General features: G+C 42.3%; 2 protein-coding genes across 4 annotated transcripts; both read left to right on the plus strand.

The window, feature by feature from the left end:
- Positions 1-22,448: 22,448 nt before the first annotated feature.
- On the plus strand, positions 22,449-24,200 carry LOC147895127 (transcription factor HY5-like). Of its 2 annotated transcripts, none has more exons than XM_087384012.1 (4): positions 22,449-22,872; positions 23,045-23,189; positions 23,325-23,481; positions 23,764-24,200. In XM_087384012.1, exons 1-4 carry the CDS (start codon positions 22,779-22,781, stop codon positions 23,812-23,814), a joined length of 447 nt encoding a protein of 148 aa, XP_087240138.1. In that variant the 5' UTR covers positions 22,449-22,778; the 3' UTR covers positions 23,815-24,200. The 2 variants fall into 2 exon arrangements, with proteins under 2 accessions (XP_087240138.1, XP_087240140.1); XM_087384014.1 differs by having other exon boundaries at positions 23,334-23,481.
- A 16,173-nt stretch (positions 24,201-40,373) lies between these two features.
- On the plus strand, positions 40,374-100,918 carry LOC147895128 (uncharacterized). 2 transcript variants are annotated; one of them, XM_087383391.1, is made up of 7 exons: positions 40,374-41,350; positions 42,262-45,506; positions 45,639-45,908; positions 46,011-46,091; positions 95,922-96,036; positions 96,138-96,204; positions 100,455-100,918. In XM_087383391.1, the coding sequence occupies exons 1-7, from the start codon at positions 40,705-40,707 to the stop codon at positions 100,522-100,524; spliced, it is 4,494 nt and encodes a 1,497-aa protein (XP_087239517.1). In that variant the 5' UTR covers positions 40,374-40,704; the 3' UTR covers positions 100,525-100,918. The 2 variants fall into 2 exon arrangements, with proteins under 2 accessions (XP_087239517.1, XP_087239518.1); XM_087383392.1 differs by lacking the exons at positions 95,922-96,036; positions 96,138-96,204; positions 100,455-100,918 and adding an exon at positions 81,068-81,114.
- The last annotated feature ends 43,261 nt before the right edge of the window (positions 100,919-144,179 follow it).

Below are 144,179 nucleotides of genomic sequence, written 5' to 3' on the forward strand. Positions count from 1 at the left end.
TGAGTGATCGGCTAGGCTAATAATCTCAAAACTCAAAAGCACACTCTTAGGGCTCTCAAAAGACTCCAGTAGGTAGTGCAACAGCTTCGAGGGCTTATCCAGGAGTCATGGTATCTCTCTCATAGGAAGCAAATATGTCATGTATCTATAGTTGTTGAGTTGTCTCCTATCATGGGTCGTGGTCTCTAAGATCTCTGTATCTGATGGGCAGCATCATTGATGACACCTCGGGTTAGTCGGTCTCGTCTGAGTAGAGTAGTGATGGGCTGAACCTCTATCATGCATGCTTTGTTCCTCCTCTGGGGCTTCCTATCCTCTGCCCTGTGTTGCCTCTATTCACTGATCCAAGCTGCCCTCATGTCAGTTATCTCCTCGTTCTCTACTCCAATGTGTCCTCGAACTGACTCAAAGGCATAAAAATCAATGATGTGTCTCTGTGCATGATTAGTGTCCCGTGATGCTATCTCCTCTTATTGTCTGATATGGTGTAATAGAGTCTGCATGAGCACAGCTGTATCTCCATCAAAAAGAGGCCAACACATACTTGATCATGGAAGTGGATCATAAGCTGAACACATGCATAGAACGTGCTCTTCTATCTCCACTATTGCCAACATGCATAATCTACAAATCTGCTGCTCTCTAGGTGTGCCTATGGTTGTTCCTGCCTGGATGCGTCAATTTTACGAGCAAAAACCTATGAGCAGGTTTATCCGAGCATGTTTTTCAAGAGATTTTTAAAAATGTTTTTCTTTAGGAAACATGGTTTTTACACTTTTATTTTCACTAGAACTAGATCCCTTTATCATAAAAATATACAGACTAGTCACTCATTCATTTTTACACAACATAATTTTCTTATTTAGAGACATCCCTTTGTACCCCTGTTATTACCTTTAAAAAGTGTTGATTCCTTTAAGAAACATTCCTCATAATCACTCTCAATGTAATAATACTATGCATATATAATTACTTATTAACACATTTATATCATATGGCAATATCTTTTTAGTGTTTTTATAGCATATTTATGGACATGTTTCTAAAGAAGTTTAAATTACTATAAATAAGTATTAACTTGGGCTTATATATCACTCTCATAAAATACATGTAATATTTAATACTATATATGAAAGATTTTCCAAAATATAACTCCATAGATGTGCTTAAATGGGGTGTTCCAATCAATTTGAGTGGTTGAATGACTATATTTGGACATTGGATATGAAAGTTATGTCACTTTTAAAAGTGCTGTCCAAGGTAGTTTCGCCAGCGAAACTACCTTGGGAGACTTGCTTCAAAGGGGTTTCGCTGGCGAAACTACCTGGATGGCTTGCTTCAATGAGTTTTCTTTGAAGAAACTCTTTCATGAAGATAGGTTGAGAGAGGGTTTTCAATGTCACCCCCTATTAAGTAAAAGTTGTAAGAAGGATCATAAGGGAATTTTCATAGAGAAGTCTACTCTACATGTGGGTTTCTTCAAAAGCCATCCCATTATGCTCTCACCATTCCTACAGATTCACCTAAAGATTTTTGTATAAAATAGGCATTGCTATAATACTTTGCATATTTCTAAGTGAAACTATGTTTTCTTCTGATCGATTTTTGCCATATTTATGCATAGTTGGAAGCTTTTTTTTTCCTTCGCTCGGACGCTCGGAAGATTTCGCTCAGAAAATGCTCGTCCCCCAAGAGAAGCAAACATAGGCTGTGAGATAGAAAAGCTGAAAAGCTTGGTCAGGGCACAAGGAAAAGAAGACTCCTTGCAAAGCAGCAGCAGGAAGCAATTGTTGCAGATGCACACATTCGATCATTGCCATCAAAGCAAAGAAAACGAGCTATGATGTCATGATTGGTGGTAGCATTCGAGGAAGCAACATGAGGCCATTCAGGTAAATACCATTCTCGAGTCTTCACAAGCTTTAGCCTGCACTCTAAAGTTTATAGAGTGACAACCCTACCAACACCTTGTATTTTCATGCCAAAACGTCTCCACTATTGCTGAATGACTTCTACACTTAGTTTGTCTCTCCTTTTCTTGCATTTTGTTGAAGCCCATAGGCTACTCGGATCAGGATGATCAGGCATTTCTTCCACTCTTCATGCATCTCTCAAGAGTTTTTCTAAATAACAAGGACATCTGTAGGAAGCAAATGGGATACAAGATGTTTCACGAGCACATCATACACATGCTTGATACAATGTAGGTCATTGGTTGCCTAAACCATCCTGGTGGTTGCTTGTGATTGAGCTTTGGGATAGTTTACTTGTTTCATTTCTTGATATAATGCAAGTTAGTGGTTGCCTAACCAGCCCAGTGCTTGTTTGTGATTGAGCTTTAGGATAGTTTACTAGGCGGCTATCCTGGACTTAATGTGATTGTCCTAAACCAGCCGGATGGTTGTAATATCATGCAACCATGTGGCTAGTTCAACTCAAACACTAGAACCAAGTTGGCATGGACTTAATGTGATTGTCCTAAACCAACTGGGTGGTTGGAACATCATGCAATTGTGGTTGGGTCAGCTCAAACACCAGTTATGTGATTGTCCTAAACCACAGCCCGATGGTTGGAATATCATGAAACCATGTGGCTAGTTCAGCTCAAACATCAGAGCCAGGCTAGCTTGGACTTAATGTGATTGTCCTAAACTAGCTCGGTGGTTGGAACATCATGCAATCCTGATTGGGTCAGCTCAAACACTAGTTAAGTCTAGAGGAGGTAGGCACTAGCAATGAAATGCATTTGTGTTGGTTTAGGATTACCTACAACCCCCACAAAATATAACCTTTAGTAAATCCCAAACAACCACCATGCTTGTTTCAGTAAATCCCAATCTATAAATCCCAAACAAGGGAAAATGTAAATCCCAAAGAGTATACTAATCCCAAACAACCACTGAGCTTGTTTTAGTGACAATGACTGTGCATGAGGAACCATCTAATTCATAGGTTCAGATTAGCATTTAGTCAGAATCAAACTATAATAACAATGACTATGCATGAGGGACCATCTAATTCACAGGCTCACATTAGCATTGAGTCGGAATCAGACTGTAATAATAATGACTTTGCATCTAGTTCACAAGCTTAGATTAGCATTCAGTTGGTTTATCAGGCTGTAATAACAATAGTTTAGAATGAGAACTAGCATTAAGCTGAGATAGACTGTAAGAACATATCACATGGTTAGAATTACCATCTAATCGCACGTCATGATTGAAGAAATCATAAGAAAATAGAACCTTTGAATCCAACTAAATGCAACATTTTCAAATTATAAAGTCCGGTTGAGTGAAGCAATCGTACATTAGGGGAGAATTGGGGTCTCCAAAGGGCCCCCAATTAGTGTTTCCTAATTTCAAGGGATTAGTGAGGTATTTGAAGTGTACCAATGGGAGTGCTCCTTTTTGTGGGGCAATGCCATGTTGAGGTGGAGGGTGGGCAGACCTCCAAACAGCCCTTATTGGCTACTCCTCTTACACCGGGGACCACCACTCAAACCATCCCCCCCCCCCTCAACCCATGCTTGACCCTTCTCCCATATGCACCTCCCCCAAACAAACCTACAAGTCATTCAAGAGGCGGTGGGCCCTTCTGGGCGAAATATTCCCCCCTCTTAGCTTGTTACAGGACTACCCCCTCCTCTTCTCTAGTCCATCTCCATTCTTCCTCCATTTTTCAAACGTGGGAACTCATTTGGCATCTTCTTTGCCCCCTCCTGCTCTGGTCCACTGTGTTTCTCCCTCTCCAACACCTCCTGTAGCAGCTGCTCATTCTCTCTCCATTCTTAGCTACAGCACCTCCTACAGCAGCAGCTGCTCATCCCCCTCTGCTCTTTCTTCCTCCATTCCTAGCTACAGTACCTCCTATAGTGGTTGCTCATCCCCCTCTGCTCTTTCTCCCTCCATTCCTAGCTACAACACCTCCTGGAGCAGCTGCTCATCCCCCTCTACTCTTTCTCCCTCCATTCCTAGCTACAGCACCTCTTGGAGCTTCTCTCAACCTTCAGTTGCACCCTCTATACCTTCTCCCTCTCTCTCCCTCTATCAGAGCTGCTCTCCCTCCAAGCTGCACTTTCTAGTCCACTATTGCTGTTGTGACCTCTGTACAAGCATGGTGAGGAGACCATACATGTACTCTGTGTCCCACAGGAGCAAAAATGCACTGGGTGAATGGGTGCCTTGCACCTATAGCTTGAATGATTGGATAGTTATGAGAGGGTCTGCCAAGGGTCCACATAAGCTTCCCAAGAGCAAAAGAGGTGATCTTTTGCATGAATGGAAGGGCCACATCATGAAGTTCAAGCTTGGGAAGAAAGGATTGCTTGCAAAGGTGCAACACATCTACATGGGGAAAGACATGCACCTTCCCCCATCAAGCAATCAATTGACAATACCATCGCATTGTAAGTCTGCACTTTGTGAAAGATTTTGAAGTGTAATGAGTCAGCTTGAAATTGTATTTTGAAATAGAACCAGTGTAATGAGTCAGTTTGAAATTGTATTTTGAAATAGCACTTGTGCATAGCAGATGTATTTCCTTCAGACTTTGAGGAGTGGGAACCAGTCGAGTGCTTCTTAGGTAAGTTTACTGCCATTCATGAGGATTTAGGAAGGCAAATGCATGCTAGAGAGAAGTCCTCTGCTTTGAAATAGAGAGATATCTATTGGTATAATGCCAAGTACATTACTACAAGGATGGCATCAGGCTAAGGCCATCTTCAATGCATGGCAACACCACAACTTGAAGACATGGATTGTAGCATGGTGGACACAAGAACAATGCAATCATACAAGGAAAAGATTGCAAAGGATGTGGGCATGGCCATGAAGTTTACATTTGGCTCTAAATGGTGGGTAAGGTTGTCTTGGTTTATGCCTCTGCACATTTTTGCTTCTTGTTTTCATAATATCCAGATGCACAGAACAAAAACCATGTGGTCATGCAAGTGCCTACATGAGAATGCCCTTGAGGAATTGCTTGGGGTGAATTGGGGAAGCAGGTCAGGTGAACAAAAGGGTGATCTATTTCAATGCCATGTATGTAAGGACAATGTGGTTGTCAAGTACCACATCTCCCGCCAAATGTTATATTTTGCTTTCCAATATAGGCGCTGGAAGAAAACAGGTGGCAATTGGCTCCCCCTTGACTCTAACGATGATGATAATATAGGGGTAAGTTTATGTATTGGTTCTCATTTAGGAGATGTCAAGAATGTGATTGTCATGTCACAGTGGACTCTCAGGGATGTGCGGGAACACCTATTGGTCATGGAGGATGGCATGTCTGAGTCCTTTCACTTTACCTTAAATGGTGAAAAGGTAGGAAAGCATGCAGAGAAGCTCGTGCATAGTGCCCCTTTTATCCCTCCTGCAATATTGAAGATTGTCTAGAAAATGTGGAGTGGAACAATTGTGGATTTTGACATTTTCCAATTAATAGTGGTGCAATTAATTTTGATGTTTTGAATGGTTTTGTTTCATGTCAATGTCAAGTTTTTCCCAAAAATTTTATAATTCTTTTTATTTTTTATATTTAGAACATTTGGGTATATATAGGTTATAAAGTTACTTTAGTTTCAAAGTTTCACTATCAAAGCCATAGTTCTCCTAGCTACCAAACTACCATGGATTCTGCTAGGTCTACCTTCCATGATTTCATCTCCTATACTCCATTAATTGATAGAGAGGAGGAGTTATTTCTAGTCTTTGATAAGAGCATAGATGTCCTAGGCACCTACTTGGGAGCCTGAGATGATTTTGAAGACCTCATCAAGTACATGCAAGACTACATCGTGAGTTTTGCATATCAACTTGATGAGTCTACAAAAAGATGGGTCCCAATTGAGTCCCAATTGATTATTTGAAGTACTTGTTCAATCAAGAACCCAGGTTTGTGAAGCATTTAGATCACTTTTGAGCCCAGCTCACATCCCTAGGGTTTAGGGAGGTGGACACTGATGACCTCCTAGCATGTGGAGTCATCAGAAACACAGGAAATAGGTTCCTATCCTAGGAAATGACCTTTATTTTCCTTCTCCAGGAGGGACAAATGGAAGAGGAGGCCTCGACCTCAAGCCCTGACCCTGCCCCTACCCTTTCCGATCCTCTTATTTCTATAGATGAGCCTAACATGTACAATGAAGAGCTCATAGATGAAGAAGCTGAGAGTGGGAAGCTGCATTGGCCCTGGAAGTGCTCCAGCAACCTCCTGAACCCCATTCTACTTCTCAAATTCCATCCACCTCGGGCACCACCTCTGTTGACCCTGCAACAATGATATGGTTTCTTGCTCCCCTTCTTGTCAATGGAGAACAATACCTCTTTGTCCATGACATAGAGGTTATGTTTGGTCTTCAGGAGGATGAAGCTCTTGGTATCCTATGTGGATACGAGGTGGACACGACTATGCAAAAACCTAGGTTTTTGGGAGTAGATGATTCAATAGAAGAGGTTCTTGCTTTAACACTGGCCCAAATCAAAGATGCAGAGAGATCAATCTACTCTGACCTACCTGATGTTCCAGAAGAAGCCTCCACATCTCACTCCAGACAGCAGGAGGCCTCTAAATCCATCCTCATTAACAAAGAGGAAGGGATTGAGCATGATGACTCCATAGTGGTAAGAAACTATGAGCTTTGAATTTCTTCTCTCTTGGTATACTTTTGCTTTAATGGAATTCTAATGTAATGTTGGACTGTTGCAGGAGGCATTTGAGGTCGACCTATTCTCATCTCAGCAACGCCTTGTTCGCAGTAGCTTCGGTCGAGATCACTCATCTCCTGAAGTGCAAGGCCTTGTCAAGAGTGATTGGTCATGCTACATCAATCGCAATGCTGACAAGGTCATTTTGGTGAACCGCATGGCTGCCCTCAATGCCTTTGGAACCAATTTTCAAGGTATGGGATTAACGACAGCAGCCATGTCCCTAGCCAGCAACGACAATAGCATTGACTCTCTATCGACTAGGTTTAGAGCTAGGAGTGTATTTGGGAATTCAAAGCCTGATGTTCTCAGTGTTTTAGACAAGAGAGAAAGGATCTGAAGCCTTATTGTATAGAAATTTTATTTTATATGAATACAGCTATACTTTTTATACAATGCCCCATTTTGTGTTCTTTTACAAAATTTATTTTATACTGTCATTGTATTTTATAACTTTAATTGTTGTTGGCATTAATATTTTCATTCACTATTCTATTCAAAAGCATGCGATCAGATAAATATTTGCGCTATAATGGTCATTTCTGAGCAATCCAGTAAGAATCTCACCACGCGGCAGAAGGCAAATGTGTTTGGAATTGCGGGGTCCAAAAATGGTAAAACCCGCTATGGCACATATGGGGCATGTTTGACTTCTATCGCACGGTGAAAAAACATCATTTAACCACTCAAATTCACACTGAACTTGCATAAACTAATGGAAAGCATCACGTAACATGTATAATAACATGGGAACAATAATAGAACATAAAGATATCTTTTATTCATTGGCCTCAAAGGGTAGAGATTTACAAAATGATTCAGGTTACACCAAATGAACCTAAACAACATCTAGGGCCTAAGGGAGGGATCGGAGCGGATGCGCTTGGCGAGTGCAAGGTCCTTGTCCATCACTGTTACTCTTTTGGCATGGATAGCACATAAGTTCACGTCTTCAAAAATACCTACTATCATCTGCTCCATTGCCTCTTGAATTGCTCCCATAGTGCCTGAAGTGAAATGCACATCACTCTTGTAATGCTATGCTATTTCACATACAACATGCTGGAAGGGTGCACGGGGAATGAGATTGTCCACAATGGTTTGGAACTTGCGGATCTCCTGAAGTGCCATCATGCCTAATTTTTTGTGCCTCTTAATCTTTGGGGGACCCTGCACTAGCATTTGGACATGGCTCCATGGCCGCTTGTCTGCTTTGAACTTCTTTCGCCTCTCCTCCCTTGCAACCACCTCTTCAGACTCCTCTTCCTGTGTCTGGTGGGTCATTCGAGGTGGCTTCTCATGCCTAGGGGTCTGCTTTGTCCTTAGTCTGTTTTCCTTTTCATGGGGTTGTGAGACAGTAGGCTGAGGCTCTTGCTCAGCTCGTACTAGAGGCTCCTCATATCTAATCATCTCGAGGCACAGAGGGTTGATGGTGCTCTTCTGCGCGGTCTACTCGGTTGGAGGATTGGGGCAAAGGTTCATTATATCTATGAGCCCCCTAAATACTTCCTCTTGTTGTGGCCCCTGTAATCTCTCCATCTCCCCTCTTTGCCTTTCTTGCTCCCCTTGTTCGTCTAGATGCTCCATGCCATGACCCCACGCAGGAGGGAGGGGCAGTTGATCAGGATTGACTAGACTATTTTGCCCCTCTTAGGAGACCTCTCTACTTCCATGGTTACTTGTGTGGAAGGACTAAGAGGACCCCTGATCGTGCTTGGATCCTTCATCATGCTGGGATTCCTCATGGTGCTAAGATCCCTGGGATCCCCCATGAGAGTCAGATGGTAGTGACTCGCATTGCTTGGACTCCTGATGATGAGAACCGCCTTCAGATCCCTGGTGATCATTGCCCTCTTGGCCACTGGGGCTTGCAGTGTGTTTGAAGGCCATGGCGTTCTGATGAGGACAACGGGTAGCGTCTAAACCGTGTCCAGTGGGCCTAGTAGTTCGTTTAACTTGTGCCATAGAAATGAGGGATTTTAGGGTTCTGAAGTGCTTTACATAGTCTTTTTTAAAGCACTTCAGGGTTTTTCTTTTAAATTAGGGTTTTTTGAGTGCACCTCCTTCCCCCTCAGTGTTTTGTCGCCAGTTCAGTAATACTTAATCGTCACCACCCTCCCTCCCAACCCACTCACCCCTCTGCCCTGCCATGTCGCACATGCAATTCTGTAATTTCCAAACCAATTTGTGAATTTTGGAATCTATAATTGACTCAAAATAGTGTTAACTTTATTCATAAAACATTTTACATTTGGGGCTCTCTTAAGACCCAACGCCTCCCCTGTCTGACTCTACATTACAACCAAAGCGCAACCCCTTGGCTCCCTATTGAGGACTTCCAAGCAGCACATCTCCTTGTCTTCTTGACATGTTGAACCACTTTTGCAAGACTTGAGACCTCTACCTTATCGCACTTGAGAGTCCTGGCCTCTAGACATCTATAAAACCAATCGAACATTTCCTGTAGTGCATTGCTTCGTGTGATACCACCCCCATGCCTTGTATTCTTGAAGTATGTTGCCTTTGCTTTGTAGTGTGATCTCCATTCCTTGAGTATTCCAAATGGAGAGAGGGCCCCATTGCTCCACAAACCATGGTGTATGTGTGTAAAGAATATGATGTAAAGAAAAACATTGTATTAGAAACAATAAACTGACTCAAGTTTAAAGCACAAAATTTCAACCTAAGGAGGATTACCATGTAATGTGTAATATGTGACTCCCCCCATGCTTCTACCATCAATGATATGAATTCTCCCAATGCTGTCCTAAATCTCTCATAATAAAGCTCATCTGTTTGACCTTGTCTAAGCAACTTTATAAATGCATCAAGCTTTGTCCATAGTTTTGCTCTCAAAGTAGCAATTTGCAGATGTGAAGCTTGATTTATGGTGCACTCACACAAATCTTTCCAGTACTCCCAACCTAGGGTGCTTTGAGCCAATGCATGTTTTTCTTTATCAGCATTGTGGTTGGACAAGAACCTCCTTGCCTATCCTCCACCCATGGACACTTTAGCAGGAAGATTTTGTGTCTTTCCTAATTGTTTCTTGTCCTGCTTAAGCTTCACATTGCCTCCGTGAAGTCCCATTAGTGAGAGTAGTTCTTCAACTTTTGTAATGCATTGTGTAGATACTTGCTGTGGCCTCAAATTCCAAGCATAAACTAGATGGAGATAGAGTAACTTATCAAGTATACGCAGTTCAGCATGCAAAGTACACACGTGTACCCGCTCTAATGGAATTGGTAGAATGGGGTTCCACTTAGTTTCTTTTTGTGATGATCAGGGGCTGCACTTTGGTTGTAAGAAAGGATGCCATTTTCCCACTACAGGCTTCCCTTTTGCATCTTCTGAGAGTGGGTGCAATACAAGCATGTCCATTTTGCATCTGCACCTGTATCACAACCATACAAGCACTTGAGGGTCTTCAAATCACTAGCTAGATGCCATTCAACTTGAAACGTTCCATGCCCATCCACAATTAATGCTTGCCCTGCCTCTTGTCTTCGAATAATCGACGAGATGCCGGTTCTCTCCAAAACCCACTTCAATGTCTCGTGGCACTCCTTTGGGGTCTCAAAGGCTACAAGTCACCATATGTTCTTCTCAAATTGGACTGAGAAACCTTGCTCAACTTCCTCATCCCCTTAAGCAAAATGCAAGGTGTCATTCATAATACAAATGCTCACCCTCTCTAGCTTGTGTTGTTTTACCAACTGAGCTTCATCCATTTTTGTAACAAATACTAGCTTGCCATCTGTACAATGAAAGAGAAATTCAGTAAGGATATAGAAATCAAAAGAAATAAAGTTGAATGTGAAGAGGGAATTTCTCATGTTTCCACCATTTCCTCTTCTTCATCCTCAAAAGATCTCAACCTCATCTCAACTCATAGATTTCTAGATTAAACACTGGAGGAGCTAGATTATACCATTTCGATTCTTCTAATTTCCCTATAAAAAATCAAGAAACTTTGCCATGTGAATTGATGTAACCTTAAAGGGAACTTATTGATTTGAAAAAATTTCTACCAATTTGAAGGTGTGGGAAGAGTGAAAAGAGTGAAAAGAAGGTTTTGAAGGTGCAAGAAGAGTTGAAATGAGAGAAACAAAAGTGAGATTGAGGTTATTGTAAGCTGAGGGTCCCTTCACCCTTCAATTTTGTCCAAACTTTCAAAGCGAGCACAATGAAATAGCTCTAGAAAATCCAAGTGGATCCAATGAAGGTTAAAAATGGTAAAAGTTATCAAGATTCAAGAAGGATTTGTCTATTGCTTAGGTGATGAAAAGATGTTCAGCACTCACAGTAACTCCATGGGTGAAGGTTTGTATGTGAAAAGTGGTGCACCGAAGCATGTGAAATCAATGCACTCACAAATGAATTATTGCATCATGGAAATGCCAATCAATGGCTACAATGCATGAACTGAAAGTGCAACCACGTGCTACAAATAACAATGTATTCACATGCTACACACAACAATGAATCCACATACTTAGCCACATGCTACACACAACAATGAATCCACATACTTAGCCTAGTCTAAAATGACATGAGGGGGTGTGTACCCTTTGACCTCTCAAAAGGTAGGCACTGGCAACGAAATGCATTTTTGTTGGTTTAGGATTAACTACAACCCCCACAAAATATAACCTTTAGTAAATCCCAAACAACCACCACGCTTGTTTCAATAAATCCCAATCAATAAATCCCAAAAAGGAAAAAAATAAATCCCAAACAATAAATTAATCTCAAACAACCACCGAGCTTGTTTTAGTGACAATGACCATGCATGAGGGACCGACTAATTCATAGGTTCAGATTAGCATTCAGTCGGAATCAGATTGTAATAACAATGATTGTGCATGAGAGACCATCTAATTCACAGGCTCAGATTAGCATTGAGCCGGAATCAAAATATAATAACAATGACTTTACATGGGGGACCATCGAGTTCACAAGATTAGATTAGCATTCAGTCAGTGTATCAGGCTGAATAACAATAGTTTAGAATGAGAACTATTGTTGTGTAGATGCAGTTGAGAATGCTTTGTGAGACTTCTTGAGTGTTGCCTTAAGAGAGAGAAGAGAGAGAGAGAGAGAGAGAGAGAGAGAGAGAGAGAGAGAGAGAGAGAGAGAGAGAGAGAGAGGTCTCTGTGTTATTGTTTCATAGAGATTTAGTTACTTTGCTAGGCTTGCTCTAAAGAGACTCCTATCTACAGCAGCCTACAGTAGAGAACATCTCCAAATGCAACCAGAGAGGCCAGGGACCCGTTTGAATCTCTTTGTTTTGCAAGCTGACTGCAGTTGAGGATTGCAAAGTAATAGAAGCTCACTAGCAACCTCGTTAAATGTGCTTAGGTGACTTCAATGCAGTGCTTAGATGCAACAACACTCTACTATGATTTTCGCGGGCTCTTGCAAAGACTTGGCCATAGCGACTAGAACTAGCCTTGCCTCTCCTTCCATGACGGACTGCACTTAGCTACGGGCTAGCTCCAAGGCCACGAACCGTGATCTACAAACTCCCACAACTCTGTCATGGCTCTAAGCCCAGGTAGCCTCAGCCTTTATGCACGCCGACCAGTGATGCTTCATCTCACTACTGCTGATCTAAACAGCTGCCACGAGCTACCTCTATTGTAGGTGGCGAATAAGCCCCATCCTCCATACCTCCAGCACCATCTACATAGTACACAGCCATGCTCCATCACAAATCCACAGCCAAAGGTCATCGCCCATCAAGTACGTGACCTCCAACGAGGCTAAGAGCAATAGTAGCAACCAAGCCACGGATCCTGGTTCTGCACCTATGCCACCCACAGCCAGTAGCTTTGCAAACTCCAAGATGGTAGGCTCTCCATAACTCAACGTGGCCTCTCAGCAAGTGAGCCACCACAGCCATAGCTCCAACTGATGCAGCCGCACAAATGCCAACCTTCTCACAACTACTGCTTTACTTCATCTTGGGGGAAATTACAGGAATCGGAATTCGAGTCCTTCGTTGAGCTTCATGGATCAAATTTGTAGTAGCAATACTTGTAAGATGCTATCGCGAATCAATAGTTCTTTTAGAGCTTCGGAAGTTGTTTGGCGTGGTGTCTGCAAAGTGTCATCACCCACCAAAGTTGAGAAGAGAGATGGACTCTATAGAGCGCAAGACTCTCATACGCAGCGACCTCTCCAAATGACATCAATGTTTCTCAAAACCATCTCCTCCAAGGTTAGACCTCAGAAAAAAGCCACGTGATAGGATAACATGACTATGGTTAAGTTTAGCCTTGGTCAATGGTTAGGTGAACCCACACTAAACCACGGTTAAGTTAGGTTCAGGATTAGTTAACTGCCACATCACCAAGTGCCAACTAAGCACACAGCATCCTATTAAGCACAATTTGCAAGCAACATGTAAATCCTTGTGCCACATCATCAAGGCCCCGTCTTCTTCACAAAAACTTCGACAAGGCGTAAGTTGCAATCCAGGAGGAATTTGGACACGCTCCAAAAAGGAAAAATGATCGTCTTTTTTAGCTCTACATGCCTATCAAGCCAAAATCATTGTTAGCAATTAGACATTGCCAATATTGAAAGAAATCAATTGGTAAGACCTTTGCAACAACTGGAAAAGCAACGCATGAATGCAAAAAGCATGCCAGAAGCGCAAGTGCATGAGATGACCATAGCAAAAAGCATGGCATCCACACAGAAAGCATTAAGGCACATGGAAGAACAAAGTATCATGCATCAAGCCACAAAGCGAACACCATCGACATGAAGCATTGAAAAGTAAAATCCTTTCCACCTTCAGCCCATATGTTTTGTAAATCAAGCCTGACCACCTGAGAGTAGCTATGAAAGCACCCAGGGGAGGTATTGACATGTAAACCACACTTTACCACCTTAAGTAGCAATGCATGCACTAAGGGGAGGTGATGGAAAGTAACTCACATCTGACCACCTTGCAGTAGCCAAAGGATTAGGGCACCAAGGGGAGGTGTTGAGATATGGTGCCATGAGCACATAGATTAAAGGGCAAAGGTATGTGTATAGGAAAGAATTAAAGTAGCCACCCTAGGATGTGGACTACATGATGTGGAGATGTGGATTGAGGATATCCACGAGGAGAGATATGGATGAGAGGATCCCACATGGTTGACTATTCAAAGGGCACTCTCTATATAAGAGGCCTATCATGTATTGTTGAGAACACACACACACATTGCAAGAGATATAGATCATTTGCTATCTCCCTCTCATGTCTTATTGAGTGTGCTTTGAGCCACCTTAGTTCTTCCGCTGATCTTGTGTGCACTAGGTTTAACATGATCCTACATTCTTTTGACAAAGTGAGTGCATGGGTGGGGGGTATTTTTAAAGGTGGAAATCAGGTCATAGGTAGGCCTAAAGTAGGAGAGTTAGGGGCTTTAGAGAGCCTTGGGAATAATAGGGAAGAATTAGGCAAATAGAAAAATTAGGGAAGATTTAGGTAAATAGAAAAATAAGGGGAGATTTAGGAAAATAGAGAAATAAGGGGAGATTTAGGTAAATAGGGGAAAATTAGGAAGGAAAGGGAAAAGGGGGGGGAAGAGGATAAATAGGGAATAATAGGGGAGAGTAGGGTAAATTAGGGAATAATAGGGAAAATAGAGTAAAAGGGGGGATTTTAGGAAATTTTGGAGAAAAAATTAGGGGAAGGTAGGGGTAAAAAAAGGGGGTTTAGGGGAAATTAGGGGAAGATAGGGGAGAGAAGGAAAAATTAGGGAAAAACAAGGGGAAGGGGATAGGAAATTAGGGGAAAATGGGGTTAGGAGAGTTGGGAAAAATAGGGTAAAATAGGGGAAGTAAGGGGAAGAAAAGGAGAATTGAATTTGGAAAAAGAAAATGAGTGGAGGAATTTTAATAGAACCTGTATTATTAGAATTTCCTAAGCCTCAAATGCAGTCATCACCATTATTACATGCAAAAGCATGGAGTCTACCCTTGTGCCTATGATTATTGAGAGTGCCTTAGCATCACTGAGCACTCATTCTCTAATTTGATCAGTATTTGCAACTTTAACCACCTCACCTATCACATCCATTTCATTAGCAAGATTCTTTTCCACTTCTTTAGGTATCACCCACAATCATGTGCCACCAAGATATCACATTTTTATTATCCATATTAGGTAGCTAATCCAATCAACATATCCACCCCACCAAAATTCAAGATCAACACATAGGATGCCATGTGGCATTGTAAGATGTAGCTACATAGCGAATTCCAACTCACAATTTGATCAATTGTCACAACTCAATGAGTAGATAGCGCCTTCTCTTTCAGTTGTCAAAGTCCATTTTTAGAATTTGATGGCTGATCATCAATGCATACCCTCCAGATCTTACTTCTACCTGAGTAGATCCTTAGGAGGCCTACCAACAGGCTGCTACTTCAATTGCAATAAAGGCTTCAAGCAAGTCATTGCATACTTTGCTCAAGGACATGATGCTATCATTTGGGTCCTCGGCCCCGACTTCATGCCCAAAATTGATGTAATTTCAAATAGCTCTATCTTTTTAGACTTCTTCCAAGCCCATTATTCATAGAACCAGAGTTGGAAAATCTAGATATCTAAACTCGATATCCTTCTAGTCCTCTTGTGCAACGCTAAGAATGTCGTAGCAAAGGAAGAATCCTAAACCAAAGGAAAGTACTTAGGTAGATCCAACTTCAATAGACAGGTGTGCACAAGAATCACTTGAGTACGAAAAGAGAACCAGGACAATTGCAAATGTGTGATAGAAAGAATGCTGCATAGCTCAATAGTTTTTTCCACCTGAAAAAATACTCATCACACAAGACGACGTGCTCCGACATGACAAAAAATAGACACCAACTTTGTCATCCTCATAGACTTAGAAGAAGCCAAAGAGGAGGAGCAGCTTGCCACAAATGCAAAAGCAAACAAAGATGTTGCCTACATGCGTTTGTTGCATCGTCTTCTAATTCAGTCTTCAACACCTCATGAGTAGTACTTCGGCAACACAGCTTCACTTATTGAGGGGAGCCAGTGGAGATAGTACAAACATATACATATCTTGGTGCAATTTTTGCGGGACCTATCTTTAGGATGACACACATAGCTAGGGCATGACTCACACAAGGGTAGGGGGCCTTAGCTCAATTGGAGAGACAATGCTTTTAGGCACACTTCTAGGATCCCCCGACGAAGGGGTGGGCTTTTGATACACTAGTGAGACTGACAGCCATGCATGCAGCACCCTTTTGGGGATGTGACTTACCGACAACTGAGTGGCAGAGATTCGAGAGACCACATGTTGTCATGGGGTCTAGGATGATCAGGAGTAAATCCATCGGTTCCTCACCCGATCATACAAGCTAAGTTCACTATGACACCATTGTAGATTGATGCCATCTTCTAGACAGTGACATATCTACATAGGGTGTGGGCCTTACCCTGATGGAGATTACCAAGGCTAGCACTAGAGTCATCCAGATGACTAGCTAAGAGTGGGGGATCAACACATCTTGGTATACACATATCTCCAAATGGTTTTGATCTTAGGGCCTTCAGATGGACCGTCTCCCCCCATTCTAGTATAATCTAGACTCCCCATCCCTCCACATCAATCCCACAAGATGAGATCAAGTGTATCAAACAGTTGGATTTGCTTCAATTGCATACATCACGAACTTGGGGAGGGATCAGGAGTTCCCCACCAAGATCCGTCTTTATCGAGACCACTTCCTAAGGGTAAAAATGATGGAATGGTCATTAGGCCCCAATATCTGGAGGACATGTGAGTTACCCATGCACTAAGGATTGCCATAGGACAAATGCGAGTCTCATCACAACAATTGAGGATTGAGGCAGGAAGGGGACGAGCATTTTCTGAGCGAAATCTTCCGAGCGTCCGAGGGAAGGAAAAAAAAAGCTTCCAACTATGCATAAATATGGCAAAAATCGATCAGAAGAAAACATAGTTTCACTTAGAAATATGCAAAGTATTATAGCAATGCCTATTTTATACAAAAATCTTTAGGTGAATCTGTAGGAATGGTGAGAGCATAATGGGATGGCTTTTGAAGAAACCCACATGTAGAGTAGACTTCTCTATGAAAATTCCCTTATGATCCTTCTTACAACTTTTACTTAATAGGGGGTGACATTGAAAACCCTCTCTCAACCTATCTTCATGAAAGAGTTTCTTCAAAGAAAACTCATTGAAGCAAGCCATCCAGGTAGTTTCGCCAGCGAAACCCCTTTGAAGCAAGTCTCCCAAGGTAGTTTCGCTGGCGAAACTACCTTGGACAGCACTTTTAAAAGTGACATAACTTTCATATCCAATGTCCAAATATAGTCATTCAACCACTCAAATTGATTGGAACACCCCATTTGAGCACATCTATGGAGTTATATTTTGGAAAATCTTTCATATATAGTATTAAATATTACATGTATTTTATGAGAGTGATATATAAGCCCAAGTTAATACTTATTTATAGTAATTTAAACTTCTTTAGAAACATGTCCATAAATATGCTATAAAAACACTAAAAAGATATTGCCATATGATATAAATGTGTTAATAAGTAATTATATATGCATAGTATTATTACATTGAGAGTGATTATGAGGAATGTTTCTTAAGGAATCAACACTTTTTAAAGGTAATAACAGGGGTACAAAGGGATGTCTCTAAATAAGAAAATTATGTTGTGTAAAAATGAATGAGTGACTAGTCTGTATATTTTTATGATAAAGGGATCTAGTTCTAGTGAAAATAAAAGTGTAAAAACCATGTTTCCTAAAGAAAAACATTTTTAAAAATCTCTTGAAAAACACGCTCGGATAAACCTGCTCATAGGTTTTTGCTCGTAAAATTGACGCATCCCTTCACTTGTAAGCCATGGCGAGCTACATGTTACGATGGCAACAATCAATGAAAGATGACAATGCCAAACCAAAATAGAGAGAAGCTAGCTGGTGAGGCAAGCAAAGAATAGAAGACAACTTACCCGAAAGAAGACAATGGCAAACCAAAGTCTGCGCAAGGTCACATCAAGGTGGATGTGGGTTGCAAGGGATTTGCAGGGTGGGGGAAAGTTGCAGATACTTAATCTTCCAAGATTTGATGGGTGAGAGGTGTGAAAATTCAAAATTCGCAGGAGTAGTGAAATTTCAGTTATCGGTTTTCCCCCCTCCGGCGATACACATCAGCAGAATTGGATATCCCAAACAAGTGCAATGTGGCCTAAAATGCTTGAAAACACAAATAGGCCAAAGGGCACACTATCGGGTTTGGTGTTGTGTATTATTAAATGCAATGACCTTTGGCATGCTTATGAGCCATATAGAAAGCAAGTGCATGGAAAAAGAAACAATTCAGAATTGTAAATAGTGTTGGATTTATTAAAATATCTTCTCACATGCACAAATTGCACTTTTCCAACCCCTTCTATTTTATGGTGAATCTAGATACCAATACCAACAACTATCAGAGGAGAAGCTCACGTAGTGTACTTTAGAATGATTACTTGGTTGCATGTATGTATAAAACATAATTTTGATGTTTTTGAATAAATTACTATATCCTATAATCTTCAGGATGCAGGCTTCACATGCAACATAGCACTTGTAATGCTTTAATAGTATCGTTCCAAATCCTTATTCCATAATTTTTTGCTCTCATGTTCAAGTTTGGAATGTGTACTACAACTTGAAGACAAAGTTTACCGAATTCCATTGAGCGATGCATAAGTTATGGGTCATGCAAGATACCCATATACAGAAAAGTCCCTGAACCTCGCTAAAAATGGCTACACCCAAGCAAACAATGACCCCCATGTATGTCTCAATGTCATTGAAGTGTTGCAACTCTCGTAACTCTACAAAAAGCTACCATTGCATGCATCGTGACTACTCTTCATCTCATCCAATCACTATTAGAATTCAAGAGTCCCCCTTGAGACCCTACTCATTCATTTCTTATTAAAAGTTAGGTTCATGCTCTGTAGGATTGCTAAAGAAAACTTACACAATGTAGTGACATCCAAGCATCTACTTGTTGTTTGTTTTGCAAAGCATTAGTGTATACTAGCTTGGTTAAGCAAAGACTTTGAGCCATTTTCCTTTTGGTATCTACTAGCGATGGATTGTTATTTGTCAATTTCCATAGTCATTAAGAATTCACTTTACAAATCTAGAACTAAGATGATCTAAACAACATCTACTTTGTGCCCAACAATAAAATTCTAGCACCATGAGCATGTGTGAAACCTCTACTTTTATTCTTCAATTACATTTTTTCAAGAAGTTTGTTATCCTTAGACATCCCTAATGATTTGCTCCGGGGGTTAACCTCACAAAAATTTAGTGTACCACAAGAATTTAAAAGAAGGGATATTTTACTTCAACTCCAGGAAGAATTTTGTCAGGATTACCAGTAAAGAAAAGAATATCTTAGTTCAAAAAAGAGGGGTGATTTTATTGGGTGAAAATTCTTAGTTGAGGAGTTTTTTAAATGCCCCTTGAACACATGTGATACATAGGGTTCCTTTATAGTGCACCCCATGAGATGACTTTGTGCTTGTGTTAATGTAGTGTTTAGGCTCTGTTTGGGTTTTTTTCCCTTTTTGTTTTAGACTCTAAAAGACCAAGCTAAGGAAATAGAAAAGATACTTTGGGCACCAAAATTCTTTAGCAATGTAAAAATAAGGAAAAGCAATGCCTTCTAACACAATCACCCTATGACCCATTAGGTTGATTATGCTTGCTAGTCCAACTACTCAAGGACCTCTCAATTACACCCAAGGGAGGATCCCATTCCCTCACCTTGTAAATTTATGGAGAGGTAGCATTTGCCGACTATTTTCACATCCTCGGTGTGATTATACTATGGGATTTCAGAGCCCCAAAAAATGATTTTGTTGCAATTAAGTAAATTAATGTTTTGAGAAGTTAATTACTCACCTCTTCTGATGCATGTTCTTAAACGTGATGGAGTGTTGTGAAATCAAAGAGATGACCATAGATCAATGGACTATAACACCAATGTTGATATGCTTGTAGTCCAAGTCACAATATCATATAGATTGTAATGACTATGACTTTTATGTTATCAAAGAGAAAACTTATAAGCTCATGTGAGCAACACCTTATACATCTATTTTCTTTCCCCAGAATCACCAAGCTTTTGCTATCACAAATCTACCAATAAAAACACTACCCCTATCATTTGCACATGGTGTGTCCAATATGTAAAACCCCCCTATACCACATGCATGCGCTCAAGGGGTATTTATATACCCCTTAAGTATGCATATTTTTTGTAACTCCATACTAGAAATAAAACCTCTTCTATTAAATGTATGTACACATTGCTTAATGGACTCCTTGAGCATTTGTAGGCACGCTAAGATCTTAATATATTGTGTCTCATGCGCATGAGTTTATCATTCTATTTTTTTGTAAAACAGTCAACTTAGTGGGTTACTATAAAAAGAAACTATTAAATATCTATCTCGATCAATAAGCGAATGCAATGAGATGCAAATGTGTCAAGTAATCAAGTAAGCAAGTATTGCAACTAATAGAGCTACATGCACGTAGCCTACATACTAAGACTCTCATGAAAAAGTTGATGGGTTGCCTATGCATTCTAGTTACTAGGCACTACATGGTGGAAAATACTCATCAAATATGGGAGAAGATAGGTATCATGTTGACAATTGCAACGTTGAAAAAAATAAAAAGCAAGGTACATTGCTAAATTATATGTGAACTCACTGAGGAAGCATTTATTTGTAAAGCAACCCTCAAAGCTCATACCTGACTAACTAATGGTTTGTTTAAGGAGGGAAGGACCCTAACATTTTTAATTTATTTTTTTCACATCTCATGTAGCCTGAGTGGGAAGATCCTATGAGTGGATAAGGATGTCTTGAGTTCAAGTCCCGCCTTTGCATAAAATTTTGAAGTTCATCCCTTTGACCTTAGCTTAATTGGGCTATCTCCACCTTTCCACCTAAGATATTGAATTTAAAGGCCTTTCAATCAAGTATGTTCCCCCTATGTTGAAAAATAAAAAATTCTCAATTAAGTATGTTCCCCTTGATATTAAGTTTCTCCATAGGTAAAGTTATATCTAGTATGGAGTAATTAAGGGCCTTAGATGGGACGTAAAGATCATCAAAATAATGGAGTAAGATCCACTAGGGCCCCCCAACAAGAAAGAAGCGCATATTAATTAATTAGTTATCGCGGGGAGGATGGCGAATTAACCTAAGTTGGTAGGGAAATTAACATAAGCTGGTGAGTAGGGTGGCGAATTAGCGAAGGAATTCCAAAGGGTTCCCAGAATTCTAGAAACTCCCAATTCCAGAAGGTTCCCTAGCTACCACCTTGAGGTATTATATGAGGGGGAGGCGGAAGGGAGGCTAAGAGGTAGGGGCTGAGGCGAGGATGAGGGGGAGGGATTGTGGGGTAGAGAACAAAGGAGGGAGAGTGAGAGGGGGAAGAGAGGGAGGGCCTAAGGCGAGGGAGAGTGGCAGAGAGCCGAGAGCAGGGTTACTGATAGAGTGTGAGACCAGGGACAGCGGGGAGTGAGGGTGGGAAGAGAGGCTGAGGCGAGGGGGAGAGGGGAGGCAACACGAGGAGAGGAGGCGGGGGGTCGACAATCAGAGAGGAGTTGATTCGGGTTAATTGTGAATGAATGAAGGGGGTAGAGTGGTAACGCTAATTAAATAAGAGGACATTCCTGTGTGTATGCAGAAAAATAAGAGAAGCAGGTTACATGAGATGTTCCCTCGTGTCTTTACAGCTTGCTAATCGCAAGTTTTACACTGAGCTTGAAGGAGTTCCCTCGTAAAACGCTAATAGGTTGAAGGAGCTCCATAGCATACAATATGCTGATTAACACCGCTAACATTGCAAATTTTGTGATGTTAGCCGCGTTATTCGGATGCCCTGAGGCTAAGGCTACTTTGGCGGAGACCTCCTAAATTCGGGAGTTCCGCTTTTGGCGTTAGAGATTTTCCCCTACGTGGGAATGCACTCTAATAGGTTTTAGGCGCACGAGCAATTAGGTGTTGCCCAACAAACATTCTAATTAATTGGTACCACCGATTAGGAAATTGCCCCCAAATAGGAGAGATATGAGAAGGAAAAGGAAATGAGATGAAGGGAGATTCGTTTTTAATGCTCTTTTTGGCATTGAAGTATCAAGTGTGCCTACAAAAAGCATGCGTAAACATGTGAGGAGGACAATGGGGAGATTTGGAGGCCAGGGAGGCCAAACACGTGGCCGAGAGGGAGTGGAGGATGAGGAGTCCAAATCTTAAAAGGGAGCCAAAATAGGGACAAAAAAGGAACATAAAAAGAAGGAAAATTTGATGTGGGCAACTGTTAATGCATGCATCTATCATTCAATGTATTCGTCCCATAAGCAAGGGGATTTCAACGGATGGCAGCTTGCCACGTTGCTCCAATCCATAATAGGGGCCTCTAATCTAGAAATTAAGTCTCTTTAATGCGTCATTAGGTCGCCCTAAGCGCCATTAGTGTACCTGTAGTGTAGCTCGCCACGTCGCCCGCACGGGTTGAGCGCTAATGATGCGCGATTACGACGTGTTTAGAACGTGATTAGTGTTTGATTAAGGGAATTCGTTGCTCGTTGGCCACTTGCGCACGCCATCGCCAGCTCTTTTTTCGCTGCGTCCTCCTATCCACTGATGATTTTACCGTCCCTCACGCCTTGTTTCTGTCGGTTGATCTCCCCATGGCATAGTTGACCTCATTTGCCGAGTAGTTAATAAAGCTGCGCCATTGACGTTCCGGAGCTTCCTCACGACGAAATTAGGAGTCCTCACAAGAAGTGATGCTTGCAACAGATGTAGAAAACCCCTGCAGAGCGATTTCTGCCGTTTGGTGGCAATGATCTTTGAGTCCACGCGAGCTGCGCCTCCGATGTATCGCTTGAGGGATATCGTGGGTGTGGCTTTGCGGTTCCTTTGAGTGTGCTTGAAGAAGTCGGGCTAGTTCTGCAATCCCCAAAGGCACCAGATCCGCAAATGCAGCTTGCTGCTTCTGTTAGCTCCCCGCTTCTCAGTGAGGAGAAGCCTTCACCAGGCGAGCTTCTTGGAGCGGTCGAGCCCAGTAAAGATGGTAAGTGATAACATCTCTATCGTTTGCTGCGTTTTATATAACTCTTAACAAGCTCTATCGTTTGCTGCGTTTTTTGCGTGGGCACTGCACTGCACGTAGGCTCCATGTCTTAAGGGCATTGTGTTGCGTACAAATCATTCCGGAATGTCAGTGTAGTTTTGTTGATCACCAGGAGAGGAGAGTGATTCAGAAGATGCCAGGAAGGTACCGGAGATGGTTGGAAGAGCGTCCGGCTCAGGAGCTGGATCTGGGAAGCTACAAGGAGGAAGGAAGAGAAGTGCCTTGCCGGCCGAGAAAGAACACAAACGCATGAAGAGGTATACCGTTTTATGTTTTCGACTTTTGGGCAGCTTGTTGATGAGAGTCGTGAAGCAAGTATAAGTTCCTGGGAATTCGAAGTGTGTGTGGTTGGCCTGAGAAAGGCCTTCGTCTCCCCCTCATCCTTGACGCAGGTTACTCAGGAATCGAGTGTCAGCTCAGCAAGCAAGGGAGAGGAAGAAGGTCTACGTGAGCGATTTGGAAACGAGAACGAAAGAGCTAGAGCAAAGGAATGCCGAGCTGGAGGAAAAGGTTTCCACGCTACAGCAGGAGAACTCAATGCTGCGCAAAGTAAACAGTCTTGTCCACTATATCAAATCTTCTCTCGTCTCATCCTGCACGCCCTATAACATCTGGCCTTTCCCTCTCTTCTCTTTCATTTGGCCAAGAGTGGTGATACAGTCTTCTGCTCAAGGAATCCACTCTGTCCTTCCCGTCGCTATAATCTCCAACTATTGTGTCTATCCCTGCCATCGAAATCCTTCGGTCTTTTCTTTTCTTTTCCTTTTCAAAGCTTTCTTGTCGGTGGACTAGCACATAGATTAAGGCCGCTGCATCATTTTCTGTGTGCAGGTTATTAGGAGCACCTCTATAAGGAACAACAGTTCTGCAGGGGAGAATTGACAGGAACAGCCTCAGGTCTAGGCCCCCTAATTTATACGGTATATTTACAGGATAAGGTTCCTCAGGCTATGCCTGTAAGTACTTACCATCTGCAAGAATAGTCCTGCCTCAGGCCATTAAAATTGAGCTTCAAACTTTACTGCTTGTAACCGCTATCTTTAAAACCGGCCTATTACTGTAGTTATAGATATGAAGATGGCCTGAAGTAGAATTGCGCTTCAGCCTCATGAACAAAGAAACTTTCATGTGCAGCTCAATGGTACTCGACGCTTGACAAGCATCCTAATGAAGTTAAGATCTACATTTCGTTTATGTCTTACAATTCTCAAATGTCAAAGCTTGGTCCTGAGGTGATATGCAATAAGTGTCTTAGCTAACCTGGTGTACTCACATCCGAACCAATATAGAAGGGAAGCTTCCATATGTCCGTCCAAATTAATCTTTGACAAATAACTGTACATTTTTAAAATCATGGAGAAGGATGAGCCTCTGTTTGAACTTTGATTTGTTAACGTGCAATAGTTTTAGACGCTTGATGCATTGTCCTTGTAATACCCGGAGAAGGAAGCTCAAGATTCTTTGCGATTAAGCACTCTTCATGCGAATGGTTTGAAGCTTTTACATGGCTTGTATCAGTACCCTAATGCATGTGGTACCTACTGCACATACGAGCCCTCAATTTTGAGTCTGTGAGGAAGGGATCAAACAAACACTATATGAAATTACTGTACTTCTTTGTTGGGTCAGCTCATCTTTATATGTATGGCTTCCACTTGTCTGTCCAATTTTATGCTCCATGGAAGTTTGAATTTGGAATATCCATGGAGTAGTCGATATGGAATCATTTTGTCCCTCTTCCTTGTTTCAATTGGTTCAAATGCTATTTCATGGCCTCGGCTTCAACTTTGAGTATGATTATGCCTAGAAAGCCTCATTTCCTCACTGGAGTGGCAAGATGATGATTAGTTTACCTAATTGAATAGTGAACTCAGAAAACCCTTAGGAAGATATGAATGTAAGTAAGCTGAGATTGGACCTAAGGTGGCCTATGCATTAAAGCTAGATAGGGGGGGAGAAAGAGAGAGAAAGAGACAGAGATTCGAGGGGAGTCACAATATGTGAACCATCCATATCACGCCTTTTGTTGAACCCATGTGCTATGCTTACATATTTATGAATGATCCTCCCACAAGAGAGAGAGAGAGAGAGATCAATGATCTAGTATGATTTCCTTAGAGAGAGAGAGAGAGAGAGAGAGAGAGAGAGATCAATGGTCTGACATGATTTCCTTTCCTAGTCTTTAGGGAAAGGAAAATAAAAGTCTTTTATTAATAGTGTTCCTTTCTATAAGATCTCGTTTACAGTGCAAACTATAACGCACTCAAATATAGAAGTAATTTCATCTCTTCTTTTCACCCCACAACTTTCTCTTAAGTGCCTCATTAAATGTTTCTCCAAACCACTCACTCTCAAAGCAGCTGTTGACATTGATACTCTGACCTTATAAGTTCATGTTTAGTGAGATGAGAAAACATAAAGAATTGAGATGATCCACTCAACTATGTAAACTTGAAAAAAAGTAGGATAGATGGAGGTAGCCTATCAATCGAATCACAAGGCACGTCGAAAAGAGAGGTGGAATATTGCATTCTCTTCCAGCCCTAGCAATTTCCAAGCCCTTTATGTACCATACTTAGCAACTTAAAAGACAATCTAGTCAATAATGTGAATTTTAGAAGAGGTGGGATGGACAATTGTAGCCAATTAATTCAGTCACAAGGCAAGCATCAAGAGAGGTTGAATTTTAAATTCTCTTCCATCCTGGTAAATTCCAACTCCTTTATTCAACATACTCCAAGCAATTTGTGTCTCAAAACGTGTTGCCTCCTCACCTCTATGTCCTTATCTTCTACGTTGTAGCCCACTATACCTTTTCTCCCTTTCTGTGTTCTTATGTATACAAATCCAAATAGGGACCTCTTATCAAGAGCGTGTGGCTCTTTAAATGGATTATTCATGCATAAGATAATGTAGAGGCTTTTACATGAATGCTAGAGGAAACACTTAAATTGATTGAAAATGTGTCAAATATTTGTTAGCCCACCTGTTTTACCTAGACCACTCATCCCATCTAGCATAATAATGTGATTTGAGAGCCTAATTCTTAGCCCACCTATCTACCTACAGGACCCATCCCAACTAGCATAGTAGTTTGATTTGAGAGCCTAGCCTGTAGAGAATTCTTAAAAGCCTTGTGATTCTTAAGGGACTAGATTATTCATTGAGATGGGGCACAAAGAAAATATATTAAGAAAAAAGGGAGCTCATTTTGGGGCCCTGTGAGAAATTCACGATTTGTTCTCTTTTTGTTGATTCGAAATATTCAACAAAATATACACAAATATTGTAAATATGTCAGAGTATAGAAGAATAAATATATTCTTCTATATCCAATACTAAGTATTCCACGAGCTTTTGCATTCAATGCTCCTACAAGCCACTTTTTTCTCTTAATCATTTTGCAGCCACCTCCGCAATTCGATCTCCTCTGGAAAGATACTATAACTAATCTCGCCATAGCCTTATTTTTCAAATTTCAACGCTTATCGCCATCATCAACTCTTTGCATTGTGAAAAGGTAATGAGATTTTGAGGAAATGGAAAAACATTGCTCCCAAAATGGCAGCATCCAACTACAACACTACAAAACAAGCCAACAATAAACGACATTACCATCTTCATATTGATTTAGCAAAATAATATCCACCTCTGCCCAAACAACAGTATGTAGGTTCCATGCAAAGAGAGCATGAGGAGAGAAGACCTACATCATATTGACTTTTAATGTGTGATTGAAACATTTATTCAAAATATATACTCAGGAACTCTACTCCCCCATTTTTAAATCCTACGACATTGATGATATTTGTGGATGATGGAAATAAAGATATGTATCGATATATCACAACTTAGTCTGAAGTTGCACAAATGTTTAAGTGTCTCTATGAGCAAGAGGCAAACATAAAATGCAGCAGATAGCTGAAACCTCTAGATTGAAAGAGGAACTACATAACGAAATTGAAGAGCATACAAAGGCAAAAAAAAAGTTATGGAAAGCAAGATCGAAAGAAACCCCATTGGGGAAAACGGTGGTAAAATGAAAACTATGCAACCTTGCATAATTGAAAGCGGCAAGTGGAGGGTGCTAGCGGCGCATTCAAGAAAAACGGAAAGTAACTTTTGCTATTTGGAATGTAGCTATGTTCAATCTTGTTGCATGGATGGAGATCAAGAAAAGCTCTTACGTGCACATGCAGTTTGTAGAAAAACTTTGGAGCCTCAAAGGGAGAATGTTGCTCCGAACAATCTTTTCTTGAAACAAATAAAAGGTCTATTTTCAACTACTATTGCGAAAGAGATTATTGAGGAAAAGGACTTTAAAACCATCAAAGACAACGTTGTGCATCAACTTGTGGAAAGCAACAAAATTTATGTGAACTTAATCCAAGAGGCTCTTGATGAGAGTGGAGTTAGCAAGAAAGGTTACTTTTCTATTTTTCAAAGCAATATCATCAACTTTAAAAGATCAAAGGATCAAACGTGTGCTTCTTTCAAAAGTATGGAAGTTAAGAGGTTTACTCAGCCAACAAAAGTAGATGCTTTTATCGGGCATTGGTTGCGTATTGAAGGAATTTATGAAGATAAAAAAGGTAGCACTATGAATAATCCTTAGAATAATATTTTTGTTGATCTTGAACAATTATAAAGAAGGATGGTTGAATTCTATGGAATAACATGTGAAGAGTGCCAAGAATGACTAATATTTATTATTAAGATGGATGAATGTGAGATTGTTAAGGAGAGAAAGATTGAAAGAGTAACCATCATGCTAATGAAGAGAGAGAGCGAGAGAGAGAGAGAGAGAGAGAGAGAGAGAGAGAGAGAGAGAATTTAATTAGTATCCAAAAAACTTTCACAATGTGAGATTGTTAAGGAGAGAAAGATTGAACGAGTAACCATCATGCTTATGAATAGAGAGAGAGAGAGAGAGAGAGAGAGAGAGAGAGAGAGAGACAAAGGGAGAGTTTTGTTTCTTTAAAATTGTGAAAGTTTTTTGGATAGTTAAATTCTCTCTAAAATTGGACAGTTTTGTTTCTTTAAAATTATGAAAGTTTAGTTAAAATTCTCTCTAATTGTCCAATTTTAGAAAGTTTTTTGGACAGTTAAATTCTCTCTAAAATTGGATTTTGTTTCTATAAAATTGTGACAGTTTTTTGGATAGTTAAATTCTCTCTAAAATTGGACAGTTTTGTTTCTTTAAAATTGTGAAAGTTTTTTGGACAGTTAAATTCTCTCTAAAATTGGACAGTTTTGTTTCTTTAAAATTGTGAAAGTTTTTTGGACAATTAAATTCTCTCTAAAATTGGACAGTTTTGCTTCTTTAAAATTGTGAAAGTTTAGTTAAAATTCTCTCTAATTGTCCAATTTTAGAAAGTTTTTTGAACAGTTAAATTCTCTCTAAAATTGGACAGTTTTATTTCTTTAAAATTGTGAAAGTTTTTTGGACAATTAAATTCTCTCTAAAATTGGACAGTTTTGTTTCTTTAAGATTTTGAAAGTTCATTCGAAGTCTAAAATTGAATAGTTTTGTTTCTTTAGAATTGTGAAAGTTTTTTGGATAGTTAAATTCACTCTATCCTGGACAGTTTTGTTTCTTTAAAATTTACAAAACTGTCCAATTTTAGAGAGAATTTAATTGTCCAAAAAACTCTCTAAAATTGGACAGTTTTGTTTCTTTAAAATTTTTCTTAAAATTTTAAAGAAACAAAACTATCCAATTTTAGAGGTCCAAAAAACTCACAATTTTAAAGAAACAAAACTGGATCCAATTTTACAGAGAATTTAACTGTTGCATATAGCAAACTTTGGGAGTTGAATTTCATAGTGTGTTGCATATAGTGAACTTAGGGAGTCGCAAGCTACAAGCCATAATTAAAGAGTCAAGCTACAAACCAAAAATCAAGAGTTCTAGTACTGAGTCACACAACAAAGCGTGACTACCAAGGGAGTCACAAGCTACAAGTCAATTTTCATAATTGCAACTTGCAAGGCAAGTTGGAGCAGCATCAACTACAAGATGATCAAGTACAAGAATCCCATTAAAGTCCTCATTCAAGGCATGCAAGATCCACACCATCTCTTTATTATCTCAATTGAGGTGCTGCTATTAGAGTTTGAAAATGGTGAAATAGGATTGAAGCTCCTTAATAGCAATGTGTAATTAAGAAGCATTTTTCGTGTGATCCACATTTGCAAATTTGTGTGCATCATGTATATCTTCTGTTATATTTGGTAACTAGTTGAGGTAAGACTATGATTCAAGAATATTTTGTCTTATGAGTTATGCCCTAAAGTGATAAGGAGCTTCCTCCATGCTCTGTTCAAGGGAAGTTGGTTGGTTGTTGCATGAATGAACCATGTATCTTTTAGCATGGTATCGAAGCATATCATGTTTTCCAATATAGCTTGGTCGCAACATGATTTTGGAGATAAGTTATTGAAATATTTCAAAATCTACATCAACATTAAATGAAGGATTTCTTCTCAAGTTGAGAGATCTTAATGTAGTTCAATTTTAAAGTTTGTTGACTCATAAAAAGTTTTATTTCAAGATGACTATTTACATGCCCACCACCCTTAACTTTGGGGAGATTGGCAAACTTGATAGGTCAAACTATCCACTGAAGAAGATAAATGTTCAGAGTTAATTATTTGCTAGAGGTGTTTGGAAAATTCCTACTAGAAAAGATTTGAGACCCAAGGACATCAAGAATGTCGCCCAATCAATGGCTATTGCAATAGGTCCTATTGTAGTCTAAGATTGTGGAGTATGGGATGCCAAGGCCCTAGTGATTATTATATCAAAACTACGATGGATGCTATGCTTTCACACATGTAGTTGGTCGAAACATTAGTAGAAACATGGAAGGTGCTCAAGGATATGTTCAAGGTGAACAATGAAGCTTGAATACTTGACCTCAAGATTGATCTTTATAATATAGAGATGGACAAGGGAGATGTGTAAGACTATATCACAAAGCTAAAGTTGTCATAGATCAAGGGTGTCGATTTCTTTTAATAAAAATCATTCAAATCACCATATTGGTATAGCATATGCATCCACAAATGTTAATTGCCTAGGTTAACATTGTCACCTTTTGGGCATTCCCACACAATATTGTAAATATGCGCAATATGCTCATTAATTTGGTTAGAAGATGCCTTGAATCCATAGTGGCCCAAGAGAAATGTAATACTAGGAATAAGATAGTAGAATAGTAGAAGAGGAGTGAGAGCATATGGTTGGCCCTCCCTTTAAAAGGTGACTTGTATAAAAGGCTAAAAGTCAAAATTTGGTCTTCAGTTGTGGTGTTTTGAGAAATAGAAGCTCTCTTCTTTTCCAAGAGTGGTGTCTTGTGTTTCCCTTATCTCTTGACCTTTTGAATGCCTCTCATCCCCCTTCTTCTCTCTTGCCCCTTGCTTCCCATCCCCTCTCCATCTTCCTCTCCCTTCTCCCCTTCTTTTCATGAGGATTCACATTGCAACAACTCCAGAAGCCATTTGCATTACACCTATGGACTGTGTATGCTTGCATAGCTCCCACAAGGGAGTAGCTTGGAGAAGGAGGCTCCATCAACACACCTCCAAGATCCCCTTGACACATGAGTCACCCAAAGGCTACACATTTTTTGCACCATTTCCAGGGAGTTAGAAGTATGCTCTTGCATGAATTATAGTCAAAAACCACTCAAAGACTCAACTCTTCTTCACACCAAGCTACCAGTGCATGAATCAATCCCCAATCTATCATTATGCCTGACGGCGTTGTCGATTCACCATATTCAGGAGTGCAAACATAAAGGATATGATCATTATGACGGTGCGAATAGCTTGAGCATCACTTCACAATCGTCTAGTTCTCTTAAACGGGCTGCAATCTCTTCTAATGGAGTTCTTCCAGGCATCCTCTTTATCACATCAGAAACACATGCCTATACTAGGCATGACATGTAATCCACTACACCCAAGACCGTTTCGTAAGGTGGGGTGAGTCCAATACCAGACATACCCGACATCTCCACCAAAAGATGTGACATGAAGTTGGGGTTAATAAACTTCATGCACCTCTTCGCTTCCTACTGCTTTCAAACTGAGTGATAAAGCTCTTTGTCACTAGAAAAGGAGAAATTAAACAAATCTTTCATGCCAAGAGACCACACCATACTTTCCTCCCTTAGATGAGAATGAATATGGTAACATCCCAAGGGGGACGAGCATTTTCCGAGCGAAATCTTCCGAGCGTTCGAGCGAAGGAAAAAAAAAGCTTCCAACTATGCAAAAATATGATAAAAAAGGATTAGAAGAAAACATAGTTTCACTTAGAAATATGAAAAGTATTATAGGAATGTCTATTTTATACACGAATATTTATGTGAATCTTTGGAATGGCGAGAACATAATGGGATGGCTTTTGAAGAAATCCACATGTAGAGTAGACTTCTCTATGCAAATTCCCTTATGATCCTTCTTACAACTTTTTACTTAATAGGGGGTGACATTGAAAAACTTCTCTCAACCTATTTTCATGAAAGGGTTTCTCCAAAGAAAACTCATTGAAGCAAGCCATCAAGGTAGTTTCGCCAGCGAAACTCCTTTGAACAAGGTCTTTCAAGGTAGTTTCGCTGGCGAAACTACCTTGGACAGCACTTTTAAAACTGACATAACTTTCACATCCAATGTCCAAATATAGTCATTCAACCACTCAAATTGATCGGAAAACCCCATTCGAGCACATCTATGGGGTTATATTTTGGAAAACCTTGCATATATAGTATTAAATATTACATGTATTTTATGAGAGTGATATATAAGCCCAAGTTAATACTTATTTACAGTAATTTAAACTTCTATAGAAACATGTCCATAAATATCTTGTTATTAATACTATAAAAACACTTGAAAGATATTGCCATATGATATAAATGTGTTTAATAAGTAATTATTTATGTATAATATTATTATATTGAGAGTGATTATGAGGGACGTTTCTTAAATGAATTATTTTTCAATACTTTTTCAAGGTAATAACAAGGGTACAAAGGGATGTCTATGAATAAGAAGATTTATGTTATGTAAAAATGAATGAGTGACTAGTCTGTATATTTTTATGATAAAGCGATCTAGTTCTAATGAAAATAAAAGTGTAAAAACCATGTTTCCTAAAGAAATACTATTTTTAAAATCTCTTGAAAAACACGCTCGTATAAACTTGCTCATAGGTTTCTGCTCGTAAAATTGACGCATCCCATCCCAAGTGATGTTGTACTCTAGCATAGAGAGAAGGAAAGGATCAGCGGAGGCCATAATCTCAGCAAGCCGGTATGCGCCAAAGAGAAGAGCGATATGTTGTTGAAAGAAGATCTTGCAGCTCAACATGACATGAATTGATATATATCGAGGAGTTTGAAGGGGCTGATTCAGTCGGATGGGTAGGTTCCGGGGAAACATTAGTAATACTTTCGTTTTCTATAATTTGGCAGGTGAAGACCGAAGACCATGAAACACTAGATTGGGTGTTTCACCACACGGAAATACCAAGAATAATCAAAAGACAAGTGCAAGGCGAGAATCTCCATGTTGCAGGAAAAGGTGATTTTCAAGTAGAGTGGCACATGGCCGGGGATCTTAAAACACTTAAGTGCATGTAATGTGATTTGAACATCTCCTCCATGCATACCTATATCGGATAACACTTTTTCCAATGCTTGAAGAGCATCCTTTCTATTTTTTTCGGGACAGAGTTTCCAAGCAAATCCAATATATAAAAATACCAATTTCTCAATAATTCGACATAGACCATGCAATGTGCAGATGTGAACATTACATAGTGGAATGTCCAGAATGGCCTTGAAGTCAGGGTCAACTTTATCTCTATTAGATTTGAAAACAATGACCGAAATCAAGTATAAAACAAAAAATGATCATACCTGGAACGAGCCTAACCACCATACACCTCTACAAGTAGCTCAAAACACTCTGCAAACTATTATTAGACAAAGAGGCCTATAACTCTTAGTAAAGACATCATATCAAAGATTCAAACACATGTAGCGATGCATCTTGAAATGAACTTCGTGCTGATATAAGTTTCATAAGAAACAAAGAAGCAGTCGGAAACATATGGGCAGTTTACGAGATGAGGGTAAAAACTATCATAAACATAGACTGTCCAACACAGAGACTCATAACTTTTTGGTTATATATCATATATAAGATCTAATCACACAATAATATTTTTCTTAAAGAGATCTTTGCGCTGATATAATTTTTGTCAAAATCGGACCACTAAGCAAAAAGTTATGAGCAAAACACTAACAAGGGGTCAAACAGTCATAAAAAACACACATTCCTTCTATTGGTGCCGACTTGGGAGAATACTCCCTCCATGCTTAGACTTTATCAATGATCCAAAACCCATAGAGGTTGCCTTGGAGAGAGGAAAGGATACCCTTCATGGCTCGGGAAATGGGTTGACCATGTGTGCACAATGAGTGATTGGCTAAGAAGCACTTTCAAGACTTCGAAAGGAAGAAGAGAATAATGGAAGGAGAGAAGACTCAAGGGAAGTAATCTAAAGTGACCTTCATTTCCAATAGAGTGATAATCCACTCAAATGCAACTCAAAATACTACAAAGTCAAGGGAGAAGAATAAGTTTCATACGTACAAGAGGGAGCGGGAGCTCCAAGACTACTCATAGGAAGAGAATAAACTAGAGAGATATGGACTCAAGAGTCTACATAAGAGGATATCTACAAGAGGGAGAGAAAGGCTCCTAGAAGAGGCTTGAGGAGACTAGAGCTACAACAGCATGAGGCTCAATGGTGGAAGAGATGTTGAACAAGGGAGAGGAGGGCTCCTTTTATAGAGATTTTGTCACCCTCCTTCACCCATTTACAATTGTTGCCTGTAGATTCCTTTCCCCATCAATCACATAAGCTCGTATGTCACCATCCATGTCCTTTTTTGCTACTTTTTCCATGTGTCCCATCAAAATATTCCACATAGGAATTCTAGAATCAATCCCTAATCTATCATTATGCCTGACAGCGTTGTCGATTCACCAACATCTTCAGGAGTGCAAACATAAAGGATATGATTATTATGACGGTGCGAATAGCTTGAGCATCACTTCACAATCTTCTAGTTCTCTTAAACGGGCTGCAATCTCTTCTAACGGAGTTCTTCTAGGCATCCTCTTTATCACATCAGAAACACATGCCTGTACTAGGCATGACATGCAATCCACTACACCCAAGACCGTTTAGTAAGGTGGCTGAGTCCAATACCAAACGTACCCAATGTCTCCACCAAAAGATGTGACATGAAGTTGGGGGTAATAAACTTCATGCACCTCTTCGCTTCCTATTGCTTTCAAATTGAGTGACAAAGCTCTTTGTCACTAGAAAAGGGGAAATCAAACAAATCTTTCATGCTAAGAGACCACACCATACTTTCCTCCCTTAGATGAGAATGAATATGGTAACATCCCAAGTAATGTTGTACTCTAGCATAGGGAGAAGGAAAGGATCAGCGGAGGCCATAATCTCAACAAGCCGATATGCGCCAAAGAGAAGAGCAATACGTTGTTGAAAGAAGATCTTGCGGCTCAACATGACATGAACCAATATATATCGAGGAGTTCGAAGGGGCTGATTCAGTCAGATGGGTAGGTTCCGGGGAGACATTGCACCTCCTTCAACGACACCTCTATAAGTAGCTCAAAACACTTTGCAAACTATTATTAGACAAAGAGGCCTATAACTCTTAGTAAATACATCATATAAAAGATTCAAACACATGTAGAGATGTATCTTGAAATGAACTTCGTGATAATATAAGTTTCATAAGAAACAAAGAAGCGGTTGGAAAGATATGGGCAGTTTACGGGGCGGGGTAAAAACTATCATAAACACAGACTATCCAACACAGAGACTCATAACTTTTTGGCTATATATCATATATAAGATCTAATCACACAATAATATTTTGCTTAAAGAGATCTTTGCGCTGATATAATTTTTGTCAAAATCGGACCACTGAGCAAAAAGTTATGAGCAAAACACTAATAAGGGGCCAAACAGTCATAAAAAATACACATTCCTTCTACTGGTGCCGACTTGGGAGAATACTCCCTCCATGCTTAGACTTTATCAACGATCCAAAACCCATAGAGGTTGCTATGGAGAGAGGAAAGGATACCCTTCGTGGCTCGGGAAATGGGTTGACCATGTGTGCACAATGAGCAGTTGACTAAGAAGCACTTTGAAGACTTTGAAAGGAAGAAGAGAACAATGGAAGGCGAGAAGACTCAAGGGAAGTAATCTGAAGTGACCTTCATTTCCAATAGAGTGATACTCCACTCAAATGCAATGCAAAATACTACAAAGTCAAGGGAGAAGAATAAGTTTCATACATACAAGAGGAAGCGGGAGCTCCAAGACTACTCATAGAAAGAGAATGAACTAGAGAGATATGGACTCAAGGGTCTACATAAGAGGATATCTACAAGAGGGAGAGAAAGGCTCCTAGAAGAGGCTTAAGGAGACTAGAGCGACAACAGCATGAGGCTCAATGGTGGAAGAGATGTTGAACAAGGGAGAGGAGGGCTCCTTTTATAGAGATTTTGTCACCCTCCTTCACCCATTTACAATTGTTGCCTGTAGATTCCTTTCCCCATCAATCACATAAGCTCGTCTGTCACCATCCATGTCCTTTTTGGCCACTTTTTCCATGTGTCCCATCAAAATATTCCACATAGGAATTCTAGAAGGATTCCTCTTGACTCCACGCTCCTCCACATGCCTTCCACATGCTTGGCATGTGATCTCTCTTATATTATTGGAGCACATGGACATGAGACCCACCTCTTTATATGACTCACTCTTCCTATTTTCTAAAAACCCCATAATATCCCATACACAAATAACTCTCACCCCATACCAAGGTATTTATCATTCATACACATGGTATTTACAATGATCCATTCCACTCATCCTCTCAATCCCATACAATATCTTAGAAAATAGAAATAAGTGAGAGCCACTAGGCTATCACACTTGATACTCACACTCTTATCAAACATAGAGAAAAGCAATACCGATGCCCAATAAAACATATCAATTTTTGGCATCACGGTACGCACACAAAGGGGGGATTGGAATTCAAGGCATCATTTCCCACTCATAGGGTCTTTTCACGAGACTACATGAGATGGTAAATTTAAGAGGGTTGTAAATTTAAGAGGTGGTTGAGGCACTACAAAGATGATGTAGCATACAAATAGAAATCCTTCACTATGTCTTCATGAGATGACATGAAGTCTCCACTTCAGCATCAGTTTCTTCCCCCTAATGCTAAATCTGAGGCCAAATTTAAGAAGTGGTAGAGGAACTACAAATAGAGGCACTACAAAGATGATGTAGCATGCAAATAGAAGTCCTTCGCTATGTCTTCATGAGATGAGATGAAAACTACACTTCAACATTAGCTTCTTCCCCTTAATGCTAAATCTTAGTCCAAATAGGAATTAGATAATGAGGCATATTGACGACATGCATGACTAAGGTGGTACATTTTGCTCCTTCATGAACAGGTTGTAGGCATGGGCTCATGATGAGCTAGTAAAAAAAAATGTGTGGATGCTCTAAGAGGCACTGAAAGCAACAAATGACTAATTGATTGACAAGAAGTAAAAAAAAGAGGTTCTAAGAGAGGCATAAAGCATAGCATGTAGACCTAAGTATGCATCCTCGTTATTATACTCATGGAAAGAATAGGCCATAAACTTCATTCTTTGATAGTGGCCTCATAATAATGCAATTAGCAATGACTTGCATGGATGGCCATTCCAAAAAATAATTAGGGTAAAGGCAAATCCGTAGTTTGGAACGTACTAAGTAGTGGTAGACCTAGCCAAATTGATCTAGTTATGTGAGAGATTGCCCCCTGAAACAATCATTACAACCCATAACTGGGAGCTTTGCCAAATTTTAGGAGATCCTTGCTTAGACCATAACACCTTTCCAACTATTAGGTGCTATAGTGAACTGATAGTAGGTGTTTGGCTTTCTATATGTGACCACCTTCATCAATAGAAGGCAGTGCAAGTCATTATTGACAGTGAAACCACCCACAAATTTTTGATATGTGGGGATAGGGATCGGAAGGATTATGAAGACTATTAGCACTATAGCTGTGATGGCACATGCAATCTGGTAGTCGTTGTGGACGAAACCAAGTGTTTGGTTACATTTAACATTATTCCCATGGATGATGTCATCATAATACTTGGAGAGATGTGGTTGCATGGCAAGCAACATGCTGATGCATTGTAGGGTAGCGTAGTTGATCTTCTTCCATGAGGAGAAATGGCACATGGTGAGAGCATCCAAGCAACCCTCCACAACATCTATGCCCCAACTACTTTGTCAATAGTATAGCTCCAGAGAGTAGTCTAAAAAGCATAGGTAGTGTGCCTAATGGTGATATGAGAGAGGAGTTAAGATCTTATGAGCTGGAAAGGCAGTTGACATGCCAATTGAGGTCGACAAATTCTAAGTCATCACAATAAGAGTTGCCTCCTAAACGTGGCATTAATTACCAGAAATAGGTGTTATCAATGAGGGAATCCATTGATGAACTCACCCTATAAGGGAATCACAACAAGAGTTGCCTCCCAAACGTCGCATTAATTACCAGACATAGGTGTAATCGATGAGGGAATCCATTAGTGAACTCACCCTATAAGCTGACCTACGAAGACAATGTAAAGCTATGGCAACCTTCCCTTTGTCTCCAAATGGCTCTTGTGTTATCCATATACAGGATCTAAATGGCTCTTGTGTTATCCTTGACAAGTTGGGTGATCCCAGTGACTACTTCAAAATTGAGCCATTTGTGGCGCAAAACCCATTGGGTTTGGATGGGCTAGATTCGTTAACATGCTCAATGGTTGTGACCACACACACACACACACACACACACTTCAATTTGGGTGATCCCAGTGACTACTTCAAAATTGAGCCATTTGTGGCTCAAAATCCATTGGGTTTGGATGGGCTAGATTCGTTAACATGCTCAATGGTTGTTAACACACACACACACACACACACAACACATGGAGTTATTGGATGTAGGGTTTATCTAGCCCTTTAAGGGCCCTTATGGTGCCCTAGTTCTATCTATATAGATGGCTATGAATCGTTTATTGGGCACTCAACAAGTTTACCATGAAAAATCGATACCCTTGCAAAACACAAGGAAAATGCTTGACCATTTTGTGCATCTAAGGTAGTTCACATAGATTGACCTTTGCTATAGCTTCAAGAAGATCTAAATTATCGATGAGAATGTGGAGAAGACGGCCATGTGTATGCAGTACATCCTTTCATTGGTTCACCTTGACCTTCAAGCTCACAAATGCCTCAGTGACTTTGTCATCTCATATGAATAACATATTTGAGGCATCCTTTGATTACTTTGTGGGTGTGTACCTCAATGACATATTGACGTGTTCCAATACTCTTGAGGAAGGTGCTTGAGATTTACTGTGAGGAAAATCTTTACATAAAAGAGTCAAAGTGCACCTTTGCAACACAAATGGTGCACATTCTTGGGTTCAAGATAAGTGAGGGGGAGTTCTAAATGGATGAGGCACAGATTAAGACAACCGTGGACTAGTTGACTTTGTAATTTAGTCCTTGAGGTGAGGAGCTTCAATGGGCTCACATATGAAATGATAGCTCCCTTACAAATCTTACCTAGGGCTTACCTATAATAGCAAGCAACCATAGAAATGGACAAACACCCCAATGTAAAAATGCTTAATGAGTTTAAGGCTATTATGAGCTTGAGAATTAGTGCTAGTAGCAATATTGGAGTTTGACTTCTCCTTTGTGTTGCATATAGATGCTTCTCATGTCTTTGTGTAGTCCAATCTCAGCTTGTGGCATACAACAACTAAAAGCTTCTCAACCCACGAGAAAGAGATAACAACTTTGCTGCATGATGTACATACCTAGAAGCACAACATCATGGGTGGCCACTTTGACATTTTGACAGATAATCTCACGATCTCTTACTTTGTGACTCAACCCAAGTTAAGCTTAAAGCAACAAGGTGGTTGGACATCTAGGCAAACTTTGATTTCAACATATACTACAAGCTTAAAAAGGAGAATGTTGTGGTGGATGCACTAAGCCGAGATCTAGTCATCGTTTGATTTTTGTAGAATGTGACTTTGCTACACGAATTATAGGCTAAATATTCTAAGGGTTAGTTGGCACAAGGCATCCTCACATGGCCAACACCCTCGTTTAATAGATATCGAGATGCAAAATGGGTTGATCCTATTCAAGTAAGGAGATTGCATGTTTGCACTACCAATGTATTCCATGGGCAAGACATTTGGGGTAGGATAAGTCAATAGACCTACTCACTCAAAATCTTTGGGGGGCCCTCACAGGGATATGGTTGCACATGTGTAGCTACGTTGAGGACAAGATAGCCCAATAGAGGCTAGTAGGACTGTTGTAGCCTGAGTGTCTCTATAGATTTCAAACTACCATGAACTTGAGTAACAAACACTTGGGCATATTCATGGCAGTTAACCTCCCCATTTTATATGCTTTGAGGTCACATGTAATGGTTTAAAAATAGTATAGTTTTTCTTCAAAAATGTTGCCAAGTACCATGGCTTACCTCAAGAGATTGTTTTTGAGTGAGATGGACAATCTTTAGTGGACTCTTTTCACCATGTTCGATACTCAGCTAGCACTTAACAATGTTGACACTCTATATAATAGGGAACTTTCACAAAAAACCTGTAAAGTATATACAATGAACTTGGAACATTTTCATTTTCACCTCTAAAAAAGGTCTCAAATTTGGAGAAGGTGCAAAGTTTCAGGCAATTTAGTTATAATTTAGCTAAAAAACTGCTAATTGTCAAGAAAACCTTCCAATTTCAAATCCCAAGTTTTGTGATTTGTCTAGAAAAATATTTTTTAGCACTGCCTTGCAAGGAAAAAAAGTGTCCTCCCAATATATTTTGGACACTCATCCTCTGCCCCATGCCTTGAGTGAGTTCTCTCTCTCTCTCTCTCTCTCTTTCACTAGTTTCTATTTTAATTTTGCTCTTGAGTGAGTTCTCTCTCCCTAAAATCAACTCATGAGCTGATATCATCCTACTCTATCAATCTACAACACTCCATAAAAGATAAAAACATTGAAATAATGAAGAGTCACTAGGTTTTTTTCAAAATTTTCGTCGAGTGAGTTCTCTCTCTCTCTCTCTCTCTCTCTCTCTCCTTCCTCCTCTCTCCCCACCCCCTAAAATCAACTCATGAGCATCATCCTACGCTATCGATCTGCAACACTCCATGAAAGCTAAAAACAGTGGAAATAATGAAGTGAGTGCTCGGGAGCACATGTGTTGTAGACTCCAGTCTTTTTATGTGACGGTAAAAGTGTGATTCCAATTTTGCATGACACGGGGGATACACTGTTTTGCCACCTCGCATGTGATCGTGCAGCTATATATGGATTGAGCGTGCTAAATTTCCGAGCTCTATGGCGCCATAGCCTACGAAGTAACCTTCCTTTGCCAATTTGCCCAAGACCCACGTTGCAGATGCTTCACTTCGGCCGATCTTCCCTGTTTTTCAATGTCCACTGTGTTGGGTTGATGCTTTGAAATAGGCTTCCACTCGTTGTTGCCTTGGTTCACGGTTCTCGGACCTTGTCTATTGAAGAGAGTTTGTCTTGAAAAATGGCGAGCTCCCAAACCTTTTTCAGCAGGCGATCCGACCGCAACATCTGCGCTATTGAACACGAGCCGAAAGAGGGCGCCCAAAATTTGGTCTCTCAAACAGAAATCCCCACGCAATTATTAAAAGACGAGGCAACAGAACGAGGCCCTGGTGAGACCTTGCTCGTACAAACCCAAACCCCCACGCAATCACTTGCTCATGAAGTGCATCAAGAAACTCAGCTAATTGATGGAAGCACAGAGGGCTTAACTTTGGCGAATCATAGCGATGGAGAAGGATCTGGGGACACTGAAGTACTTCCTCATGATGTCGATTCGCATTGCAGTGAGTCAGGTTGTGAGGAAGAAGTAGCGTCTGGTATCAATTCAGGAGGGATAAAACTTTATGCAGACAATCAGTTGCCTCAGGGCATCTCTTCTGCTCTTGGGTTGATGCAGGAAGCTACCACCAATGAAGAAAACAACCAAAGAGGACTTGCAGACCATGGAACTACTGCCGTCGCCCCAACAGAACTTAATGTTGTTGAAAAATTCCAGGAATTGCTGGATTCAGATGCCACAACTGAAGAAGGGGAGGTGGAAGATGTGGGCTACGTAGAGGCAGTCGCAGAGTCCAGGCCTTATGATGACCAGAGAGAAAATGAAGGTGCTTTTATCCCCCCTCGCTTATGGAAAGATTAGGAAGGTGACTTTTTTTGTTTTTTTCTAATTGTAAAATCAGGCTACTTGAAGGAGAGTTCCTTATATTGCAATAGCTTGTCATCTACAACTTATACTGGCTCTAGTGCTACAAAATCTGTGTTAGAATGCCATTGCAAGCGTTGCATGTGGAGGCTATAAGGTGTCGGGCGATCTAACAGCACAAGTTTTGAAACATCTTGTAGCAGGCGCTGTGTGTAGACCTTCATCAGGAACAAAGGCAAATCGGAGGTGCCTTTTAGTCTCCTCTTCAACAACACTGCTAATGGAACATTTATGAGACAGACTTTTCGTTTTAAAAATTCCAAGCATATTCAGAGAAGATTTGCCTTTAAAAATAAAATACTGGTCTCAACAGTGAAAAAGGGGAATATCAGTAGCTTTGGCAGATTTAGGAATAAGAGAAATGACTGAATGCATATGGGGGGAAATAATGGTAGTGACTTTGCCTATAATATACTCCCTTGTCGTGCTTGAAGAGCACACTGGGCTGTGGTGGCATGAAGTTTGTCAGAATTTCAATGCAAGCGGTTTGATGTAGAGGCTATAAGGCATGAGAAATCTGGTAGGTAGATTGTATGCAGTCCTCATTGCTACTTGAATAAGATAAGCAGGACGGAAAAGCTGCCCTTTTGTTGTTAAGTCTTTGGGGGTTTGCTAGATTTTTGTACCGAATGTAGCAGACCTATTATGCAGGCAAGACACTATGAACCATTGATGCATAATCTTTTAGGATTACAAGATATTACAGATTGAGTCAAATGGAGAGGAGCTTCTTTAAATTTCAAACTATTTTCTTGGAAATATAGGGTCAAAATTGTTTGGAAAGATTCTAATCATAACGACTTGTGGTGGCAGGCATTGACTATGCATCGAGGGAGGGAAAAGTTTCAATTTGCAATTTGCAAAAAGCAATGGATTCATTCTTGGTGTCCAATGAAAAGATGGACAAGGAACAGCACCTAGAAATCTCAAATAAATGTGAAAATAGCCCTCAGCAAGAAGTAAATTTGATTGAAGATATGAAAGGTAGCCCATCCAAGAAGTATTTTGAAGCACTAGAACCTGGATTGCAGGCCAGAGGAAATGACTCTGACACAAGTCAAGCTATTCTTTCTTCAATGCAAACGCCCAAAACAGCATTGGTGTCTGGTGTGACTAAACACTCTCCTTGCATGTCTACTTCTAGATCAAGGTCCAGAAGTATTGCATCTGTACGTGCATCATCCTTGCGTGCTTCTGGGCTTCATGCAACTGCCCGGAATGCATCAATTAGATCTGCTGGAAAAGATACCGTGGACAAGTATGACTCTGATGCTACTATTGAGCTGGATCCTGAGATGATTGAGGTTCTGCCACCGTATGGCAAGGCTTTAAAGAAGTTGAAATGTGGTGAGGATCTTGCAGAGAGTATTTCAGTGTCATATGAGTCCCTCACCCCAGATATGAAGAAATTTACTGGTTTTCTCCAACCAAACAGGGCAACAGGGGAGGGCCATGTTTCTGGTGGTGAAAAGTGTGAACGGAGGGGGCAATTTAGACAGCTGAGTGGCCAAAAAGTGAGAAAATTATTTTTGGATTTGAAGGAGAGGTCAGATGACGTTCCAGCAAGTGGTCCTGACCAAGCTTTAACAGTTGATGAGGGAGGTACTAATAATCCAGAAGTTACAGCTTTGGACAATGGTGAAACTGGATTTGGCAATGCTTCAGAAAAGACCATAGATGTGACCCATGCTTTGGGCGAAGGACCTAGGAATCTTTTTCACCAGGGCTCTGTGCCATCTGGATTTGTAGCAGCATCTGCTAATTTGAGCTATTTGGAATCTCAGGAACCTGGTGAAGAATCACAACTGAATGCTTTAAATATGGTTGACAAGCTTGTTTGGTTGAATGCAACTGGTATTGCTCAGGATACCGGACCAAACATGGTACCACAAGAACACTGTGTGAGAGGTTCTCAATGTGTTAAGGGCCTGCAATCCTTAGCACACACTGCAGAATTAAAGAATAGACATGAGAAAATGGGAGTATATGATTGGGTTGACAGTCAAGAAGAAGAAGATGCCGCAGACATCAAAGAAGTTTCTGGTCCTCCCTCTAGAGGACGGAAAAAAGGGCTAGGAGGTCCCAAGCTCATCAAAGGTAGAAGAAGACAGACTGGATTTCAACAGCACAGGGCCAAATCTGGCTTGCAAGCAGAAAATAGAAGTGATGGAACTGTAGCCAAGGAAAAAGTTATGGCTTCTGGGCGGATGGTTGCTTCAAAGATGAAGTCTGACACTGCAAGTGAGCATCTTGTGAGCAAGAACACGAATCCTCAAATGTCTCCAGCTGCACTAGCAAGAAATACACGTAGAATAGGAAATGGACAAGTCCAGAAGGCAGAGAATGCTTCCGGTTTGGAAAACCTACCCTGCATTGATGGGGGACAGAAAAGGCCCATCAAAGAATCAAGGAAACTCAATAACCACAAGGCTGGAAGTGGTGTAGGTCACCCAGGCATGGTTGATAAGGAAATGAAGTTGCCATGTACAAATGAAAGCAGTCATAACGAAACAACAGGATCTCGTGGAGCAATCGACAACCAGACGTCTATTGAGGCAGCACGTAAAGTGACACACGAGTTGGTGAATGATGATGTGTTGCCAACGGGTAAAGGAAAGGAAAGAAACCGGGTTGAATTAAAAATTCATCATAATGAAAAGCCGAAGCGCAGTAATGCCAAGGGAATCAAGTTGACAAAATCCAGTGTTGGGAAGGATGATGCTCAGCAGGATACAAAAAGGCATAAAACAAGGTCAGGAATTGCAGAGTCAACAACTTTGTCTCAACCTAAAGGTAGGAAGCAAGTTACTTGGGCTGGCAGTGCCAAAGGACAAGAAAGTAATGCAATAAAGGAAGAACTTCCGAAAAGAGGCCCTAAGACCAGGTCAAAAGTACAAATTTTAAAAAATGCGCTGACTGACAGCAGTACTGATGAGCCACGCAGAGGAGCGAACACTACAAATGACGATGACACTCAGAGTAATGCAAAAACTGGGTCGATGATTAAGAGAAAGGAACGGAACAAGGCATCAGTCTCTTTAAAACAACCGATGGCAGCTGACTCAAGTGATTTGGGCATGAGTAGCTCAAGCATCAGAAAAGAGGGTTGGACAATGAAAAAGAGATACCTGCCACGGCATTCGACTATACCTATGGGTCATCAGGATGCAATTAATGAAGTTGATGGAGGCCTGAAGGTGGATATAAATACACCACAAACAAGAGGCCTGAAAAATGTGTTGGCTGGCAGCAGTGCAGATGAGCAAACGGGAGTAAAAACTGCCACAAGTGATTTAGTCACACATAGTAAGATGAAAAGGAAGCCAATGATTCAGAGAGAGAAACAAGACAAGGCAGTAGTCTTCTCAAAGCAAAAAATGGCAGCTGACTTGTCTGTCTTAGATGTGTTTAAACCAAGAGAGGGGGAAGATGGGTTGATGAAGAAGAAAAGATACTTCACACGACAACAGCCAAAGGATGCAGTAAACAATATCGATGAGGGCTTGAATGCAGATTATAACTCTGTTGCATTACCTGCATCCTCTGATGGAAAGGAAGCTCATGCTCTAGGTGATGCCAACAACTCTCAAAACTGTACGAAGAATAGGAAGAGGAATAGGGAAGTGGCAGATGTAAATATCTCTGACTCTGTGGAACCTCAGAGAAGGAAGGCTGACAAACCTGTTCCAAAGCTTAGCGGGTCAGGTTCTGACATTCGTGACGTTTCAAGTTTGCGAAAGTCAAGGACAACAAGGAGAAATATGGAGGTTGAGTCTGATCGGCATGACGCTGGTGGATCAGTCCCTGATGGGCTGAGATTACAAATCGACTTATGTAAAAAAGATGGTGAAAATGACAGACAAGGTGCAGGTACTGTTGTAAAACCTGACAAGCCAAGCAAAGGGAAACAAGGCAAAAAAGCAGCTGGTTTTGAAACTATAGCGAACCCAGATTTCTCTCTATTTGAGGAAGGAAGGAGGAAGAAACGACACTCAGGTTGCATTCGTGTCCTCTTCAGCCACAGTTTACCTGAAGACACCACTAAGCATCAAAAGAAGGCAAGGAGATCCTTAACAATAAATGCAAGGGTTTTTTTACATCTGGAGTGAAGAGGTTACACCAAAATTTTCTCAAAGTGACATTATTTGCTTTTGGAATAAAATTGAACTATCTAAACTTTTTGATCACAGATTTTGGCAAAGCTTGGAGGACATCTTGCTGTGTCAGCTGCAGACTGCACTCATTTTGTTGCTGACTGTTTTGTTCGTACACGGAATATGTTGGAAACTATGGCTGCTGGAAAACCAATTGTGACATCCCTATGGTTAGAAAGTTGCAGTCAAGCTCACTATAATGTAGATGAGAGAAACTACATTTTGCAAGATACAAAGAAAGAGAAGGAGCTGGGATTTTCGATGCATTCGTCACTAGCTGCTGCTCAACGTAAAACCCTTTTGAAGGTGACTGCCAAATTTCATAAATATCTGGTGGATGCTTCAATTCAATAATTTCAAATTAAACTGCCAAGGCATCAATTGAATAAGCTTATTCTCCTTGTTTAGGGTACTACAGTGCTTATAGGTCCAAACACAACACCTGACTTTGAGGCAATGGCAGCAATTGTTAAAGCTGCTGGTGGTGAGGTGCGCACCAAACCTTTTCTCGACAATTTTCATGCTCAAGTTTTGTTTATTCTTAGTATGATAACAATAGTTCTATTATTTTGAATGAGCAACACACGAGAAGTTGCCTCCAGCCCTAATCAATTAAGTGTTAGAAGTCACTGACCCACCTGTGAACCTGAAAATCAGGAGGACAAGGTATCAGTTGACTGTAGGGGGTTAAGGGTTACCTTAAGCATCGGTTTGCGCAGCAGCCTGGTCAGTTTGGAGCAGTGGCTGCATGGATGGAACACCCAGGGAACTGCCGTGATGAACAGGAGCTGTCTGCGTGGCAGTTGGGCATATGGACAGCAGGGCTTGGACACTGCCAGGGCCTATTTATAGCCCTGACAGTAGTTGGGATATTACAGACTGGGATTAGGTCAGATCTGATCGGTGTTCCAGTCGGTTATAGCACCAGGTCTAGCCGGCTGTTCTAGGGCCTATGTAAACCCCTTCACTTCTCCACATTAGGTGGAACATTCACTGAAGCCTTCTTGCTGGCACCGTGGACTGGAGAGAGAGGCATCATTTTGGAGAGTTTTCAGCAGTGCAATCACTTGGATTACTGTTTTGTGGCCAGCCTCTTTGCTGGAAGCCTTGCACTCTTTTGTGAGTTGTTTTGACACATTAGTGGATGAATAAAGTTTGAGTTATCTCTCTCTCTTCTCCTCTTCTATCTGCTGTATACTTTCTGCAGTGAGGCTGTCACGGGGGCGTGAAATTCTAAGTACTTTAATGTACTACAAGACTGTGACAACTTTGGTTTTAAAAGTCCAAGCATGGGCTTAATAATGTGTAATTAAACGCGGCATGGTGCCTAGCACATAAGCGTAATTAATCCCTAGGCCCAAAGGCATTCCGAGGAATTAAAAGAGTGGTTGTTGGGAAATGATGACCTGGCATTTTTAATGGGCCCCCTAGAGGGCCATGTACCTTTAGTGGCCCCCCTAGAGTTCCAGGTGGCTCTAGTGCCTTCTACATGCTCCTTTGCCATTCCTGGACCTTCCTGGGCCTTCTAAACTTCAGATGTGGTTTTCTCTCTCATCTCCTCCCTTTGTTGAGATTTTGGACTGGTTTTTTAGCTTCCTTCAGCTGAATTCCGTTTTTCTTCACAACTCCTCACCTATTTGGATTCCTCGACTTCCGTTCGGCCCGATGGCTTCCCCTTCGCAGTGATATGCTTTTCCCTCCATGCGTTTGGTAGAATGGGTAGAGCTGAGCACTTCTTTTGCTGGTCGAATTTGCAAAAGTGGCTTTTTTTGGACCTTTTTGCTTCTACAACCTCTTGGGCCTCTCCTCTTGCAAAGCTACAGCTTTCTGTTGAATTTCGAGTGGTCCCATGCGCTGGTTGACTGGATTTTCAGTTTTGGAGGGCTTTCCGGCGATGCAACTTCTCCAAAACCTTCTCAATGCATTCCTCTCTGAAGCACAATTCTTTTGAGCCCAAGAACTCTCACTTCTTCGTGACAGAAGTGCTTCTTTTTGCATTTTTCAGTGGAATTCTTGGTGGTTGGCTCTTGTAAATGCTCTTTCTTCATGCCTTTGCACTCCTCTTTGGCTGAGAATGCAATTGGGCATTGGCTATTATGTCCTCTTGGCGATTGAGGACTTGGTTCGAGTTTTTCAAAGCTTGATGAGTTGTGATTTTGCTGCTGCAATTTCTTTTTGTCATAAGCTATTGGTTGGTCTCATGTGTCGTCTCTTTCTTGGTTCATAGGTGCTTAGGCAGTGTTACATGAGTCATTCTTTGGTTGGGTACTTTCCTGATTTTATTTTGGAGCTTTGAAAAGCTTCGTGAATGCCATCTAGAAACCACTTAAAGAGAGTGCAGCTGGCGTGTAGTGTGATTGCATCTGGACAGCCAATGGAATTGCACTCGGAAAAGAGAATGCCTTTGGATTGAGCCTATGGGTTAAGTGCACTTATGTGATGGTGTTCTATGCTTGAAAGCCTTGCGAAGGCTCAGTGAATTGTGGCTGCGTGCTCAGTTGCAAGGAAGGTCTCTCAGATGCAACTTGTAATCATTTCACTGTGAAAAATAAAGAAATACCGAAAGGGGCACCACGGTGTTTGGGGTCAATCGGGTGCACTTGTGTATGTTTGTTGAGTAGAGGCATTCTAGCCTCCATCCCTTTTTCAATGGTTTTGTTTGTGAACAAATGGGTAAATGCCTCCATCCCTTTTTCAATGGTTTTGTTTGTGAACAAATGGGTAAATACCAAATGGTGATCATGCAATGGTTAATGGTTGTGATATATGCTTTGTGAGCTGTAAATAAGTGCTGAAGTAATTAAAGTTTTAGTTTCACTGCCCTCTGAGTGATTAGAGGCTGGTTTCATTGGTTCCATTGTTGGAATACCACACACTCTTCCTCAAGAGGTGGGCCTCGGTAGTTTGCGGGAAGGATATCTTTGCTGCACTTTTTGATAGCTGAATATTACACCCATAAACATGGTGAGTACCCATGAGCAAGAGAGCTCCACAACTCCTCAAAGGAGAAGGTAGGAAAGCCTTAATGATCCAGCTAATGTACAGCTGCAGGGAGCACAACAAATGCCTTTTGAGTAGGCCACACATGAAGCTACAACTCAGCCTAATGGTGATACTAGTTCTAGCAGTGAGTTAGATGATGTTACTATGTTGAATGCACAGCTTGCAAGTGCAGTGACTGCTTTGACTCAGCTGACTCAAAACTTGGCGCAGAGTGTGCAAACAAATGCCAAGAAGAAGAAGAAATCAAGAAGCACAAGCATGGAAAGAGTGATTACACACATGCATCAGCTTCTCATGGCGGACAGCACATTGATGCATCAGTTTCCCATGAGGGACAGCCATCAAAAATGAATCAGAAAGTGACTTCCAAGAGAGAGGAATCCCCCAAAAGAGCACTTGAGAAAGAGGTACAAAAAGTACAGCCAGTGCACCAGTATGAGCAGCCAGCACAAGGCCTTGGTTTGGGTACTTCTACTCCTCAAAATAATAATGTGCAGTCCAAAAATGTGGCTCAGCCACCTCAGCTATATGTGAGGCAGCAACCTGAATATTTTGGTACTGATTCTATCTTTGATGCTATGTTGATTTCACCGCCAACTGGGCATAGAAAGCAAGCCATGTATGACAATGTGGGAATGCAGCCAAGCATGCAAGCCACATCACATGCTCCCATGCCTAATGTTCAGCCAAGCATGGCTCTCCCTAGTGAAGGGAATGCTACAAAAATATAGCCATCTTTGGGATAGCCAACATCAAATGTATATAAATAATTTAAGGATGGTGGTTCTCATGTCAAGTTTGAGACATATAATGGAGTACATGACAGCTACAAAGCCTCACATTCCTTCAACTGTTTGATGCTGTATTTCTTGGGGGTTTGTTTACAGAAGCATCCAAGATGAGGAAGGTTGCCACATTTTTGAAAGGCAATGCACTTAAGTGGTACACCAACCTTATGCTTCATGGAGATGCACTTGCTACTTGGCTGGAATTTAAGCAAGTGTTCTCTTCTACTTGGCTTACTCCAACTTTTGAAGTTGAAGTACTTTCACACTGGCATGACTTGTCATACAAACTTTGCAAGAATCTTGATGATTACACCCAGATGTTTTGCTGCCATTTGAGCTCTTACAGGGATGTTTCTTTGAAAGAGCAAATAGAGAGGTACTGTTGTGGATTGCCTAGTAAGCTACGTGATTATTGCATCAAAACCAAGGTGGGTTCTATGACTCAATTAATTGAGAATGCAAGGACAGCATATGCATGGATGCAGGAGAAGAATTTGGGCTTTATGGACAGCAAGAAAGAAGACAGCAAACGGGCTGCCAAACACCAGGATAAGGACATCAAATCTGAAAATAAAAATTATGGCAAACGACCGTTTCAAAAGGGAGGAAAAGCCCAATTCAAAGCTGGTCAAAGGCGTGGACAGCCTAATAAACAGCCCCGTACCAAGTTATTTAATGAAGAGAAAAAGTCACTCATGAAGCAAAACAAATGTTTTATATGCAAAGGAGAGGGACACCGCTCTTATGATTGCCCATCCAAGAAAAGAGACAGGTCAGATGGTGGTAAGAATGATGATAAACAGGCTAATCGGAAGGGCAAAAGGCCTAAACCTTCCATAGGACTTAATCTAGATGTGATTGGGAGTTTGCCACATGCACATGATGAAGAGGAAACGAAAAAAGAGCATGGGGAAAAATCAGAAACAGAATTGTTTGTTTTTCTTTGATTGTGGGGCAAAGGCGAATTTCATAACTCTTGATATGGCAGGAAGGCTTGGCATCAAGCATGAGGAAATGGGGCCATCCGGCATGTGTGATATGGCGAACCTTGAACTCAACACACCTGTCACTCTATCATTGGCAAGTTGAGGATGCATATCCAGGGATATCAGGATGTAGAGGACTTCTACATTATGCCTTTGCTATGCCTTTGCCAGAGTGTGATGCTTTGCTTGGGATGCCTTGCATGTACAGGGTGGGGGCTGATGTGCAGATGAGAAACAAGAAGATTTCTTTAACTCATAGAGGCAAAAATCATGTACTTGATGTAAAGTTGAAAGGGGAGTCCATCCGTGTAGTTTCAGCTTCTTGTATTTCCAATGTAATAAAGTGTCATATTTCAGCGTACTTGATTTTTGTCTAAGAGGACAGCCAACTAGTTCAGGAAGGCTCTACTCTTTCTGCTTTAGATAGAGAAAGGGCTGCTTTCATTTCAGATTTTCAGGATTGTTTCTCAGGTGCACTTCCTCAAGAATTACCTCCCAAGAGGCCCGAGGATCATCAAATTGATATAATTCCAGGAAGCTCACCACCTACTATATCTCCCTATCGTGTCAGTAAGGCACAACAGGAAAGGGATAATGTCACAAGTGAAGGAACTCTTGGAAAAGGGATTAATACAGCCAAGTAATTCTCCTTACTGTTCCCGTGTTGCTTGTGCAAAAGAAGGATGGTAGTTGGAGAATGTGTATTGATTATAGGTATTTGAATAAAGTTACAATTAAGAACCGTTTTCCAATTCCACGCATTGATGATATATTGGATCGGTTGGAAGGTTCCTCAATGTTCAGTCGTATTGACCTTAAAAGTGGATACCATCAGATAAGGATACGGCCTGAAGATGTCTATAAGATTGCCTTCCGCACTTCATTTGGCTTATGTGAGTTCCTTGTGATGCCTTTTGGTTTGACTAATGCACCTGTTACTTTCTTTTTTTTTTTTTCAAGAAAGAGACTTCTATTAAGTAAGAGAAAAAACCCGTGAGAGCAAGCTCAAAGCGGAATACATCATGAAATCATGAGGATAAATAAAACCCCCTCAAAGTGAGGTGGAAAACAACCAAGGCTGAGGGCTGAAAGTGCCACCTCAACCCTGTAGGAGTCTCAGAGAAGAAAGGAGAATCTTTCCATTCCCTGAAGAAAGAAGCCCTCCTAGCTGAGGCTACATGGGAGTCTCCCTGCATACTCATCCATACGGCCATCAAAGTATGTGCAGTGTCTGTCCAGATACTAGCCAAAGTGTGCGAGGGATGACCTGAGTACCCTCCAAAGCCTTTGTACATCTGGCTCTCCAGATATGCTAGGATGCTATGCTCGCTAGAATCTCCCAAGAAGTATCCACAGATGTATGTACAGCTGTAAAAGGAAGGTGTGGTACCACATCCAGCGAACAGGACTCAATCTGATGATGTCGAACCAAAATGGCCCGAGAGGAGTCAAGTCTCTCATAGAATACTTGAGGCCCTGTAAGAGAAAGCCAAGCCACTGAGCCCCATGTCATAAAGAATGGGGAGTGTGCAAAGTGACTGAAAATCCTAGCTACCCCCATCCAAATCATCCTCGCCTATCTGCAATCCCATAAACAATGTTGAATAGTCTCCGAAGCAGAGAGGCAACGAGGGCAAGTAGGGTCGGCTCCGAATCTGGATCTCCAAAGGTTCACTGCAATCCCACCATGGATAGAGAGCCAAAAGAAGAGAGTGATCTTTCTATTCCTGTGGGATTTCCAGAGTCTCCTCCAGAAGCACCTCTGCAGATCCGCAGTGATATCAAATGTCTGCCAATGAGGAACTCTGGAAGGTCGGGTCGAGGAACCACTTTGAATGTGATTCCTGCACCAAAAGACCTACAACCTTGATAGGCTGAAAAGCAAACTCAAGCAAGATGTCCTCTGTGGACCTGAGCAATCTGCCACCATCCTGCACACTAAAAACTAAAGCATCCTCCTGTGCATCTCGAAAGGCCAAACCTGAAGCGGAACACCACCTCTCGTAAAAGTACCTGCCCAAGTGGAGCGAGTGAGTGGCATATCATCTGTGTCTACCTAATCCTCTGGAAGGGCTGCTTCAATCTGCAAGACGCTCCCTGCACTCCCTCTGAGATGTCCTGTCAACTGATATTTGGTCTCCTCTGGAAGCCTGCGGAAAGCTTTCCAAGACCCCAAAGATGATGCAGGTCCCCTCTCCCACTTGGACCACTGCATGTAGAGTGAGGCACCAAGTGGTCTGCCATGATGATCTAAAATATTATCATTCCACATGATGGGTTGCCTATCAATCTCTTCACGAGAGGAAGGAGGAATCCTCCGAAGAGTGATCCTGAAACTGGCCCATGCTTTCAGAATGGCAATCATGAGAGGGGACGAAGGTGATCTGAGGTGTGCTGTGGTGAAGATCCACCTAATACTGCTCATCCAGTCTCCTCCTGAAGAAGGTGTGCACCTCTGTATGCTGCTAATAAGAAAGGCCTTCCATGGTTTCTGCTCTGGCATTAAGTCCCCGCACCACCATCTTGCATAGTAAAGCTCTGCACTGTAAATCTGGATCAATAATATTGAGACCCCCTTCCTGTGTAGGGAGGATGAGGGTCTCCCAAGCCACCCTGGCTAAGGCATCTGCTGTGCCATCAAGCCCACTCCAAAGAAAATTTCTGATCAGTCTCCTGAGCTGAGAGATGCAGTCCCTAGAACGGCGCCAGCAAGAACAAACAAACCAAGCCGTGGCCAAGAGAACCTGGTTGACCACCACAACTCTAGAGGCAAGATCCAGCTTGGCTGAGCTCCAAAAAAGGAGCTTCCAACCTGGCAACCCAAATACCTGACAGGCACACCCCTCTAAACCCAAGTGAATCCTATGTCAAGCCCCCAAACTGGAGTGTCCTCATCATTGATCCAAAAGCCATTGGATTTATGCTAATTTATTTGTGCCCCCGTCGCCAAGACCGTCCTGACAGTAGACATGGTACCATCATAGGGCCACAAAGATCCACATGGACCATCTGTAGGGGTTTAGAAGCCAACCTGGTATCCTACTTCGGAAAGGCCTCTCGATGTTGCTTCCCTCATAATCATGAACGGCAGTGCCCGTGCTTGCTGCCCACATAGGTTAATTGTACTAATGGCTTTGAGATGAGTTTGGCAGTGAGCGGTGGGGATTTCCCAGCGTCAGGCTTGCAGAATTGTTCAAAGGTTTGTTTACGCGCAAGGATTTTAGACTCTTGCTAACGTGGTAAATGCCACATTTTAGATGATGCGTTGTAGCTTTCATTGTTGCTATGCTGTCCTGAAAGAAGTGAGCGTCTGTGGAGTGGCATCCAAGTAAATTGCTGTGTCATCTGCCAACTCGTTGTCAAGTAAGTCCTCTTTCCTTCTAATGGGAAGTCTCAGCCCAAAGATGTAAGCTTGATCTCTAACATAGATACTCATAGCTTCGGCCACGAACAAAAAAAGAAAAGGAGCAAAGGGGCATCCCTGACGGACTGATTTGAAAATCTGAAATCTCTCACCCCTTACCCCACCAATAAGTACCTGGCTGTGGGCTGATCTGTACAAAGAGGAAACACCTCTGATCCAAGCATCAGTAAAGCCAAAACGTAGAAGGGTGCCCTCCAAAAAACCCCAATCTACTCTGTCATAAGCTTTCTCAAAATCCAAAAGTAGAATGGCTAGACCCTGGCTGCTCTGCATGGCCCAGTTTGAAGCTTTCCAGAAAGAGAAAATGTTATAAAAAATGCTTCTGCCATTTACAAATCCCGTCTGAGTGTCATGAATAAGATCTGGGAGAAGGGGCTGCAATCGGAGGCTGATTGCCTTGGCCAGAATCTTGTAACAAGTCCCCAGAAGTGTGATAGGCCTCCACTGGGATACTAGATTTCTGCAACCTCCTTTCGGGATAAGGTGGATGAGACCCTCTGTAAGCGACCAGGGCATCTCACCAAAGTTCCAAATGCCCTGCAAGGCTGAAGAATGTAATCTCCAATCATATCCCAAAATGCAATGAAAAAAGAAGGGGTAATGCCATCCGAACCTGGGCACTTGCCCTTGTGAAGGGTTGAAAGTGCAGTCCTGAACTCTGTGTTGGTGAAAGGTGCATCAAGCAAAACATGCATATCCGGTTTCACCAACAAAGGGATGCTCTGCCAAATAACCTGTCTAGCATCTTCTCTATCCCGTGTCTCAGGATCAGGAGTAAGAAGGGCGGCATAAAAATCTGAAGCTATGCGCAAGACATCATTTGGATTTGTCTGTAAAACCCCATGTGAGTCAATAAGCTGGGATACACTCTCTCTACTATGTCTAGGGCCAAGAGTAGAGAAAAAGTGTTTATTGATTCTGCCACCCATCTGAATCTAGAAGGACTCCCATGCATGAAAGGCATACTCTGCTCTCTGATCAAGCAAAACCTGACTCTGCTCTCTGATCAAGCAAAACCTGCTGGTGCTCTGGAATCCAAGCATCTGAAGGCCGTTTCTGCTCTTCTCTTTGCAAAGTTGCCAACTGCTAGCGAACACCAATCTCACGTCTGAGAATATCTCGTCTCCTAGTACAAGCAACTGAGAGGTAGAAGTCGCTAATACCAGAAAGGGCAGCAGCTACCTGTGATGGCAATGGCTGCCCACCCTGGACATGAGAAATAAATATCTGTAGGGCTGGCTTTGTAAGGTTCTCCTCTGTGTACAAGGCATATGGAATCCTGATGCTGGCAGACCGGCCTCTCAAGTGAGGCTCTGAGATAGCCATCACAATAGGAAAGTGGTCTGAAGTGGAAACCCCAGCAGCAATGCATACCGATCCACCTCTGTCTAGTGCCCAATCATCTACATAGAATCTGTCAATATGTGCATGAATAGGCATCTACTGCCTCCTGTTCGACCAAGAGAAGAGGAGGGACTGTGGCTGAATAAGAAAGGCATCGTCCAACCAAGTATCTCTGCCACAGTAGTGAAAAAGGAAGGCATCCCAAGCTGCTCTCTCCAAAGAGTGAAGTCCTCCTTCTCTACCCCCTTTTTCGTTTGACGGTAACTCAACCATGTTAAAGTCACCTCCAATCACCCATGAATCCGCAATGGGGGCCCAGGAGAGCAAATTCTTCCACATAATGACACGTTTCCCTCTAATGTTGGAGGCATACAGGTTAAGGAAACCAACCTTACGCCCTCCAATCAAGAGAATAATCCACTGAGCTCTAGAGGAAATAATGACTCCGTGTCCAACAACCAAGGGGAGAACCAATTGTGAAATTGAAATAGAAGTGCCCCGTGGTGCCCAAGACAGGGGACCAAAAAGTATGGCCAGAAAGCAACTTGCCTGACTTGGCAGAATCTCTAGAATCCAGTTTGTGCTCCTGAATAAATAAGATATCAATGGAACCCCAGTAACACCTGGATGAAGCTGATCCCGGATCAGCTGTCCACGGCGGCGATGTGGGACGCCACCTAGGCCCTGTATGTTCCAACTAATAATCCTCATTGACGGGAGGATGTAGAGTGGAACACCTTACCCGACCTAGTGGCGGAAACAAACCCCTCAACATGGGAAGACCTCCTGCTCGAGGAGCGAGGAATGGAACCAAGTGGCGGAAAATCAACAGGGGAAAGAACCCGGCCGCCTGAAGAAGAAGCCTTGTTAACAAGAAACCCAATCACTGGCTCACCAAAAGTAGAGGGCACAAACTCCTCCTCTGGGAAATGTGAAGCATCTGCCAGGGCTGAAAATGAGTTCGTGTGAAGCAAGCCAGACACCGGAGTGCGAACGATTCCTTCTGAAGAAAGAGGATCAATAGTGTAAAGTATTCCCTTCCCCCTATCCAAGGGAGGAAGTGAGGACTGCTCTCGATCCTGTGTCTGCCTAGCCGCGGAGACCTCTACCGCCTCAAGGAGAGTGTCTGGCACCGTTGGTGCTAGGGGAGAAGCTGCAACCGGGGAGGAGGTGGAAGCTTCAACGTCTCGGACTGTGCGAGGTGAGACTGGAGGGACAGCTCGAGGTGAAGCAGAGTCCACTAGTGTACCCTCGTGAACAGAAGGAGGGATCTGCACACGAACTGGAACCCAATGGAATGCGTCGGGTGCCCCTGAGGTAGAAGGTCGTGAGGCAACTGAGGTAGAAGGTGGTAGTATCAAAGAAGCGCTCCGTGGAGGAGCACTCTGGCGAGTAGGAGCTAAACCAGCATCCTGAGGAGGACCGCCATGTGGAGGCCGAGGAGCAGGTGCTGGACCTGTACCACCCCCCTGTCGAGGCCGAGGAGGAGGTGCTAGACCTGTACCACTACCATCTTGAGGAGGACCGCCATGCGGAGATCGAGGAGTAGGTGCAGGACTTGTACCACCCCCCCTGTCGAGGCCAAGGAGCAGGTGCTGGACCTATACCACCCCCCTGTCGAGGCCGTGGGGTGGTAGCTGTACTAGAGGGCTTCTTGGGCCTTTTCTTCTTCCAGGGGCAATCCCTAGCAAAGTGTCCAATGGTCCTGCATATCCTGCACTGGTCCTGCCTGCCTGTAATCTCTACTCTCTGGCGAAAAAAGGAACCATCTGGGCGTTGGATCATAACATGGTCCAACGTGAGGTTAGGATCCTTACAGAGGACCCTAACTCTAGGTACCCCATCAGCCTTGGTTGCCTCTGTTGCAGTCAATGGCAACCCAGGGAGGGGTGGGATCTCAGCAACCGCACCAAAATGCTCCCCAATAACAGAAAGAAGTCGATGGTAAAACTGGGGAAGCCAGGGAAATCTGATGAAGAGCGAAAATATTTCCTTATCTGCCTCCACTGGGTCGAAACCAATATCAAAGACGTCAAAGAAGATCTTCCTGTGTCCCAGGCGTAAAAACTCAGCTTTGAGCATAGTGCTCGCAGCCTCTGGAGTGCCAAAAACAACCTTGAAAAAACCTCGTCCCAGAAGACAAACATATAACAATCGTGGAGTGAGGTTTGGGAGAGCCGAAAACATCTAGTCTCTGGCTTGGGATCTGGAAGGGTGAGACCCGAAGATGCATGCTAGCAATGTGGTAGAGCATTCAATCTCTACGTCCTTCTTGAGCTGCTGCAACTCGTCTTTAGAAAAAGTAATAGTTTTCGTGGCCGGTGGAGGTGGAGTAGGATTGGCTGACGGAATATCCATTGCCAATCGAGGTGAGGAGGCTGACTCTGACATTTTTGGGGCTCCTTCCGCTCCAAAAAAATGCTGCGGGAGAAGGAAGAGGGAGAAGACAGGAAGAAGGAAAAAAGTCAGGGGTAGGGAGCGGGGTAGGAGGACTGAGGCAGAAGCGGGGGGAGGGAGCAGGGTAGAGTGAGCGGGTGAGTGAGGAAGGGGAAGCGGACTGAGAGGGGAGGGGGCAGCTGACGGGAGAGGGAAGGAGGAGGTAGAGGAGAGGGAAGTAGAGACGGGGGGTAGAGGCGGGGGTAGGGAGCGGGTAGAGGGGAGGGGTGTAGAGGCGGGGGGAAGGGTAGAGGCGAGGGAGGGGTAGAGGCGAGGGGAAGGGGTAGAGGCGGGGGGTGTGTAGAGGCGGGGGGAGGGGGTAGAGGCGGAAGAAGGTAGGGGGAGGGAGGAGGCGGGGGGAAGGGTAGAGGCGGGGGAGAGGGGAGCGGGCTGAGAGGTGAGGGGGTGGGTTGAGAGGGAGCGGGGGAGGGGGAGCAGGGCTGAGAGGGAGTGGGGGAGGGGGAGCAAGTCTGAGAGGTGAGGGGGCAGGCTGAGAGGGAGCGGGGGAGCAGGGATGAGAGGGAGCGGGGGAGGGGGCAGCGGGCTGAGAGGTGAGGGGGCGGGCTGAGAGGGAGAGAAGGGGGAGGAGGGGAGAGGCTGAGGGCGGGGGAGGGGGAGCGGCTGATGCATTGGAAGATACATAATGCCTTTCATGTGAGTTTGTTAAAGCAATATCATGGAGATGTTCTGGATTTACCTGAAGAGGTACAACCTGAAGTGGAATAATAGGATGAATTTCTGGTCCCAGAGCAGATTCTGGCACACAGAGATAGAAAGATCAAGGGTAAAGTTATTTGTCGCTACTTGGTAAAATTTCAAAATTACCCATCACTCGATGTGAAATGGATGGAGGAAGGTGAATTGGTAGATTCACATAAGATATTGCAGCTTTACCTTGATGCTTTCCAGTTAGAGCCCCAGTTAGAGCCCGACTGCGGGCTTCTACAGGTAGTTCAGTAGAGCGAGCGTCTGGAGCATTACCTGGTGTTCGAGAGGGAGGGTAGCACCTCCACTCCCTCAGTACAAACGGGCTCACCGTGATTTCATGAGGTCGCTCGATGACACTGTATGTTTTATATGAGATATTGAGGTGACAATATTTCTGTTGTGAGACTTCATGATATTGATGCATCTTGACTATTGATCGCCAAGGATCACATAGATTTTGAGCAGTGTATATGGATGGATGCATGCCTCTCCTAGCCATATTTTCACTGTGTGTATACTGTAGCTACGGCCTTCTTGTATACTCTTTCATGGTATATTTCATGCTCGCTCTTGTGTTTTGGGGCAGCAAACTGTGGTTTGCTGTTTCAAGAGAGGGGTATGTCACGGGGGCGTGAAATTCTAAGTACTTTAATGTACTGCAAGACTGTGACAACTTTGGTTTTAAAAGTCCAAGCGTGGGCTTAATAATGTGTAATTAAACGTGGCATGGTGCCTAGCACATAAGCGTAATTAATCCCTAGGCCCAAAGGCATTCCAAGGAATTAAAAGAGTGGTTGTTGGGAAATGACGACGTGGCATTTTTAATGGGCCCCCTAGAGGGCCCTGTACCTTCAGTGGCCCCCCTAGAGTTCCAGGTGGCTCTAGTGCCTTCTACATGCTCCTTTGCCATTCCTAGACCTTCTAAACTTCACATGTGTGGTTTTCTCTCTCATCTTCTTCCTTTGTTGAGATTTTGGACTGGTTTTTCAGCCTACTTCAGCTGAATTCTGTTTTTCTTCATAACTCCTCACCCGTTTGGATTCCTCGACTTACGTTTGGCCCGATGGCTTCCCCTTTGCCTCCCCTTCGCAGTGATATGTGTAGCATGCAACGGTTATCTGATCGTGTAATTTACAGCAAGACCTTCTTTAAACCTTTAGTGAGGAATGAGCGTTGTTTACCATAGAGAGAGAAAGGAGATGAGGGTAGAGAGTGTTAAGCCAGGCAATCTCCAATTCTCCAGGACCAGATAAACAGGTACAAACACCACTGGTGTCTCTCCAAATCCTGTCAAAGAAACCCCGAATCGGAGGCAAAAACCACAACCAAAGAAATGTCAAAAGCCCCGGTGCAGAGGAGAAACAAAATAAAAAATTATTTAAAAAATGTTTTTTTCTGGTCTGACCAGATCTGGCCGACCAGATTGACCTGGTCGGTCAAATCTGACCAGGTCGGTCAACCTGCTGGTTGACCGACTTTTCTGCCCCTTCCTATTTAAAGGGGGGGGGTAGGTATTCACAGATCATCTCTCCTCCAGCTCCAGAGGTTCCTGCACACCCTGAGCCACTTCTGCCTCCTGGCTGCCTCCTCTGCTGCCCTCAACTTCTGCCTCCTGGCTGCCTCCTCTGTTGCCCTCTTTTCTGCCCCAGATCTGCCCCTCCTTTCTTCTCAGATCTGTCCTCCTTTCTGCTCCAGATCTGTCCCCTTTTTCAGCTCCAGATCTGCCCTCTTTTCTGCCCCAGATCTGCTCCTCCTTTCTGCTCAGATCTGTCCTCCTTTCAGCTCCAGATCTGCCCTCTTTTCTGCCCCAGATCTGCTCCTCCTTTCTGCTCAGATCTGTCCTCCTTTCTGCTCCAGATCTGTCCCCTTTTTCAGCTCCAGATCTGCCCTCTTTTCTGCTCCAGAACAGCCTTCCTTTCTGCTTCAGTTCTGCTCTCCTTTCTGCATCAGATCAGCTCCAATTTCTGCTCCAGATCTGCCTTCGTTTAGCTTCAGATCTGTCCCAACTTCTGCTCCAAGATCTGCCCTCAACTTCTGCTCCAGATCTACCTCCAACTTCCGCTCCAGATTCTGTTCTTTCTATTCCAAATCTGCAGCAACCCCTTCATCAGTTTGCTGTCTCAGATTTGGTTCAGTCCCAACTTGTGGAGCTAGTGCAGAAGTCCACTACAGTTGTTAGGACTGAAGTTTGTTTCCTCCAGAGCTTCTCTTCACTTGTACTAAGTTCCGTTTGTGATATATATATCTTCTTCAGCCATTGATTGTCTTCAGTATTGTTTTATTTGTCTCCAAGTATTTTCTTTATATGGTATCAGAGCCAGGTGTGCCAATCGACACCTGAGCCTTGATCTGGAAAGCTTGGAAGATAAATCATCACCTGAAGATGTCTTCTCCCTCTTCTCCGAAGCGATCTCAGCCTGAATCAACCTCTATTCAACCATCACCTTCGACATATGTCGAGAGAGAGTCTGCTAGGATTGAAGGTGATGAATACCTCTCCAAACTCTTTAAAGAATTTGCTGAATTCCAGAAATGGAAGGAACTTGAAGCAGGTACCCGCACACCTCGTGCCTCTACCTCTCCACGGTTCTCTCCAATACGTCAACAAGGACCTCTATTCAACTGAGAAGAAGCTGAGCAATATCTCAAGTTCGGTGCCAACGAAGAACAAGTATCCCCTGGTGCAAGGTATGATGCCCTATTCCCTTAGTGCAACTCCTTCTGTTATGCAAGGCATAGGAACAAGTAATCACGAGGACACAAATCCATACATGCATGTGAACACTCGCAGACGAGAAGGGAGAAATGCGTCTGACAATGAGTTTGCTTTCGGTTCACATCCCTCCCTCCCTCCCTTCCCTCTCATCTCTTCCGCTGCCATCTTTCCTCCAGTGGTTTCTCATCCTCCTCCTTCTCCCATGCCACTGGATTCCTATAGTTTATTTCCCTCTATCTCTCCCGCTGCCTCTTTTTCACCTCTCATGTCTTATCCGGCCTCTCATATTCATCCCTCCCCCTCAGGACCTTTTTCAAATTCCTTTATTCCTCCGGTGATGCCACCTCTCCCTTCTTCTCACTCTGCTACTATTCCCAATTCTCTTCTGCCTCCACCGGTTGCTTCTCCCTATCATTCTATTTCTTCCCCTCACCTTGTCTCTGCAACAGCCAAACATGCTTTCACTGATATGACTCGTTTTAACGGGTCTAATTATACCACATGGTCAAATCTTATGCGCCATGTGCTTGATTCTCAAGACCTATGGGAACTCGTTCAAGGTACCGAATCGCCACCTGATCCTCATGTTTATCCTCCTCAGGTAGTTCGTTCGTGGCGACATCGTAATGCCACTGCCATTGTTGAAATTATGCAAGGTCTTTTACCTGAATTTCACTCTCAATTACAGCATTTTGATCTTGCCTCTGAGCGATGGGCACATCTCACTGACCGCTATGCAGCTCGAGATCGTACTCGTCGTATCAATCTTGACCATGATCTCCAACAATTCCAGATTCTTGCTGACGATGATCTCAAGGTTAAACTAGCCGATTACCGGCGGTTAGTTACTGAATTTGCCACAACTGGTCCTCCCAAATCCAAGGATGACCAAGTTACTTTCTTTTTAAATAAACTTCCGCCCAAGTATTTCAGTTTTATGCAACAAATCATTTCTCAACCTTCTCTTCCTACTTTTTATGAGTTTGAATGTCAACTTTTGCGTTATGCTCGTCTTTACTCTCAGGTCCACCAAAAACATAGCATTCCTGCTTCAGAGGGGGCTCTTCTCTCCGGGATTCCAAAAGATCAACCTAGCTCCAGAAAGCCCTCTCCTACTCCTAACCCCTCTAGTAGTAAACCCGCCTGGCACTCCCTTCCCAAAAAGAATAGGTTTTGTCAGCATTGCCAGAGAGTTGGGCATATTGACGATGAATGTCGCTCCAAAGCCAAAGGCCTTCTTCCTCAGCCTCCCACCATGACTCCTCAACCACCCCGTTGGACTCCTCAGCTCCCTACCACGACTCCTTAACCACCCCGTTGGACTCCACAACCCCCTACCACGACTCCTCAACCACCTCGTTGGCGTCCTAGGGGTGGTCCTCCTCCTTCTCCTTCGAACACTGGTCTCTGGAGACCGCAGGGCCATGTCACTAATCACTTCACTCCTTCTCCTCCCTTTATAACTCCTGAAGGTCTGTCTGACTGGTCCACCGGAGATTCTCTAGACTTCACTTCTCAAGCCTTGATCCATATCACCGAGCTTGACTCCTCCTCTTCCTTATCTGGGTCAGCTTTTCATACTCTTTCGTGTGACTCTAAATCTTCTTGGATTGTGGATAGTGGAGCCACTCATCATATGACCCCTCATCCTGATCTCTTCATTTCCCGCCAACCGGCAACAGGGGGAGTTCGTTGTGGCAATAACTCTGTTGCTACTATTCATGGTGTTGGTTCAATAACTTTTGATACTGACAAAGGTCCCAAACTTGCTCAATTGGATCAAGTGTTTTATGTGCCCTAATTAGGGGTCAATCTTCTTTCTGTTCATCAACTCTTCAACTCCTTGATCAAATCATTCCTCATGAGCCTAAGCTGGCTGCCACTCCCTTAGATCCCACCGTAAAGCTCTCAAAAGACTTGGAGTCTCCTCCCTTTGATGAACATCTCTATCGCCAGGTTGTTGGCAAACTCCTCTGGCTCCTTCACACTCGTCCTGATCTTGCTTACTCCGTCTCTATTCTCAGTCAGTATTTTAATGAACCCAAGCTCACTCATTGGCATGCATGTATTCGTATCTTGCGGTTCATTCGTGGTACTTACTCTTATGGTTTACATTTCAGACCAGGACTAACCCTACAGGGATACACTGATTCCGACTGGGCTGGTGACCCGGACAATCGTCGTTCTCATGGCGGCTATATTTTCAAGTTTGGCTCGGCACCTGTTTCTTGGTCTAGCCGTAAACAAGAGACTGTTGCTGGTTCTTCTACTGAGGCTGAATACCGGGCCTTGTATGATTGTACCACAGAGGCCATATATCTCCGACAGTTTTTGGCAGAATTGCACTTTCCTTGTACTGAACCCACGATCCTCTACGTCGACAACAAAAGTGCCATTGCTCTCGCAGGCAATCCCATTTTTTCCAACCGCACCAAACATGTCGGTGTTCACTTTCATTTTACTCGCGAGCAAGTGGAATTAGGTACTATTCGGTTGATCTATGTTCCAGCTGCCAATAATCATGCTGATATTCTTACCAAGCCGGTTAATCGCCCTACTCTTGAGCATCTCTGCCCACGGTTGGGGATTGGTTTACCTCCTCCTCTTTAACAGTTTTTTTTCTCTTTGTGTACTTAAGGAAGTGAACAAATCCCCTGCGAGGGCACTCCTTCAAGTCTTTCTTTTTTGTACCATCATCTGGGCATTTAGTGAAGATGAAAACCTACTCTGTAGGCATCTCCATCTAAATGAAAACCCAAAAAAAAAAAAAAAAAAAGGGCTGATGAAGATGATAGATCACTCATGGAACACCTCTTTGCTTCTCCTGTCTGCATTGGACATTGAGAGGGGGTGTTAAGCCAGGCAATCTCCAATTCTCCAGGACCAGATAAACAGGTACAAACACCACTGGTGCCTCTCCAAATCCTGTCAAAGAAACCCCGAATCGGAGGCAAAAACCACAACCAAAGAAATGTCAAAAGCCCCGGTGCAGAGGAGAAACAAAATAAAAAATTATTTAAAAAATGTTTTTTTCTGGTCTGACCAGATCTGGCCGACCAGATTGACCTGGTCGGTCAAATCTGACCAGGTCGGTCAACCTGCTGGTTGACCGACTTTTCTGCCCCTTTCTATTTAAAGGGGGGGGGATAGGTATTCAAAGATCATCTCTCCTCCAGCTCCAGAGGTTCCTGCACACCCTGAGCCACTTCTGCCTCCTAGCTGCCTCCTCTGCTGCCCTCAACTTCTGCCTCCTGGCTGCCTCCTCTGTTGCCCTCTTTTCTGCCCCAGATCTGCCCCTCCTTTCTTCTCAGATCTGTCCTCCTTTCTGCTCCAGATCTGTCCCCTTTTTCAGCTCCAGATCTGCCCTCTTTTCTGCCCCAGATCTGCTCCTCCTTTCTGCTCAGATCTGTCCTCCTTTCAGCTCCAGATCTGCCCTCTTTTTTGCCCCAGATCTGCTCCTCCTTTCTGCTCAGATCTGTCCTCCTTTCAGCTCCAGATCTGTCCCCTTTTTCAGCTCCAGATCTGCCCTCTTTTCTGCTCCAGAACAGCCTTCCTTTCTGCTTCAGTTCTGCTCTCCTTTCTGCATCAGATCAGCTCCAATTTCTGCTCCAGATCTGCCTTCGTTTAGCTTCAGATCTGTCCCAACTTCTGCTCCAAGATCTGCCCTCAACTTCTGCTCCAGATCTACCTCCAACTTCCGCTCCAGATTCTGTTCTTTCTATTCCAAATCTGCAGCAACCCCTTCATCAGTTTGCTGTCCCAGATTTGGTTCAGTTCCAACTTGTGGAGCTAGTGCAGAAGTCCACTACAGTTGTCAGGACTGAAGTTTGTTTCCTCTAGAGCTTCTCTTCACTTGTACTAAGTTCCGTTTGTGATATATATATCTTCTTCAGCCATTGATTGTCTTCAGTATTGTTTTATTTGTCTCCAAGTATTTTCTTTATAGAGAGAGAGTAGAGTCGACAACCGATTGGGTCCCTGTACCCACTGAGGGCCCCTCCCCCAATCAGGAGAGAATTTGCTTTAACTGAGAAATACAAAGAACACTCTTCAACAGAGCACGGAACACGCTTTTGAAGAGCTCACTGTGCACACGTATAGCAGACCCAAGGACCTGAGAGGCAACGCCGACCAATACCGAGACCTTGATGCTGTCCACACTGATGATGTAGGACGCTTTTGCAAGGCAAGGAAGAGGCTTGTGCTGTCTATCGGAATGCAGGGTTACTGCGTGAGTGAGAGAGTGAAAACTAGAAGTGAGAGATCCTATGAGAGAACTGAGAGATGATTGAAATATAGAGCTGAGAGTGAGCTGTTTAAACTGTAAAAGAGAGCTGAGAAAGCTGAGGAAACAGTGTCCAAACATCTCTCCGTTTGCTGGTCCAAACCTCCAACTGTTGTGCTGCGTGGTCACCTTCAGATCAGGCTGAACTGATGGCCAAGGGACTGAGGCTAGAGCAGGGCCAGATCTGAGGATCCCAGGGGCTGCACAGGAGGCTGAAGTGGAGCTGTAGGAGAATTGAAGGCAGGAGCAAACTGAATGAGAAAACAGGGCAGCCAAGGGGCCCTTTTATCCGGTCTGTTTACTGTTGGAATTATAGATATAATTCAGCAGTGACCAATGTAATATAATAAGTTAGTTAGGGGCACTTTTCCCTCATTTAGAGGTTTTTCCCCCCTAACTGCAGTTAGTTCACTAACTATGGTTAGTGACTACTAAGGTTTTGTCACTAGGACAAAACCTTATCCTACTCACTTTGTGTTGTACTCTTTACACTCTATTCTATTGCAACTACAGCTTCCAAGCTTTCTACTCTCTCACTCCCTCTAGCTCTCACTCTCTCCCTTTCCTTCATTTGGTATCAGAGCAGGTTCTAGGCCTTTGAGCCCTCTGCTCTTTTTCGTACCAGCGCCTTGCTCCAGCTTCAGCCCGCTCCAATCTGTCCGTACAGTCCGTACGACTGTACGGCATCCTGACGCATCGTCGGCCGTACACACCTGCTGTTCGTATATCGCAACATTCAGATTCGTACATCGTCGGCCGTACATACCTGCTGACCGTACAGCGCAACATTCAGATTCGTACATCGACCGCCGTCCGTGAAGTGCCGTACACCGTCGCCGTCGTATATACCTGTTCACCGTACATCGTGAAGGCCGTACAGTTTCGTAAAGTACCGTACACCGTCGTCGTACAACTCCCGTACATCGACGCCGTATAGTATTTGTACCTGTTTTTCGTACAGGTTATCATTCCTGTATAGTCCACGTACCTGTCGACGTACTAGCCGTACAGTGCCGTACAAACTGTACGGCATTTCCGTACTGTCTTCAGTACAGTAAATCTGTACTAAATCTGCTTCAGTACAGCAGGTACCTTCTTGGCTTGGTTCCGTACTGAATCTACTTCAGTACAGCAGGTACCTCCTTGGTTTTGTACAAGAGAACTAGCAGGTGATCTTTGGCAGGCTAATTTTGCAGACAGCCATTGTTTGGCTAAGTATTCTGCGAGTACATTTGGGGCATTTTGCATATTGCAGACATTGCAATCATTGTGCAATTTTGGAGCTACATCTGGAGAAAAATTGGAGATATAGTCTGAAATTTGGGGCTTTTGTATTAAAATTGCAGATTTGGGGCTTTTAGCATTTTTACCCCTTTCTGGCTGCAATTTCTAGCCACAAATTGGGGCTTTTGTGTTTGGAGAGCATTTTTTGGAGTATTCAGTACATACTGCCTTTCTTGGAGTGTTTGGAACACTTTTGGCAGATTTTGGAGAGTGTTCTATGCTTGGACAGATTTCTGACAGCTTAAGTGCAGAAATCTAAGTTGCATATACAGCCCGTGCTTGGCTGTGTTTTTTGGGAGTTGTGCATTTTATTCCCAGTAAGGGAATTCAGCTTTGTATCTGCTTCAATCTCTTTCTCAGATATGGCCCATCAAAATCAGAATGAGTTCCAGTTTGGTGGTCTTTCACAGGAAGACAAATTGGATGGTACCAACTACTCCCTCTGGAGTTTCATGGTACGTAATATTCTGATTTCTCGCAATTTATGGGATTATGTCAATGGGGATGAAATCCGACCAGCAGATATTGCACCTGCTACCCCTCCTCAGCAAGGAGGTGGAAGAGGTCGTGCACAAGGTGCAGCTGCAGGACAAGTTGTTGGTGCAGCTACAGTCAATACTCCTGAGCAAAAGAGATGGGATTCATGGGATGCCTTAGCCTTGTCATGCATCTCTCTTTCAGTGAAAAGATCAATCATTCCGCATATCCGGTGGTGTAAGACCTCCAGGGCAGCGTGGGATATTTTGGAAAGCATGTATGCAGCACGGAATGATGCCAGGGTATCTTTTTTAAAAAGAGAGTTGAGCAATACACATATGGAGGAGGGTGACTCCATGTCAGCCCACCTCACTAAGCTACAGGATCTCAGAGAGCTGTTGTTAAACATAGATGAGATTATTCCTGATTCAGAGATGATTACAACCACTCTGAATTCTCTTCCTGAGTCTTATCTCAGCTTTCACACTTCGCTGAATTTATCATTGAGAGGGGGTGCAAATCCTCTTTCTTTTCATGAGCTGATAGGACTTCTGCTTCAGGAAGAGCAGACCAGGAAAAATTTGGCTTCACGTGCAGGTGAACAAGCCATGCTCTCAAAATTTAAATAAAAAACAAAGGGACAGGCAAAGACAGCAGCAAATCAGCCTTCCAGTGGGTCAGGACAGCCTTCACAAAAGGCTAAAAGTGATGCAAGCAAGCCCAAAAAGAAGGGTTTTTGTCACTACTGCAAAAAGCCAGGTCATCACATAGCAGAATGCAGGAAAAGGATTGCAAAGGAAAAGAAAAACAGCTCAGGAATGGCTGTTTCAGATTCAGCCCCTTGTGCATTTGGACAGTGGGGATGCTGCAGCCAACTTTGTTGGTCAAGATTATGCCTTTTTATCTTGCATTTCTGATTCTAGGTTGGCTGTTCCAGATGCTCGGGATAGTACAGCTACTTGCAGTGATGATACATATGCATTTTTGACTTGCAGTTTTGACTCTTCTACAGATGCATCTGCTTTCAGTGTTGATGAAACACTGAACACATGGTATTTTGACAGCGGTGCATCCAAGCACATCACTTCGAGGAAGTGTCTTTTTACTTCCTTGCATCCACCTCCTGTTGGTAAGAAAGTCACTTGTGCCAACAACTCCTCATATTCAGTACGTGGCACAGGAGAAGTTGAGCTCACTGCAATTGATGGCTCAATTTTCAGACTTTCTGATGTCTTATATGTGCCTGGCATAACCAAAAATCTCCTTTCAATGTCCACTCTTAACAGAGGGGGATTTCAGGTCATCTTTGAGGATGACAAATGTGCTGTCCGGGACAGGGAAGCTAACTATGCCTTAATGTTATCTGGTACTCTGCTGCGTGGGCTTTTTCAGCTTGATATTTTTCAGAAAAGAGCAGCTCATGCTTTGGCAATTTCTACCCCTACAGTTGCCATGCAAGATGCAGAATTATGGCATGCCAGATATGGCCACATGCATTATAACAGCTTAATGACACTTCAGAAATTTTCAATGGTTGATGCATTGCCACCTCTTGAGATACCTCCTCCACATGCCTGTGAAGGGTGCATTTTAGGTAAAATGCATAGATTTCCCTTCAAGAAGGATGGTTCAGTTAAAGCTGTTCGCAAATTGCAGCTTATACACAGTGATGTCTGTGGTCCCATGAGGACTCCTTCATTGGGTGGTCATCTCTACTTTGTCACATTTATTGATGACTACTCCAATTTTACTTGGGTTTATGGGCTGAAAAAGAAATCTGAAGTGTTCACAGTGTTTAAACACTTTTCAGCCATGGTTGAAAATGAAACCGGGCTCAAGATACAGACATTACGCACGGATAGAGGTGGGGAATACCTATCTGCACAATTTGATGCTTTCCTCAAACAAAAGGGTATTGTGCATCAGCTCACAGTCAGGCTGACCCCTCAGCAAAATGGCAAAGCTGAGAGGAAAAATAGAACCCTCATGGAGATGGACAGATGTATGCTGAAAAGCAAACACATGCCTCATAAATTCTGGTTAGAGGGTTTGATGTGTGCCAATTACATTTTGAACAGGGCTCCCACTAAGGCTTTAAAAACAAAAACTCCTTTTGAGGTCTGGAATGACAGGAAGCCTTCAGTGGATCACTTCCGAGTCTTTGGATGCCTTGCCTATGCACATGTGCCAGTTGAATTTAGGCACAAATTGTCAGATAAAGCCATCAAATGCATATTTGTTGGATACAGTGCAGAAAGCAAGGGGTATCGTCTCTACAATCCTGCTACACGCAAAATCATTGTAAGTAGAGATGTGATATTTTCTGAAAATTCAGCTCACACTCAGGCTGATTTTCAAATGCCTTCACCTTCAGAAGATGTCTTTCAAGGGTTGCTACCCATTGCTTTGGGTTCCCCTGCTGATTTTTCTGATCCAAATCAGAATTTACAGCAACCTTCAAATGCTTCAGTTCCGCCACAGGATGTCATGCCTCCTCCACAGGCAGTGGAACAAGCGGTGCAGCAAGAAATTGCAGACATACATGCAGCAAAAACAGTCCCAAACTGGCTGTTACAGACTCTCCGGGAGAGTAAACTTGATGCTCCGTTACCTGGTAGGACTCGCAGTGCAGCAAGGCACATGGAAGGTGCTAATTCAGTGGAATCAGCATATGCAGGTACTCTCCTTGATGAAGAGGAGCCTGCCACATTTGAAGAGGCACAAGGTAATGTGCATTGGATGAATGCCATGCACGATGAGTTGCAGTCCATTGCAAAAAATCAGACTTGGGATGTTGTGGACTTGCCACAGGGTAAACATGCTATTGGCACACGATGGGTATTTAAAGTCAAACGGAAGCCAGATGGCTCCATTGACAGATATAAAGCCAGGCTGGTTGCTAAAGGCTATGCTCAGAAAAAAGGCATAGATTATGAGGAGACTTTTGCTCCTACATCCCGGATGACTACCATCCGATCAGTAATTGCAATGGCTGCACATTTTGAGTGGAATGTTCATCAGTTGGACATCAAAACAGCCTTCTTAAATGGGGACTTGCTGGAAGAGGTGTATGTGAAACCACCTCCGGGTTTTGGAATTACAGCAAATGCACTTCAAGTCTGCAAGCTTAATAAAGCTTTATATGGGCTGAAACAGGCCCCTCGTGCATGGTATGCCAAGATACATGCCTTTTTGACCAGCAAGGGGCTGCACAATAGTCCTACTGAGAGCACCCTCTACATCAAGATGGATGGGGGGGAAATATTAGTCATCCTTCTTTATGTTGATGACTTACTGCTCACAGGGTCCAATGACGACAAAATTGCAGATTTCAAAACTGATTTGCAGATCCACTTTGATATGTCAGATTTGGGGCTGCTTCACTTTTATTTGGGGATCCAGTTCTCTCATGAGAGACGTGGCACTGTTATGTCTCAGTCCAAGTATGTTCAGAAACTTTTGGACAGATTTAACATGCAAGAGTGTAAGCCCATATCTACTCCTATGGAACCGGGGCTGAAACTCACAATGCATGATGCAGGAGAATCAGTTGATGCCACACTTTACAGTCAAGCTGTTGGATGCCTCATATATCTCTGCAATACTAGGCCTGATATTCAGTTTGCAGTATCTCAGGTGAGCAGGTACATGCACAGCCCCAAAACTATGCATTGGCAGGCAGTTAAGCGCATCTTCCGTTATTTGCAAGGCACCAAGTCTTTTGGCTTACTATTTCCCAGGGGGGGTGACTTGCAGATGCATGCCTACAGTGATTCAGATTGGGCTGGTGATTATGACACTAGGCAGTCCACTAGTGGCAATTGTTTCTTTTTGGGAAAATCTTGCATTTCATGGCTGAGCAAGAAACAATCTACAGTGGCTACCTCATCATGTGAAGCTGAGTACAGGGCAGCTTTCACAGCAACAGTTGAATGTGTCTGGCTGAGACGTTTATTTGCTGATCTTCATCTGTCTTTGGAGGGTCCTTCTCCAATTCTCACTGATAGTCAGAGTGCCATTGCAGTGGCAAAGAATCCAGTGTTTCATGCTCGCACGAAGCACATTGAGGTTCACTATCACTACGTCAGAGAGAAGTTGCATGCAGGAGAGATCAGTATGATCTTTGTGTCCACACATGACAACGTTGTAGATATTTTCACCAAAGCACTACCACGTGAGAAGTTTGAGGCATTTCGCAGTGCCCTGAACTTATATCCGTTTGGTGATTGATCAGCCTTGTACATGACATTGGCACTGCAGGGGGGTGTTGGAATTATAGATATAATTCAGCAGTGACCAATGTAATATAATAAGTTAGTTAGGGGCACTTTTCCCTCATTTAGAGGTTTTTCCCCCTAACTGCAGTTAGTTCACTAACTATGGTTAGTGACTACTAAGGTTTTGTCACTAGGACAAAACCTTATCCTACTCACTTTGTGTTGTACTCTTTACACTCTATTCTATTGCAACTACAGCTTCCAAGCTTTCTACTCTCTCACTCCCTCTAGCTCTCACTCTCTCCCTTTCCTTCATTTACAGACTGGGTTGGCTCAATCCAGCCCTATAAAAGGGCCCCTTGGCTGCCCTGTTTTCTCATTCAGTTTGCTCCTGCCTTCAATTCTCCTACAGCTCCACTTCAGCCTCCTGTGCAGCCCCTGGGATCCTCAGATCTGGTCTGTTTTACAGACTGGCTGGCCTACAACCAGCCTATAAAAAGCCCTCCCTGGCTCATTTGCCAGGGGAGTTTTTGGGCAGCTTTTGTAGGCTGCCTTCCCTGCTTACCTGTCCAGCCTTTGGGGACCCTAAAGGGACTCCTAACCTAGGCTAAGACCTAAACTATAAGACGGAAACACTTAACCTACTGTTCTCTAGTGGGTACTAGTGAACAAGAACTGACTACTGACTTGACCTAAGGCTGAGAGACTGACCTACGTAGCTTGTGCCTGACTGTCCCTGGACAAGGGCTCATAAAGGGGTCACAGCATACGACAAAATCTCCTATCTGGGAACTATAATGCACTTGTCGATGTAGCCAGGGTGTCACCTTGCACCCAAGTGCAGGGGTGCATGTGACTGACCCTCTTTATATTGGACATCTCGTCTGGATTTATTAGCTTGGCGTGTATACGATGCTTGAGCTTTGGCGATGCAGCTTTTCACGGACTCCGTAATCTCTGCCATGGATTTGGTGGTTTTGTTGGCTTCAAGAGATGGAGACACCATCTGAGGTAAATCGCCGTCCAAACGCCACTTCATAAGGTGTGCGATCAATACTCGAAGAATAGGTATCGTTCAGAATGGCCTGCACAAGTGGAAGAAACTGCTCCCACTTTCCCTGAGCATCATGACAATATGATTTCAAAATATCAAATGCCATACCATTATACTTTTTCGTCTCGCCGTTCGATTGCAGATAGAAAGCGTTGGACATCTGTAGCTTAGTACCAAAATTATCAAGCAAGGCTCGCCAAAAGTTAGACGTAAACTTAGAGTCCCTGTCGGATGTTATGGTCTTTGGCAACCCTCCAATGGGATACCAATACTTGATAAACAAACGAGCTACATCTTCAGCGCTGGCCGTTTGTTTGCAGGGAATGAGCATACAATATTTACTAAAGCGGCAAACAATAGTAAGACATTGAGTATGACGCGTACCTGCGGATGTTGGAAGTGGTCCCATGAAATTTATACCTATGTCCTGGAAAGGACCATCGGGGATGGGCAATGGCATAAGTAAGCCTGCCGCTTTCTTGTGGGAAGCCTTGACCTTTTGGCATATTTGACAATTCTGCACATAGCCGTATACTTCCTTCCGCATCTTTGGCCAATAGAAATAGCGCTTTGACTTCTCCAAAGTCCTGTTGATACCTCTGTGATCACCGGTAAGGGCATCATGGGCATAATGAAGATTCAACTGTCGTTTGTCTTTGAGTACACATAACCTTTTCTTATAGAAAAGCCAACCGTCCTCTAATGAGTAATGGCTTGGAGCAAGCCTCATAGCTAACTGGAACTGTGTGCCAAACTCTGTTGACTCCGCGTACTATGCCTTCATGCTATCAAGATCCTTTCCTTTGATTTTAAGCACAGTGGCCTACTCAATGGTCTGGATGGAACCTTTTCGACTGAGAGTGTCTGCAACGGGGTTGTTTTTGCCGGGAACATACTCGATCATTCCCCCAAACTGCTGGAATATCTGACTCCACCGTTGCTGCCGATCACTCCATTGCGTACTAGGCATTGTCTGAAGCCACTTAAGGGCTTGGTGATCTGTCTTCACCGTGAAAGTCCGTCCGTATAGGAAAGGCTTCTAATGTTTTAATGCCTGGATGACACCGAGGAGCTCTCTATCATACACTGAATAGTTCTTTTCGGCATCGTTAAGCTTTTTGCTGTAGTATGCCACGGGCCTATCTTCTTGCTATAAAACTGTCCCTATGGCGACATTGCTAGCGTCTGTGATTACCAGAAATGGATCATCCCAAGAGGCGATCTTCATAACTGGTGCTGTCGTGGCCAACCGTTGCAAGTCGTGGAAGGCCTGCAAAGCTTTGCCTGTGACTTGAACTTTTTGTCTGCGTGTCTTTACCCCCTTGAGTAAATCTGTAAGAGGGGCTGCGTATGTTGAGAAACCCTCCATGTGCGAGCTGTATGCTTGACACGAACTCACAAAGGATTGGATCTCCTGGGCCGTCGTGGGGACAACCCAACTTGTGATAGCTTGGATCTTCTCAGGGTCCACCAATCGAATCCCTTGAGCACTAATGATGTAGCCCAAATATTGAATTTCCAACAATTCGAATTCACTTTTCTTTGCGTTGAGATATAGTTGGTTATCACGTAATAACTGTAGGGCACATCGCACATCCTTAATATGTTGCGCGGCTATCGCGAAAAAGATAAGGATATCATTGAGAAAGATGAACAGACACTTCCCAATATACTCTGCAAATACCCAGGATATCATCTTGTTGAATGTTGGTGGTGCATTCTTAAGACCAAAGGGCATGACGACGAACTCGTAATGAGCTCGCTCAGTTCGGAAAGCTGTCTTTGGGATGTTAGCTTCAAAAATCCAGACTTGATGATAGCCACTCTTGAGATCAATCTTTGAAAAAAATCTTGCACCATTGAGTCTTTCCAAGATGTACTCGATGCGGGGCATATGAAACTTGTTGCTTACCTTAAGTTTGTTGAGTGCTCTGTAGTCGACACATAGTCGTGCGGACTTATCCTCCTTTGCCACAAATAGAATGGGTGCAGCAAAAGGTGAAGAAGAAGGTCTAATAAACCCTGCGCGCAGTAATTGAGACAATTGCTGCTCTAACTCCCCCTCCATAGACTTTGAAAGTCGATAAGGGAACTTACTTGGAGGTGTCGAGTCCGGAAGGAGATCGATGCGATGGTCTTTCGGTCGATTGGGAGGTAGCTGGGGTGGCAGATCATCCTGGAGCATGACGTCTTTGAACTCTTGGAGGAGATCCACCATTGCTTGTCCCATCGGAGGAGCGGCTTGAACTGCAGTGATCTGGCACTGGACATAGACAAGTGCATACATGGCACCCTTGCGGACGATGCGACCTGCTTGAATATGAGAGATTAATGGAATCCCTGGTATGCTCCGATCATCGCGTGTCACGGCGGGCTCAGGTAAATCTTCCACAATCGTGAAGTTGTCCTGCCGCCAATCAGGGGTCGGAACATGCTCACGGAACCACTGAATCTCGAGGATCATGTCGCACCCCATCAAAGGAGTCAATATAAAATCCCGCGTAAACATGGCTTTTTGAATGGAAAAAGTGAATTGGATGGCCTTATGCGTGATGCGTGTGCGTAAGCCGGGCGTGAACCCGTCTATAGCAAGCTCGTGAGGCACCAAGGTGCACCCCACTGTCTTGGCAAGTTAAGGGGAGATGGCATCTTCTGAACTCCCCATATGGAGTAGGACAATAAACTGATGCCCGTTAGCTATGCCGTACGCTCGAATGAGCACCTTCTTTTGATCAAAGAAGTCGCCCTCCTTCTTACCTTGAAAGACCACAGTGATAATGATGTTTAAAGCAGGGAAGACGGCATTCGTAGCTGAGGATGGAGGTGGGGTTGGAAGAGCCAATACATTAGTGACGGATGAAGCAGGTGCTTTCGCAGCCTTTTTTAAGCCACTTCGGACAATCCTTCTTGCTATGCCTAGCGATGTGGTGGCAATGAAAGCAACGATGCTCTTGGTGGTACTGCTTCTGCTGTCGGGTTGTAGATAGCCTCCCGTGATACCCGCTTTAGCCTTCTCATCTAGAGTCATCTTTGGCCAGAAGCCTAGCTGTCTCGGTTGTAGATAGCCTCCCGTAATACCCGCTTTAGCCTTCTCATCCAGAGTCATCTTTGGACTCCTTCTTTTGACCAGAAGCCTGGCTGTCTTTCTTTTGGAACTGGTTGTTCTTCTTCTGATCCTTACTCGTTGTGTTGTTTGACTGCTACGGGGCTTTGGAATCTTTCTGGACCTGCTTGGGCTTTCCCCTGTTCAACATCATCTCCTGAATCTGTGCGAGAGTCAGCGCTTGCTCGTAATCCGGCGAGTCGAAGTTCTGAATGGTAAAACGTATATTCGTGTCCAAACCTTGAATGAATTGCTTCATCTTGGCAATCTTCGTCACGCCCAACTGTTGGGCCAGTGTGATGACCTTATTACTGTATGTCAACATAGGCAAACCATTCTGGGAGAGACGAGCAAACTCATCCTCCAGGTTAAGCATATATTGGGGTGGGAGAAAACGGGCTTTGAGGTCGGCCACAAACGTTGTCCAAATGAAATTCGTCTTAAACGTGTTTGGGTCAGTATGCTTACTAGCCCAATGCTGCCACCAAGTCACCGCCTCACCTGTAAGATGAGGGGTTGCAAGGTGGACTTTATCTTGCTCATCTTGAATCCGTGCTAACGGAAAATGAGCTACAAACTGATGAATAAACTTTAAAATTGCTGAATGGTCACACTTACCATCATACTTAACAAAATTTGGAGTGGACCGAGTGAGTGGTGTTACCTTTGTCGATGGCGAAGTTGTGGTGGAGACGGCCGCTGCGCTCAAACTTGCCTGCATAGTGGTTGACATCTGTTTGTGTTGGAGAAGCATCGCCTCTCGGTCTAGCTTTTGTTGCCTCTCTGCCTGGGCGAGCTTTGTATGTCGCAGTGCCTCTTCATTTTTGCGTTCCTCACGCATCAACAAGAGCAGTTTTTCAAAATTTGTGGTTCCTCTTTCTTCCAGCGGCTTTTCTGCTTCTTTTTTCTCCAAACGTCGTTTTGTCTGGTCCAGCTGTCTTCCACTTTCTTCTAGCTAGGATGAATGTTCTTCGAGTTGCTACAGTAGGATGCGATTCTGCTTTAGAAGGTTCGCCATCACTTCTTGAGCATTTGGCGGAAGCGTATCTTGTTGGTAGTCTTTAAAGTCTTCGCGGTCGAAATCTTTTCGTGACTCTTCCATGGCGCTTGATTGTGTGTCCTTTCCGGATCTCAACACAACCATACACTCGCGGTAGCTAAGCTGGATACAGACCAAAGCTCTGATACCAATGTAGCATGCAACGGTTATCTGATCGTGTAATTCACAACAAGACCTTCTTTAAACCTTTAGTGAGGAATGAGCGTTGTTTACCATTGAGAGAGAAAGGAGATGAGGGTAGAGAGAGAGAGTAGTCGACAATTGATTGGGTCCTTGTACCCACTGAGGGCCCCCTCCCCCAATCAAGGGAGAATTTGCTTTAACTGAGAAATACAAAGAACACTCTTCAAGAGAGCACGGAACACGCTTCTGAAGAGCTCACTGTGCACACGTATAGCAGACCCAAGGACCTGAGAGGCAACGCCGACCAATACCGAGACCTTGATGTTGTCCACACTGATGATGTAGGATGCTTCTGCAAGGCAAGGAAGAGGCTTGTGATGTCTACCGGAATGCAGGGTTATTGCGTGAGTGAGAGAGTGAAAACTAGAAGTGATAGATCCTATGAGAGAACTGAGAGATGACTGAAATATAGAGCTGAGGGTGAGGGTGAGCTGTGTAAACTGTAAAAGAGAGCTGAGAAAGCTGAGGAAACAGTGTCCAAACCTCTCTCCGTTTGCTGGTCCAAACCTTCGACTGTTGTGCTGCGTGGTCACCTTCAGATCAGGTTGAACTGATGGCCAAGGAACTGAGGCTAGAGCAGGGCCAGATCTGACGATCTCAGGGGCTGCACAGGAGGCTGAAGTGGAGCTGTAGGAGAATTGAAGGCAGGAGCAAACTGAATGAGAAAACAGGGCAGCCAAGGGGCCCTTTTATAGGGCTGGACTGAGCCAACCCAGTCTGTAAACAGACCGACTCAGTCTGTTTTACAGACTGGCTGGCCTACAACCAGCCTATAAAAAGCCCTCCCTGGCTCATTTGCCAGGGGAGTTTTTGGGCAGCCTTCCCTGCTTACCTGTCCAGCCTTTGGGGACCCTAAAGGGACGCCTAGCCTAGGCTAAGACCTAAACTATAAGATGGAAACACTTAAGCTATTGTTCTCCAGTGGGTACTAGTGAACAAGAACTGACTACTGACTTGACCTAAGGCTGAGAGACTGACCTACGTAGCTTGTGGTTGATTGTCCCTGGACAGGGCTCACAAATGGGTCACAGCATACGACAAAATCTCCTATCTGGGAACTATAATGCACTTGTCGATGTAGCCAGTGTGTCACCTTGCACCCAAGTTCAGGGGTGCATGTGACAATATGCTTTTCCCTTCGTGTGTTTGGTAGAACGGGTAGAGCTGAGCACTTCTTTTGCTGTTCGAATTTGCAAAAGTGCCTTTTTCTGGACCTTTTTGCTTCTACAGCCTCCTAGGCCTCTCCTCTTGCAAAGCTAGAGCTTTCTGCTGAATTTCGAGCGGTCCCACGTGCTGGTTGACTGGTTTTTCTCAATTTTGGAGGAGTCTCGGGCGATGCAACTTCTCCAAAACCTTCTCAATGCATTCCTCTCTGAAGCATGCTTCTTTTGAGCCCAAGAACTCCCACTTCTTCGCGACAGAAGTGCTTCTTTTCGCATTTTTCAGTGGAATTCTTGGTGGTTGGCTCTTGTAAATGCTCTTTCTTCATGCCTTTGCACTCCTCTTTGGTTGAGAATGCAATTGGGCATTGGCTACTATGTCCTCTTGGCGATTGAGGACTTGGTTCAAGTTTTCAGGGCTTGGTGAGTTGTGATTTTACTACTGCAATTTCTTTTTGCCATAAGCTATTGGTTGGTCTCGTGTGCCGCGTCTTTCTTGGTTCATAGGTGCCTGGGCAGTGTTACATGAATCATTCTTTGGTTTGGTACTTTGCTGATTTTATTTTGGAGTTTTGAAAAGCTTCGTGAATGCCATCTAGAAACCACTCAAAGAGAGTGCAGCTGTGGTGCAGTGTGATTGCATCTGGACAGCCAATGGAATTGCACTCAGAAAAGAGAATGCCTTTGGATTGAGCCTATGGGTTAAGTGCACTTATGTGATGGTGTTCTATGCTTGTAAGCCTTGTGAAGGCTCAGTGAATTGGGGCTGCGTGCTCAGTTGCAGGGAAGGTCTCATAGATGCAACTTGTAATCATTTCACTGTGAAATATAAAGAAATACCGAAAGGGGCGCCACGGTGTTTGGGGCCAATTGGGTGCACTTGTGTATGTTTGTTGAGTAGGGGCATTCTAGCCTCCATCCCTTTTTCAGTGGTTTTGTTTGTGAACAAATGGGTAAATGCTAACTGGTGATCATGCAATGGTTAATGGTTGTGATATATGCTTTGTGAGCTGTAAATAAGTGCTGAAGTGATGAAAGGTTTAGTTCCACTGCCCTCTGAGTGATTAGAGGCCGGTTTCAGAGGCTATCTCCACGTGAGTGCATTGAAAAGGGTTTCTGAGATCATTCCGTCGTGTGAGAATTGAGTGATTCGTATTGTTGAAAGTGCCTAATCAACACCCTGTGATAGTAGAACACATTCCTCCTCCAAGAGAATAGAGCGGAGGTCATCAAATCCAACCGATTTTTCATGACGCAGCACCGCAATGCTCGAGAAACATATCATTCTTTTGTGGAAGCTTTGTGAGGACAAGTGCAACCGACTGAGGAGAGGACAAGGCAGCACTCATTGCCAATAGCTGGTCATGTATGACCTTTGCCTTCATTAAAAACAGTTGCATAGAGCTACCTGCAGAAAAATCAAGACAATAGAGTTGACCTTACAACGGGACAATCTACATAGAAGAATCCCGAGCATAGAGCTCTTCTAACTTGGACCACAATTTGTAGCACTGTTTAAGGTTTGCACCACCAGGGAGACCTCCTTCATATGGTCCACACCAGCACATAGTCACAGTCCTCCCAATCCTACAATTCCTCAAGGAAAGCTTTCTCCGGACCATTGGTCCAACGTTTTTTCGGGCTGCTTCTCATTGCCCTAAACGATTTTCCAAAGACCCACCCTTGCGGATGAATCAAACCTGCATGTTCTGCTTCCAATGAGCAGAGTTTGATCTGCCAAGATTGTCCTCCTTGCTCATACACAGATGTGCCATGTATCCACTCCAAGCACTCACACAATTGTGCTGAAAGTCATATGAGCAGCCCTTATGAAATGGAGAAAGGGTAGGAAAGAAGAATAGGGTAGGTGGGGTCAATAAAAGACTAGCTTGTGAGCTTGACCAAAGCAAGTCAATTGACTGACTAGATTGGGTCAACCTGATCAGAGGTGGTTGGGTTAGTCGGTTGCTTCCCAATTGGCTGGTTGGTCAACTGCTACCAGGGTTATCCCTATAAATAGGGCTCCTCTTGCTACTTTGACCATTCCATTTCATTCACATACACACCATTTACTAGCACTGTATTTCATGCTATTAATGAAGTTGTCTTGCATCAATGTGTGTCTCTCTCTTACGCTCTCTCAAGTTATGCTTCCACAGTGTGTGCAATGCTGACGATAGATTAGCCAACATATCAAGGTTAGGAAATGGTCTCTGAAAGGCATGAGCATTAGTCTTGCATTTAGGGAAAATGAAAAGCATTTTGCTTCTAAAGTCAACAACTTTTCCTTTAGGATTCAAAGGTATGAGGATCGTAGAGACTTCCTGTTGCTACTTTGCAAGAAAGCCGATATGATTCTAGGCAAGCCATGGAGGTATGATTTCCAACCATGTAAGTACTAAGGTACGATGATCACCTTAAAGGGTGAGCGAGATGCTTCCCCATATTCAAGAGGGGAATATGTAAGGAAGTGAGTTGCAGCCAGATATATGTTAGAGAAGTGAAGCCCGAACACAGTAATCATGAACACCGACACCTGGAATTCCTTAAGCAATTTGATGATCGATTTGCTACGGATGACCAGCATGAGTTACTCATTTGGAGGCCTGAAGATCATTCTATTGAGTTGATTCTAGGATCTTTGCCTCCATGTAGAGCTCCTTATTGAATGAATAAGATGTTAGAAAAGCAAGCTACATAGTTGCTAGAAAAGGACTAATTAGATCACGTAGTTCACCTTTTGGAGCGCGAGTCCTTCTAGTGAGAAAGAAGGGTGGAATCTTTAGGATATATAATGATTATAGAGCACTTAATAAGTTGACAATCAAGAATAGATATCCTATACGTAGAGTTGATGGCTTGTTAGACTCTTAGAAAGGTGCTAGGGTATTCAGTAAATTGGGTTTGAAATAGGTTATCTTCAGAAGTTAGGATAAAGGAAGAAGATGCATGTAGAACGCAATCAAAACATTATGAGTTTGAGGTTATGTCCTTTGGGTTGACTAATGCACCTGCTATCTTTTGTAGTCTAATGAGGAGAGTTCTTCGATCATATATAGGCAAGTTTGTAGTTGTGTTATTTGATAATATTTGTGGTTCTTTAAGAGCAAAATGGAATATTTGGGCCATGTTATCAGTGAACAAGGAATTCATGTTGATCCAGCCAAGGTGAAAGTAACATAGGAATGTGCCATCCCCATGAATGTACATGAACTAAGATTTTCTTTGTTTCTGTAGTCATTATAGAAGGTTTATCTTGAACTGCTCCACGATGGCGTCCTGACTTACTGATCTTCTTAAGAAGTAAGTTGTATGTCATAGTAGCTAGTCCCTGCTATGCGTGATGGAGTTTATGGTTTTCAATCTTATGAGTGACTATCGCGAGATTGAAACTGCACTATGTTGTGTTTTTAGAGGATAAGTTTGGGAATGTTCCTGGATTCATATAGATATATCATTGAGATGATAATCATTTGAGTGCCTTTGAGAATTTCAAGGCTGCTTTAATGTCTAGTCATGTGCTAGTCTTGCCAGACTTTGTAATAGGGACATCCTATAGCTTGTGAAAGTTGAAAAGTTTAAGATGTTGAAGTTCAACAATGCTTAACTTGCCAGAAAATTAAGAGTGATCTTGGCAAGATACTTTGATTAGTTCAGTAGTTACCTATATTTTGTAAAAGATAAGAACATATTACTATGGATTTTGTGTAAGGTTTCCAACAGACTAAGAGAGAAAACAAGTAAATTTTCACATTTGTATATAGACTTAGTAAGCAAGCACATTTCTTTCTGTGTACTTCTCTGCTATAGAAACCACTAAGTTATTCATTAGAGAAGTCTTTAGATTACATGGATTACCTAGGTCTATTTCTTGAACAACGATCCTAAGTTCAAAAGCCATTTCTAGCAAATAGAATTTCTAGCAAGCTCTATTTGAAAACTTAGGAACTAAGTTGCAATCCTCCACAACATCTCACCCACCTACTGATGGACAAAGTGAGATAGCTAATCAAGCTATATCCAATTACTAGGTGGTTATGTCCATGACTGTTCTACCCAATGGGAGCAATATGTACCTGTATTAGAGTTTTCTTACAACAACTTAAACCCATTTAGCTATCCGCAAGACACCATTTGAGATCATATATGGTCAAGCCCTTTCTATACTATTTGCACATTTAGAAGATAGGATTTTGGCCGCCTTGGAGGAGTTGTTAGAAATGACCCAACAGAGGGTACGCATAGCGGAAGACTGATAGTAATGTCCAGGAGCTCACAAAGTGTGGTGTGGGGTGTGGAATTACAAACTTATTAACTTATGTGCATAGATGTGCAAGCCAATAAATAGACAAATATAGAAGCAATACTTCATATTTTCGTCCGTCGAGAAACTAGGACAGGATACGATACCAAAAGGTTCTCCTACTAGATGCCAAGCACTTCTAGATCTTTGAGCCCGCGTGCTCCACCTCGAGCATATATAGACTCTCTGTCTAGATCCTTTCCACCTTGCTGTCCTGAAGCGCAGAAAAAGAAGGGCATCTGTCATTATTGCAAGAAGCCAGGTCATTATATTGGAGAGTACAAGAAGCGCATAGCCAAAGAGAAGAAAAGGGATTTTGGTATGGCTGTGTCAGATGCATCAGTTCCACATTCTCATGATGGAGGAGATGTTGTAGCCAACTTGGTTGAAGAGCACTATGCCTTTTTGTCTTGCACTTGAGATTTTTCAGTGGGTAGTTCTGATATTACAGCCACTAAAGATGATGACCCATATGCTTTCTTGACTTGCAGTTACGATCCTTCAAAGGATGAATGCTCCTTTAGTGTTGATGAAACACTTCATACTTGGTATTTTGACAGTGGTGCTTCAAAGCACATCACTTCAAGAAGAGTCTGTTTGTAACTTTGCATTCGTCACCCACCAAGAAGAAGGTAACTTGTGCGAATAATTCTTCTTATTCAGTGTGTGGAGTGGGAGACATTTTTCTCACATTTACTGATGGCACAGATTTCAGAATTTCAGATGTACTCTATGTGCCAGGGATAAAGAAGAATTTGCTTTCAGTATCCTCACTCAATAGAGGGGGATTTCAGGTTGTTTTTGATGATGACAAGTGTGCAATCAGAGTCAAAGAAAATGACTAGGCTTTGATGTTGTCTGGCACTTTGTATTGGGGTCTTTTTCAGCTTGATCTATATGAAAAAAGATCCCATCTTGCATTATCAGTTGGCACTCCCACTGCTTGGCGTGCCAGGTATGGGCACATGAACTATGGCAGCTTAATGACACTTTAGAGGCATGATATGGTTGATGCATTGCCTCCCTTGGAGTCGCCTCCTCCTCATGCATGTGAAGGTTGCATTCTTGGCAAAATGCATAGACTTCCCTTAAAAAAGGATGGTGCAGTGAAAGCTACACGGAAATTACAGCTTATTTACAGTGATGTCTGCGGTCCCATGAGGACACCTGCTTTTGGGGGTTCTCTCTATTTCGTTACATTCATAGATGACTTTACCAACTACACTTGGGTCTATGGTCTCAAGGCAAAATCAGAAGTGTTTATGCATTTCAAACACTCTGTGGCTATGGTTGAGAATGAGACAGGACTCAAGGTACAGACACTTCGAATAGATCGAGGGAGGGAGTATATGTCTCATGAATTTGAGACATTTTTGAAAGAAAAAGGCATCATGCATCAGTTTACAGTGAGGCTTACACCTCAACATAATGGCAAAGCTGAGCGGAAGAATCACACCACCATGGAAATGGACAGATACATACTCACAAGTAAGAAGTTGCCTCACAGGTTTTGGCTGGAAGGCCTCATGTGTGCCAACTATATTTTAAATCGGTCTCGTGTCATGTTTGTATTTTGTTTGTTGATGCCAATGTTATATTATATTAGGTGGAAAGTATATGAAAACATGCAAGGCCGGACAATCACTCCTTATGAGGCATGGCATGGGAGAAAGCCTTCAGTGGACCATTTCAGAGTCTTTGGTTGTGTTGCATATGCCCACGTGCCTGTGGAGTTCAGACACAAGTTGTCAGATAAGGCACTCAAATGCATTTTTGTGGGATATGGTTCACAAAGCAAAGGCTATCGTCTCTATAATCTTGCTACATGCAAGATTTTTGTTAGTAGATATGTTATATTCTTTGAAAATTTTGCACATACGCATGCTGAATTTCAGATTCCAGCCTCTTCAGATGATGTGTTTGAGGGGATGCTTCCTATAGGTTTTGGTTCCCTCGCTGAAACTCAGAATTTACAGCAACCTCTGCCAGATCCACGTGTACAGATTCAGCCCCCAGCTGAATTAGTACAACCTCAAGGTGTGGATGAAGTTGTCAGGCAAGAAATTCAAGAGATACACGCAGCCAAAACAGTCCTACATTGGTTGCTTCAGACTCTCAGGGAGAGTAAGCTTGAAGCTCCATTGCCTGGCAGGACTCGTAGTGCAGTAAGGCACATGGGGGGGGCTCTTTCAGTTGAATCAGCTTATGCAGGTACTCTTCTTGATGAGGAGCAGCCTGAGACATTTGAAGAAGCAAAGGATAATGTGCATTTGGATGAATGCCATGCACGATGAATTGCAGTCCATTCATAAAAATTAGACTTGGGATGTCATGGATTTGCCACCAGGTAAGAATGCCATAGGTACATGTTGGGTTTTCAAAGTTAAAAGAAAGCCAGATTGGTCCATTGATCGGTACAAGGCAAGGCTGGTTGCAAAAGGATATGCTCAAAAAAAGAGCATAGATCATGAGGAAACTTTTGCTCCTACATCCAGAATGACCACCATCAGGTCAGTTATAGCAATGGCTGCAAATTTTGAATGGAATGTTCATTAGTTGGACATTAAAACAGCTTTCCTTAATGGAGACTTGTTGGAAGAGGTTTATGAAATCTGTTGCTGCGTTTTTGCTGGATACCTGGGATAGGAGGGGTGGAGAGATATCTGGGAAAAGGAAGAAGAAAAGGAGAGAGAGAAATCGAGATCCCTGAAGGGCCTGTGAGAGAAGGCTGTAGGAAGTGGAGAGAGAGCAGAAAGGTTAGGAGAGAGAGGTGAAAAAAAGCTGCAAGGGAGGCGTGGAAGGGGCGCCTGGGATGGTACGGAACAGGCTGGGGGCAAAGAGAGGCTCGTGGGGCGGCGAACAGGCTGTGTACAGCCTGCGCAGAAGGCTGTTTACAGCCTGCGCATAGGGCTGTGTGCAGCCTGCGCAGAGGGTGCTTTTTTCGAAAAAGCACCCCTCCAAAGCTAGGGGAGCTTGGCCTTTTTTGGAAGCAGAGCTTCCAAATAAGGCTGCCCTGCTCCCTATATAGGTGGGGGCAGGGTACCAGCCTACCCACAAGCCCAGCCTAGTGTTACGAAGCAGTGCCTCGAACTGTGTGCCAGCATGCATCAGCCGTACCTGCCTGCGCCAGCGCTACTTCTGCACTGTACAGTCTGCAGCGTCCGTACACTGCCAGCGCCAGCCTGCGACAGCCATCGTACGGCTCTGCATCAGCACCGTACGGAACTGTACGGAATACCCTGCGCCAGCCTATGCCACAGTCAGCGCCATCTGTACAGATCCCGCTGCAGTGAGCCCTGCGTCAGCACCCCCTGCTCCGAGACAGTACCCGCAGACTGTACGGACGCCGTACAGTCCACGTCAGCATCTGTACGGCCTGCATCAGCGGCCGTACAGCCACGTCAGCAGACCGTACAGCCACTTCAGCAGCGCGTGTATCCGGTTGCGGGTTCGGAGAGGTCTCGGGATTCGTGGGTTTCTGATTGGCCAGGTTCCAGCATCTCCTTCCGTCGGCATCTTTTGGGACGGTTTTCTTCTGCTCCATTCTCCTCTGTGCTTCGTTTCAGTCAGTTATTTCTCTCAGTTCGTATTCAATTGAATTTCAGCCATGTCTGATGCTCCAAATCCCGAGTTCACCATGGGAGAGCAGGACTTGGATTACACTCCTGTGGGAGAGGAGGATCAGGGTCTCTATGACGACCTGATAAGCAAAAAGGCCTTCAGTGAATTTACGACTGCTCTTGATGGCAAATTTGAGCAGGTCAATGCTAATCAATCGGGGTTGACACAGCAACTCCAGGGGATACAAGTAACTCTCACCCTTCTGGCTAGCACTGTACAGGCACTCACGCATGTGGATGCCATGGCTTCAGTGCTAGGCCCGAATATAACTCCAGATCCTTTTCCGGGTGACCAAAAGTCAAGAACAAAGGAGGTAGTTGACACTTGGTTACACAAGTGGCAGGTACACTTCCAATTCCACCCCTATCCAGATGAGAAAAAGATCCAGCTTGCAGCAGGGTTTATGTCAGGTAAAGCCTTGCTATGGTGGAAAGAACTCCAGCCTAAGCCTGATACTTGGACAGATTTTGAGGGGATCTTCAGGAAGGAGTTCTTGAAGAAGGAGGATGATTACGATATCGTTGGCAAGCTCAAGGCCCTCGATATGTCAAAATTAAACTTGACCTTTGAAGTTTATCTTCAAAGATTTAGGGATCTGCAAACCAGGGCCACTAAGATGGATCCAGTGACCTTGTTAGGTTTCTTCGTGGATGGTTTGCCAGACTCCTACAAGTTGCAGATAAAGAACAACAAGTGCACAACGTTGCAGGAGGCCATGACTTATGCGCGCATATATGATGATACCATGGCCGGTACCAAAGCAACCACAGTTACCGACACGAGTGGAAAGAACAAACGCAAGTTCTTTCAGCATACGACTGGTATTGCGGAGACGAAGTCTACGGACAACGCCTCTAGGAAAAGCTTAACTCCAGTAAAGAATGGTAAAGCCCGTTTCCTTCGCACTCTGAGGCTCAAGAAAGAAGGGTGATGCTTCTATTGCGAGGAGCGGGGCCACACAAAGAATGAGTGTCCTAAGCGGAAGAACCAAAAGTTGGTGCTAGGACCAAAGCTCCAGGCGGGTCCACGTACCGCAGCCAAGGGAGCAAACCAAGTCGCGATGACAGGTATTTCAGTAAATGTCATTACCTGCCCACTCTCTTGTAATTGTACTTTCAATACTTAGTTGTTTGGTTCCCATGATCTTTTCCGAGTTTATGGAGAAGTTAGGGACCAACAGGTTCACATTCTCTTTGATCCGGGCAGCTCTCACAATTTTGTTAATTACAAATTTGTGCAGAAGATGGGGCTGTCCATAGTACCTAGCGACCACACCTATGAGGTGCAGCTTCCAGCTGGGAAGCAGCTTTGGGATCGCAAGGTTGAAGCGCTTCCTATCCGGATTCAGGCCTACACGGGAGCTCTTACATGTTATGTTATGCATCTGGAGCATGTAGACTTGTTGATCGGGATAGAGTGGTTTAAAACCCACAATATTCAGATCGGATGGACGGAGCATACGCTTTCTTTTGTAGATAAGGACACCCAATTTTGTATTCAGTGTGATAAAATTCCCTCTTCTCAGGGGCCTATTGTATCTGCGATGCAGCTTCGGAATATATTAAACAATTCTCATTATGATGTCTATCAGTGTGTTTTGATTCCGCTTTCTTCATTTGTTGTTTCGGTAATTAACAAGAATGAATTAAGTGTGTTTGAACACCGTGAATTGAGAATGTTGTTAGATAATTTTAAGGACGTATTCCCAGCTCAACTGCCGGAAGGTTTACCTCCAGAACGGGCAGTAGATCATCGCATAGACTTAGTCCCAGGGGCTCAACCTATCAGTGTACCACCTTATAGGATGAGCCAGGTAGAGGAGGATGAGTTAGCTATCCAGCTTCAGGATTACCTGAATATGGGCTATATCCGCCCAAGTAAATCACCTTGGGGTGCACCTGTCCTCTTAAGAAAGAAGAAAGATTCTTCCTGGAGAATGTGTATAGATTATAAATGATTAAATAAAGTGACAATTAAGAACCGCTATCCTTTACCTCGTTCCGATGATTTGATAGACCGTTTGGCCGGAGCGAAGTATTTCACTAAGATTGATTTGCGTACGGGTTATCATCAAATCTGTATCTATGCTAAACACATAGATAGGACCGCATTCCGGACTAGGTATGGTCATTACGAGTTCCTCGTATTACCTTTTGGTTTGACCAGTGCTCCTACTACTTTTCAGCAGATGATGAACGATTTGTTTAGGGATTTTCTGGGCAAATTTGTTATAGTGTTCTTAGATGACATCTTGGTATATAGTAAAACGCTGAAGGATCACATAGGACACCTTCGGGTTGTCTTAGTTGTTCTAAGACAGCATAAGCTTTATGCCAAGATGAGTAAATGTGACTTCTTTATGAAGGAGATCATTTACTTAGGACACAAGATTTCTTCTGAAGGTATTAGCATTGATCTGGATCGTATCCAGAAGGTTTTAGAATGGCCTATCCCTCAGACTGTGAAACAACTTCGTTCTTTCCTAGGATTTACGGTATTTCTTCGGAAGTCAGTGCGTGATTATTCATGTATCACGGCACCCTTGACCAACATATTGAAAGGTCGTGGACGCAGGTCTACCCAGCCGATATCTTGGAATGATGCAATGAACAAGGCTTTTGAAACCTTGAAGTTATCTATCAAGGAAGCACCCGTTCTTGCATTACCTGATCCTACCCGGCCTTATGTTTTAGAGGCCGATGCGAGTGATTATGCGATTGGGGCAGCTCTATTCCAAGAGGGCAGACTTGTAGCTTTCGAGAGTAAGAAGCTAGACGACACTCAATATCGTTGGCCCACACTCGAGAAGGAACTTTATGCTGTAGTGTATGCTCTTAAGGTTTGGAGACACTACTTGTATGGTTCAAAGTTCCTTGTATTGACTGATCATCAATCAATTAAGTATGTGTGTGATGGATCAGAATTGAGAGGAAGGAAAGCTAGATGGGCAGAATTAATGCAGGATTTTCATTTCGAAATACGTTATCGTAAGGGTTCGTTGAAGAGTGTGGCGGATGCCTTAAGTCGAGTTAATTCTTTGTCATTTACGAAAATATCCTCAGACCTATTTCAATCCTTGAGAGGGCTATACGCAACTGATAGTCATTTCAGTTCTTATTGGCAGAGAGTCCAGGATGGGAGCTCCATAGTTGACCAGGACTCAGGGATTGTGCCACCTAGGATACAGGGGGCTGGAGGTCAGTGGATGATTAGGAACGGCTTGCTATTTCGGAATGAAAAGATTTGTGTGCCTGATGTTCTAGACCTTAAATCCAAGATTCTCTGGGAGTGTCATGATGCTCCTAGTGTGGGACATCCAGGTATACATAGGACTCTGTCTCTTGTGAAGCATACCTTTTATTGGCCTAAGATGCGTGCATTTATAGAGAACTATGTAGTAGGTTGCCGGGTTTGTCAGGTTACTAAGGCTGAACGCCTTAGAAGCGCGGGCTTATTACAGCCATTACAGATTCCAGGTAATAAATGGGAAAGTATTTCCATGGATTTTATTACTGGTTTGCCTCGAACGCGCAAGGGTCATGACTCCATTTGGGTCATAGTCGACCGTTTGACAAAAATGGCTAGATTCTTACCTACAAGAACAACTATTTCAGCTGTTCAGTTGGCTCACGAGTTTGTGGACCACTTGTTCAAGCTGTATGGTTTGCCATCTGACATAATCAGTGACAGGGACTCAAAGTTTACAAGTAACTTTTGGACACTTGTATTTGAGAAGTTGGAAACTACTCTAAGTATGAGTTCCTCGGATCATGCACAATCCGATGGCAGTACAGAAAAGGTCAACCAGTTAGTTGAAGACATGCTTCGGGCATATGTATCTAAGAGACAATCTTCATGGAAAGATTATCTACCTATGATTGAATTTGCTTACAACAGTGCAAAGCATTCTAGTACAGGTTACAGTCCTTTTATGCTTATGTACGGGTTTCAACCTAAGTCACCAGTTATGGTTGGATTAAAAGGGATTCAAAATGATGCTGCTAAGAATTTTTTGCTAGATATGCAGGAAATGTTGCAGTTTGCCAAAGAGTCTATTAGAAGTGCCCAAGATCGGGACAGATTTTATGCTAATAGACATCGTTCACCCAGAGAGTTCTCTGAAGGAACGATGGTATATTTGTGAATTCCGAAGGAATCCAAGAGCCTAAGTACTGGTTTGGTTCCGAAATTATCCCCCAGATACTGTGGTCCTTTCAAGGTCATTAAAAGAATTGGACCAGTTGCATATCGACTAGAACTGCCTCCTGATGTTAAAGTACATCCAGTCTTTCATGTCAGTAGACTGAAAGAGGTCTTGGGTGTAGATGATCAACTTGTTTCTCCTCATGAGATTATAGAAGTTACAGATTTGACTTTTATTCCTCACGAACCTGAGTGTATTCTTGAATTTCGTGAAAGACAGATTCGTAATCGTACTATCACGGAATACAAGATCAAGTGGAAGGATCGTGTTGAGGAGGATGCAACATGGGAGACATTACAAAACCTCCAAAGAACATTTCCAGATTTCTTAGCGAACTCAGGAGTGAGTTCTTAGAGGAGGGGGAGTATGTCATGTGCACGGATTGGTATCTGACGTGTACTAGGTACACAGAACTAGCTCAGGTTAGCCTGGGGAGGCTTAGAGCTAGGCAGGCTTGATTCTCGGGTTGAGTGGCAAGGGTACGAACTATTTATAGGTCTTCGCTATTTTTGGCGCTCGGGGCCCGAGTCTATAAAAGGGGCCCAGGGGGTTCAGTTCTCAGTGTGCAGTTGGGAGCAAGTCTTATTCCCAGGTGCCAGGTCTGATCATGGATTGAGTCGCGGACGCGCGCCTGCATCTTAGCGTAGCCCAAGGCCCAGTGGCAGATCCGGGGCTTCACAGCGCCACCTGGTGGTATGGGACACCAGGCTGGTTTGGATCTGATTGGGAGTTCGTGCCAGTAGCTCAACTCGTGGCTCGGAGGGGACATCTTCTGATTCGGGATCACATCCCGTAGATGTCATGGTTGGGTGGTGAGCAGCCTGCTCAGATCTGATGTTGTGTGTGGTTTGTTTGCAGATCAGGGGTTTCAGGAGTACTGGGATGTGTCACACAGTGACAGTTGAATGTGTTTGGTTGCGTCGTTTGTTTGCTGATCTTCATCTTTCATTGGAGGGTCCTTCTCCAATTCTCACTGATAGTCAGAGTGGCAAAGAATCTTGTGTTTCATGCTCGGACGAAGCACATTGAGGTTCACTATCACTATGTCAGAGAGAAGTTGCATGCAGGAGAGATCAGTATGATCTATGTGTCAACACATGACCATGTTGCAGACATCTTCACCAAAGCACTTCCACGTGAAAAGTTTGAGGCATTTCGCAGTGCCCTGAACTTATCTCCTTTTGGTGATTGATCATTTCCTTGTACATGACATTGGCACTGCAGGGGGGTGTTAGAATTATTATTATATTCTAGCAGTGACCAATGTAATGTAATAAGTAGGTTAGGGGTACTTTTCCCTCCTTTGAGGTTTTTCTCCCTAACCACAGTTAGTTCACTAACTACGGTTAGTGAAGGATAAGGTTTTGTCATTTAGACAAAACCACATCGACAAAACCTTTCCCTCTTCTTGTATTACTTCACTTCATCTATTGCAAACCGACGTTCAACTCTCTTGCTCTCTCACTCTCCTCTTTTTGACAGGGTCTCATGAGTCTAGACTTGAGTTGAATGACTCATGTATGGAGAGTGCAACACATCTCTGGTTTGGGTAGTTGATGATGCTGCTCATGTCTGTGTATTGGTGGGTGAAAAGGCAATGGTACCTTATCTAGATCTCATAGTATCTGGGGCTTCTCATCAAAACATGCTCCTGGTCTCCACCTTGTGTGTGTTGAAGAGAGTGCAGAGTCTTAGATGTCACCGGGACGTGAAATTCTGGACCTTAGGGCAATTTACGATGAATACCATGGCCTTTTGATAAATTAATTAAAAGACCACTCCAGTGCAATTAATTCAATGGGCCAAGGCAAGGGACTGAAGGCTAGAGAGGGGTAAAAATACCACTGCTAAATGGTCCATGTTTGGCTAGCTGCAAGCAAAAAAGTCGAAATTTGTACCAGGGCTGGTTTCTGGAACACAGAAAGATAGAGAGGGATAGGTCATAGGCTGGAAAAGTGCCTCAGCGCTGTTCTAACAAATCGCCTTGCTGATTTTTGTTACTAGAGCAGTCCGTGTGCTGTTTGAGAGCTGCTAGGGCTGCGAGAAGCTCCTAAACGAATTCGTTTTTGTGCCAGGAGCCTCTAGAAGAATTCGTTCCCAATTCCATCTCCCCTTGTGAATGAGTTGTCAATGGTCTCTTGTTGTCAAGGGACATTGTCTAGAAGCAAGACTCATGAGCGTGGATCTGAGTCGGGTGACTTGATGTATGAAAATTGAGTGATCTCTGGTTTGGATAGTCAATGACTCTATTGATACCTCATTTGAGAGAGAGAGAGAGAGAGAGAGAGAGAGAGATGTATTAACGTCCACGAGAGGCCTCACGGGCCTATGGGACAAAGTGCACAAAAATGTAGACTCATACAAGCCTCAGTGGGGTTGGTGTGCTAGAGCCCTTGCTGAATACTAATCTATGCTAGCAAAATCGTAGTCAGTCAAACACCAGTCAAGTTTAAGCTGAACCAAGTCGACCTTGGACTCAGAAACCGAAGCTCGGCACAATGATGGCCATAATCGCAACCAACATCGTAGGTATCTTCCGATTGCGTACTTGCATTGTTCCTTGGTCTAGGATTCTTGTTGGTTTGCGCCTTGCATTATTCTCTATCTCCTTTGAGAAGATCCCGCTAGCTGAATCTGCATCTGTTCTGCTTTGGGACTTCCCTCCATTTTCACGTCGTATTCTGAGATCACCATCTCAGCCATCCGACGATCCTTGTTTCGTGGACAATCTTTTAACTGATGAGGTTGAAGGCATCCAAAACACAAGCGTTCTCTCCTCGCTTTTTCTCTTTGCTTTGGGTTCAAAGAAGACTTCGACCAAGCTCGGGTTGCCATTGGTGTTACTTTTCTTTTCATTCCAATGGTGGTACTTGGTTTAGGAGTCTCAATTGGCTTCGCCTGCTTGGCTTGACCACTAGGCTGTGAGGCACTCCCTTTACTAATCCACTTTTTCTTAAACCCAGTTTTCTTCGGGTACTCATACCGAGTCCCAACCTGCACAAACCCACTTGGTCTGTTCCCTTTGGCATCCTCATAGTTCAGGGCTATGGCAATTGCTTCATCTAGCATGTTCGCATACTTAGCCCGAACTTCCATCTTGATCCGATCATTCAGTCCAAAGATAAAATCTTTTACCTGGATTGACTGAGGTAGAGGTTCATAAACTTTCATTACACTTTCTCTGAACTTATCAGTGTATTCCGCCATTGATAAATTTCTCTGAAGAAGGTTTCGATAATGATCCCAAGCTCGGGATACTTCGTCAGGAGGTAAGAAGTGTTTTCTAAATTCTTTTTTAAACCCCTTCCAAGTAGTAGATGCCACTCCATCTTTCCGCTGTTTTATCCACCACCTATCCGCTGCCTCATTAAACATATGGGTGGCCTTGCGGATTTTCTTCATATCATTCCTGATTTCACAAATGGCAAAAGCCTCATCCCATTTGTGTAACCAGGTCTCTATGATATCGGAACTATGGTCAGACATCCGACCAGAATACTTTTCAGGCCTATAATTGGCAATATTAGGCACCTTAGCCCTCCTAGGCTCGACCGTATGAACACTAGTTTCAAGCTCCATTGGAGATTTACCTTTCTCTTCATGAGATGGTCTATTAGACATACTATGAACCATTTTCCTGAGCTCGGATTGCCCTACATTTGCTTGTAGCTGTTGTGCTAAAATCTGTTGCAAGGCATCCTCCAATAATGCAATTCTACCAGATAGTGTATGACCTACTGGGCGCGACACCTGTGGGGTTGGCCGGACTTCCGACTCTATGGGATCCACCCTAGAAGCTTCTTCTTCTACTTTCATTTAGGTCGATGGGTGTGTGTGTGTTAAAAAAAATAAATTTAAAACACACCTGAATTGTATCTACAATCGAAAGTCTAACTTCCAAAATTACACTAACCAGACATATATCAACTGCAAACGAAAACCGCTTTTCCCTATGTTGGGGAAACTTCTGCAATCTTAGAAACCTCAAATCCTTTCCAAATCCGTAAATCCAAAAGCATAATCTCGCCCCCACTCCAGCTCACACCCCTTGAAACTTTAGAAATTTAACCACAAAATAATACAAAGGGAAAAAAAATCGAAAGCCCCCTGGTACACGCCAGACTGGTCTCATGGATGGTGCGTCATATGCTAACTGCAATCGTACAGAACTTTTTACAACGATCAACTCTAACGATCAACTCTGCCCAAAATATAACGATCAACTCTACCAAAATATAATGATCAACTCTGCCAAGGCAGTATGTATGAAGAATTAGGCCCTTCCTTTAGCCCAACGTCATAAGAGGATAACTGAGCCCATTCGCTCAACTTGAACATCCACCCATAGGATGCTTGCTTTTCTGTTAAAAATCCCCTAGTCATAGTCTGGTATCCAGTTACATTCCTGATCCAAGCAAATGTGAGCAGGCCTATGAGACTAGCCTCTTCTCCAATTTAAAACTGTGTCGTCGAATTGTCTTCCCTTGATCAGGCAGGTCTTTGTGGGTGCAGTCTCGACCCGTGTTCAGCGGCTAAGTGCAACCAAGCTTACAGCAAATGCACGTAGCTCTGCGGGCTACCAGACCCACGATTCGAACGCCAACTGTGTTCCAACAACATCGTGGCTCCAGCCTTTGGTGTTAACCAAAGTTCCGCCAGCCAGTCACGACGCCAGCTAATAGGTTGTGTGCTTCATCTCGTGGAGTGTGCAATAGCTAGCCCCCTCGACGTCAAGGAACCCTTCAGGCAACAAGCCGTGAACCTGCGCGTGCGCCACTTTGATGTCCAACACACACCCAATGCTGACAAACTACTGGATGGCATGAACCAGACGACGCGAATGATTTGCCAGAATTCAGCACAGTCTGATGCTCCGCCAATCATTCATCCACACCTTCAATCGTTTGTTCACACCTTCAATCCCCCTTTTCCAATCACCCGCTCTGATACCAAAATATCACGACCAAAAACTACAAGCCCAGCCAAGACCAGGAATTTGACGAATACAAAATAACAGGTGATGGCACGATGAATAACCGCCTAGCCATTTCTCTGGTTCAGCAAGCTCATCCCAATCTAACACGTGAGAAGTACTTGCATGTTGAATACCAAAGCCCACAATTCCCTAGATGGATCTAGTAGCCACATGTCTACATTTGAGGGCATCTCCTCAATGCATCATTTACCCCTCTCTTGGGATATCATTGAAATCATTTGCCCCTTGGCACATTTAATGCATTTAGACCCCCTTAGCCTTAGATCCACCTAGTCTTGTGCCATGTCACCCTCACCAAGGACCTTGACCTTGATTCCTTTTTGATAATTTACGTGAAGCCCAAACAAATATAATACAAACATTGATCCTTTAAAGGGAAATGTCGACCGACCCTGCTGAGGTCATGTTGCCTCAACTTGAGCGTAACACAGATCTCTTGTAAATGTTGATAAGTCTTCCCCAACATTCCATAACTGTCCATTGAGTTAATTTCTTGTTTATAAAACTGCATTTCTGTCCCTGGATTTTGCCATAGTTTGGGTACCATTTTCTGCATCACAATCTCTCTTATTTCACATGTATCTTCTGGTATATCAGCGGTAGTTATACCCCATGATTCCATCCACTTCATCCCCTCTTTATGCCAACCCGTGAGTTGTGTAGCTTCCATCGCTTTGTGTGGTAGCCTGCTGTCATTCATCTTCTCTACTTTGTTGAGGTATGCCATGAATTGACACAATGCTTCCCCTTCTAGAGGTATCATACCTGCTTCAGCCAGCAGGGTGGGATAGGGTGTCTGTGCCTTAACCCCTAACTCTCCTATTAGGAAGCGTTTATGTAAAGTTTCGATTCTTTCCTAGTGAATCCTAGATATCCCAGGTGCCCGAGAGAGAGTGAGAGAGAGAGAGAGGGGGGGCGGGGGGGTCTGTGTGCATTGTGTATTGACTGTGGCTGCTATTTCATGCAGGCTATGGAGATGATACCGAACACCTTTAATATGGATGTAACAAGGAATGGGATACATTCCATTGTCATTGCAAATGAGAAAGATTATGAGATTTGTCATCGCTTCCTTGAAAGAGGTACCTCTTGTTATTCACATTTGTAAGTTTGGTGCTTCTACTTTTTGACAGAACTTTTGTAAGTTTGCTATCAGGTTTGTTCTTTAACAATTATGCTGCAGGTTTCAAGGTTTATTCTACGGAGCTCATTCTGAATGGAATTGTTTTACAGAGCTTGGACTTTTCAAGGTAGCATACTCTCTTGTTCTCTTTCTCCATGTGTTGAATCTGTTGTGTGATTAACTTTCTGTCTATGCATGCACATTCACACAGAATTGCATAGAAATTTCTCACATATTCTTGTGTACTGGCTCTCTATATAAATAGTTATGTGTTTGCATAGCCCCCTTGACACCACCGTCTTCGGTTGAGGAGGGATGATAGCACATGCAAGTGCAAGGCCATATGAAAACTGCATGTCTCCTTGCTGTCTACATGCACATAAGCTTCTCAAGCACTATTTTAGTGATCTTGTTGTACAGATATTGATTTTATGGTGACGCTAGTTGGAAATTTGTTGATATTGCACTTTTCACTAGTCTTTAGAATTTACGTGGATTATCTTTTTCCATTTTCAAATGTAGTAAAAGATTGGATTCATATGTCCAGTCGGAGTTGTTAGGTGGCTCCTCTCTATAAGTGGATTCATATGTCCAGTCGGAGTTGTTAGGTGGCTCCTCTCTATAAGGCATACTCCTTGCGACGTGATGCTGATTGAGGTCAAGAGGCTGCTATGGCAGTACCCCGAATGGGTGCAGGACTTGGTTCTGTTGTGAGGGCAGCGATGGCTGTGGCAGAATGGCTGCAGACGCAGCAGAACAGGGCTGTGTGGCAGCATGGAAAGGTTCCTGGAAAGGACTGCCATGCCTATTATAGGCCTTGCAGTAGAGCAGCATTAGTCACAGACTGGAGGCAGTAAACAGGTTCAAACAGGTCGGCAGCAGCAGGTCGTTCAGTTTGCAGACAGAGTCGGCTGACGTTGTAGGGGCTTGAGCCCCCCCCCCCCCCCCCTATAAAGGGATCTATTTTGCATACTCCTGCTTAGCTACTGAAGCCCCTCAAGGCCCGGCAGACTGAAGGAAGGATAGGACACAGACCTTTTTGTAGCAATCTTCCTTGATTCAGTTTTACTTAAAATCTTGTGCGAGAGACCGGTGAGAGTTTGAGATGTGTAGGGTTACAGTCACTTCTCTTCACAAAACACGTATCCACTTGCTTGGCAATTCATTTAATTCATATCTTCATTTTCTGAAATTTCAAGCTCTTTAAATCTGGGATATCTAGAGGATGCAACAACCCTCTGGCCTTTGGTGTTTTGCCTTATTTACTTGACAGTTCTGGCATTTTATAGGCCCCTTTTTACTAAATCTTAGTTTACTGAATTTCTGGATGGCCTGCCGTTGGGCCTTCATGACATTCGTATAGGATCCTCCTCCTAACCTTGGCGTCATCAAGAACGCAAACCTTTCCACTTCAGAACAGCAAACCATTCCGAACGTAGAACTAACCACCTATTGTTAGATTTGAAGGGACTGCTGAACAGTACCTGAAACCTCTCAATGCTTTCTTAAGGGGGAAATATTACTTTGCATAAATTGGTGGAATATTGCTTTACTTCATAGAAAGAACTGAACTGAGATGCACAAACGTGCTTGAGAAAAGAATCAAGATGAAAATGTGACTAAGGGGCCGAGAGGAAAGATGAAACATGATTAAGGGGCCAAGATGCCCCCCCCCCTCCCCTTTATCAGGCTCTTTATTACAATGAGAAACAAGACCAAGATGTTGAAGTAAATCTTATAGACACCTTCCAAAACTTGAGACCAACCTAGCAAAGACTCAGACTATAGCATGAGCTATGTGCAAGACATGAAAATGAAGCTTAAGGCTGAGCAATAAGTTTATACACATAAACAGTCTCAAAAGATAGCCTAACAAGGGTTCCAAGGGCTGTTCAATCATGAGGGAAGATGCCTGCACATTCATACATTAGTGCTTCAAACAATTAGAGTTCTGATTCAGCAAAACTGCAATGAATCTTGTTGGAGAATTAAGATTGTCTCGATAAGTGTTGGTCTTATGTTGATAGACCAAAGAGTTTTATGAGGGGATTCTTGTATATTTGAGGGCTGGTAGAGAAATTATCCCCTAGGTACTGTGGACCCTTCCTGATCTTGAAAGAGATTAATGAGGTTGCATATAAACCTCCACACGTGAAAGTTCACCCGTTCTTTCATGTCAATAGACTTAAAGACAATCTCATTTCCTTTTGGAGTTCACCGTTAAGTGGAAGGATATGTCTGAAGAAGACTCAACTTGGGAGTCAATTGCTAGTTTGTAGAAAAACTCTCCCAATTTCATCTAAGAGTAAATACTTGAAGAGGGGAAGAATGTTATGTACCTAGGGGCCTTGGGATCAAGAGAAGCTGAGGACTTGGGCAATAGAAAAGGCTATATTTAGCCACGGATGCCAATGAAAGCGGGATGCTCTCCCAAATAAGAGTGGCCAAGGCTAATTGTGGATTTATTTAGTGTGCACACACCACTGGATGGTCTGGTCTGGATCAAGAGCCAAAGCTCCTGCCATCTACATGGTAGATCATGAAATGCTATGCCAAGGGTTCGTTGTAAGGGATGCTAGGGCTGTAGGCAGGGCTTGTGGGAGTTTGAACTTTAGCTTGCATGCTCAGGAGTAGCTGGGAGAGGTGTTGCCTGCTATTTGTCTTGTTGTTACTGCTGATTGTGTTATGATCTGTGTATAGGGTTAGATCCTAGAGAGGACTTCAGTCAGAGAGTCTAGCACATTGTTGTACACATACCCCTCGCTTCAGTGCAGTTAATTTGGCAAATGTTCTTAATGGTCATATGGCTGCCCTAAAAGGTAAGCTGGATGGATCTACTAAAGCGATGGCGGATTTTAGTTCAGTAATATGCTCATTGGTAAACTTTGAGGACATTGCATTCAATAACAGGACCAGGCCCATTGGAGGAGGAGGTGATCAGAAAATTTTGGATGAGCAAAATAGGCAAGCATTGGCTTTCCTATGCCTTACATTGAGCATCGTTTCCAGAGGTGTATGAGGCATGGACTATCCTTTGGAAGACCTTGAAGTCAAGAATAAAACTAGGACTGTCTACCTGAGAAACCAGCTTTAGTATGTGAAACGATTGAAGTGATGTTATTTGGAGAGTACCCAGTCGATATAAAGATTGTTAAGTTGATTTAAATAGCTAGCCTTGCTCACATCAAATTTTCACACATCTCCATTAGAGGTGTCAATCCATGATTATGAGGACTATATGGGCTGGAGCAACTTGGCAATGGAATTAGCATAACTGACATCAATGATTCTTTGGAGTCTCATTTGATTTCACCAACCATGTACGCATCATCAGGGAATCATATTGAGACGCCTCACAAGAGTTCGTTACTATGATCACTTCTGACCATCGGAATCGAGACCTATTTTGGATTGCGGGTGCCTTTAAGATTAGGCCTGAGAGCCCTCCTAGATCTAGCTTGCATGTATCCTAAGGCAGGTCCAACTTGGCAAAAACAGCTTAAATTTTCTGTACCTTGGCGTACAGGATTGAGCTGAGAATATAGTAAGCCAGGATGGTGTATTTTTTCTCAATACTTCCCAAGCCTCACAAGTAATTTGCAAAGCTCCTTTTGTATGTCTACAAAACCAGGGGGTGTTCCCTGTTTGAGCTCATCTATGCAATAAACAGAGTGCTTGAAATTGTGTCTCCATATGTTACACAGTATGGAGCTGTCCTCTTTTTGAATGTCTCTATACTTTTTCCTCTTTATATGTCAATTTTCTTTGTGAAAGGAACCTGATGCTCTATTCATAATTACTGTCTTCTTGACATCGAGTGCTTGTGCCACATTATGGCTAAGGGACTCTCAGACTTCTCCTTGCATGTGTACTGGATGCCAAGTTGGTTTATGGGTGTCTGACAATTGATTTCTGAATTAAGCAAGTTTGTTGTATCTCTCTTTTGTATCTTTAAGATTGATTTCAACCTAATGAATGTAAACACTGCAACAATGCATCTTTCTATTCCGATTCTTGACCCTGTGTGTCCGATTGTTCGCAGTGCACACGTGAGGGTTTTCTTTAAGCATAAGTGAACTTTCTTGTGTAATGAAAATTGCAATTTACAATGCACATCACAGCTACGCTGTAAATTGCAGACAGTTTCTGTTTCAGCTAGTTAGAATTGTATCTCCGGTCTTACCTACCCTAACCTCAACCACAGGACTTGGCTTAAACTTGTGACTTTCATTTTCATCATTGAAACATTGAAGGTTTGGCACTCTGTTGTAATGTGCCTGTAACCACAATTTTACTGTGATGCTTTGTCTTTAATGTATAAATAGCTGTGTTAAAATCCATAGAGTGTTCTGATCTGTAGTGCTTGCAACTTTGCAGGAATCAGCTTTTTGTGAAAAATGGAGAACACAAACGTCCTTCAAGGCGGATAACTAACCTCAAGGTATAGAATCATGTATCTGTAAAACCCAGGGCAGCATTTAATCTCGACAAGTTCTGTTCAAAATTGTAATATAATAGCTTGTTAAAGTGAGCAAAAGGGCAGGTGACTTTCATTGCATCATGTTCTGCTCCTCCTTTGTTGCAGGGTGTAGTGCACTTCTAGTTTTATGTTCTCGGCTAGATGTGAAAAATCAACATATATGTGGGGTCGTTACCCTTTCGCCCTTCTTAGATGCTTAATGCTAAATGAAAATAGGTTATGATTTCTTAATCATCATCTGTTATTTGAAAGATGCATCGTGACTTTTTTATGCAACTCATTCCAAAGAATTGTCTTGTGGCCCACAAAGTTGCAATCCTTGAAAGCGTGCTCACATACACAATTTTTTTGTAATGGCATCATGCACATGTTTAAAGTGGTTGAAAACAAAAACAAAAATTGGTTCCAAACGGATAAAATAACAAATCAAGGGATGTTTCTTATGCACCGTGGAGTGCTAGAGTTCATAATTGGGATTTTGTTTACATCATCTTAGAAGTGAGAAGCATAGGCAACACAAGTATTGTCTTGCAGTTCTTTGTTGAGGTCAGTATTGTCTAATTTTCATGTTCTTAATGACACTTTTGTTTATTCCTGTAAAAAGACGATGTTATAAAAAGCGGGTTCATTTCTTCCTGAGTAGGCTTATTGGAGCGAAGTTTTTTTTGCATAACGTCGAATAAGATTCTTGGTATGGCAATAACGTACGGACAAATTGTACATAAATAGTTGGCTTTCACAAAATCTATGAGCTATTTAGTTTGAGTTAAAAATGTCGAAGTGGCATAAAACAAGACAATTGTACCCATTTGGAACTAAATGTCAATTCGGTTCCATGGCAACATCCTACAAAATCTTTTCCTTCAACGATTGTACCATCTTTGAGTCATCATGTACACTTTGAAGATGGCCATAGTGTGCTACTTCCCTTCATGATCCATATATTTTGTAACCTTGCAAGCCACCCTTTCTTATTAAACATGGGCTTTAAGAAGTGGTTTTTTGACAAGTGCAAAACATCCCCTGCGTTTGCTCTTGGGCAGCCTCCAAGATTTTCTTGATGATCCAATTGTTCAAGCTATAGGTGCATGCAATCCGTTTACCCAATGCATTTATATACAATGTTGCATATTCATGCAATAACGCTTTTGGTCATGCTATAATCCGAAATACATGTTTATCACACCTCCAAGAACAAGGTGATACATTGGAACTAAGAACAATATGAATTGAGAGAAAACACTAAGTAGGTGAGAGTAGCTTCTTTCATGTCGTGTGTTGATAATAAGTATGTGTGGGCTTGGTTGGGTCTTATACTTGAATAAGTTTGGGGATTTGTGATTGTAGAGGAACTAGGATCAGTGTAGACTATGGAAGCTAGGTGGAGTAAGCAATGCTTAAACTTGAGAAGGAAGAGCGCATGAGAGTGAGCCTTGTCAAAACTACTCGTTTGGATTTCGATTCTTCAAGTGTGTGGGTCAAACTTGTACAAAAGGATAGACTACAAACTCACACACTACATTTGTTAGTACTCACATGCTTTGCCAATTCACATACACAAACATATTCCAAGTCTTGCGTGCAATACACAAGAGGTTCCAACATTTGGCACACCATGCACTCATCTTCAATGTTTTTTTAGAAAAGAAAAGAACAAATTCTTTTAATGCTTGGAAATGCCATACAAACAGCTTCCAAAAGAAGCTGTCAATGAAGGTACAAAAGAAAAATAGGTTGCTAGCTATAGGACAGCCACTTGTTTTTGAATTTTACGTGTCACTGCCTAAAGAGATTCTGAAATAGGAGTTAATAACGAAAGATGGAGGTCTATACATTAAGTGAATACCTCTCGTTTTGAAAGAGTCTTGTCGGCCATGCTTGGCAGAAGCACTCTCCTTTTGGCGGTCGCTTTTGAACTTGGTGTACTGTGCTCCCAAATGGCACGCAAAGTGAAGACATCTTACCATATGGCTACAAGCATAGCCGTTGGAGAAACTAGTTGGCCTCCCATCACTTGATTGCACCGAGAGACCTAGATGTTCATAGTAGTAATGTGGATGTTGTCTCCAACACATTGTCCTTCGGTAGAGGCGGTGGGCGTGCTAAGATGTATCATGGATATTTAAATGGGAGACATGCTGTCCATGGATCCTGTATGGTGGTGAGACGGAACAATCGCAAAGGCGTGTCCTTTTTCCTTGAGCCAGGCTACCATCCTTGATGTGAAGTCCTTTGTGTGCTAGCCACAATCTTGAGGGACGCCAACCATATTTGCTGTACAACTTGGCAGCCCCACAAGCAATCGAGGATCGCCTCTAAAACCCCTTCCACGCAGCTAATGCATCTACTCTAGCCAGGGGCCAATGGGTAGACATGCCACCATCTCCCAAGTGAGGTCCTCTGTGTGCTAGCCACAATTTCAAGGGACTCTAACCATGCCCTATGAGGGTTGGCCTCAGTCTGATTGAATGTCGCATAAAAGTATGTCCTCCCAAATCCACATGTGCCACATTGCTCCCTCTGGGGTTGATAAGACGATGGTGGGATAATTGTACCAAGTCCTACCCAAGCGACCCGCTATCTTGACCCTCTGCCACTTTAGATCTTCGAGGTACACCTCAGACTCATCCTCTAGCTCTAACTCTGCTTGCAGCAAGCCTGTAGGTCCCACCCTATAGAATTGGGATTGATAGGATCCGAGACTCACAAAAGAAGCGTATTTAGAGTGGTACCCTTGTCCACGATTGTCTTGACCAATAGTGGGGGGGTCCAAGGGCTCTATAATTCGTCCCACCACGAATTCGAGATCGTTGCCTCGTGCTTGCCTTGCGGAGGTGAGAAATGGCTTGTCAAACCCTAAAGGATCTAGCTGTGGAGTTGAGAAATGGCTTCTCTGGGAAGGTGTTGCCAAACCCTAAAGGATCTAGCCGGTCCAGTGTCCAATTGTGCCAAGCTAATGTGAGTCCGTTGACCTAACATATGCCCCTCAGAATCTCTAACGTCCAGGTGCCAAATGATTGGCTATCTCTCAAACTTCTCTCTGCATGACGGCCTAGCCCGAATGAGTCTTCTCGCCACTCTTTGCCTCACTCTGTAGAGACTCCTCGTCAATGGAGACTACACTTCATGGAGGATGTAGCGGGGGCTGAAATTGAAACTGAAGCTGAAGCGGGGGCTAAAGTAGAAGTAGAAGCTGAGACTGAAGCTGAAGCTGAGGTTGAAGTGGATCCCGCATTTGATTTTTTGTCAACTCCAAGTCCGCTTTGATTGTAGCGCATGTTCACATCCTCAAGTTTCAATTGTGTTTGCTATTTTTTTTTTGTCGTCCTTCTTGGTTTTGTCCGTCTCTTTATCTCGTTCTCCCTTTCCCAATTCTCTTGGACTAACTTCCAGTTGTTTTCTTGTATAGGTCCTAGTGCAGGGGTAGGGGTGGGAGTGGGAGCATGAGGACCCCCTCCATGGCAGGAGGCACTCTAGGGGGGTTCAATGAAGAGGCACGAGGGGGTGGGGTGCTGCACAAAAAGCAGCAGCAACACCAACAACACAGGGGTGGAAGGGGTAGGTTAGCTACCAGGGGGGGGGGGGGGGTAGGCTAGAGGTGCGCGGGTAGTGGAGGAGTGGCCAACAAAGGGGGTGTGTGTGGCGGACAGGAGCGGAACAGTCGGAGGGAGGGGTGTGCGAGTAGGAGCGGAGGGAGGATGAGCAGGAGTGGCGTAGCCAGGGGGGTGGTGAGCAAGAGAGGAGCAATCAGGAGCGGGAGGAGTTGCACGGGGGGAGAGAGAGAGAGAGAGAGAGAGAGAGAGAGAGAGAGAGAGAGGAGAGAGAGAGAAAGAGAGAGTCTATTAATGTCCACGGGATACCAACAGGTCTATGGGACATCAAAAAACCATCTAGTACAACTGCTTTAAGGAGGCACATGGCAGCTCCCAGGGAGTGCAAAAGCAACCCCAATTATTAAAAGTACCTATAGAATAGTCTGAAAGAGCAATCAACCATACATCAGTTTAAGACTGAGAGTCTTTTGGTTTGGATTTGAGCTCTTTGATTAGTGCTATGCCTTCACGATAAACTCCCCATTTTCCATCCTTCATCGTAGCCCTGACTTTAGCTAATTCCGTTGCGTTATTCTTCAATTGAACTTGTGTAAGTTCCTCAACCATCCATATCTTGGTCGCTTTCAACTTGTAAGATTGTCAAAGAAGCTTAATTCATAAATCTTGTGACTTAAGTGTAAGAACAGCATGTCCTTTGGAGTGCCGGATATTAGTTGCCCCGTCATCATCATCATCATCATCATTATCATCGTCAACCTTCCATTCAATATTAGGCATGGCTACTTTGACATGTGCTAAAGTCTCATTGAAAGAGTCATCATCTTTGAGCCATCCTTCAAGAGGCCCCCCACTCTAAGCTTCAATGCATTATCACGTCTGGCTTCGTGTTCGTTTATCTCTTCTTAGATATTAGTCTTGTTTGCCTTTGTATCGAACTCCTCAATCACTTCTTTCATGATTGATTGTACTTTAGTATGAATCATAACTTTAATTGTAGAGACGAGTTAAGGAATAGGAGGAGAATTCTTACATGAGTTTACAACCTCAGCAATTACTGCTTGCTTGCCAAGTCCCTCTAGAACTTGAAGTTGGGCTTTTACTTCTGCCAGCTCAAGCCTTAATTCTCTGACTGCTTGCTGCAAATAACAAATCTGTTCATGTTGTCCAATGATAGGTCGTTTGGACCCTTCTTGTTGGTAATTGCATGCATACGGAGAGGGTGTAATGGTAGCAACTATAGAGTACCGAGTCCTGATAGTTGATGTTGATGGAGTTGAGGGGGATTCGGAGGAGAGGGTAGGCCATTCCATATTGGCTATTTCTTTAGAACTCCTTAATTGAAACTAACCCTCGAGTTGGGCTAGGGGTTTAGCCCAACTCGGGGTTAGAGACCCTAGGAGCTTATTGCCAGAAAGTACGAGGCTGTACGAGAGACTGCGTGGAGTCATTAGGAAAAAAGGGAGCTCATTTTGGGGCCTTTTACGGTTTGGAAAAATAAGCTCTCAACCAATCAATAGAGGGCCAACGTAACGTTGAAATTCACGAAAATAAGAGAAAATAGAAAAAAGAAACAATACTTTATGTAGGTACAAGCGTGCTACATTAATGTGGACATTGGTTTTTTATTCTCACAAGATCTTTGGACAAGAAGATAGAATCTAAACTGACATTTTATCTGACAAGGGCCTTCTTGCTTCCACCTTCCTTTGAACTTTGAAATGTTGTGCCGCCTTTCGTGCGAAAGGTCTACCATTCTACACCATTGCCTCATTATGCAGCAACCTTTCTTTTCCAAAACTGCTCCCTTGATCCTGTTTGGCGTAGAGTAAGATGTTTCTCGTCAACTGTCTGTCTGCCCACTTTCTCTTTCTTGAAACTTCAAATTGTTATCTTAGTTACATTACTTTGCTATTGTTACAGATTCAGAAAATCTCCATGGTGAATCAAAACCACGGCCGTTCTTGTGGAAGACGCTCTGTGGATGATAATGCTACGAAGGCAGAATTATACCAAACATCCTTACCCCGTCGACCTGCTTCTTCTATTTCGTCGGTAGAGAATTCAAGTACAGTCAAAATGGAAGGAACTTGGGAAAAGTTTAGTGTTTCGAAAGGAGCATGGGTGCTCATGCAACCTAGCAAAAGAAAAAGACCCCAGACAAAAAACATTTTCTCGACATCGTGGAAGGGAAGAGTACGAGATTTTAAAATCACCAGAGGGAAGATATCTGTGAAAGAAGTTTTGATTCAGCACGTGTACATGCATAAAGAACTTGTCTTGCGAGACTATCCAAAAAATCTTCCGCAACACAGGCCTAATTGTATATTTTTCTATTGTGGTTTTTTTCTTTACGAGGTGTATGGATTTTTAAGGTGAAGCTTTCTCTCTTAGCTTATTGACATTCTTGTGTTGTTTTATTTCAGATTTATATCCTTCATCGTATGAGACATGGCAAAACATCGATTGTATTCTGGGATTTATAAATGTTCTGCATGGATCGATAGGAGAACAACAATACCAAGGTCGATGTGCAACAGAGCTAGCTCAATCGGGTATATTTTTTACTGATCATTTTTATCAGTTGCTGGACAAAGCTAACACACATGGTGTATTAATAAAACAAGACCTTCCGGCATGGAATTCAGTGGATTGGCCTCACCCACATTCTAGTGTTACAGAGGCATATAGGGCGAAGCTTTTTACAGAAGTACAGAAAGCTCTGAGGCCCAATATTGCCACTAGGATAGTAAAAATTTCTTTATGCATGCCTCTCACAGTTTTTGTGGACTTGTTTAATACCTTTCCAGTGAAGGTTTAAAAAAAAATGTTCACAGTTAAAGCAACAAATTCGGCATGCATGCCACAATTTTTGGATAAAAGTTGGGATAAGAAGACATGTAGTTCAGTGTTTTGTGAGGTTGTCCAACCTTCTATGCAACTGAAGTACATGGTTGCATCACAAAATTTTATTTTCTCTTTTTATTACAAGCGCAGTCGAATGCTAGGCACAAAACTAGTCCCAATGGATCAAGATGAAGATTCTTTTGGTGCAGAAAATAAACTTATTGATATTGATGTTGTTGAGAATGGTGATGTGCTAGTCAATATCTCATTAAGAGAATGTTGCTCCCTAGCTCAATTGCGCAGTGACATTCTGTTTGAGACAGAAGGTTCTATCTCAAACGACTTTTTATTTATCTACAACAACAAAAAGGTACACCATCTGATTTATCCTAGTCTCATTAAGCATTGCTATTAGTTTAATTTACCACTCTGATTCATATTGCTTTTTTGCAGTTGCTCAAAAGAAGAGAGAGCTCAATAAAATGCAAAGACATCGAAAATTTAAAAATCGAGATAACACAGACTCCATAAACAAAGGTTTTGTATTCAATCAAGTAAGATTTTGTACAGAACTGTTTAGTTAAATATGTAGAACATATTTCTCACATCCATTTTCTATTTATGTACAGCTTGATCCAGAGGCTGCTCTACATTTTTTGGAGGATCTTTTTTCTGCTGCTCCATCCTGTCCTGTGCAGTATGTTGGTGTTGCTCCATTGTCTCCTCCACTGCCCCAGGAGCATCTCTTTGCTGCTGCTCCACCTTCTCCTCAACAACATCAGCAGCAGGTCTTTACTCCTGTGTCTTCTCCTCCTCAGCACTATGTGATTGCTCCTGTGGCTTCTGGTCCTCAGCATTAGGTGCTTCATCTGTGGCATCAAGGTATATGACACCTTCTTGTACTTTAGAGCTCTCACCCAGCTTCACAGTAGCTGGTATAATAGGTTTGGGGGAGGCATAGCTTAAAAACCTCCAAATTGTATGAGCTTTAAAATTATGTACATAGTTTGAGCTGAAGCTATCCTCTTTCATCTGCAATGGCAGACGATAATTTAGAACACTTTGTATCATTATGAATTATCTTCAAGCTAAATGAAAATTATTTTTTCTTACAAGGTCTGGCTGTTCCTTCTCAAAGTAGCTTGAAAGTAGATATTTTGCATTGATCAGCACTCTCCATCCGCAGCTACTTGAATCATCTTATTGTGGTGTCTGTACAGTTGGAAAGATATGTTAGAAACTGTTAGCATCTGCATAAGACAAAATTATTCAATAAGTTTAAAGACATAGCATTTAATAGACATCAGTAGAGGGAATGACTTTTTACCTCTAGACTTATTGGCTCTATTGAATCCAAAAGAGAGACATTGGGAGGACAGTGATCCAATGCATCTAAAAGCCTTCTAATACAACTGCAATATGTATAATTTAGTTAGTATGATATCAAAATAATGAAGTTTTAAGTTCAAAAAGCACACACAACACTTACAATTTCAGCTCTCTGTGTGTGTTTTTAAGAGAGTTGAATAGAAAGCATTGCTTCTGCTTGATGTCAATAGAAACAAAACTCCAGTGGTCACTACATAAGGAAAAAAGCATAAGGAAATCAAAGGCTACAAGAGTTCCCAATCTTAAAGAAGAATCTTAAAAGAAGTAGTCACCCACATACCTGTTATGGTATGGAAGTAGCAAAACATCAATTACTTCAAAATTGCAGTGTTTGAACCAGCTGGAAATACTAATGGGAGTCTCCTTTGCATCTCTTAATTTAGAAGAAATGGCAGGATCAATAATATGGACTATATGCTATACAGATGGGTGAAGCCAGCTTCTCATCATGCTGCATAGGACCAAAAAATAATTAGGGTAGGTTATAAAGGAGGTACAAGGAGGATTGATTTGCAAAAAATGTAAAATAATAGACACTTACTAGAGCATTGCAAGAATGATAGTATCTGAGCAATACTCATTCTTATGAGCCAATGCTGCTAAGCATTGTTTTGTCAAGTCAAAATCATTCACTGAAACTTCATCCTCAATATGGACAACTACATTAGGGCCCAGCTCCTGCAACCTTCTATGTATCTGCAGCTCCTTCTTTCCAGTCTCCACATCTATAACAGATTTTGTTTCTTTTATTTGCTGCTTTAGTGACTCCTCATAAGCAACCTTCCCTCTGGTGTTCTTTGAGTGCGTTACCTCAACAACCTTTACCTCATCTACCTTCAACTTCCTTGTAGGTGGAATTAGCAATATGTCTCTCATCTTTATGTCCTGCCATTCCACAGGATGAACAAGCTTGTCATACCTCCATCTCACTCTGGACAAAGTGTTCAAGTCTTTGGCCATCAAAGTCACCCTGTGAGCATGGGCTGCTACAAGCATTGCATCTTCAAAATATTTTTCCAAGTAATCCTCTGCCATTTCCTGTAAGGAAAGAATGGCAGTTCTATTCCACCTGAACCCAAGGTTCCAACTATCACAAATTTCTCTCACCAGTCTTTGAAAAGGTGCCTTGGGTATTGCAAAGCCTATAGCTTTCTGTTGCCTCCTGATCTCCCTTAGCACACCTGCACCATGATTCAATCTTTTGGCCTTTTGCTTGAGCAGGCTCATTGGCTTACCCTTCCTGCCATGTGCAAGTCTTCCCTTTGGAGGCACACTAAATTTCTTGGTACCTGCCCCAGCTGCTGTTGCTGCAAGCCCTGGCCCTTTGCCAACTTTCCTTGTAGTTGACTTGGTTCTTGCCATCACTCTGAAAAACTGCATGCAAAGGATTGGAAAGAGATTACAGACATGGAGAACATGTTTTGACAAAAAAAAGGCAATCACAGGGGTGGATGAAGCAATATAGAGAAATTTGCAATAAAATGCGATATGAGGAGTTTGAAATTCCAAACTTGTTCAAATCGCGTTTTCTTGCAAATTCCTGAAATGACATGATGGTGCATTCCTACAGTGATTTCTCTGTCTCTACAACTAAATACAGTATGAATGGAGTTAATCCAAGAAGATTACAGCCATGGATAGCTATAGAAGTCACAAAACCAGAATGACATGGGTTGATGAAGCAATATTTCAATATTTGCAACAAAACGCGATTTCAGCTGTTTGAAATTCCTAAGGCCTTCTCCTCACGTTTTCCTGCAAATTCATGAGGCAGCATGCTGGAATATGCCTTCAGTCATTTGAAGGTGTTTGCATAACCATGCAGGATGGATTGAGTCTATGGAAGGCAAGAAGTGTGCACAGACTGAACCCATAAGTACAGTTCTACCCTCACATGCAAATCTCACACTTGAAGATCTGCATTCCTACAGTGATTTCTCTGTCTTGACTTGAGTCTATGCATTTCCATGCAGGATGGATTGTTTCTATTGTAGGCAAGAAGATTGCAGAGACTAAGGGGAGAACCCATTGTTATTGACCTAGAATCTATCTGTGGATGTGCTGTGCTGCTGATGAGTAACCTGTGCTGAGGATGAACCTGTGCTGCTGGACAGGATGCTGATGTTGCAGAGTGTGGAGGTAGGGAGGCAAGAGAGCAGAGACTGGAGGGCAAGAGGTCTAAAATAGGATACCACAAATAAGTGCAAATACAAATAAGGCATCTTCTAAATCCCACACGTGTGGAATGTAGTCGTTTTTCACACGTGTGGATGGGACCCAGATCTCTTGGAGTTTGAAATTTGGCACGTGTGAAAGGTACACTTTATGCCTTGGAACTTGTGCCATTCATGATTTCATAATCAATACCACAACCACTCTTCCCTCCCCTACCTCCCAATCTTTCATCCCTGCCACGACCCTCGCATCTTCCATTTCCTTCTCTCTGATCCTTTCCTACCCAGCACACTCCATCCAGACTGCAACCTGCCTGAAGACTACTACTACTGCCAGATCTCCAGGTTACCTAGAGTGCAGAGTTCAAGCTAGTGAAAGAGCAGGAGATTTACCAGTGCAACTCCAACAGCATGGAAAAGGAAAAAAAAGGTCAGAATTCTAGATTGGTTTCAATGTTTTTTAACATATATTTCTTCCATCCATTGGATTTTTGATGTCCAAATGTCTTCACTCAGCTCCACCCTTCTTGTTACATTGTCCAAGAATGTGGTAAATCACCCAAGAATTTGATTGGAGATGGATATGAATAGAAACTAGAAATTTGCAACAAAATGCGAGGAGAGTGGTTTATAAATCTCTAAATAGCCCATATCGCATTTTGCTGCAAATTCCTGTTGTTGACACATTCCTCATGAAAAGTTTCACTCAGCTCCATTATTTCTCTTGCATATGAGATCATAGTGTCCAGGAATCACTGAGATGAACCTAGTGTTTGATTTGACATGCACATGAACAGAACTGGAGAATTTGCAACAAAATGCGAGGAGAGTGGTTTATAAATCTCTAAATAGCCCATATCACATTTTGCTACAAATTCCTATTGTTGACACATTCCTCATGAAAAGTTTCACTCAGCTCCAGCATTTCTCTTGCATATGAGATCATAGTGTCCAAGAATCACTGAGATGAACCTAGTGTTTGATTTGACATGCACATGAACAGAACTGGAGAATTTGCAACAAAATGCGAGGAGAGTGCTTTATATTTTCCAAATGGTCTCCCATCGCGTTTTGCTACAAATTCCTGTGTCTGATTTGGTTCTCACTTCTACCTCATTAATTTGCTATCTTTAGCCCTGTGGAAATCTTCCTTGATGATGAGAAATGTTTTTGCTTTGGAACAGCTGGCTCCCAGGCCCCACCTTTCAAGAGGAAGCTGGACTTTTTTGCTGCTATTATTAGACCACAGCAATCACCAGGTGAGTCATGAGATGTCATGAAGGAATTATCTGGTGATATCCAATGCATTCACTGATTGCATATGTCAGCATATAGAATTCATAGTATATAAGTTTTTGAACAGGCAGCAAAAAGAAGAGACTGGAGCAGAGTGCTGATTCTTCCATCAAAAAACAAATGGAACCAGAAGAGGACAATTCTCCAGATTTGCTCCTATTTGAGTTTCTTCACAAATGCAAGGCTCAGAGTAACTTCCATATATACCACAGTATTTTCAACATGGAGTTCACAATGAGCTCTGTACTGGAGCATCACAAAGATTTTCTTTCAGACTATTGGGATACCTTCAAAGAACTAACAGAGGCAGGAAGAATTGTGGAAGGAGAAAAGGTTTTTGTGCATATAAATCATATTGTCTCCAATGACAGGCTGAGGTACCATGTGAACAGAAGATTTGACAGCCTGCCTGATCAATATAAATTCAACTGTACTTTGCACACCAGAAAGTGCAAAGTGCTTGAGGAAACCATGGCATTTCTTATGTACATTGTCTTCAGTCAGGAGTCTTTGGATGAACAAGGGCAGGAGATAGAAGAAGAAGACACATCTGAAGCAGAGGAAAAGGAGGATGTTTCTTTGGTCACAAAAATGGCAGAGCAAGAAGAAGATATCAACCTTCAGGATGAGGGGCTGCAAGTGGCTGCTCTTGACCTTGTTCAACTGAGGAAAAAAACTGTGAGGGGAGCAGAGCCAGTTGAAGATTTTGATGTTCAGAGTAGCAACTATGCAGTGCCCATGCTTCCAAGTGTCTTGATTGGTGGAAAAGATTATGTTTTCCTCCATGATATAGAGTGTATGTTCAATTTGAGGGAGGACTATGCCATTTCCCTTATTGTCCAGGCTTCAAGGTTTGACAAGGAGGTTGGCATAGAGGATGACCATTCACTACTGGCTTTGGAAACAATTTTTGATCCTGTAGAGGCCCTTACATTTTGTTTCAAAGAGGCTGAAAAGTTCCAAGAGCCAGATGAAGCTGCCTTCCAGCTCACACAGGAAGCTATGAATCTCTCAGCACTATACACAGAAAAGCCTAAAGAAGAGGTTGGACAAGAGGGGAGAGGGATAAATCTTTGGAAAGATGAACTACTTGTTGCTGATGAAAATGAGAAGGTACTTCAAATCAAATACTTTGACTTCTGCTTAACTTTGTTTTTGTAGGTTGTGTATTGTCTCACTCCAATCTTTTGATATGTGGCAGCTACAAATTGAGGATGATACATTCCTCCAGAGATCAAGTAGAAGCAGGCCGGTTGGGTTTCGCAAAATGTCAGGCCTAGCTCATTATATTCATGATCTAGGCAGTGCCAAGATCTTGATTTACCATAGGCAGTTGAGCAACAATGGAGAAGCCAATGTTTACTTCTTAAAATGTTTGTCCAGGGCTTTAGGTGGACATGTTCTTTCATGGCAAAAGGAAAAGATCATTTTGATAGAGAGGTTGTCTGCCATAGATATATTTGGGGATTATGTGAATAAGCAGGCCTCTAGGGCTGCTTACTTTTTGTCTTACACTTCTTATACATTAGCATGTGGTGTTAAGGAGCCCAAATGTTTGGAGGGCTATGGAAAACACCAGCTCATAAGGTTTCGAGAGCCACCCATGATTGCATCAGGCCACACAGTCCAAGAAGAGGAATAGGTGGAGATAGTTGAAGAAAAGGATACCCCTCCCAGACAAGCAACAGAGGCAAGCATTGATAAACAGACAGTCGACATCAAGCCAATAAAGAAGAAAAAGACTCCAATCAAGATCAAAAAGAGAGTTCCGATCGGCAGGCCCTGGGAGAAATAGGATTTAGTCACCAAATATAGCACAAACATTATATTAAATTTGAACTAATTTGTACAAAGTCTTTGATATCTGGTATGATCTTGTATAAATGAACAATAAGTTGAAGATGAAATGATTTGTACATTTACATAGAGTGGTGTCGTTAAACATTAAACAAACAATATATTGAAATTGTGAACAAATTGTATTAAGTTTAGATCATATGTTTCACAAAAGAAATACTTTTCATGCATAACACCAAGAGTCACTTGTTCCACTAAAAAAATTTCTATTGAATGAGTTTGAAAACATGTGGACATAACACCAATAAGTTACAAATGAGTCCTATTCATGTTTACTTGTCCATTTATGGTTTCTAAATATCTTCGATTCCCTCCATTGTCTATGTCTCTCTGCTGCAATTGAATTGTCTAGAGCTTGTCTTCGTCTTTGCTTTTGGGATAGAAGAAAAGCAAGCTTGATTTTGGAGCTAGCAACTTTTCTTTTAGCATGCAGCCTCTGTAGTATGCCTCGGTAAAACCATTGGAAGACTTCCTTTAGATTATTTGCCTTCTGACTCCCTCCATAGTGTTGTGTGTGTCTGAAAAATGCATTACGTGCCATGTAGTGAGACTTCTCCATGCCTTGGGTAGACCAAATTGCTGGGTATCCATACTTTTTGACAAAATAGGGAAGGTGGTTATATATGATATGGTTGCTAGGGTTTTTCGATTAGTGGACTGAGGATGTGGACTGATGAAAAAGCATTGGTTGCTAGGGTTTTTCGATTAGTGGACTGAGGATGTGGACTGATGATGTGGACTGATGAAAGCATTGGTTGCTAGGGTTTTTTGATTAGTGGACTAAGGATGTGGACTGATGAAAGAGGTAGATCCCTTGATATGATATGATAGGTAAAACACACCGGTGCAAGTTCGCTTGGATTTCAAAGATCCTAACTTGGTGGATTTGCATCATCTCCTGCAGGTCCCTTCTTGGTCTGAGGACCTCGCCAGACTTGGCTACGAGGATCCATTACCGCCCCCCTCATTGGCGTACCAGGCTTTCAAGATGATGTTCGATGGAAGGACCCATGAAGTTATAGTAATGATGGACTCATGAGAATTGGGGGACTAATTGAAGTCCTTATGATCATTACCTCGACCAATTGGTCGTGGGATCCTCACTTGATACACTCTATGGGTGTCCTTGACTAACTAGTTGATGGGACGAATATGATAGCTTTGTTGCCCTCCACTGATTGGTAGGAGAGAGCTAATACTTCTAATTACCTTTCATACACTGAGTTTTATCCATTGCTATATGGGATAGGACCCTCCAGAACCCATGACCCTACTTTAAGGGCACCTCCAAGACCCATTCACATTCATCACAATACTAGTGGGACATGGATTTCATTAACAAATTACCCTTATTCTATATAAATGATTTGATTTTATTGAGGGTAGTAGTCCAACCTAATCCACTGTGATGGGCGGACTACTGCCCTCACTTGGATTGTGTGTCGGACCTGCGGGAATGCGGTTGGTGGGAAACATACACACATATACACATAGACACTCCTCCCCTTGGGGAACCTTGTGACCCCAAGTATGCATGATGGGTCCACAGGACATCCCCCCGAGGACCTTTATGAACCTCTGGTGTGCCTATAACTGAAAGGCCATAATGACACTGAGGGGATATGGATGCCAATGTACCCTCCTAGAGCGGACGGCCTTCACTTTATGAAACAATTTGGCCCTTTTTGTTTACTTTGAGAATTTACAAATGTAAAATGTGTATCCTTCTAAGTACTTTATCGATTAAGAGTGAATGGATAGTGGTTTCATGTGCATTATTGCTAGCAATTTGTAAACATGATAAGTGGAAATTGGAAATTGCTGGGACCATAAAAAGAGATGGAGGAATTTTAATGGCCATGTTTGGCTTACATGCCCTATATAACCTAACTAATGCCATGGTGGAGAGTATTTGAAAGCATTGGGATTTGTCCACTTGAATTGTTTCATTTACCTCTCGAAGGAGGCACATTCACATTGTATTTGTCCCATTCGCCCCATCTCTCGGCAAATTAGTGTTGGGATGGAGATGAGATATGGCATTAGTTGTACTCCCACACCTACAAGGATATCATGAGATGGGATGGTGTGGGGACTATATATAGTGGAACTACATTGCCACGCCTACAGGGATACCAATGTACATAAGAGAAAGGACTATTCAGAATGTTTAGTTTAGTTGATGGAGAAATGGAAAGTGAAGAGATTCTCTTGATTTTTCCTCCATCAAGCATTGATGGGACAATAAAGAAATTCATTGGTGGGGAGTTTAATCATTAGGAAAAAAGGGAGCTCATTTGGGGCCCTGTGAGAAATTCACTATTTTCTCTTTTCTCTCTCTACAAAAGCAAGAAAATATGGATACTTGCGTGAGAAATGTCAGTGTGAAAAGGAATAAATATATTCTTTCACATGCTTTACATTCAATGTTCATATAAGAGCAATACTTTTCTGTGCAAAATTTGGTGATTTTGACACCGCAGACGCGTTCGGAACGGTCCAAAACTCTAAAAACGGCACTGGAAACGCTGGAATCGGACATCCGGAGGCCCGGAAACGGCCAAAAAAGGTCAAAAAGTGAGATTTGCAGCAAAACGCGATTTGGCACCTTTTGATTCCAAAACCCCAAAAACGGCACTGGAAACGCTGGAATCGGACATCCGGAGGCCCGGAAACGGCCAAAAAAGGCCGAAAAGTGAGATTTGCAGCAAAACGCAAATTGGCCGTTCCGGACGCGTCTGCGGTATCAGAATCACCAAATTCTGCACAGAAAATAAATTTTTAAAAGATTCAAATTAGATCACCTCATTAATGTGACATGCTTCTACGAACATATAGTACTATTTCTTTTTCTTATTTTCATCTTCTTTTGTTGAATTTTCAACGTTATGTTGGCCCACTCCTGATTGGTTGAGAGCCTATTTTCTCTCTTTTCTAAAAGGCCCTAAAATGAGCTCCCTTTTTTTCTAATGGGCCATGGGTATAAAAAATGGACAGGAACTTTGGTGCAATCTCGTTCCTTCCCCCTTTTCCCTTTCCTCTCCCGCCCACCCTCTCCCCCCTGCCCCCCTCCTCACCCCCCCCCTTTCTCCCCCCACAATGGAGGATTGTTAAAAGCCTTCATGGACTGGGGAGCTCCAAGCTCCTTCTTGCCTCTCATACCCTCTATAACCTGTAAGGTTACTTCAGGTGAGAGGGCATGCAGCTATATTTGTGGTTATCTACGTCACAAGATTGGTGCTTATGATAAAATATAGATGTATCCTCTTAATTGTAGATGTAGATAAATTTGTGGACGATAGCCTGCATAGGCTCAACCAGGTCCATAAACCAGTATGATTTCCTACTTGGGATGTGGGAAGATATATACCAAAGGGACTCCAAGATATCTTGGAAAATTTGAGACCATCTGCCTAAATCAACCATGGAAGTCGGGTTATTGAGCAATTCTTCATTGGAAACTAGATAGGTTACCTAACTTTACTTTGGAACGTTTATCATGGGGCATATCTAACATTTCTTTGATATTTTTAGGATGACCTTGGGTTATTTGCATATGGAGGTTCTACAGTGGCCTTAAGTAACCCATTGGTTAATTCATATGGAGTGCCCACTTGTACATATATGCTTGTAAGATTAAAAATGGACTTGGCTTGAAGTAAACTAGAACATATGCAAGGAGGGACAAATTACCGAAATATTTTAGGTTATTCTTGAGGTCTCTATGGCATAATGATAAAAAGAGGCCCTTTGAAATAAACATTTTGACATCTTATCATTTCAAGAACTATATTGGGATTTCTATTTGTCATAAGCCTTAACATATATAAAATTTCCCACTTCTAGAGTTCTAAGCTTTATTTTGAATGGGCCTATGAAACAAAGCATGAAGTCATAACCCTTTAATTTTCGAGATTCTTTAAACTAGTGATCTGTCATGGCCATGTGCCTAGAAAATGGAAAATGGCCATGAGAGTCTTATTGCAGGAACCTTGGAATCCCATAAGCATATGAAGTTCTACATAGGGGAATCCCTCTTCATCTTCCTTGGTAGGTTGGACCATAGTACATGGGAGTTCTCCAAGAGGGTCTCAAGATGGAAATTGTATTATTATGGGAGTATCCTTTTGTTTCAAACAACTCACTAATGTTATTGACTAATGCTAACCTTTATGATACAAGAAATTGCTTGACATTGATTGACTTATTTCCTTGGGATGCCTCTAATATTTTATAAGCATCTCTTTAAATTTAAAAGCCAATAGATATTTACTTCTTGAGTATTAGAATGCCAAGATTTGTTCATTGCTTATCTAGATAGAGTGGCATGGATAAGAACTGTGTGCCGGCATTGAAGCCTGGCTTCCGCAGCAAAAATTTATTGTTCTAACTTCCATTTTTGTTGTGATGGTGCCAGGTGAGTTGGCATACTTCTCCGTCGGATTTGCAATTAAAGCCTTGAGCATGATATTGTGAGAAAGGATGTTGGCAATCTTGAAGAGCACACTTGGGGAACCCATGATGAGATATAGTGTTCTCTGCCCTGCTATTGACACTTACAAAAATGTATCTGTATAGTCATATGGTTTTTACGAATAGAGTAACTAATAAAAAACTACTCTTTGGGATTCTCAACTTTTAATGCAGTTGGAGTAGTCATTTGAGGTTCTGATTGCGTGATGTCTCTCTTCGTTGCACCCTTAAAATTATCTTGTAAAAGCATTGGTTGCCAGGGCTTTTCGATTCATGGACTGAGGATGTGGACTGATGGAGAAGTAGATCCCTTGATATGATATGATAGGCAACACACACATGCACGTGCAGGTGCACATGCATACATGCGTGTGTGTGCGCATGCACGTGCGTGCACACACACACACACACACGTGCATGTGCACGTGCACATGCACAAGCACATGCATATGCACATGCACATGCACATGCGCACGCACACACATGCATATGTGCACACACACACACACACGTGTGCATGTGCACGTGCACACGCACACACAGGCATGCGTGCATGGACACACACAGACACCCCTCCTACCCTTCCTCCCTTTTTAGACCCTGGCTCCCTTCTCTTCCCACCTATTCCCCCCGCCCCCGCCCCACCTCCGCCCTCGCCCCACCCCTATTTTTTGTTAATTTCCTTTAATTTCCCTATTTCCTTTTTCTCTCATCTTCCTTTAAATTCCCCTATTTTTCTTCCTCAAATTATTATTTTTTTGGCTACCCTTAAACTGTTTATTCCTTCAAATATATATATATATATATTATTTTTTCTTCTTATACCTTATTTTCTCATTTATATGTTAATCTTTTCAATTTTTTAATTTACCTTTCCCCCCCTTTTTTTTTCTATGCCATTTTAAAACATATTTCTTATTTACTCTCCAATTTTCCCTTTTAAAAAACCCCTTTTTTGTATTTACTATTTATTAATTGATTTTTTACTTTGTTCCGATTTCTCCTTATTAATTTTTTCCTAAAACCTTCTTATTTACTCTCTTCTAAATTTTCCTATCTTCCAAACCTATTATTGTCTCTTTTATCCTATTTATCAAACACTCCTATTAGTAATGGCCTAACGTATTTTCCTACCTTTAATAAAGCCCCCCCATCCCCCCTTTCTCCCTCCGTGCATTTTTTACCCACCCATTATTTTTTGCCTATCCCACTTTTACCGCTGGCACGCATGCATATGTGCCTAGCCGCCCTACCGACCCACCTTCCCAAATCTACGTACTCCCTAGTTAGCTACTTTCTCCTGACTGCCTATATGCCTGTGGACCGACTACCCCTACCTTCTCTTATATATTAAACCCTCCCAGTGAGCTCAAAGTCACCTTATTGCCCACTGCCTCTGCACAGTCTGATGGACTTTGCCCCCGTTGCTCACTGCCTCTCCACAGTTTGGTTCTTGCTGAGTACCCCCTGAGTCGCAAACCTTAAATACCCCCTCCTCTCCTTTAGTACTCATGTGCCTTTATTTCTACCTCACTTACACAGAAGCCGGAGTACTAAATCCCACTACTCACAATGCTGCTGCTCACCGTCCAACTCAACAGTACCCTGGCGCTACCTTAGAGACCCTCCCTAGTTTGCGGCTTTTGTTGCTCCCTGTTAGTGCCATGTTCCTTAGATTCTTGGTATGATGGGCACAACCTTACTATGACTGGTGTCTCGCACCTCGTGTGAGAAAATCTACCTCGATTTTATACCGCCACCTCCCTCCAAGCTGTCGATGGACTCTCAGGTTCTTAAGACTTTTACCTTTTAATAAACCCCCCTCCCCCTTTTTGTTTTCATTCATTCATTTAACTCTTTTCCCTTTTATTTTCTATGTTTATTTCTTTTCTAGTTATTTATTCCCCTTCCCCCCCTCCTCTTCTAAGTCTTTATTTTGCTTATTTGCTCAACTTTAAAAAAATTTCTGCTTTAAAACCCACCATTATAATGAAATTCCCTTACTTTACCTTCTTAATTCTATCTCTTCTTTTTCACATTTTAATTTAATTGTAAACCTTAAAATTTTCATTACCCCCCTATCCTAACCCTATTCAGCTCTTCTTCTTATCCTTATCTTATTTATTTAAAACTCTAGTCTACTCACAAACCCTCCCCCCCCTCTTCCTCATTTTATCTACCAATTTTCCTATTCTTATTAAATCCCATGTACACTTCTTCCACTTTTCATTTCCTTCCCTAGCTCTAGTGAAAATTTATCTTCTTCTAATTTAACAATTTATTTACTTTCTTCCCTCCACCCTCCATTTTTAATTGTTTGCACCTTTCCCCCCTCCCCCTCTCTGCCTTTTTTTATGAAACTGAAGATCGGTGTACTTCATTCCACAATTTACAAACCCACCCTTTTGCACCTATAATACCACATCAAGTTGTGTAAAGTTCTTGGTTAAAGCTTCTAATTTATTGTGACCTTGATAACAAGGGAGGGGTGTTTATGACACCTATCTTCCCAACGTAAGTTAAGCTGGTTCTTACCATGTTGGATGGTGGTAGGTATGCAAATTCTCCTCTTCAGTAAATTAGATACTTGATAGGACTTCACCAGATTTCAAGTTTGTTTACAAATATTTTTTTGCTTAAACATTATTGGCATTCCTTGCTAAATGAACTCTTACATACTTTTTTATACATTCTCGCAAGTGGACCCTGACCTCGGAGCTTGGACTACCTGACGGATTTGACACTTTGGTACCAACTTTTGTTTTTATGAACACCCATATAATAAATAATTTTTTATCCACCCTTATTTGAGCTTCATGTGCTATGTTGTTAAAAGGTTTTATTTTCTAAAAACACACACACACACACACACACGCATCCCCTTGGGGATTTTTGAAAATCCATTGCAGGGGGACTATGTATAGCACCTAATTGGTCTTGCTCTGGCCTCATCTTTGCTAGTGACCTCAATGAAAGAAAGGTTTGAGACTTGAAGTGTGATTGATTTTTGTATATTTTTTGCATAATACTTAAAAAGGTTTGGCAAATATAAATTCGAGGACATTATTGCATCCATTAGGATTATTAGAGCACTCATTCTATATATTGTATGCCATATATGGGCATAGGAATATTGGGGCACCATGCTCGCACCATGATACCCATGGTGAAAAAGGCCACAATGGTGAATGTACCACACATGGCTAATATGAATTTATTATTGTCAATGGTGCCACCTAGCTAGTATCAGTACTGTATACTTGCTTCATAAATTATGTGTATCGCCCTTTTCCCAATATGATGATGATGGATTGCTGATATCCAAATGCACCATGGTGGGATGGGATGTGCTATACCACTACACACTACCCATTTAGCCACTTATCTTTGAGACTACACACTGCCCAATAAGCCACACTTCTTTTCGAGGGCAAATAATATATCTAAGGCGGTAAGACCATGTATGAGGGGATTATTTATTATGCCTCCTAATCCACCAATGGAGTTGGAATTCCCTAGTTTTTTTATAATTTATGAGGAATACATGATTTTCTTGAAGAGAATCCTATGTGTAAGGATAGATAATTAATAATGTCCAAGGACATATAGTACTTGGGAAAATGAATGCCTTCCTTGCCCATTAAAAATGTGGTGTAGTGACCACATTGTCCATTATGAAGTGTATCCATCAATGGCAGATGATGGAGGCCTGCTTTGAAGACCTACAATCAAAACAAAACACGAAACATATGAAATTATAAACATATATAGACCACCATCCAAAAACACAAAAACATTCTTTCAATTGTTTCGCAAAAAATCATCGACAATTGCTGACACACAAATTAAAGAAATTCACATAGGAGACTTCAACATTGACATGCTTCAACAAACAAAAAATTCATAAATGCTGCAAAACATTATGAACACTTTCGGCTACACCCTTCAATGCCATCATGTCATGACAATATATGGGTCACAACTAGATCACATTTGGACTAACATATGTAACAAAAAAAATGATAGTGGATTTGCATATGCATATTGGCCAGACCATTCTATGGTCTACATACATCTCGATAATTAACTCCCTGGAACAACCTTTTAAAAAAAACCAAAACAAAACCGAACCATTAATTCAAGAAAAACCAAACCTAAAACAAACTAAACAAAAAATACTTTCATCCATAGACCCTAATCCATACACCTTCCATTGACCTTATACCAATTCCACCCTTCTCAAAGCATCCTCAGTGGACCCTCCACCTTGTTTTTATAAGAATGGGTTTAGGGTTAGAGTTAAACCCTAACGAGCCATAACTTTTCATGGTTAGGCAGGAGAAGAGGGAGGAGGAGGGAGTAAGTGGAGGGAGGAGAAGGAAGGAGGAGGAGGGAGGAGAAGAGGGAGGAGGAGGGAGGAGAAGGGAGGAGGAAGAAGGAGGAGAAGAGGGAGGAGGAGGGAGGAGGACGAGGGAGGAGAAGGGAGGAGGAGAGGGAGGAGAAGGGAGGAGGAGGGTGGAGGAGGAGAGGGAGAGGAAGAGGATGGGTCGCAAGGTTGAAGGAGAGGGGAGGAGTTGCAAGGTTTGGACATGCTTTTGGACGTGGAGTGCAAGGATGCATGGACACTTGGAGACAATTGCTTGGAATACCAAAGTAGAACTCAACACAATGCCCCAAAGAGTCTAGGCTTCATTCCATTATGGGGTATTTATACAAGTTAGAGAGCTTCTCTCTCTACATGAAGGAATTGTAAGACATTCTCTCTCTACATGTAGAACTTGCATATATAAGTTGCATGTAGGAATTTAAAGTTGCATGTAGGAATTGCAAGTTGCATATAGGACTTGCATGTTGCATGTAGGACTTGCATGTAGAACATGCATGCAAGAGTTGCATGTAGAAACAGCATGTAGGAATCGTATGTAGAACTTGCATGTAGAACATGCAAGTTTGATTCGTAGAAGGGATTATTCCTAGCCTTATGCACGTATAAGCGGAGCTTTGTCGCTACTCTACACACACATTCTGTGCTACCTAAGTCCATATGTTGGCACAAAGACAACACTTTTTATGGCTCAAAATATAACTATTATAAACTAAAATCTGTGCTTTTGTGATAGCTATAACTTTAAATCTAATAGCTTAATAGAAATAAAGTATTATGATAAATTGGGATTGTTGGTTTTCTATTTGAATATAGAGATAGCTTTTTCTTCAATAAGAAGCCTCTTCTCCTCCACTTCTATGGACATAGAGTTTATATATATACCTATCTATCTTGACATCAAATATATGGTCTAACTCAACCTTGGATTCACTTTATGTTAAAAGAAGGAATATGTCATCTTCAACGAACAACTGCCATATGCGAAACACACTTAGATTTAAAACAAACCATCACATTGCATATCTAAATTCCAAAGTCAAGAAAGGTAGGTGCCTTACCTCAATATTCTCATCTTTCTCTAGTATATTATTGTTAAACAAGGAGATACCCATCTCCTCCTTCCCCTCGGAGCTCTGAGTGATATCCAAGCTTGCTGTGAGGTTTATTCATGCTTGGGTTTTTCTGGAAGATTGTCTCATCCACCTCTTCATACATTTTGGCTTGCTCAAAATAGATGGACAATGCTTCCAAAGGATTGAATTTGTCCTCCAACTCTAACAAAGGATCGTCATCAATCCTTACTTCCTTGTCAACCCTACAAGATTGTGCAATAAGGGCAATTGCATAATCTTCTCTCAAATTAAATAGGCAATGTATGTCATACAACAAGACATACTCTTTTCCCTCAATATTGAATGAGGGAAGAATGGGCAGAGTGAGGTCGGAGCTCTCAGCCTCAATGTCATCCACTAGGACAACATCTCTTAGGGTCTCATTTTTTAAGGCCACTAGGTCCAATGTTGCAACTACAAGCTCCTCCTCTTTCAGGTCGATCTTCTCTTCCACTTCTGGTAGGTCTGACTTATCTTCTATTTCCTCTTCCTCATCGATATCCTTTGCGTCCTCAACTGATCCATTAGCATATTGTACATACATGGCAAATGCAAGTGACTCTTCAAGTGCAAGTGCCCTTGTGTACAATACAGATTCCCTTGTGGTAGTCCTCAAAACTATCAAACAGCTTGTGCATTGGATACCTCATCCTATCATTTGTGGCAATGTCCTTGATATGTACAAAAGTCTTACTATTGACAACTTTTGATCCTTCAACTGTCAGCTTGTGGAAGTATTCATACACCTCTCTAAGAAAATCCTTGTGCTGTGTCAGAAGAGACTACAAATCCATCTCCTTATTGAAATCTCATGGTAATTTTTATAGTGCATTTGGCATTCTGACTTTTGTAGAAATTCAAAGAGCTGCAGTTGGGGTGACTTCTTTTCCTCCTTCTTTCCCTTAGCAACTGACTGTCCACCTTTTTCTGAACCCTTGTCATTGGTCTTTCTTCTCTTGATTGCATCATACAAAATTAAAATTGAGTCTTGCATATATAATGCTAAAAAGAAATAGAAGAACCATAAAGAAATTCTTACCAGAAGATTCCTCCTCCCTTACAGCATAAGCTGAGAGCTCAATGGTCTTCCTGACAGGTCTTCCTGCATCACCTCTACCATGTGGATGGTTAGCTCGTCCTCTTTGAAAGTTTGCAAAAAACATGATATGGCTGTCTTTCTAGTTAAATACACTGAAATTGCATTTTCTAGTAAAAACTCTATTAATGCAAATAAACTTCTAGCAATAGTAAGAAATTTGCTCATAAATGCAATATGGGGTAGTAGTCCTAAGATAACGAAGGCTCAAATTGCATTTTTAAGAAAACTCCTTGGCCACACAGTATTAATCTCAAGGCTCCATATTAAAACATCAGGTCCAGACAAATTCAGGTAAATCTTCAAGATAATTGTCTTGATCATTTAAAAGATGAAGCAAATGCCTAATAGCTGATGCAGTAGAATGAGAGTAGAATTAGATAGTTCAAGAAGACGCTTAGAAAGGTAGATCAAGATTGTGGTGTATTTAAGTACCTGTATCCTCTCTCCCCATCACTTTTGCACAAGTGTAGGTAGGTGAGGATGATGGTGGGAGATAAGACAAGGTCTAAAGTGTTGTCCAGATGAAGATGAGGAAGAAGATGAAGATACAAAACTGTTGAATGGATGGAGAAAAGTGAAGATAAGAGGAGATGGCACAGATATCTATGCAAGTCACACTTGTCAGCCACACATGCCAAAAATAGTCTTCAAGGTACTAGTGAGTTAAGTATCTAGTGATTGAATGCACCTATTTTTAGACCAAGCCGCCAGACTTAATCATCCCCCTTGTCATCTCCATCTCGAGTTTCATCTTCCTGCCTATAAGCATGTGCTATGCAACCTCAATAGCTCTATCACACTGACCCAATACAGCTCCAGCTCCATCACCCAGACCCACTATAGCTCTATCTCAACCCACCAAAATTCTCAATAGCTCTATGACACTGACCCACTACAACTGAAGCTCCATCACCCAGACCCACTATAGCTCTAGCTCAACCCATCAAGCTGACCCCCATTAAACTATCACCCACAACCTCACTAGCTCTATCACACTGACCCACTACAGCTCAAGATCCATTAATCTGACAACCATCAAGCTGTCACCCATGAAGCTCCTGTTATCTGCATACTAATAAGGTTAGTCTTTTTTGTAAACTTATCTTTCTCAATCCATTCTACAAACTCTTGCATACAAGATTGTTCAAGAAAATGGCTCCAAATTGCGTTTTTTATCATATACTAGCATACATAGCAATTTTTATGGATAAACGCGATAGAGGGTGTTTTTATGCAAAGAGGGCCTCAAATCATGTTTTTTGGAAAATATTCATGTCTTCTATGGAGCAAGGACTGGGATCTAAGAAAAAGTGAGGTCTAGAAAATCACAGATCAATAAAACGCTACTGCCCACAAATATAGCGGATTCCAAAGTGGGATATATGAATACCTGGACTTTTTGTGTCCATGGCTAGCCCTGGTGACTTGTTTGTGGCTCTTGCATAGGTGCAGTAAGGGGGGGGGGCTGATGGGAGTAAGGGGGGGGGATGATGGCAGTGATGTAGATAAGGATGTGGTGTAGGGATGGAGAAAAGTGTAGATCAAAATTGCACATGTGGAAAATGGTCTTCTAGGTATGCGTGCATTTATTTGTTCATCATTGTTGGAACGAGGTTGGAATAGATTTCAAGACAAAACCACCACTAAGTCTCTACTAAGTAGAGTTGCCCCTCTTTTTATCCCTATCTATAGTTTTAGTTGCCTCCAACCTCACCAACTCACCACCTCTATCACAGATTCCCACTACAGCTCCAGCTCCAACCTCACTACCTCACCACCTCCATCATAGAGTCCCACTGTAGCTCCAACTCCAACCTCACCAGCTCCACCACCCACCACTGTAGCTCCAATCCCAACCTCCCCGAATCCATCTCAAACCTCCCTAGCTCTAGATCCAACCTCACTAGCTCCAGCTCTATTCTGAACCACCATCTTGACCTATTTGTCATCAAGACACACAAGCTCAAGTAAAAAAACTGTCACCAATTATTGGTTTTTTCCAGTTGTTAAGGTGAAATGGACATTCCATAGCACATCTCATCTGCATTCTAGGGATTAGGAGGATGGTGGAGTCTAACTGATTGATTAAATATCCTTCAAATAAATTTGCTAAAAAACGTGATTTCATCTTTTTCTTTATATTTCTTCTCCATATTGCGTTTTCTAGCAAATGTTTTGCATGGAGTGTGTTGTTGAAGTATATAAAATTTTATTTGCCTAAAAATGTGATTTCAACATTTTGCCCATATCTTTGCATCAAATTGTGTTTTTAAGCAAACCCTTGGGTGGCTTATTTCCTTGTTACGTTTGGGTTTTTGTCCAAGAGAAGAACACAATAAACTATCGCAAGAACCAAAGCAACAGCCAGAAAGAAAGGGAAGGGACTTGACATTGTAGGGGCTGCCACAGCTCCATCCAGATCAAAATCCTCAAAGAAGGGGAAGCCTACGCACATGCTAGCAAGGAACATGAAGAAGAGAGTGAGCCAAAGCAAATCTATCTTGATGGAGAATAGGAAGACTTAGAAAGCCATAGGATATGTAGTACCCATGGCACCATTCCAAAGGCTTGTGAGGGCAATATGCATCAACTGGCATGTGGATTTCCAAGGAGTTGTTGAAGAGTGGCTTATAGAGTTTTTCATGGACACCATGATGGTAGCAGCTCATGCACACAGGGTCACTATCATGAAAAAAGACATCCAAAGACTTGTAAGGGTCAGGTATAGATATGATAAGATCCTTCATGCAGAGGATTGGGATGATCCAAAAATGAGAGATATCTTGTTGATACCTCTAGCCAGTAAACCTAAAGCAGATGTAGTCAAGATCATAGAGGATACTCACCAACATGAGACCAGAGGCAAGGACATTGAAGTGGGTTCTAGATAGAACAGGAATCCCATCGATGATCCGAAGACAAGAGGAAGGGCAAACAATTTAAGAAGTTTTAAATTCAATGCATTGATATAAAAAAGATTGAAAACATTCTTTGTTTTTATTGCAAATGAAAGAGGATAGTTTTGGCTCTGAATATGTACATAGCTTCAAACCAAAGACAATTTTGAAGTTGCTAGAGGTCTCTTCCCCTTGTCCAGCACCAGACCAAACAATCCATACAAGAGCGGGCTCAAAATCTCCGAGTTGAACAAGAGGCTCAAAATGTCTTTGTCACTTGCAATCTAGAAGATATTCTAGAAGGTGTTGGTGTCGATAAGCTGCTTAAACAATTCTCAAAGGACGTGGAAGGAGAAGCTGCAGTTCCTTTCCATGTAGAACTACCACAAAAGCTTGAGCCTATGCATGAGGAGGTAGGGACATCAAAGCAGCACGAGCCCGAGCCCATGGATGAGGAGGTAGGGACACCAAAGGAGCATGAGGAGTCGAATGCATGAGGAGGCAGTACCGATAGAGGATGTATAGCAACAACAACTTGAGCAGCATGTGGAAGATTCTCAGAAGGAGTCTCCACTACAAAAAATTCAAGAGAGAGATTCTGAGCATCAATAGAAAAACACATGATACTTGCAATCATTTTGTATTAATACATCAAATGTCAACTTCTTTTTTTTGGATTGCAAGTAATACCTGGAGTCAATAGCTTCGTATTATCTGAATTGTTCTATTTACAATGTTTTTGCATTGAATTTTGCTTTCGCTCCTTTGAAGTATTTGCAAAAATAAATTTTTAGCAATATGTAAATGTATGAGAATAGATTTAGGAGAAACACGGGGTGGAAACCAACTTACTTTCCTGTTGTTCAAAATGAATGAAAATTCTTTACGAATATTGTTCTCAGTCTCCATAATAATGTCATTGCATAGCTGAGAGAGAGTGCAGCATTGTCTTAGAAGGATGTCATTCTCAATAACATTTATTTCAATTATTGGACCTAAAGACCTCTCGTCTTGGTCCATTGCCACAAGTTTTATGCCTATCATCCTACTGCATTTATAGTAAAAAGAGAAAATAAAGTTTTGTGAGGCAATCATGCACTTAATATTGATGGAGTTATGAGCAACCTCACCATACACATTGTTGGCTCCCATTCTATCCCAACCATTATCCAAAAATTTTGGAATTGGAATTTTGTCATACCCTTTTACTTTGAAAGTCAACATTGTCTTACAAACTTTAGCTGGATCATCCTAAAAAAAGCTCTATAGTTTTTGAACCTCTCTGACGCATCTTGTGCCTTCCCTTTTTACTCTAAAATTTTTCACTCTGCCCTTCCAAGAAGCCAAAAAAGTGTTAGTTGATTGTTGCTTTCTCTGCTTGTTGGGTTGCATTAGAACCCAATCTCCTTTCACCACTACTATCCTTTTCCAGCTACCATCCACAGTCACAGTATTGGAAACTTCTACACATGAGATTAGTGAGGTAGGTATTCATGGCAAAGAGATACTTTGTACATCCACATCTTCGCCAAGTAGAGTGACAAACCGTTTCCTAGTGGCACGACCAAAGTTTTTGGTTGCCATCTGAAATCCTCACTCTAATACCTACAAAGTCAAAGAAACACACACCAAAATAGTAAGACATTAACAAAAATGAACGAAATTGGAAACAAGCGAATAAAAGGTGAAAGGAGCTTATTGTCTTGAAAGTTTAAGAGCATCACAACAATAGTGATGCAATGAGGAATGCTTGTCGAAGAGAGAATGGAATGGCTTGTGGTGGCGAAAGTAGAGGAATGCTTGTTGAAGAGAGAATGGCACCTAAGAACAAGAGAAAGTAGATGGTTGTTTTGGGTCACTATGCGAGAAGGTTTCAAAATGGAGCTCTGTTTCGATTTTGGGTCCACATCTCTTGATAGGATAGGTGAACCATAAAAGAATAAAAAACAAATCTTCTCATTAATGCTACACGCTTGTGACAACATAAAGTATTATTTTAATATTTTTTCCTTCTTTAATGGAATTTCTATGTTACGTTGGCCTTCTCCTCATTGGTTGAGACACATTTTTCCCAAACCCTAAAAGGCCCCAAAATGAGCTCCCTTTTTTCCTAATGCTCCATCAACAAGTGACTTGTAGTAGGCTGCAGCGGCTAGGCTCTAAAACAAAGGCTCAACTAAGCCCCAGGCTCTAAGCTCATCACAAGTGGCCCTCGCTAGCAATAGGAGGCCAAACAGGCTCCGAAGGCTTGGCTCCTTCAGCAGCGCCCTAGGGTCTGAGCTCCTACAACTTCAACTCCTCCTGGCCTCTACCTTCACATGTACTCCAATGCCAACCACCTTAGGCAATGACAAACAATAACTCTAGAAATGACCTATATGAAACAACAATGCATACGGACTGCAAACAAAGCTTCTATGCCACGTGCCTCAACATGAGGTGACAACAGTGCCTTAGCAACGAGAGCATCCATAGCCCACAACTCCAACCATAGTAGCATCCTAACAAACCAAGCCTATGCTCCAACAACCCTGTAGCAAGCATCATAGGCTAACGGAAGGCAACCACCAATGAAATGGCCTGATAAAAGGCAACCTTCGATGAAACACCATCAAGCAACCTCCAACAATGCCAGTCGCCATCTCCAGCAACCACAACATTCTATTATGGCCTCCACTCCAACTACACAACACATCCAGCATTGGACAATGGCCAACTACAACCTTAGTCTCTAGCATCGTCTCTGACAAGAACTGCCAAGCTTCTCCATACGTAGAGGCACCCAAAAGCTCTCTTAGACAATAGAGGTGCCCAAAATCTCTCTTCGACAGAGAGACCTCAGGCGAGATGCAGCAAAAGTAAGAAATCCACTCTGAGCAAGGCCCGGTACAGATTTGCAATGCTCACGAACGACTTGATGCCTTGTTAAGTCACACACGTCGACAGAATATTGATATATTTTGATAGAATCTTGACATATTATGTCTAACCTTATCACCAAGGTTGAGTCCTCTCAATGACACGTGGCACTCATCCTCCACATGGCACCTTGCACTACCACGTCATCATCTCACAGGCCACATAAGCCCTATTGCCACATCAACATCCTTGACTCTTTGCTACATAGGCAACCACATCATCATGCCACGTATATGTGCCATTTCAACACAATGCTGCCCAATCAGCATGTGCATGTAAACTGCCACCACAGAGGCCAAGTATGTTGCAGCCACAGAGGGTTGCAAGGAGGCTATATGGCTTGATCGACTAATGAGAGATTTGGGGATTCATACAGGTGTACCGACATTGCATAGTGATTCATGAGTGCTATTCAGCTAGCACAGAATCCGGTCTTTCATGCAAAGACCAAACACATTGAGGTCAGGTACCATTTTATTAGGGAGGTACTTGAGGACAAATGCATAGAGCTTGTCAAGGTTCATATAGATGATAACACTGAGAAAGAGTCTACCTAGTCACCGATTTGAGTATTGTCATGTATTGATGGGCATTGGATAGTAGTATGCTCATTGGTTGTTTTCCCTTAAAGGCACATTGGCCTTTAAGTGGGAGGTTGTGGGGGTTAAAGGCCAGTGTACCTTAACCCTGGTTATGTACAATACTAAAACACATATATATATGGATGAAATAGAAGATTAGGGTGTTTTGCACCCACCAAAACTTGTGTCTCTCAAGCTCCCTCTCACCCTCTCAGCTTCCATTGTGTCCTCACACAAAGTCCTTAGTGTCCTATGTGGATACAAGTTGGACACTACTATGCAAGAACCTGGGTTTTTGGGAGTAGATGATGCAATAGCAGAGGTTCTTACTTTCACACTAGCCACAATCAAAGATGCATACAAATCAATATTTTCCAATGTTAGAAACATAAACTAACCCAATGTTAATGCACAAAATTTCAACCTAAAGAGGATTACCATGTAATGTGTAGTATGTGACTCCCCCCATGCTTCTACCATCAATGATATGAATTCTCCAATGTTATCCTAAATCTCTTGTAATAAAGCTAGTGCATTTGATCTTGTCTAAGAAAATTTATAAATTCATCAAGCCTTGGACTCCACAATTTTGCTCTCAAAGTTGTAAATTTGCAGGTGTGAAGCTTGATTTGTACAAAGCTTTTTAGTACTCCTAGCTCTGAGCCAATGTATGTTTTTCTTTATTAGCATTGTGGTTGGACAAGAACCTCTTTCCTCCACCCATGGACACTTTAGCAGGAAGGTTTTGTGTCTTTCTAGAATGGATTCTTGTCTTGCTTAAGCTTCACATTGCCTTCCTGAAGGCCCATCAGTGAGAGTGGTTCTTTAAATTTTGCAATGCATTGTGCAGAGACTTGCTGTGGCCTCAAATTCCAAGCATAAACTAGAATCTAGAGATAGAGTAACTTGTCAAGTATGCATAGCTCAACATGCAAAGTACACACATGTACCCGCTCCAATGGAATCAGCAAAATGGAGTCCCACTTAGGATCCTTTTGGTGACAATCAGGGGCTGCACTTTGGTTGCAAGAAAGGATGCCATTTTCCCATTGCAAGCTTCCCTTTTGCATCTTCTAAGAGTGGGTGCAATACAAGAATGCCCATTTTGCATCTACACCTATATCACAACCATACAAGCACTTGAGGATCTTCAAATCACCAGCTAGATGCCATTCAACTTGAAATGTTTCATGCCCATCCAATGTAAATATTTGCCCTACTTCTTATCTTTGAATAATCAATGGGATGCGGGTTCTCTCCAAAACCCACTTCAATTTCTCGTGGCACTCCTTTGGTGTCTCAAATGTTGCAAACCACTATATGTCCTTCTCAAATTGGACTGAGAAACCCTACTCAGCTTCCTCATCCCCTTGAGCAAAATTCAAGGCGTCATTCATAACACAAATGCTCACCCTCTCTAGCTGCTCTTTCACCAACTGAGCTTAATCCATTTTTATAACAAATACTAGTTTGCCATCTGTACAATAAAAGAGAAATGCAGTAAGAATATAGAAATGAGAAATAAAGTTGAGTGCAAAGATGAAATTTCTCTTACCTTCTTCTCTCATCCCATAGAATTTGACCATGGCTCTTTGCAAATTTTATACATCCAAGTAAACATTATTGAAAGCATTCATCTCAAATGTTTGGATGCCAGATTTCTTTTTTCTCTTCCAAGTCATCGTGCCACTTACACAATGGTATCCTCCAAGATTTTCTTTAGCACATTTGTTTGTTTCTTGACATGCAAGCCTTACAGACCAGGGTGTTGACAATGGCATTGTAGATATCTGATACTTTTCCTTACACTAGTAGCATCATAAGCTCCAAGCACCTCCTGTGCTTGCACAAGGCTCTTGACATCCTTCATCACCTCTCTACTGACTTGATCACACAACCCTTTTTGTCTAGGGTCCTTCAACACTTCAAGGACATCACTTGGCTTTTATTAAACTTCACAAAACATATGCAGGGTCAATATCATCAATTTCCATTGTTCCTATCACTCCTCCATGAAATTCCTAAAGTAGAGTACAAATGAGTCTTATGGAAACAATGTAGCACCACAAATATTTCAGAGGAAGAAATCTCATTGAAACATTGGGGAACTAACCTTGCAGTTTGTACTCTCCTCTTTTAGGCACCACTATTGACCGACATTGATGCATCCAGAGATTACAATTGTCTTTTCCTCTCCTTCAATCCCAAAGGTGTTCCCTTCAACTTTTGTACTCATTCTATCGACTTCTCCCATTCCTTCTCCACACCACCTTGAACTTGGCCATAGATAGACCTTTCCAAAGCTTGTTTGCTTTTAGTGAGCTTATGGATTGATTCTTCCAATTCCTTTTGCTCCAAGTCGAGTGCATGGGCTTTGTCACTAAGTTCCTTGTTTTGCAATTGGAGATCCTACATACTACTATGCATTGCCACAATAGTAATATTTCCCAAATGTGCTAGTTCTTCTATTTGGGCTCTCTACACCTTGCTTGCTTGCATAGCCAATGTCTGAGCATGGTTCAATTCATTGCAATAACAAATCAATCCAGCATGTCCATCACCAACAAATCAAAAAATATCATGCAGTGTATGAAAAGGAGGACTCTTTTGGGTGGCAGGGTCTAAAAGATACAAGGTTCCATGCATCCAAAGGTCAAAATGCTTCTTCCCTTGCAATAGAAGACCATGGAGCACATTTTGAGGAGTTTCCCTATATCCCAAATGGCGTTTGCTTGCATATTCAACCTCTAGTTGTAAGTTCACATGGTACCTATTGGATATGTCCTCGAATGGTGCCATGAGTACTCACAGAGAGGTATCAGCAATGCAGAGGGAGGGAGTAACAAGAAAGAGGGAGGAGGAGAAGGAGGTCAGGGCAAGAGAAAGAGGAGGAGGAGAGTAGGGTGGCTAGTGCAGAAGGGAGGGAAGGACCTCGTGTAGGAAGGAGGAGGGGACAAGAAGGAGGGAGGGGGAACTAGGAAGCTAGAGGAGGGAGAGGGAGTAGGGCAGTTGGAGAAGGAGGGAGGAGGAGCCAAAAGGAGTAGGGTGGCTGGAGGAGGAGGGGAGAGGGAGGAGGGAGGAGGAGGAGTAAGAAGGATGAGGGGAGATTCAAGAAGGAGGAGGAGGAGGAGGAGCAAGAAGGAGGAGGGGAGAGGAGGAAGGAGGGAGAGGGGAAGGGAGGGAGACTCAAAATTTGAAAATTAAAATTTCAAAAAGTGGCCCCCTCCCCTCATTGATGGGGGGAGAGGTGGCTTAATTATGGCCTTAACTCAACTAGGTTCAGTTTCTTAGGACTCCTTGGGACCCTCCAAGCCCCTTGCATTAGCCCACTAATTATTCCCTAATACATTCCTTATGAGGCCCTTTTGAGACACCAATTCTTACCTAATGACTTGTTAGCCTATGAAACATGAAGTTAAAAAGAGCACGAATTTTAAATCTTCTCCTATGAGATATAGGTTCTCCTTTTCATATTCAACATTCCAAATTCTCTTCTTCCTTTTTCTCAAGACATTGTTGTGGACATTCAAAACTCTCTTTTTCTTGTGTTGAGGATGTTCTCCAAGACATTCTCTACATTCTCAAGACTTTCATTGCTTCCAAGGTATCAAAACTATGAACATTCTCTGAACTTTGTTGCTTCCTATATATGACTCTTATGACATGCTTTGAACACTCTCTTTCATTGCTTCCCTCCTCTTCTTTCCTCTCTTCTCTCTCATTCCATCCTTAGGTTAGTACGTCTCTTCCCTCCCCTCCCTTCTTCTTTTGTATCTCCTTCCATCCTTAAGTTAGTATGTTTTCATAGTTTTTCCTTCCTTCCTTCACTTATAAAATGAAGACTCTTTTGTCCCATCCTCCCTCCTTACTTTTGTATTTCTTTGCATCCCTTCCTTCAGTATCTCTATCCCATCCTATCCCTCCTCCTCCTCTCCCTCTCTTTCCTCTCTTCCTCCTCCTCTCTCCCTTTTATCTCCTTCCTCTCCATTTTGTCTCCTCCTTCTCTTCCTCTCTCTCTACACTTGATTGGTGCACACATCTCTCCTCTTTTTTCTCTCCTCCTCCTCATCCTCTCTCTCCACTCCTGGCTACCATGGCAGCGGGCACTTCTCTTCTCCTCTCTCTCACTTTTCTCTCCTCCTTCTCTTTCTCTCTCTCTCTACACTTAGCGACCGGTGGTAGTGAGCACCCCTCTACTCTCTTTCCTCTCCTCCTCCTTATCCTCTCTCTGTACACTTGGTTGCTGTGGTAGTGAGCATCTCTCTCCCCCTCCTCTCTCTCCCTTTTCTCTCCTCCTCCTCCTTATCCTCTCTCTCTACACTTGGCTACTACAAGCGGTCACCTCTCTCCTTGCCTCTCTCTCTGTTTTCTCTTCTCCTTCTCTTCCTCTCTCTCTACACTTGTCTCACTCCTCCTCCTCCTCTCTCTCTCTCTACACTGGCTACCATTGTCACAATGAGCATCTCTCTCCTCATTTTTCTCTCCTCATCGTCATCCTCTCTCTCTACACTTAGATGCCCCATGAGGTGGCAATGGGCACCTCTCTCCTCCTCCTCTCTCTCCCTTGTCTCCCCTCCTCATCCTCACTCTCTACAATTGGCTGCTGCAGTAGGCAATAGTGGCAACCTCTCTCCTCCCCCTCTGTCTCCCTTTTCTCTGCTCCTTCCCTTCCTCTCTCTCTACACTTGGTTGCCTGTGGCATCAAGCACCTCTCTCCTCTCTTTTCTCTCCTCCATCTCTAGTTATCTCTCTAGACTTGGCTATTGCCATTGGCAGCAAACACCTCTCTCTCTCTCTCTCTCTCTCTCTCTCTCTCTCTCTTTGTGCATGATAAGGTGGTACAAAAAGTGGTGTCCGGGACATTGCTATGTTGGTGATTTTAATAGTGCTCTATAATGTACAATGTATGAAAATTTAAAAACGTAGCTCATAAATGAATTCAACTGCACGTCTTCTTGTAATGACCTATAACGACCTCCATGTTGTGTCTCTACCCCCCATGACCTCCTCTCTGTCTGTGTCTCTATCACTCTCTCTCTATCTCTCTCATTCTCCTCCTTGCATCCGAGCGTTGTTTGTTTATCTTTCACCTATGCAAGAGGAAGGTGTTTTGAGCTATGTGTGTGTGTGTGTGTGTGTGTGTGTGTGTGTGTGTGTGTGTGTGTGTGTGTGTGTGTGTGTGTGTGTATGTGTGTCAATTTTGGTGAGTTTGTTGCTAGTCTCTGATATCGATTCAGATAGTTCCAAGAAATTCCTTCCACAATGTTGGTCTATTCATGTTCATGGAAAACGAACTATTGTTTGTGTTGATTCTGCAATTCCAGTAATGCTCTCTGCTCGGCTAGTTGTATGAAGACAAGAGGCATGGTTATGGGTCTAGTTCCTATCAGGTATCTCTTGATTTATGCTCTTAAGCAACTGTAGCCTGCACATTCTTCTCTCTCTCATGCTCTTTGGTTGTTTTATTTCTCTATAAAAACATTGTTATATGACCTATTGAGTGATCCTCTTGCTCATTTGTTGTTGTGTTGCACTGTTCAGGCATACTTTCTTTAACATTGAGGGCACGAGATGATTTCAAGAAGCCACAATGATTTGTGCAGATGCTCCATCCCTGCATCCTCAACGTGCACCCATTGTGCTCGAGACCAACGCACAGTTATAAGGGAATATGAAGTGAGAAGAAAAAGGGAACAATGCAACAAAGCAAGGCTTCAAGAGTCCAATCTCACTACTTATGAAAGAAAGAGGAAAAAAGTTTGTCACGATGTGGCAATGTTTTTTGCTCAACAAACAACTAGAATGGACAGTGGAGCAAAGAGAGACATATTGGATAGATTGCAGGCACATCCTGCCCTGAGAATAGCTCAACTACAAGAAACAAGAGATGAATCTAGTGTTCAGGCAGCTCTCCTATGTGGTGTTCACAGTACCCTCGAAACAGTGAAGCGACCAAAGTCATCAGATGAACTATTTTTCAAAAGGTCTAGTTTGATGACGTTAGTGAACGATGGGATAAAAGGGGCTCCCAATCTAAACATTTCAGCAACTTCAAGAGTTTTAAACATTCATTGGAGGAATTTTTATGCAGCCAAATCTAGACTCCTTTTAAAGGAGGATGAAAATCTCCCCTTGTCCACTTGCCGACGGCAAGTACATATAGTAGCATCATCACCCAAGAAAAGTATGCTCGTTATGGCATATTCATACTTGTTATTGCTACTTAGTAGGAGACATTGCTTGTTAGTGCTACTAATTGCTTGTTGCGGTTAGTGTAGTTACTATGACATAGTGCTTGATAGTGCTGATTAGTGCTTCAAGTACTCTTGTTTATTGTGCAACAATGTAGTTCCTATTATTGCTTAATAGTGGTTATTAGTGCTTGTTAGTACTTGCTAATGCTTTATATAAGTTTTTGGTGCTTGCTAGTGCTTGTTTGTGCTACATATTTCATGTTACTTCCACTTACTGTCACATAGTGCTCGTTAGTGCCTATTAGTGCTTGTTAGTGCCTGCTAGTTTAGTAACCTGCAAATTATACCTGCTAGTGTTGCTTGTTATTGCCCCATTTAGTGCTTGTTAGTGCCTATAAGTGCTTGTTAGTTCCTGTTAGTTCAGAAACCTTCTAATTAGTATCTTTTAGTGCCTATTAATACTTTTTGTTGCTTGTTATTGCCCCACTTAGTGCTTGTTAGTGCCTATTATTTCAGTAACCTACTAATTAGTACTACTTAATGACATGCTATTTCATGCTTGTTAGTTTAATGCTATCTAGTGTTGCTTGTTTTTGCCTGTTAGTACGTGTTAGTGCCTGATAATGCCTGTTAGTGTTGCATACTAGTGTTGCTTGTTATTGCCCCACTTATTGCTTGTTAGTGCTTGTTAGTTTCTGTTAGTTCAAAAACATGCTAATTAGTACCTATTAGTGCCTGTTAATGCTTGTTGATGCTTGATCCTAATCTGATCACTTTTGTAGATAAAATTTCTGATCACATTGGATGTTTTCATGTGCAGGTTGAGTTATTTATAGAGTTCAAGAAAAATTATCTAGACATCACAATGCAACAATGCTCATTTGAACGATTAAAACCATTTTTTGTCCATAAATTGAAGGACAGATATACATGTTGCTGCATTCAACATGTCCAAATGGCCTTCTTGAAAGACTCCATCAATATCATGCATCGTCCCAACACCGGTTTGCATGAAGTGCATTGTTATTGCAATTGTGAAATATGTGCAAGGGACAATACTGGAGATGTTTGTAAAGCTTCTAATCATACATACATTGGCGTTACGTGCTTTTAGGACAGTGTGTTGTTAGAAGCCTTTAGGAAGCATGTACCATCACTTGGAATGCCTCATGGGAGAATGTACTAGTTGCAAGCAAAAAAAATTTCTGGCCTGCCCACAAGAGAAGGTTGACTCTACCCACCATGTTTCCGTTAAGTTTTTTGAGGATCTAGACATAACTGTTTGGAAAACAGGGGGAGAAAAAAAGAAGAAAGGTGCTCACATTCAAGAAAATGACTTGCACTGCCTTATTACGGATGTCTCAGGATTGCATGAAGAAGTTCATTATGCACAACTTCATATACAAGTGGCAAGCTAAACAATTTAAAGAGTGTCTACAAAGGTTTTCTAAAGATGTTGTGTTTGTGGTGGATTTTGTAGAAAATTACACCTTTAAGGAATAGAATGAGATACAATCTATGCACTAGCACTCTGACCAAGTCACTAATCTTGTTCAAATAACATATGTTTGGACAAGAGGTGAGGTTTAAAAAACCATCCATTTCTACATATCTTATGACACTTAGGTGCATGATACTCTGTTTGTTCACAGCATTGTTTTATGCTACATTACAATTGGTTTGAAGGATAAGATTTGGCACTAAAGCAACATTGGGTTTGGTCAAATGGTGCAGCTTCCTAGTTTAAAGCGAGACGGACTGCTTTCTTTGTTGCAAGGTATCCTTCCTTAAGTAACCTAAAGATGACATGGAATTTCTTTGGTTCTAGACATGGAAAGGATGAGCATGATGGAGCAAGAGCTATTGTGAAAAGAGCCTTGACACATGAGCAATTGAAGGAAAATTCAAAGAAGCTTACTTGTGCTGCTGATGTGGCCCAGTTTTCTGTGTTTAGATCTCTCAAATGGAGCTCAGGCCTCCTATCCATCAAAAGAAAGGAATATAAGAAGGTTGTTATAGGAGGTGAAGCTAGGAGAAGTGGATAGATTAGTAGCATGGGACTGTGCTCCTATTCCCCTGGTGCGATTGTTGCATTCGGTCTCTAGATTCTCAGAGCACAAATGCACAGAGCTCAGAACGCGAAAGTTGTCATGCTATTGTTGTGCTTGCATTGCAGGTTCTTGGAATAGATGTTGCAATAAAGCATATAAGATAGGTTGGGAATATCAACTTATTGTCTTTGGAGAGGAGATGGAAGCTACAGAAAACCCTTGTGATGATCTTGCATATGAAGAACATCATGATACACTGAGTGATGCTCTCTACGTTGGAGACAATTTTGTAGTCAATGCAGAGGCTGAAAATGATGAGGGTGCAGATTTCTATGTCCTACAGTGCATTGCCAAGAAGGAGCTTGCGAATCAAAACTTGAAGGATGGATGGGAAAACATCATTTCATCTAGTAGTTTTGTAGTGAAGGGGTTGTACTATGGAAAGAAGGCAGATAACTATTACTACCTTCTTGATAATGAACCCATGTTTTCTTGTATTCTCACCTTGTTAGATCTATAAAGTTTCCCATGGTGGAACTTATGGATGGTGACAAGCTGTTCTTCATGTCAGATGAGGTGCATGAAGACATATACAACAACATGCCATTTGAGATGTAAACATCATAGCTCTAATGTCTTCTCATACTTTCATGAATGATTGGGAACATCACTTTATAGTCCCTGCAATAGTGTGTGTTGCTATACTTTGAATGGCTACCACCCTTTCATTCCATGTATATAGTCATTGGTTTGTATGAGTGGTTAGAGCTTGTAGTTGGTGCTACTAGTGCTACTAGTTGGTGCTACATAACTGTGCTACTAGTGCTACTACATAATGCTACTACAAAGTGGTGTATATTGTGCTGCTATTCCTGCCCAATGATACTACTAATTAGTAATGCTTCTTCTACTAATTAGTGATGCTACAAATTGCTGTTACAAATTGGTGCTACTAAAAAGTGGTGTATATAGTGCTGCTGGTCCTGCTCGGTGATTATACTAATTAGTAATGCTATTGCTACTAATTAGTGATGCTACTAATTAGTGCTACTGGTGCTATTACAAATTGGTAATGCTACAAGTAGTGTTGCTACTACCACTAATTAGTGTTGCAACTGCTAGTTGTTAGTGCTGTTGCAAGTGGTTGGTGATGTTGCAGTGCCAGTAAGTGCTGCTAGTAGTGGCACTCAATGCTTGGCATAGATTAGTGGTTAGAGCTAGTAGTTGGTGCTACTAATTAGTAATGCTGCTGCTACTAATTAGTGCTACTAGTGCTATTACAAATTGGTAATGCTACTAAGTAGTGCTGCTACTACCACTAATTAGTGATGCAACTCTGCTAGTTGGTTAGTGCTGCTGCAAATGGTTGGTGCTATTGCAGTGCTAGTAAGTGCTGCTAGTAGTCGTACTCAGTGCTCAGTATGGTTAGTGTCTTCCATCACATTGCAAAAAGAATTTTAATGCTATGTACCTCCCAAGGACATTCTATTAATTTCAAGCACATTACACTATAAAAACACAAAGTAGGAGTTGAAATAAGAACACTATGAATGCCAGTCTTTGTTTCAACTAGAAAAGGAATCCAATTAGTCTTCCATTTCCAAAAAGGAAATGTACAGGAAAAAATGAATGATATTTATATAAGTTATACATGTTGTACAAAAAAGGTTGGTATCCCACTACATGCATCTACTTCCATCTTCAATACTCTTTCCAACAATTGTGTCTTATCATATACTCCATAATGTCAATGGACTCCTCATCTTGGAGTTCAGCTAGAGGGGAATTCCTGTCTCCACTACTGTGCATTTCACTGACATCCTCCTTCCCTATGAAGGAGTCAAGCAGAGACAAACAGTCGCACTCAGACTGCTTCTGTGAGTAACCTGCTTGAGACATTTGCTACCCTGCAAGAAACAATAGTCAAGTGACTGAATGTTAACAAGACTTAAATGCATGAAATAGTCTCTAATAGTGCTTATGTTATTTGCAACTCTTGTTTGAGCTGTAAGAGTGCTCTACTAGTCCTACTTCATGCTGTAATTATGCTTTTTAGTGCAAGTTAGTATTCAATTAGTGCTATAATAGTGCTCTAATAGAGCTTTCTACATTTTAGTACTCTAACAGTGCTCAAAATTGCTCAATTAGTACTTACTAGAGTCCCAGTACTTGTTAGTCCTCTAATAGTGATAAAATAGTGCTTTTTAGTGATCTAATAGTGCTCTAATAGTGCTTCTTAGCACAGTGATAATTGGTCTGATCTATGCTAGAACTTACTACAATTCCAGTACCTGTTAGTCCTCTTATAGTGCTATAGTAGTGTTGTAATAGTGTCCTCCAAGGCTATGCTATAACTTGATATAGTCCAAGTGCCTAGTACTACTCTATTAGTGCTCTAATAGTGCTTGTTAGTGCACTATTAGTGTTGGTCAGAGCTATGCTAGAACTTCCTAAGAGTTCAAGTACATGTTAGTCCTCTAATAGTGCTCTAATAGTGTTTTAATAGTGTCCTCCAATGGATTATCACATGGCACATATTGAGACTTATTTGGTAAGGCCAAAGAAGGAGATAAATTTAGTATTAATGGTAACAAAGGAACATCCATAACAAGAAGCACAATTGCGACGGCACATGCAATTTTGGAAGACTTCATACAAAAAAATGCTTTGCCTCAACCATATTTATTTTGCAAACTTCACAATCATGAAGAAGTGATTGAAAAGCACCTTCCAATGGGCTTGAAGACAAAAGTAGTTGACTACATTGGAAAAAAACAAATGGAAAGAGGACAAGCCAAGGCTTCTTTTCATACTTTATATACTATTTGGCAAAAGAAATTTGGACATGTCAAAATCTCAAAGAAGCTTAAAATGTCAAAGTGCATTATTGTGATGATTAAAATGAGCAATTGAGAGTACATGTAGTCTAGAGCAAAGGGAAACATACAAAAAAGAAGCGAGAGTAATATCATCATGGCCTTCTTCAACATCCAAGACTAAAATATGCATTTTGGAAGGAACGAACTATTTTGCATATAGACAAATACACGTGCCTTATTCTAGATTGTATGGATCAAAATACAACAACACTGCCTAGGTTTTGTTCCAATCCACCTAAGCTACAAGAAAAATACTTTTAAAAGATGCATTTATGTGGAGTGTTAGTGCATGGATTTAGACTTTTTGCACACATATGGATCGATTCCTTGCATCCACATGATAGCAATCAAGTTATAACACCCATGATGCTAGCATCTCATAGTGTGCATGCAAACAAAGGTCACTAACCAATCAATTTTGAGGATACAGGTAGATATAATTATCGGTGAGAGAATAGGAACAATTGGACATACACATGAGGATATCAATCAGGTTTTTGGCATAGTCTCAAGAGAGCTAAGAGGCAGGGACTTGCAGACAATAGATGCATTGATAGCAAGATGTGGGAGGCAAATTGGTGGCCGAAAGGAAAGTACAACATCCTTTAAGCTCAAAAGAATGTACGATTGGAGAAACTTTATTCAGCCTTTCCTACAAAAGGGTGGTGATGCTCTTATAGGTCATACCAATCCACATTACTTTTACTTTTCTTGGAAGGATGAAAATTTAGTAATGCAATGGGAATTCTATTCTATTGACACAAAATGGGAACTTGAAGATCCTTATAGTCTCTTAACTTCAATTTCAAGCAAAGAAATGCATTCAAAATGGGCTCCTATAAAAGAATCTACCTATAAATCAGAGTTGGAAATAGATGGGTTGCAATCATTTATCAAATGAATAAAAGAAATGATGGTAAAATATCCTTCTTGGCAGGAAAAGAATATTGTGGTAATTGAAAAAACATAAGAATTGATAGAATACCTCAACAAAATGCAAAAATGAAATGTTGAGAAAGAATGCACTTCATTTCAGCTAGATGTTGCATCCAACTCTAGACTTTGAAAATGAGTTCAAATTGCTACTTTTACGTCCATTTTGTGGACCAACCAAAGAAAAGAGAGTTTATGCCGGATGTAGATATAGAAGTCGATTCATTGGTTGCAATTTGACCTTCGGATGATGACTATGAGAATGTGAAGTTTTTGGTTGCCAAAGTAGTGTATGTGAAGAGGGATGGTCATGGGAGAGCTATGACATTTACAGTGGTATGGTATGAATGAAAAGGCACAATGAAGACTCTAGATGACAACACATTATGTACTAATTGTATGAAAAATGAATGGGACCCAAACAATCAACCACACTTAGAGAAACCTGCTCAAGTAGTCATAGTATCTTGGATGTGAAGACAAAGAAAACCAAGAATCACTTGAAGCCATATTTGGTAGAATAAAAAATAAGAATATCAAAAATAAGTATTGTACATATACAACAATTTTTAAAGATGCTCACCAAGGAGGATGTAGAAGAAGAGAGTGCAAATGAAGAATTGTTGTGATAAAGATGGGGGACCATGGTGGTCACTCGAGAGTTATTGCAATGCCAACCAAGCAACATTTTGGTGGTCATATCTTACAACAGGTACGCATGTCATTTATACTTCAATCATTGTAAAGATGAAATTCAATGCTTGTGCCTATCAAAATTTAGCTAGACATGGGATACATAATATGATAACCAAAACACGTCTTACAATAGGTACGCATGTCATTTATACTTCAATCATTGTAAAGATAGAATTCAATCATTAGAAAGGCCATGGGTAGTGCTCCTCCCTTGATGTCAAAACTCATTGAGTGTAAATGCTCTTCTGAACATAGTATGATAATGTAAAATTACAAGCATAGCTATT

This window comes from Dipteris shenzhenensis, chromosome 13, assembly GCF_047967505.1.
Source record: "Dipteris shenzhenensis isolate YYH24624 ecotype China chromosome 13, Dip_SZ_1.0, whole genome shotgun sequence".
Lineage (NCBI taxonomy): Eukaryota > Viridiplantae > Streptophyta > Polypodiopsida > Gleicheniales > Dipteridaceae > Dipteris > Dipteris shenzhenensis.

Coding starts and splice junctions, on each gene's coding strand:
- LOC147895127 (XM_087384012.1), top strand. CDS start 22,779: ATGCAGCTTGCTGCTTCTGTTAGCTCCCCGCTTCTCAGTGAGGAGAAG. Junction 23,190..23,324: donor GAACACAAACGCATGAAGAG/GTATACCGTTTT, acceptor TCCTTGACGCAG/GTTACTCAGGAATCGAGTGT. Junction 23,482..23,763: donor AGAACTCAATGCTGCGCAAA/GTAAACAGTCTT, acceptor TTCTGTGTGCAG/GTTATTAGGAGCACCTCTAT.
- LOC147895128 (XM_087383391.1), top strand. CDS start 40,705: ATGGCGAGCTCCCAAACCTTTTTCAGCAGGCGATCCGACCGCAACATC. Junction 45,909..46,010: donor AACGTAAAACCCTTTTGAAG/GTGACTGCCAAA, acceptor CTCCTTGTTTAG/GGTACTACAGTGCTTATAGG. Junction 46,092..95,921: donor TTAAAGCTGCTGGTGGTGAG/GTGCGCACCAAA, acceptor TATTTCATGCAG/GCTATGGAGATGATACCGAA.